The sequence below is a fragment of the Fundulus heteroclitus genome, unplaced genomic scaffold (assembly GCF_011125445.2).
Source record: "Fundulus heteroclitus isolate FHET01 unplaced genomic scaffold, MU-UCD_Fhet_4.1 scaffold_36, whole genome shotgun sequence".
NCBI lineage: Eukaryota > Metazoa > Chordata > Actinopteri > Cyprinodontiformes > Fundulidae > Fundulus > Fundulus heteroclitus.
In genome coordinates, this window is record NW_023396770.1 from 1851747 (window position 1) to 1995078 (window position 143332).

General features: G+C 41.8%; 7 protein-coding genes and 3 long non-coding RNA genes across 23 annotated transcripts in view; 4 read left to right on the forward strand and 6 right to left on the reverse strand.

Moving 5' to 3' along the window:
* LOC118559883 overlaps positions 1-404 on the reverse strand; it is a 4658-nt gene extending 4254 nt beyond the window's left edge. The window contains exon 1 of the long non-coding RNA XR_004928995.1: positions 354-404. This is a non-coding gene — a long non-coding RNA (uncharacterized LOC118559883). The remainder of the gene's footprint in view (positions 1-353) is intronic.
* A 39383-nt stretch (positions 405-39787) lies between these two features.
* On the reverse strand, positions 39788-60862 carry LOC110369265. Of its 6 annotated transcripts, XM_036130514.1 has the most exons (4): positions 58471-58506; positions 57547-57616; positions 56156-56268; positions 52802-56000 (listed from the first exon to the last, which is right to left on the reverse strand). In XM_036130514.1, exon 4 carries the CDS (start codon positions 55934-55936, stop codon positions 53693-53695), a length of 2244 nt encoding a protein of 747 aa, XP_035986407.1. In that variant the 5' UTR covers positions 55937-56000; positions 56156-56268; positions 57547-57616; positions 58471-58506; the 3' UTR covers positions 52802-53692. The 6 variants fall into 6 exon arrangements, 5 of the variants coding, with proteins under 5 accessions (XP_035986409.1, XP_035986410.1, XP_035986407.1 ...); XM_036130516.1 differs by lacking the exons at positions 52802-56000; positions 57547-57616 and adding an exon at positions 39788-42712 and having other exon boundaries at positions 58471-58546; XM_036130515.1 differs by lacking the exons at positions 57547-57616; positions 58471-58506 and adding an exon at positions 60619-60846.
* A 4081-nt stretch (positions 60863-64943) lies between these two features.
* On the forward strand, positions 64944-75353 carry mthfd1a (methylenetetrahydrofolate dehydrogenase (NADP+ dependent) 1a, methenyltetrahydrofolate cyclohydrolase, formyltetrahydrofolate synthetase). Its single transcript, XM_036130538.1, has 12 exons — positions 64944-64966; positions 65110-65212; positions 66463-66547; positions 68189-68248; positions 70840-70893; positions 70974-71110; positions 71313-71413; positions 73046-73182; positions 73266-73377; positions 73466-73593; positions 74840-74904; positions 75078-75353. The coding sequence occupies exons 2-11, from the start codon at positions 65112-65114 to the stop codon at positions 74891-74893; spliced, it is 969 nt and encodes a 322-aa protein (XP_035986431.1). The 5' UTR covers positions 64944-64966; positions 65110-65111; the 3' UTR covers positions 74894-74904; positions 75078-75353.
* A 2905-nt stretch (positions 75354-78258) lies between these two features.
* LOC118559897 lies at positions 78259-85083 on the reverse strand. The gene is made up of 2 exons (XM_036130582.1): positions 84948-85083; positions 78259-80231 (listed from the first exon to the last, which is right to left on the reverse strand). The coding sequence occupies exons 1-2, from the start codon at positions 84973-84975 to the stop codon at positions 79024-79026; spliced, it is 1236 nt and encodes a 411-aa protein (XP_035986475.1). The 5' UTR covers positions 84976-85083; the 3' UTR covers positions 78259-79023.
* Positions 85084-89432: 4349 nt separating this feature from the next.
* On the reverse strand, positions 89433-96442 carry zbtb25 (zinc finger and BTB domain containing 25). 2 transcript variants are annotated; one of them, XM_021322419.2, is made up of 3 exons: positions 96354-96442; positions 93115-93364; positions 89433-91696 (listed from the first exon to the last, which is right to left on the reverse strand). In XM_021322419.2, exons 2-3 carry the CDS (start codon positions 93285-93287, stop codon positions 90517-90519), a joined length of 1353 nt encoding a protein of 450 aa, XP_021178094.2. In that variant the 5' UTR covers positions 93288-93364; positions 96354-96442; the 3' UTR covers positions 89433-90516. The 2 variants fall into 2 exon arrangements, with proteins under 2 accessions (XP_021178094.2, XP_012729777.2); XM_012874323.3 differs by lacking the exon at positions 96354-96442 and having other exon boundaries at positions 93115-93494.
* A 5349-nt stretch (positions 96443-101791) lies between these two features.
* LOC118559891 lies at positions 101792-105007 on the forward strand. Its single transcript, XR_004928999.1, has 4 exons — positions 101792-101936; positions 103929-103998; positions 104093-104252; positions 104587-105007. It is a non-coding gene; the product is annotated as an uncharacterized LOC118559891 (long non-coding RNA).
* A 1662-nt stretch (positions 105008-106669) lies between these two features.
* LOC118559894 lies at positions 106670-107975 on the reverse strand. The gene is made up of 2 exons (XR_004929002.1): positions 107492-107975; positions 106670-107380 (listed from the first exon to the last, which is right to left on the reverse strand). It is a non-coding gene; the product is annotated as an uncharacterized LOC118559894 (long non-coding RNA).
* A 1698-nt stretch (positions 107976-109673) lies between these two features.
* Positions 109674-116997, forward strand: zbtb1 (zinc finger and BTB domain containing 1). 5 transcript variants are annotated; one of them, XR_004928998.1, is made up of 3 exons: positions 111389-111528; positions 111717-111836; positions 111917-112581. XR_004928998.1 is itself a non-coding variant. In XM_036130563.1 (2 exons), the coding sequence occupies exon 2, from the start codon at positions 114971-114973 to the stop codon at positions 116972-116974; it is 2004 nt and encodes a 667-aa protein (XP_035986456.1). In that variant the 5' UTR covers positions 109674-109786; positions 114967-114970; the 3' UTR covers positions 116975-116997. The 5 variants fall into 5 exon arrangements, 3 of the variants coding, with proteins under 3 accessions (XP_035986456.1, XP_035986455.1, XP_035986458.1); XM_036130563.1 differs by lacking the exons at positions 111389-111528; positions 111717-111836; positions 111917-112581 and adding exons at positions 109674-109786; positions 114967-116997; XM_036130562.1 differs by lacking the exons at positions 111389-111528; positions 111717-111836; positions 111917-112581 and adding exons at positions 109822-109966; positions 114967-116997.
* An 18632-nt stretch (positions 116998-135629) lies between these two features.
* Positions 135630-142529, reverse strand: LOC118559887. Of its 4 annotated transcripts, XM_036130560.1 has the most exons (7): positions 142434-142529; positions 141378-141425; positions 138663-138759; positions 137337-138293; positions 136961-137128; positions 136739-136834; positions 135630-136062 (listed from the first exon to the last, which is right to left on the reverse strand). In XM_036130560.1, exons 4-7 carry the CDS (start codon positions 138288-138290, stop codon positions 135745-135747), a joined length of 1536 nt encoding a protein of 511 aa, XP_035986453.1. In that variant the 5' UTR covers positions 138291-138293; positions 138663-138759; positions 141378-141425; positions 142434-142529; the 3' UTR covers positions 135630-135744. The 4 variants fall into 4 exon arrangements, with proteins under 4 accessions (XP_035986453.1, XP_035986452.1, XP_035986454.1 ...); XM_036130559.1 differs by having other exon boundaries at positions 137337-138759; XM_036130561.1 differs by lacking the exon at positions 138663-138759 and having other exon boundaries at positions 142434-142504.
* A 146-nt stretch (positions 142530-142675) lies between these two features.
* Positions 142676-143332, forward strand: part of LOC105934390 (complement C1q-like protein 4) — a gene marked incomplete at its 5' end in the record, with an annotated part of 2686 nt that continues 2029 nt past the window's right edge. The window contains one exon of the mRNA XM_036130387.1: positions 142676-142737. Within this exon, the coding sequence (XP_035986280.1) occupies positions 142676-142737 (62 nt within the window). The remainder of the gene's footprint in view (positions 142738-143332) is intronic.

A 143332-nucleotide genomic window follows, 5' to 3' on the forward strand; every position in this document is an offset into this window, starting at 1 on the left:
ATTCAGACGGTCCCACAAACGACAGAAAATATGTTTAGATGGATGTTTAACAGAATTAATGTTAAACTTTATGAGGTTCTTTCTCATTGAGAGCATGGAGTAAACAAACCTGCTTTAAATAAATTATCCAGATGACATCAATATGACGTAGCAGAACCACCTCAACATTAAATTAAACAGTTTTCAGTTTTCTCAGAATCTGGACCAACCAGCTGCTCCTCCTGACCCATCAGAACCGACTGAACAAGCTGTAGCAGCTTCTCTTCTGCTTTATCACAATATCCAACAGTTATTGCATCTCTGAGATCTAATTCTGTTTCCTTTGCTGACAATGTGTAAAGGTGCGTTCTCACCTGTGATCTTCAGGTAAAATCAATGCTTCTCAGACACCGACCCAATCCTGCTGCTTCTCAGCTGATCCTCACCCTTTAAATACGTCCATCCTGATGTGCGTCAGAGTAAATATCTGAGCAGAAGTTCCTCCGCCTGCTTTCTGAGGAACGTCGTCCTTTTGTTCGTTCCAGGCAACAATCATGAAGGAATTTCACTCACCGTCACAAAGGTGTTCATCGTTGATCCTGTAACAATGCAGGTATGACCACACCTGAGACTGACGATCAGAAAGGAGACAGAACATATTTGTTTTGCTGTCAGGAAGATATGAGGTCACTAAATATGAAAGAAAACCCGTTTAATAGTCGGACCACCTGGTTTCAGATGGACCACATCACCACCTGAAGGCTCTTTAGAAGAACCCACTAAAACTGGACTTTAGTGGAAGCTCCATCTCAGCCAAAGGATCTACAGGGTTCCTCGGGTCAGAGCTTGATCTAAAGAGTTTCTGACAGCATCATCACCTCCATGATTGTCTCTATTCTTCCTTCACAACTCGGATCCATCGTTATGAATTTATCTGAACTGAGGCATCTGACTTGGTTTTACACAGAGCCAACATTGCTGGTTATGTTATTGATTTCCTGAGCCTTGTTTCTAAGATGGTTGTGATTGACAGCAGGTATTATTGTTCAGCTTCAGACACAGAAACACCTCAGATGATAAAACAGCTTCCAGGCTGCAGACGATCAGGACAGATGGACTATTTCAGCAGATCCAGTCAGAAAATAAAGCTTAAACCTTCAGAAATTCACAGAGAGATGCTGCAGCTTCTGAAGTAGGTTCACCTCCATCCTACAGTCAGCTCAACTTCTAATGTTCAGGGTGGAGGAACCACAGATCTGCTTCTGCAGGGTCCTGAAGGCCAGAAGCTTCAATGAACCCCCTGAGGCTGTTTATTCTCTCTGACTCCAACCAACCACAGTCACTGTTTGGTCGACTTGTTTCATTTGTGACTCAGAGTCTCTGAACCAACAGGTTTGATCTGAATCACCTCAGACTGGTTCTCCAGGTTCTCTGGAAGGAGTTTATATTGCTTCAGCAAATGAAACCCCACAGGTTTTAATCACAAGTCCAATAAGCAGCTTTGAAGTCAACAAAAGGCTGAAAATCAGTTTGTCTAAAAGGAAAAATAATGAGCGGAAAGAGCTCAGACTGAAAGAAATTATTATTCATGTCAAAGCTTCTTCATGCTTTTATTTATTAAGAAATATGGAACAATAATAATGGAAGACTGGTAAGATAGTTATAAATAGTTTTATTAAAACATTCCTTAATATTTGTTTCAGTATTTCACTTCCAGGTGCTCTAAAAACTACAGAGAGCGTGTTTAGATGGATGTTTAGCAGAATTTAAATCATGTAGAGCTTTGAGGATCTTCCAGAAAGTTTCATCTTTATGAGACTCAGTGAGAACAACAGAGGATCCTGTAATGATGCTGCTAAGAAAACAACCAAGAAAACACGTTTGGTATTTCAGCAGAAACCTCAACTACAATTAAGACGTTCCAGAGACCAAGGATGAACTAAAGACACAACATGATGGCAGTGTTTTACTGACTCATTTCTTTCTTCATAGTATCATCGTGTTTGATTCTTTCTGGTTGTTTAGCATCACATGTTCATCCGCCTGAGGCTTTACTCGTTTTAGTTCACATGTGGACACATTGGTCAGGAGACACTGAGCTGCTAGCTTAAAACAAAGGTTGGACACGTGAACAAGCGTTCTCTCTGCCAGGTAGAGTGGAGCATCTGTGATGCTGTGGGCCTGATTTTCTTTCACACACCCTTGGAACCTTTTTAGAGTCAGAGGCATCATTTCCTCTTTGAAATATCAGAAGTTCTGATAAGAAAATCTAGTTTCCTCCGTCAGGAAACTAAATATTATTCAGTGATTCAGACGCTGCTGAGAGCGACTCTGAGGATGAAAATGACATTTTTATCATAGTGAGGAGGGATGGTTGACCCTTTGCTGGGTGGGACGCTGTCTTTCAAGAGCTGTGATTGGTTGATCATACAAGATTTAAAAAAAATGTGCTCCAAGTGATGAAAGGAGAGAAATTATCTGATCATACTAAATTTAGAAATATGTGATATGATGATAAAACTTAGCAAAACTGAATAATTGTCACACAGCATCAAAATGTTTGAACGCACCTCATTTACATCCGCATTATTATTTCCATTTGCTTGTTATGTTTCTCTCCATTCAGGCCTTTTTACTACTTTATTTATCTCATAATAATGCGCTCTCACCTGTTAGCATTTCACTGGTATCTCCTGCAGGTATAAAGCGGCTGGATTTGGTGAAAGTCCAACATAAAATGGAGAAAAAAGGTGAAAGAACCAAACTGGACAGAAGAGCATTGTCTGTCTGCACATCTCTGGGAGGAGAATAGAAAACTGGGTTTTAAATGAATCGACCAGATAAAACACGAGCAGCTGAATTGTTACAATAATCTGTTTTTCCCTGTGGACCAACGTGGATATTAAAAGTTTTTTTAGTGAGACTGGGTTGGAATAGAGGAGAGTTAAAAAGTTAATTTGTAAATTTGGATCACAACACCAGGAGACGGACTAAAACACAGATTAATGCATCTTTTTCTTTGCTTTTACACACCAGAGAATGGAAACTAGAAACAATAATTAATGATTTTAAAAGCAGTTGGACTGCAAACTTGTTTTACTGAAACTGATGTTTCAGTAAAACAAGTTTAACTAGAACAGTTAAAATCCTAAACAAACATGTTTTTAATCTAGATTTAAAGGAACTCAGGCTTTCAGCACTTTTCCAGTTTTCTGGGAGTTTGTTCCAGATCAGTGGAGCATAGGAACTAAATGCTGCTTCTCCATGTCTGGTTCTGGTTCTGGTTCTGGTTCTGCAGAGCAGGCTGGAGCCAGAAGACCTGAGTGGTCTGGATGGTTGGAGGACTTCAGAACCGGGTCCATGTTCTCTAAGTTCTCAGTCTTAGTGGAAGGACTTCAGAACCGGGTCCATGTTCTCTACGTTCTTAGTCTTAGTGAGGACTTCAGAACCGGGTCCATGTTCTCTACGTTCTTAGTGTTAGTGAGGACTTCAGAACCGGGTCCATGTTCTCTACGTTCTTAGTGTTAGTGAGGACTTCAGAACCGGGTCCATGTTCTCTACGTTCTTAGTCTTAGTGAGGACTTCAGAACCGGGTCCATGTTCTCTACGTTCTTAGTCTTAGTGAGGACTTCAGAACCGGGTCCATGTTCTCTACGTTCTTAGTCTTAGTGGAAGGACTTCAGAACCGGGTCCATGTTCTCTACGTTCTTAGTCTTAGTGAGGACTTCAGAACCGGGTCCATGTTCTCTATGATCAGTTCTATTAAAGATAAACATGGATTAGTTTCTCCAGATCCTGCTGAGACATCAGTCCTTTAATCCTGGAAATGTTCTCCAGGTTCTAGAAGGTCCACTTTGTCTTTAGATGGAGGTTCAGGTGTGAGTCCATCACTACTCCCAGGTTTCAGGCCTGATCAGTGGTTCCTAGCTGAAGCAGCTGAAGCTGTGAGCTAACTCTGGATCTCTCCTCTAGTGCAGAGCAACACAGCGCAGTGACACAATGGAAGGTGATATTCTTCAAGGCGTCACTTGGAAGTTTTAACTGAGAAAATCTTGCATAGTGGACTCGCCGTCCTCGTCTTCACACTCAGGAATGTTGGAGAAAACAGGATCATCCTGCATACTTAGAGCCTGGATGTGTTTAGTGATGGTTGTCACTAAATGCATCTTGTATCAAACAACACTTCATATTTTTCAGTGACGGTATCGAAGGCGTTGGTTGTTTGTACCTGTAACACTTGTTCTGCTGGTTCTGCTGTTCTTTGTATATCTCTCTCTGCAGATGTATAGTCAGACTATAAGGATGTTAACTTGTTCTCTTTTCTCTGCTCTATTGTTGTCACATTCTTTCCCTTTTAGCTTTTTGTCAGTTTGCATGAGAACAAACACTTTGCGTGCAAACATAAGTCTGAGCCTGGCTCCTCCCTTGTGGGGAGTGCTGGCCTAGTGATTAGATCATTGCATCCCACTGCTCCCAAAGGGTTTGAAATAAATGCAGAGAACATGTATGTTGCAATGACAATAAAGATGAGTATTCCTATTATTAGGAAGGTTAAAGGTGTGAGAGAGCAAGTGGTTGAACGGGCCAGTAGTCAAATTTTAAATTCAGGAAGAGCAATGTGGCTTTTGTCTGGAGCAGAGACCAGATCTTTACCTTTGCATCATTAATGATGGGGTCAGGGGAGCGTTCTTCTCTGACCTACATGTGATTTGTGGACATGGAGAAGGCTTACAAGCAAGTTCAACAAGGTTTTTTGTGGAGGAGGGTGCTGAAGGAGTTTACAGTTTTATTATTATATACCTGGTATTCGTGTATACTTCAAATATTTGTTGTTGTTGAGTCCTTTCACGCAGTTACATTTTTTTATATGTCACTTTTTGTACACTATAAAAAACAGCATTTTTGACTAAATTTCCATTTTTACGGCTTATCTTCCAGAAAACAGTCAAAATAGAAACTCTTTAATGTAAAAAGCGTGTTTACAGTATTGAGTCTGCTGCCCTCTGCTGGACAGTGCCTAAAACAACACATACCAAACTCACCACACCAGTGTTTGGAAATGCTGCACGTTTTCTTCTTTGCATCAATTCAATTCAATTTTATTTTTATATCGCCAGTACATGAAAAATGTCATCTCAAGGCACTATCCAAAGTCCAATTTAATCACATTACACAGATTGGGTCAGATTATACAGATTGGTCAAAGGAAATGTCCTCTCTAAGGAAACCCACAGGTTGCATCAAGTCTCTCCAAGCAGCAATTCTATGAAGGTTCTTTTGTTCCAAAACGATTTGTGCATTGTAAGCATGAATTTGAAGTTGTAGAGGGAGCAATGAACAATGAAATGAAATGAAATCAGAAACTTGTGATTTTATTTTTTAATTCTACAAATACAAAACTTAGAATTTAACTGTGTTTCTCTAGCTTGTATTTTATGTTTAGTTCTAATTAATGCAGTTTTTCTAATTATTACTTTTCTACTTTTTATGTTTGGAGTTGGCGCTGGTGTAGCTGATGACCTTTCCTCTGATAAATGTTTTAATTCATTCCCATCTTATGGATGTGTGTTTTACTTTTTTTGTTTTGTGTTTAGTTCAAAATAAGTGTAAATTCTAATTTACATAAATTTGACAAATCTACATCATAAACTCATCTGATTGGAAAGCACCAGTTGCATTAATAAATCACTAAGCTACTACATATGATGTCAAGCGAGATTGGAGCCTGATCGCTTATAGCTATGCTGTTATAACAGCAAATTTTAATGTTAGGACTCTCTCAAAAAGAAATAATCTTTTCTAGATTGAGATTTAAGTTGACCTGAATAATAATAATACTAAATTTAAATCAGTGATATATAATTAATTAGCTTCCTTGTCTGTAATAAAATCTATTTTGGGATGTAATGTGCAATTGAAGTCACCTCCAGTTACACACAAGCCGTCCAGTCGGGATATTATAAGGATAAAAAAAGTCAACGACTCTTTAATTATCTTCATTTGGACCGTAAACTTTTGCTGAATTCATGATGTTTCTAAGCTTCAAACTTTGGAGTCAAAGGCTGAATTGGAGATGAATATTCAAGCTTTTATTTCATCTCATCTTGACTATTGTAACAGCCTTTTATATCTTTGAATAAAAAAGATGCTGGCCATCTGCAGTTAATGCAGAATGCTGCTGCATTTTTAACCAGAGTTTTAGAGTTAATTTTAAAACTCCCCCGGCGCCTGCCTCGGATCTTTGGTTCTTCACAACCACTATTTGTCATGGTTTTCAGGTGACGAGCCCACATGCAGATACGATCGGGAGGCAATGCACAGTTTTAAGATGTTTATTTTAGGAAACAGACAGATCTATGGACGGAACTACGGGTGAGTCGGCTGGGTCAGAACGTCAAGGCTGGCGAGTCTGTAAGAAAGAGGAAGTAAGAAACTCTGAAAGTAGAACCAGGGGAATTGCTAGAAGTGCGCTGCTTACCATTTGGCTGGGCGGACCTAACCGGGAAGAAGTAGCGTCGGAGTACTCTATGATTCTACTCAGCTGGAGATAGGCGGCTAGTGGCTGAGGACGGCTGATGTAACTGGCGAGGGATCCTGAGCGAACCTTGTCAGCAACGGTTGACAGATGGATTGACCAGAGTGAATGCAGAACCAGCAGAAACCGGGAGAGGGGAACTCAGGCCTCGCTGGGTAACATCCAGGAAGTATGAGGGGAGCGCCAGAGCAAAATCTGAGCAGGCGGTTCTGCTGGTCTGTTTCTTCGGAACGAGACGTCAAGACGGGTGAGTGCATCCAAGCACCAAAATCTGAGGCAAAACAGAGATCCAAAAATTAGTCAAAAACGAAGAGCAAAAACTCACTAGCTGGTTTCCGAGAGTTGGGACAGAGGCCACGTCGTACCACGACTGGTTAAGGCTCTGGCGTCTTCCATCTGTCAGCGCTCTGCTTAAGAAGCCAGAGGAAGCCGCCTGCAACGAGCTGCAGGTGTGGGCCACGCCTCCTCAGCCAACCAGACACACCTGAGGAATAGAGTTAGAGTAGAGCAGCACAGAGAATCCTGACACTACCCCCCCCTCAACGGCCGCCTCCTGGCGGCCCAGACGAAGAGGTGCTGGGCTGAGTAGCCCAAAAATCTGAAATCAAGTCCTTATTCAAGATAGTAGCTGCGGAAACCCACGAGCGCTCCTCAGAGCTACAACCCTCCCAGTCGACGAGGTATTGGTGACCCCTACCTCGCCGACGGGCATCCACAACCCTGAGAACCCGAGGGTTCTGACTGTCCTGGGAGGGTGGAGGGGGTCCGGAAGGAGGGCACAAGTTGCTGTCCAAAACGGGCTTGATCTGGGACACATGAAAAGTAGGGTGTACTCGGGAGTGAGGGGGCAAACGTAAACGGACGGTGCTCGGGTTAATCACTGTCTCTATCTCATAGGGACCAGTGAACCGGGGAGCAAGCTTCTTAGCGGATGGGTTGGACAAAACGTCTCTGGAAGATAACCAAACCTTCTGACCGGGGCGATACTGAGGAGCTGGTCGGCGGTGCTGGTCGGCAAACCTCTTGCTCCGCTCCGCGGTGCGAGTGAGGGCAGTGATAGTTGATCTCCAGATGTCCTGGCAGCGAGCAATGTAGTCGTTTACGGAGGTGAAGAGAATCCTGAGTTCATCTGTGGGTAGAAGTGGAGGCTGATATCCTAAAGCAACTTCAAAAGGTGAACGTCCAGTAGCTGAGGTGATGTGTGAGTTAAGGGCATACTCCACCCAGGGCAAAAACTTGTTCCAGTCAGAGGGTGAAGATGACGTAAGGCAGCGGAGAGTAGTTTCTAGTTGCTGGTTCATGCGTTCAGTTTGGCCATTTGTCTGAGGATGATATCCAGAGGTGAGTGTATAACGGGCACCCAGAGCAGAGCAAAAGTGCCGCCAGACCTGGGAGATAAACTGAGGACCCCGGTCAGAGAGGATGTCAACAGGGATGCCGTGAAGTCTGAACACATGTCTGATAAGAAGCTGAGCTGTCTGGAGGGCGTTGGGTAATTTGCGGATAGGAATAAGATGACAGGACTTAGAAAACCGATCAACTACCGTCAAGATAGTTGACATACCTTGGGACAAGGGGAGACCGGTAACGAAATCAATCGCAATGTGGGACCAAGGACGTCTGGGGATGGGAAGAGGATTTAACAAACCGGAAGGTGGCTGAGTAGAAGACTTATTCTGGGCGCAAACGGGACAGGCTAGAACATATTCTCTAACATCCTTAGTCCATGAAGGCCACCAAAAACGCCGGGAGACTTGGGACTGGGTTCTAAAAATGCCCGGATGGGCGGAAAACTTCGTGTCATGACTCCAACGTAGAACCTCAGGACGAACAGACTGGGGAACGTACTTAAGCCCAGGTGGCCCTGTACCTGGGTCCGGGTCTAAAAGTTGGGCCTGTCTGATTCTGTCCTCCAGATCCCAATGCAGCGCTCCAACAGTACAAGTGGGAGGAAGAATCGGTTCCGGCTCCCTCTCTTGTTCAAAAGAGGTAAACAGACGGGACAGTGCATCAGGCTTGACATTTCTGGAGCCGGGTCTGTAGGTGATGGTGAGGTTGAATCGAGAGAAAAACAAAGACCAACGGGCCTGTCTTGAGTTGAGTCGACGGGCTGACTGCAGATAGGAGAGGTTCTTGTGATCTGTCCATATTATGATGGGCTGCTCGGATCCCTCTAACCAGTGCCGCCACTCCTCCAACGCTAGTTTAATAGCTAGTAGCTCACGATCACCTACATCATAGTTCTGCTCTGCCGGGGATAAACGACGGGAGAAGAACGCACAAGGGTGTAACTTACAGTCAACCTCAGACTGTTGGGACAAAACCGCTCCCACCCCGGTATTAGAGGCATCGATCTCTAAAATAAACTGTTTGGCTGGGTCGGGGTGAACTAGTATGGGAGCCTGGGAAAAACGAGACTTAAGTTTACAAAAAGCCTCCTCGGCCTCTGGACTCCAGACATAAGGAACCTTGGGGGAAGTGAGAGCATGTAAAGGAGATGCTACCTGACTATAGTTCCTGATAAAGCGCCGATAGAAGTTAGCGAAACCAAGAAAGCGTTGGAGCTGTTTGCGCGACTCAGGAACAGGCCATTCCACCACTGCCCTTATCTTTTCCGGATCAGACTTCACCTGTCCGCCCTCTAAAACCAGACCAAGAAAGGAAACAGAAGACTGGTGAAAATCACACTTCTCGGCCTTAACAAATAAGCGATTCTCTAATAATCGCTGGAGAACAAGACGGACGTGTTGTTTATGTTGTTCTAGGTCACGAGAGTAAATCAGGATATCGTCTAGATAGACGAAAACAAAAACATTCAGAAAATCCCGAAGGACATCGTTCACCAATGCTTGAAAAACTGCCGGAGCATTGCACAAACCAAAAGGCATGACTAAGTACTCAAAGTGACCTAGCGGGGTCTTAAAGGCCGTTTTCCACTCATCCCCCTGTCTCACCCGAACCAAATGATAAGCGTTGCGCAGATCAAGTTTAGTAAAGATCTTAGCATTCTGGACTGGTTCGAGGGCTGAGGATAATAGAGGGAGCGGGTACTTATTCTTAACGGTTATTTGGTTAAGCCCTCGATAATCGATACAGGGTCGAAGGGTTCCATCCTTCTTACCAACAAAAAAGAAGCCGGCGCCCAATGGGGAGGATGAAGGACGGATTAACCCAGTAGCTAGAGATTCCCCTATATACTTCTCGAGCGCTTGACGTTCTGACCTGGAGATGTTGTAGAGCCGACTCACCGGTAGTGGAGCCCCAGGCAATAGGTCAATAGCGCAATCGTAAGGGCGATGTGGGGGAAGTGAACAAGCCTGAGTCTTACTGAATACCCTCCGAAGATCGTGGTATTCTTCCGGAACTAGCGAGAGGTCAATAACGTCCCCAGATTCTGTCTCAGGGGAAGGGGTAACAGATACAGGGCGAGCGGACTGTAAGCAACGAGAATGACAAGCTGGAGACCAAGATTCTAGTCGGGACTCGGCCCAGTTAAACTGCGGGCTGTGGACACTTAACCAGGCTAAACCCAAAACAACGGGTGAACGCTTTACAGGGAACACGAAAAACGAAAGTTGTTCCCGGTGGTTACCCGAAACTATCACTACTAGTGGTCGAGTGCGATGGGTGATTAAGGTTAAACTCTGCCCATCCAAGGACGACACCCGGAGAGGCTCGGGTAAAGGTTCGACCGGCACACGAAGCTGATCCACTATGGTTTGGTCAATTAAGTTGAAGTCCGAACCGGAATCAACTAGAGCCGAGACATCGAAAGTATCTTGATCAAACATTAACGTAACAGGTAAATATAAGCGAGAAAGAGATGGCGCCTTAGTGACTACTCGGGGGCTAGAACTACTAACGTCCACCGTTCTCCCCGTTACGAACGGTGGACTGGGTCTTTTGGCCGAACCGGACAATCTCTAAGGTAATGACCTTCCCCTCCACAGTATAGACATAAGTTGCCCGAGAAGCGCTGTTGACGCTCCTTATTGGTTAAACCAACCTGGCCCAACTGCATGGGTTCGGGAGGTGGTGGAGCGGACCGAGGTTCCCTATGGGGGAGCGTGGAAGAGGTGGATGATCGCAAGACTTGGTTCGGTCTAACTCGGCTCCGACTACGTAGCCGGGAATCCAAACGGATAGCTAACGCCACAAAATCCTCAAAATCCCCGGGTTCCTCCACCCGGGCTAATTCATCCTTAAGGGATTCATCAAGAGCCTGAAAAAATACTGCCTTTAACGGTCTTGGTTGCCAATCCGCCGCAGCGGCAACCGTACGAAACTCCACTGAGAAGTCTGATACGCGTCGACCGTGCTGTCTTAACGAAAGGAGATGACGAGACTGGTGAGCCGAATCTAACTCGGGTGAAAAAATAGTTTTAAATTCGGTAACGAATTCCTGAAAAGTAACCCCGAATGACTGACTATCAGGGAATCGAGCCTCAGCCCATCTAAGTGCCTTACCTGTTAGGAGTCGTAATACATAATAAATCTTAACCTCATCTGAGGCGAATGTCTGGGGGGATCGGTTAAACACCAGTTTACACTGAAAAAGGAAACCTCCGCAACTCCCATGGTCACCAGAGAATTTATCCGGACTAGGTGACGCGCCCTCAAGTGGCGGAGCCCAAAGCTGATTATCAGTGCTCGGAGTGACGGGAGGCGGGGTGCTAATGTTTTGAGTGACAGGCGACGTCATCGCGGAAGTAACTGTGTCCATGAGCTGGCTAAACTGAGCGGCAAATCTATGAGGCTGTTCCTGTGTTGAATTGACGGCTAAACCTAGCGACTGCATCTGCTCTTGCTGTGCGGCTAACTGCCGCCCGAACGTATCCGCTGGACTTTGGTGGCCAGAGCCTTCTTCTGTCATGGTTTTCAGGTGACGAGCCCACATGCAGATACGATCGGGAGGCAATGCACAGTTTTAAGATGTTTATTTTAGGAAACAGACAGATCTATGGACGGAACTACGGGTGAGTCGGCTGGGTCAGAACGTCAAGGCTGGCGAGTCTGTAAGAAAGAGGAAGTAAGAAACTCTGAAAGTAGAACCAGGGGAATTGCTAGAAGTGCGCTGCTTACCATTTAGCTGGGCGGACCTAACCGGGAAGAAGTAGCGTCGGGAGTACTCTATGATTCTACTCAGCTGGAGTTAGGCGGCTGGTGGCTGAGGACGGCTGATGTAACTGGCGAGGGATCCTGAGCGAACCTCGTCAGCAACGGTTGACAGATGGATTGACCAGAGTGAATGCAGAACCAGCAGAAACCGGGAGAGGGGAACTCAGGCCTCGCTGGGTAACATCCAGGAAGTATGAGGGGAGCGCCAGAGCAAAATCTGAGCAGGCGGTTCTGCTGGTCTGTTTCTTCGGAACGAGACGTCAAGACGGGTGAGTGCATCCAAGCACCAAAATCTGAGGCAAAACAGAGATCCAAAAATTAGTCAAAAACGAAGAGCAAAAACTCACTAGCTGGTTTCCGAGAGTAGGGACAGAGGCCACGTCGTACCACGACTGGTTAAGGCTCTGGCGTCTTCCATCTGTCAGCGCTCTGCTTAAGAAGCCAGAGGAAGCCGCCTGCAACGAGCTGCAGGTGTGGGCCACGCCTCCTCAGCCAACCAGACACACCTGAGGAATAGAGTTAGAGTAGAGCAGCACAGAGAATCCTGACACTATTAAGCTTTTTTCTTTTGGATAAATTTCACGTACACAAGTGCACTCACACAAACACCCACAGGTGCTGGGTTCCAGGTACTAAGTGTTCTCTTCTACACAGAAAGCCCATCATTTATTTATTTATTTATTTATTTATTTATTTATTTATTTATTTTTCTCTCAGCTATCACATTATACACTATACATATGAAATAATAATACATATAATTTAGCAATGGTATCAACGTGTTACTTTATTGTATCTGTTGCTTTATGTCTGTTGGTTGTGCTGTTCTTTTTACATCTCTTTCCAGGTGATGAAGCAGACTGAAGTCGTTTTATCATTCTCTCCCTTTTATCTCTTATTTCTTTCACTTCTTCTCTTACTTTTTTCTCTTCTTGTTCTTCCTTTATTCTCCTACTTTCCCATTGTAGCGTCCACATAATTTGAAATTCTCCCCGCAGGAATCACAATAAAACTATTTACATGCATGAACAAAGCGGAGCACTATGGCGAAAGCTGATTGCTCCACTTAAGTAACAATCTGTCAAGCTCCATTTTGCATTAAGACATCAATTCTTATTGCCACATTGCTAGACAGGACACTGGAAAAAAACAAGAGTTAATTTTAAAATTTAGTCTTTACTGTTAGAGACCTGAGTGGCAAAGCTCCAGCTTATATCACCAACCTTTTAAAACCATATTCTCCTTCTTGTATCTTGAGATCCTGCAGCTAAAGGCACTTAATGGTTCCAGGAACTAATTTCAGGACCAGAGGGGACCGCTCTGTTAAAGCTGTGGCCCCCAGACTGAGGAAGCCTTTATCTCACTTGAGAAATGTCAGACTATTTCAGTCACTTCAATCTGGCAGGAGGCTGCAGTCCATCAGGACCAGAACCTCACGCCACAACAACAGTTTTTACCATCTGCTACCGGCCTGATGAACAAGGCCAAGAGCCGCCTGTGAATCTGGACACTGTCTCTCTCCCCCGTTCAGGACTTACAAGTTTCTACGTTACATCAACGCACAGTTTACTGAGTCTATATGGGTTCTGTCTGTATATAGATCCTTTTTATTTTATTGCATTTTTATTTTTTGTCTGCACCATCAACACCAAGTCAAATTCCTTGTAAGTGCCAACCTACTTGGCGATTAACCTTGATTCTGATCTTTACGCTGCCTTGAATCTGTTCATTCTTTTAAGAAGCAGCTGAAGACCCACTTGTTCTGACTGGCTTTTAACTAGTTTTACGCTATGATGTTACATTTATGTAATGATCTGGGCACTGGTGCTGGTCTGATCCTGAACTCAGCACACCTGCTCCACTACACCCTGCATGCAATCATCCTTCACCAGGTCCACCTGTTCTCAACAGCATAAAATCTGCCAACAGACCTGCCACCAGTGCCAGATTGTCTTTCTAGCCATCCCGGTAAGACCTATCCAGCATTCTTTGAACTTTAATCTGCCTGCCTGTTTCCCGACCTGTGTTCTGCCTTCTGTTACCGAGTCTGCCTGATCCTCTTCTGACACTGCCTGCCTGGAATTCGGACCCCATTCTGACTCTGACTGCCCTTCTGGAAACCGGATCGGATCTGCCTCTGGACCCCTGTCTCTGCCAAGCCTGGACTGCCTGCCTGTGTGCCCGACCCTTTCTGCCCGTGAGTAACTGAGCCAGCCTAACTCCTGTGTACCTCTGCATCCAGCCTGTTATCGGACCCGGACCGGACCTTACCTTGCCCTTGGATTGCCCCTCTGTACCGCTGCTGGACCTCTGCCTTCTCGACTCCGACCTCGGACTGCCCTTGGACCACGAACCCGGAAAATCCCCACCATCTCTCGGACCGCTGCCTCCTACTCCGCTCTTCAGCTAAAGCCGGCGCTCAGCATTCCCTCTTAATAAGGTTAGTGATCTAGCTCTTGCACGGTGAAGTGCAGCTTCCACAGATCACTAACCTGTGTCTCTGTCCCCAGGGGTTTCCAGTCTTAGCGCGGGCGGAAGCGGTCCGAGTTGCCGTGCTCACGCTTGTAAATAAAACGTTACTTAAAACGTCACTGACTTGTCCTGGTTGAATCTTGGGTCCAGTTTCGGTTCGTCACAATTTATGCTGTTTTATCTTTTTTAATCTTTTTATACATCTGCTTTGGTTGTATTATGTTGAAGCACGTGAAGCACTTTGTGGTTTTTATCCTGTGAAAGGCGCTATATAAATAAAATTTACTTGCTTATTTACTGTATGATCCTGGACTCCATCACATCTCCTAGAAGGATTCTGAGTGATCTAAAGAGCCTTTAATGGTTTTGTTTTATGGCTGAGAAGAAGAACCCCCCCTACATTAGGAATTAATGGTAACATGTTTTACTTGCCTATGTCGTACATTTTTAATTAATCAATATCTATTATGGTAAAATGTATTTCATACAGGAAAATTATCTTTGATGTGAGCAGCTTTATTCCAGTCATTCTAGTCAGTTTAATTCAGTCAATTTTCTGAGCCCCTTAATTTTCCATCTATTAACTTTTTTAATAAATTCCTCTGCTGCACGTTTAAAAAGGTGAATGTTACTGTTATGTAGCATTCTGATCTTGCGTGGGTCTGCTTGAAACTCCCAGTAAGTCCATATTCCACACATTCTTCCTGTATATATTTACAGGTTTATACAGCCCTAAATTACTAAAACGGCTGCAAAATGTTTCATTATACTTTTAGAGATGTTGTCATGGGTTGCACTGATCTGGGTTTTTGTGTGTTTGTTTAGTTACGTTCTGCCTGCTTTCCTTTCTTGCTCTCTCTCGCCCCCTGTTGTTACTAGCTCTCTCTCTCCTCAGTGTCTCTCTCAGTTCCTTCTCCACACCTGTGTCCAATTAACCAATCTACACCTGCATTTGTTCCAGCTCCCTTCCTCACAGTATTTAAGGTCCTCTCAGTTCTCCACTCCCTGCAGGTTTCGCTGCTTCCTGTTGTTACTCCTGTGACCGCTGCTGCTGAAGCTGCTGAAGGAGAAGTAACATGTCATCTTGCCTCATTGCTTCCTCGTGTTCCACACCAGGTTTTGGTTTTTGTTCCTGAGTGTTTTTAAACTCACTTTAAGCTGCCTTGGTCTCTCTGCGTTTGGGTCCAACCAACAACCTCACCTTCAAACATGACAGATGTCTGTTTCATTTTCTATGACTAACAAGCCTATTGGTGAAAGGAAAAAATGGTTTTGCACAAATATGGTTGCTTTATTTTATGCCAAATTAGATTTTTAATTAAAAAAATCTTCTCAATCCTACAAAATTGAACTTTGGCAAGATCTTGAACTTAAAAAACTTACTGAGCAGACTAACATTTCTGACCTAAAGTTTAAATGACCAAGAATGGTTAATATTAGAGCTGATCAGATAATTTCAACAGAACAACTTAAGATCTCATATGGAAAAGATATATATATAAATCATATAAACTTTATATCCTAGTTTAAACTTGTATGTAATACATTATACAGAGGAATATTAGTAAATTGGTTAAAAAATTAAATGTATATGATTTGAGTTCTTATCAGAACAATATTTGACATTAATTTCATAAACAATAACCTTATCTAGCTTACGTGACGGGCCGATCATCAGTGAAACTGAATTACTACATGAAACGTGGTGTCACAAATGTGAGACGCACATAAACTAAATTCAAATCTTAGATAAAATCACTAATAAATGCATAAGTATATATTCTGCATGTGACAGTTGACCATCACATTTTGCCAAATATTTTAGAAGCATTTAAGTATTTCATAAAATACTTTTCATTCCCTTGTTGTTGAAGTAATCATTTTAATTTGGCCCATTGCATAAATTGCACATTATGTTCTAGAATAAATGTCAATTCTTGGTTGTCTTTTCATCATAACAGTAATGTTTAAACCATTAAACTGTTCTTTTGTCATTTTCACCAAAATACATAAATGTTGATAACAATGCTTTGCAGAACAACTAATGTACATTTTCCTCCCTGTTGTCCACTTTCATTTGTTACATCAATAAGTTTTTAGAAAGTTTCCTTATCAGCTCACAAACCCAAACTTAGATCAGTTTAATTCTGATTAGAGAGCCTTGGCCAACTCTGCACTGTGCAATTACCATTGTTTTAATATATAAGAAAGATAGATAAAACATGTATGCAGAATATTTGTTACCAAATGATTTACCTATATATAACATGCAGAGTAAACGCAAAAATGAACATTTTTAACCAAGTGACATAATTACTTTAAAAATATAAATTTTAGCCGGAGCTGGCAGTTCAGTTTAAATAATAATCTCTGTATGTTGGAGAACTGAGCGCTGTCTACTGAGTCCTGACCTACATTACCTTCATGTGCGTTCTTTGAAAAAAGAAATAAAAATCAAAAACACTCTATAAACTTAAATTGCAAATATATACATGTTTGTACTCTTGTTTATGTTTTCATTCATGCAAAGTTAAATCACAGTTAAATCAAAGTACAGTAGGTTCCTACTTTAATGTTATATTTCTATTGGTTGGGCCTTATCAGTTTATTTTTGCACATATATTAATGCATAAAATTATTTATACATCTGGCAGATTCATGTTGAAATTAATCTTCTGAAAGCAAATAATGAAAACATCTTAGATCTTCCCGAGCAGAGTGTAACTTCTCCATCTAGATGAAGGTAAAGATTAGAGTGATGGTGAGGAGGCCTTAAATCCTCAAGGAGGATTTTAGTCCACTGAGCCTTCTTTAGATCGCTCTTATAGCTTACTTCATCAAACCCTTCATCTGACCAACACCATATTTTCTTTTTAGGAATGTTTATCCTTACTTTAGCCATAATGAGGTTATGGTCACTGCAGCCGCTCATAGTAGAGCGTACATCTTGGCACAGATCTGGAATATTTGTGTAAATGTGATCAATGCATGATGACGATAATTTAGCAAACTTTGTGTCATCCGTTACAATTTGAGTTAACCCGCATTCAGATGAAAAACGAACAGCAAAGTTCTTCAGCAGAGAGTCTTGAGCACTCCACTTAATATTAAAGTCCCCCATCAGCAAAATGTCTTTCTCCTGATTCTCTTTTGACACCAGAGTCATTATCTTATAGAGTTCAATCAAATATTTTACATCATTATTTGGAGGTCTGTAGCAACTTCCCACTAAGACTGATCTGCCAGGAAGCTTCATCTCAACCCAAATGATCTTAGCTTCAGTCTTCATCAGGTCAGACCTTAAAGTAGTTTCAATATGATCCTGAACATACAGAGCAACACCACCTCCATTACTGTCCCTGTCCCTCCTCCACATCCTGAAACCTGGTATAAAAACTTTACTGTCTTTAACTGAGGTGTCTAATTTAGTTTCACACAGAGCCAGAACATGGAGCTCATTTTCTGAAATGATCTGTCAAATATCATCAGTTTTGGCACTAAAGCCATTTATGTTCAGAAAAGCCACAGATAAACCCTTAAAGCCAGAGATGTTTGTCTGAGATGACGTTTCCATGGCGATGCTTGTAGATGTCCTCGCCCTGAGTGAGACAGTGTTGTCCTCCTCTACAGGAAGCTTTGGACCTTTAGAGAAAACATAAAGAGTATTAAAACAGTTCCCACATATTAACCAAACATAGAATTTATGTGTTTATCCATCATTAAACCCAACAGAAAAGATCACAAAATGTTTCCTTTCACTGAACCTACACAGGTCTATATTGGTGTGTCCTGATACAGCTCAATAATTTAGGTAGAAAGAATTATGGTCCTGTTTTGCATGTGAGTAACCAGTTTTTACTGTCACAATTAGACTTATTGATCTGTCTTTACCTGAAACTCCTCAGACTCCTGAGACTCCTAAACTCTGATATATGATGGAGCTTGATTATTAAGGGCTTTTTACGTTAGAAGAAGAATTTTAAATTCTATTCTTGATTTAACAGGAAGCCAATGAAGGGAAGCTAAAACAGGAGAAATATGATCCCTCTTGTTGATTTTCATCAGAACTCTTGCTGCAGCATTTTGGATCAGCTGAAGGCTTTGAACTGCATTTTGTGGACTTCCTGATAGTAAAGAATTACAATAGTCCAGCCTTGAAGTAACAAATGCATGGACTAGTTTTTCAGCATCACTCCTGGACAGAATGTTTCTAATTTTGGCGATATTCCTGTGGTGAAAAAAGGAAACTCTGGAAACCTCTTTAAAATGGGATTTAAATGACACCAAGATTTTTTTTTTCACTTTATCACCAGAGGCCAATTTAATACCATCCAGATAAAATGAATGATTAAGAAGTTTATTTTTGAGGCCCAAATATGACAACTTGAACATTATTTCACCCTTCCTTTCAGAATAGGAGCCACTTCTACAGCATTCAGCCCGGGTATCTCAAATCAGACTATTCAAGCTTTAGGTTGCTGCTTCTTTGATTTTGTCATTAGGCTGCAAACTATTTTCTGCCTTAATTTTCCATAAATATGTAAAATGGTCTTATTTAACTAAAAAAAGTAATTTTTCAGTAAACTAGAAAAAAGGCTTAGATAGGTTAAATTTCTCCAGACACATTTCTTTCATTAAGAATCAAGCTAAAGATGGCTCCTTGGATTGCAAAGGTTTCTGAAATCTGTGATATACTGTTGTAGTTAATATGTAGAGATATATCTTACAGGTTTTACCAAAAAAAAAAAAAAAATGTCTAAGGGAAACATTCTCATTTGTATTTTCTTGTCAAACGGTTCTTGTTTCAGGCAGGTTTCTTTCCTGCAACAAGTGACGCTAGTATTTTGTTTGTGGTCTTGTTGCTAGAGCTCACAGAGGTTAGAAGATGAAGAGGGGACCATATCGATACTTTAACAGGTGCTTTACCAATAGATCCTGCTGAAATGGGTTTTGGTCAAAAAGAAAACATACAGCTGATCAAAAAGTCAACCCTTTAAAACCAAAGAGGTACATCATTCAACTTAATTTTCTGCCTCAATATAACCAGTCATTTCAATATAATTTATTATTTCTGAAAAACAATCAGAAAAACAATTGTCTAGATTGTCTGAAAAACAATCTAGACAATCCTCTCCCTGGGCTGCCACCTTACCGTGGTGGAGGGATTTGAGTGTCCCAATGATCCTAGGCACTATGTTGTCAGGGGCTTTAAGCCCCTAGTAGGGTCACCCAAGGCAGACAGGTCCTAGGTGAGGGGCCAGACAAAGCGCAGCACAGAAAAAACCTTATGATAAGTACAATTATTGGATCTCGTGTTCCCTCACCCACACGCGGGTCACTGGGGCCCCACTCTGGAGCCAGGCCTGGAGGTGGGGCACGATGGCGAGCGTCTGGTGGCCGGGCTTTTGCCCATGGAGCTCGGCCGGGCTCAGCCTGAAGAGGCAACATGGGTCCCCCTTCCGATGGGCTCACCACCTGTCAGAGGTGCCAAAGGGGTCGGGTGCAATGTGTAACGGGTAGCAGTAGAGGGCGGGGACCTTGGCGTTCCGATCCTCGGCTGCAGAAACTGGCTCTTGGGACGTGGAATGTCACCTCTCTGGTGGGGAAGGAGCCTGAGCTCGTGCGTGAGGTTGAGAAGTTCCGACTAGAGATAGTCGGACTCACCTCGACGCACCGCTCTGGCTCCGGAACCAGTCTCCTTGAGAGGGGCTGGACATTCTTCCACTCTGGAGTTGCCCATGGTGAGAGGCGCCGATCTGTGGTTGGCATACATGTTGCCCCCCCATCTCAGTGCCTGCACGTTGGGGTTCTCCCCGGTGAACGAAAGGGTGGCCTCCCTCCGCATTCGTGCGGGGGGATGGGTTCTGACTGTTGTTTGCGCTTATGCGCCAAACAGCAGTTCAGATTACCCACCCTTTTTGGAGTCCTTGGAAGGGGTACTGGAGAGTGCCCCTCCTGGGGACTCCCTCGTTTTGCTGGGGGACTTCAACGCTCACGTGGGCAATGACAGTGGGACCTGGAGGGGCGTGGTTGGGAGGAACGGCCCACCTGATCTGAACTCGAGTGGTGTTTTGTTGTTGGACTTCTGTGCTCGTCATGGATTGTCCATCACAAACACCATGTTCAAGCATAAGGGTGTCCATATGTGCTCTTGGCACCAGGACACCCTAGGTCGCAGTTCAATGATCGACTTTGTTGTCGTTTCATCTGACCTGCGGCCGTATGTCTTGGACACTCGGGTGATTAGAGGCGGAGCTCTCCACCGACCACTACCTGGTGGTGAGTTGGCTCCGATGGCGGGGGAGGAAGCCGGTCCGACCGGGCAGGCCCAAACGTACTGTGAGGGTTTGCTGGGAACGTCTGGCGGAGTCCCCTGTGAGGCGGAGCTTTAACTCCCACCTCCGGGAGAACTTCAAACACATCCCGAGGTAGGCGGGGGACATTGAGTCTGAATGGACCATGTTCCACGCCTCTATTGTTGAGGCGGCTAGTCGGAGCTGTGGTAGCAAGGTTGTCGGTGCATGTCGCGGCGGCAACCCTCGAACCCGCTGGTGGACACCAGCGGTGAGGGAAGCCGTCAAGCTGAAGAAGGAGTCCTACCGGGCTTTTTTGGCCTGTGGGACTCCGGAAGCAGCTGATGTGTACCGGCAGTCGAAGCGGCAGGCGGTAATTTAAATAATACCAGAGGAGAAAGAAGAAAGGACTTGATGGCTTTAATGCAAAGAAAGATTTTCCACAAATTATTGTGAAGGAAATAAAAAAAAATTCACAGACCTTTTTTAATACAATATAAATAAAAACAATGCAATTATTTGTTTCTCAAATTAGTAATCGTTTACATTATAGTATTATCTTTGTAGACATTACCATTTAATTATCCATCATAAAAGATCTTTTTAGTTGCCTGAAATTTTTTTTTAATATAAATCTATCAGAAGTATCAATAATTTGGGGCTGAACTGTATAAAAGGAGCACATTTACATTTTAATGATATAGTGGCAGTTGTTTTTGGGTTTGAGCTCTGAAGAGATTATCTTATCTAACAGACACAACACAGAAGAATTAAGAAATTTTTTCCGTTTGGCATTGAAAAAACTTCATGTAATTATTTTATGAACACAATCCTGCAGGGGAGTTTTCTTAAATGAAATGTTCCTGACAACGTAAGAAGTTTTATGGTGGTGGTGTTTAACCAAACTGATCCTGCACCAGAAAATTAATCACTTTGTCTTTGACTTTTTGAGGAACAGCATCAAGACACGTCTTATCAAAATGTGATTCTAAATCTTTCAAGATTGAATCATATTTATTTTCCCATGAGGATCCATGATTCTGCATAATAACTTTCAGTACTTGAATCCAGTTTAACTTAAACTGATCACAATCTAACACTGACTGGAGGAGGTTAAAAATAGTCTTTGTACTGTCTTTGGTTGCAATTAATTTGGTTTCGCTTAAACAAACCTTTTTCTTTTTGGCCCAGTAGTACACAGACTGTAAATTATCTTGGAACTGTTTATGGTTCTTGCCTGTATAATACATCATAAAGTTGTTTTCAGACAAAACAGTGAAGGGTCGTTTAAAGACGCTGCTGAGATCATTTAGAAAGATGTAAAAGAGGACTTGAGCGAGTAAACCCCGCTGAGGTAGACCGCAAGAGCCTTTGTGGTTAGAGAGAAAACTTTTTATGAGACGAGCAGCTGAACGTGAAAAACCATAATTCCTCAGTTGCTTGAGGAGCAGATCATGACGGATGCTGTGAAACAGAGATCTGAAATCCAAGAAAATAACATGAACTGTTGTCCCTCCATCTGTTGCTCTGATCCACTCAGACTGTATTTGACTGATTTCATCCTCCCTTGGTGTTGAAGGAATCGGATTATTTCGATTAAGGTGCTGTCTAACCTGGCCGCAAAGAACAGCTTCAAAGATTAAACCTAACCTTGTGTGAACACCATGCTTATGGTTGTTCTCTCTGAAAAATGTACATTTGTTTCCTGACTTTAAGGCTGTTTTGGGGTTTATCAGCTCAGATGGAAACACTTGACTGCGGATGAATCCGTTCAAGATCTCACAGATGGGAACAGAGATGTCATCAGCTGCAAGTTTCAGCAGTTTAAGCTCAGTTTTATCGATTCCACGAGACACATTATCACAGAAATATATCAACCATCTCTTCACTGTTTCAGCATCAGTTTCCCTGAAACTAAATGACTGTCTTAAGTTGTTTTGAAGCTGATACCCATGAGGAACCCACTCCTCAGTTTTAGTGTTAGTTTGACTGAGAAATTTCAGATCATCTCCCTCTTTTGTTATGTTGATCACATAACAAGGCAAACTTTTACCTAAATGCTCTTGAAAGATTTTTAATAGTTTCTTAGGATGGTCCCTTGCAGCTTTTACTTTCTGATGGAAAATTTTCTTCTGTTTTTTCCGGATCTGTTTTAAAACATTTTTATAGCTGTCATTATTTTCTTTTTTTTCCTTTTTTGCCTTCTTCTTTGCAGCTATGAAAGATATCCACTCCTTGTCTACCTTCAGGTAATCATGGAAATTTAGGATCTGTAATGGGCCATGTATATCTGCAATTGAGAGAAATGTATCTGTAAATGTGGACAGTGGATCTTCATGCATATTAATCCACTGAGCGTGATTAACATATTTGATATAACTATATTCATCAAACCCTTTGTCTTACCTACACCATATTTTTTTCCCAGGAATGTTTCTATCAACCATGAAAGTAATGAGGTTATGGTCACTGAAACCTGTTTCAGTGGATTTTAGTTCTGAGCACAACTCTGGAATATTTGTATAAATGTGATCAATGCATGATGAGGACGTTTTATCATACCTGGTTTTAACCTCTACAATCTGAGTTAAGCCCAGTCCAGATATACCCATGGGAGGTTTTTCCACCAGCTTATCTTTCCAGTCAATGTTTGAGTCACCCATCAAAAAAATGTCTTTCTCATCCTTCTCCTTTGTAGCCCAAGTCATGGCGTAATGGATTTCAATTAGACCTACATCATCATTTGGAATCCTGTAGAAACTTCCCACTAAAACTGGTCTGCAGCCAGGAAGCTTCATCTCAACCCAAATGATCTCAGCTTCAGTCTTCATCAGGTCAGACCTTAATGTAGTTTCAATATGATCCTGAACATACAGAGCAACACCACCTCCATTATTTGGTCTGTCCTTCCTCCACATCCTGAAACCTGGTATAAAAACTTTACTGTCTTTAACTGAGGCGTCTAATTTAGTTTCACACAGAGCCAGAACATGGAGCTTATTTTCTGAAATGATCTGTCGAATATCATTAGTTTTGTGTCTAAGGCCATTTATGTTCAGAAGAGCCACAGATAAACCCTTGGAGTTAGAGATGCTTGAAGATGAAGTTGCCATTGTGATGCTTGTAGATGTCCTCTTCCTGAGTGAAACAGTGTTGTTCTCCTCTACTGGAAGCTGTAGAGAAAACGTTAAATGTCACATGCATTAAAATAGTTCCCACATATTAACCAAACCTAGAATATATGTGTTTAACAGTGAATAGCTCTAAACACATGAATGGAGCAAACCGTAAATTACATAAACAGAAAAAAATAAACAGAAAATAGACAGAAGCAAAATAAAATGTTTATAATTATGTATTTGTATTTTATATTGATCATGATTGCGGAAATAAGTACTTTTGTTTCTATATTTCAATTAAACATATTTTTAATAACTATATTTGTTAATGTTTCCCTAAAAAAAACCGTTGAAAACTTTGAATTAAAGTCAAGTATCTTCAAGGGATTGATGACCGGTCTGCTGAAGGTCTCCCTCGGGCTGACAAGGATTTTCTAATTTTCCAGATGTTCCAGATCACTGCTTTATAATGTTGTTTTTTTTCAGATGATTTTAGCTTTTGTCCAACCTGGACCGTCTACAGTTAATGTTTGAATACAAAACTTCACAGTCCAGTTTTTACACTGATAATCTGTCCATGTAATCAGTTCCTGTACCAGTCTTTTACATCAGACTGAACATGTCACTGCTTCTGAATTATCCTTCATAGTTGTCCCTCCTTTTTAAAGTTTATTCACTTTAAAAAGGTAAACTGAGGGAGCTTCAAAACTGAAGAACTTTATTGTGATGAGCCAAATGAGATAAACTCCTTCTTCTTTTTAATGTTTAAAATGAGACACACCCACATGATTCATTCATATATTTTCCTATGAAAAGCTGATAAACCTGTTATGATTGTTATTTAACAAACAAACACTTCTTCAGTTTCTCTGACATTCAATTCAATTCAATTCAATTCAATTTTATTTATATAGCGCCAAATCATGAAACATGTCATCTCAAGGCACTTTACAAAGTCAAGTTCAATCATATTATACAGATTTGGTCAGATTATACAGATTGGTCAAAAATGTCCTATATAAGGAAACCAGTTGATTGCATCAAAGTCACGACAAGCAGCATTCACTCCTGGGGAAGCGTAGAGCTACAGGGAGAGTCGTCTGCATTGTCCATGGCTTTGCTGCAATCCCTCATACTGAGCAAGCATGAAGCGACAGTGGGAAGAAAAACCACCCATTAACGGGAAGGAAAAACCTCCGGCAGAACCGGGCTCAGTATGAACGGTCATCTGCCTCGACCGACTGGGGGTTAGAGAAGACAGAACAGAGACACAACAAGAGAAACAAAAAAGCACAGAAGCACACATTGATCCAGTAATCTGTTCTACATTAGATGGAAGTAGCGGGTGAGCCGTCTTCTCTGGATGATGTCACAGTTAACAGAACGCCAGACCAGGTGTACCTACTATGAAGAAAAAGAGAGAGAGCAAAAAGTTAAAAGCTGAAATTACGACAGTCATTTCAATGTAATACAATGCAAAACTGGAGAACAGTAGAAATCAGTAGAGTGAGAAAATTAGACCCTGATGTCCTCCAGCAGCCTAGGCCTATCACAGCACAACTATAGAGATAGCTCAGGGTATGAGCCACTCTAACTATAAGCTTTGTCAAAAAGGAAAGTTTTAACATTAGTCTTAAAAGTAGACAGGGTGTCTGCCTCACGGACCAAAACTGGGAGTTGGTTCCACAGGAGAGGAGCCTGATAGCTAAAGGATCTGCCTCCCATTCTACTTTTAGAGACTCTAGGAACCACCAGCAGACCTGCAGTCTGAGAGCGAAGTGCTCTGTTAGGAACATACGGGGTAATCAGAGCTCTGATATATGATGGAGCTTGATTATTAAGGGCTTTATACGTTAGAAGGAGAATTTTAAATTCTATTCTTGATTTAACAGGAAGCCAATGAAGGGAAGCTAAAATAGGAGAAATATGATCCCTCTGGTTGATTTTCATCAGAACTCTTGCCGCAGCATTTTGAATCAGCTGAAGACTTTGAACTGCATTTTGTGGACTTCCTGATAGTAAAGAATTACAATAGTCCAGCCTTGAAGTAACAAATGCATGGACTAGTTTTTCAGCATCACTCCTGGACAGAATGTTTCTAATTTTGGCGATATTCCGGAGGTGAAAAAAGGAAACTCTGGAAACCTGTTTAATATGGGATTTAAATGACATGTCTTGGTCGAAAACAACACCAAGATTTTTAACTTTATTACCAGAGGCCAAGTTAATGCCATCCAGATTAAGGGATTGATTAAGAACTTTATTTTTTGAAGACTCTGGCCCAAAGATTACAACTTCTGTCTTGTCAGAATTTAAATGCAGGAAATTTAAAGTCATCCAGCTTTTGATGTCATCAAGACATGACTGCAGTCGAAGTAACTGATTGGATTCATCAGGATTTATGGATAAATATAGCTGAGTGTCATCAGCATAACAGTGGAAATTAATCCCATGCTGTCTGATAATTTTGCCAATCGGAAGCATATATATAGTAAATAGAATTGGTCCAAGGACTGAACCCTGTGGTACTCCACAAGTGACCCTAGAGTTTGAGGAAGATTTATTATTAACATGAACAAACTGGAATCTGTCTGACAGATAAGATTTAAACCAGCCTAATGCTTTCCCCTTAATCCCTACAGTATGCTCAAGTCTTTGTAGGAGAATACTGTGATCAACTGTATCAAACGCAGCACTGAGATCTAACAGGACAAGTATAGACACAAGTCCATTATCTGAGGCCATGAGAATATCATTAGTGACCTTCACCAGAGCTGTTTCAGTGCTATGATGAGCTCTGAAGCCTGACTGAAACTCCTCAAGTAGGTCATTACTTTGTAAATGTTCACATAGTTGATTAGCAACTACTTTCTCAAGAATTTTAGATAAGAAAAGAAGATTAGATATAGGTCTGTAATTTACTAACTCATCTTGATCAAGAGATGGTTTCTTAAGTAAAGGTTTAATAACAGCTACTTTCAAAACCTGTGGTACATATCCATTTACTAAGGATAGATTAACCATGTCTAACATAGGACCACTGATCAGAGGGAATACCTCCTTAAACAACTTGGTTGGGATTGGGTCTAACATACAGGTAGAAGGTTTAGATGAAGCTAAAATTTTAGATAGCTCAGAAAGCTCTACTGCTTTTAAACAGTTCAGACACTGCGCAGGTTCTAAGGATTCCTCCAATGCTGCCTCACTTACTGAGGATGAGGTAATCATGTTTGGGAGGATGCCAATTATTTTATTTTTAATGGAATCAATTTTATTTATGAAGAATCCCATAAAATCATTACTGCTAAGAGCTAAGGGAATGGATGGATCAACAGAGCTGTGGCTCTGAGTAAGTTTGGCAACTGTACTGAAGAGAAATCTAGGATTATTCTTATTCTCCTCAATTAATGATGAAAAATATGCTGCTCTAACTCTGCGGAGGGTCTTGTTATACAACGATAGTCTGTCCCTCCAGATTAAGTAGGATTCCTCTTGGTGTGTAGAGCGCCATTTTCTCTCCAATTTCCTAACATTGTGCTTCAAGGAACGCAGCTCTGAATTAAACCAAGGAGCCAGCTTCCTGTGAATAATCACCTTCTTTTTCAAGGGAGCTACATTGTCTAATGCAGAACGCAATGAGGAAGTCACATTGTTAGCAAAGGTATCGATTTGTGAATGGGAAGAAACAGCAATGCTGCCATCTACAGGGCATTTCTGCAATATGGAGGATATTAAAAAGGGGACAGACTCTTTAAGTTTTGATACAGCATTATCCGATAAAGATCTACTATAATGGAACCCTCTTTTGGGGGTGGAGAACTCAGTTAGATTAAACTCAAATGTTATTAAAAAATGATCAGATAGGACAGGGTTGTGAGGAAGTACTGTTAATTCTTCACAATCAATGCCATATGTCAGCACCATAGAGCCAAAACAAATCGTGAAGAAAAGGCATGACAAAGTATATAATAAGAAATTTAGAGGTTAAAACAAAATAACAAACAAAAGAAACCAATGTGTTTGAACTTTGGATAGATGATGGGTGATGTCATCATTTGTACTTGAGCTATATTAATATTAGAATCACAGCTTCCCATTTAGTTTATTTCAGCCTACAAAGATGTTTTTGAAATTGCTATATATATTTAATACTGGGTGTAGATTTGAAGAGAAATGTTTTCATAAATCTCTTGACCAGCCAAACTAATCCTGTCTCATCTAAAAGCTATCCAAGGCAGAGCAGTGAAAACTATTTATCCCCTTAGATATTTGAGGAATATTTATATTGACTTTAAAGATAGTGAGGCTATAGTCAGTGCAGCTGATTTTGTTTCAGAGCACAGATCTGGAACATTAGGATGATTACCTTTGCAATCTGAGTCAACCCTAAATCAGATATAGCTTTGGGAGATGTTTTCATTTGCTCAATTGTTCTAGTCGCCCATCTACAATATATATTTTTATTCCATCTCCTTCAACACTAGAGTCATTATATAATTGTTTTCAGTTAGACCTTCATCGTTATTTGTAGTTCTATAATAACTTCAGAGTGAAACTGATCTTCTGTCAGGAAGCTTCATCTCAACCCAAATTATCTCAGCTTCATTTTTCATCAGGTTCAATCACCAAAATTAAGCACAAATGTATAACTTTTAGCCATAAAGTATTTTATTGATAAGGAAATAATCCAGATGTTTTTGTCTGGGTGTAAAAGACTCCTCTTTTTTAGAGGGAAAGATGAGATTGAAAATCTAGATCTATGTTGTGAAAAACATTAAAATAATTGTTCTTTAACCGGTTGGGACACTGAAGGGGGTGCGCGGCTAAAACAGTTTTGCAACCCCTGCCTTAGAGTTACTACGGGTTTATTGTAACTAGGGACCTCCCAAATCTTAATAAACAGAAGGAAACAGCAGGTGTGTTTCAGAACGGGTAGATATATGTAACTGAGCATACACCTGCCGTTCTCCTTGCAAGAAAATATCTAGTGTCTGTTATCTTTCTTCCCTTGTGTTGTTTAATGAATGTTTTAGGTGTTTAACCCTGACATGTGGATTCATACTTAACAATGTGCTATAAATTATTAATTTTAAAGGTGCGTTTACTCACTCGTCTGTTGGAAGGTTTCTGTGATATCAGAGGGGTTGCCCGTTGGAGGTCAAGTTCCTGCAGCGTTGGATACAATCTAAACAGTAAAAATATTTTTTTTACTTTTCAATTTGCGACTTGGTCAAAATATTCAACAGAAACCCCTGAACAGCTGTGATTTTATCTTGTGCATTTCTCCTGAGCTATGCCTGTTTCCCATTATCCCCTGATTGCCTGACATATAATGTTTGACAAACCCCCAGTTTGTGGTGATGCAGTGAAACTTTCATATAAGCCATCTATTTTAACTTGTTGCTCAGTTTCCCTTAACCTAGAATTAGCAACATTTTCACACATATTTCAGGCTGCCAGAGGAAAATGTTCTGCAAATTTGAGGTCTCTAGCTGCTCCAGGGCCCGAGGAACAGTTGTTTGAAGGTTGACTGAAAAACAATATACTGGACCACATCCAAAAATGGAGTGTGTTTGGCAGGCCTGCTCAGCATAGGAATTTTCCTTTGAGTTGAGCTTTGTACCATCAGAAAGGACGCAGTCAGACCGTCTAATGGAGACCACCCATGTCCTAATAGGCAACTCCTACTTCCCACAATAAACCTTCATTGGTCCCAAAGGTTGTTTCAGTTAGGGCAGAGTAGTTGATGGGAACCAGCAATACTTTAAAAGGAGTCAGGGGGAAATCAACCATTTTGTGTAACGCTAGTTTTGGCTTCCTGTTGTACATAGGGAACTTTGTTGCACGCACGCATGGTACAGGTAATGGAGAAAGACCTGAGAACATCACTGACCCATGCATGACCTTTTAGCTCCATCCTGAAGCCTTTAAAGTAGTCTGTCTCCAGAGCCGCTGTGCTCCATTAACCCTGCTCCATGGGTAGAAAAGTCAGATCCAGATGTCCTTGGATCAGAAGATCTATATGAGACCACTTGTGTCTGTCCCCCATTGCCGAGTGCTGGAACCCAACCCTGAATGGCCGACTCAGGCTACTGAGTCCCTCCATTAAGAAATAAGCTGGAAACAAAGATGCACCATAAATGCTTTTAAGTGGAAGGGGCATTTAGGACACTTTCTGACTCTCTTCCACCAATAGTCAATATCACTCTTTTTCTGAGCCTAAGTGGGGGATGAGCGACCGGCCTGAGGGGCACTAAGTGGGCCAAAGGAGCACGCAGAGGAAGTTGATTAGGGCTTCCCTCAATGTCAGAGTAACAGGACTGCCGTCCATTCTCTGACCCCACCAAGACTTGGCAGGAGGCCTAGAAATGACCTACCCAGGCTCCATGGCTCCACCAATCTATGCAAAATGGCATTACAACACTTTTTAGTCAAATCTTGAGTTTTGGGCCCAAATTTGGTGAGGCTGTGTCTCTGAAGAAGGCTAATGAGTGCCATCATCTGGTCAGATTGAACACAACCACATTAGTGGCTAAGGGATAGCATATTATTAACTGGAAAAAATACCTTGGAAAGTCCAAGAGAACTAGGCTTTTCATTGTTTGCAGGAGTCTTAAAGGGGAAGCAGGACAACAAATTTGGGCTGGATCGGACAGTTATGAGATATCACATTTTTCGCCCCTCCTTGCCCTGTCACACCCAGGAGAAATGGCTCTAGAGACAAAAGTCACAGAATCCACTCAGCTCAAGCCACCAAACAAGATTTGTGAAAATCAGCCCTCTATGACAAATCTGTAAAATTCCATCAACCAATTCTATGTCCCTCTCAAGTTTGAAGGAGCATATTGATCGCATGAAGCCCTCTGGTAGAAGAGGATCCTGACAGATGGAAATCGCTACCAGTTTCACTGGAAGGGTTGGTTCAATTAAAATGATGGAATTAATTAGTTATTCTCAATTATCCCCAATTATCCCCAATAAACCATCATTTGACTGGTTTAATTCTCTGGATTCCCCCATCTCTAAATTTCTTTGAAAGAACAACCCTCTCAGTATATTAATTAGTATAGAGATCGAGATCTATTTAGTCTTGAGACAACATCTGGTTGCCTAAAGATGTGCTCAGAGTCACGGATAATTATTTATGCTGATTGCATCTGATCTGATACCTACAGGACCCAGAGGGTTCTGGGTAGGTTGTGTGTGTTTTACCCGTCCTAGTTCTAAATACACTTGAGAGCAAAATGCCAAATGCTCTCCCTGGGGAACAGGGTGTGAGGTTCTCACTTGGAGGGTTGGGCTTTGAAGTGGGGGGAGGCATGACCGGCTGGTCTAGGCACCTATGAGTTTATGAGATTGCCTCTGGTTGGCTGGCTTGTTTGAACCGTGTTATCCCCATATCCGGATGAATGGGCTCAGGCGTTGTAGGGGCTGGGATTGATGAGGAGGGTTGGGCTGCGGTATGGATTGGATATGCCCAGACTGAGATGGTCCTCGTCTCTGCCCCCCCCCCCCCCCCTCACACTTCCTGGTGTTGGAGATCACTTTCTGGGACTTGTGGCTGGATGCCCCCTATGGGGTAATGGTACATGAAGCATAGGAGGTGTGTGGTGCATCAAGGGCTGGACGATAATTCAATAACAATATATATCGATCGACAGAAGTGTGGCGCAATAGGAAAAAAAAGGGTTGATAAAAGTTCGATATAGAGACAGTTTTCCTTCCTTCCCTTCAGCCTATCATATTAGTTGATGCTACAGTCACTACTTCCTCTCCACCAATCGTAATCACGGACACAGGCACGCCGTCACAAAGCACCGCCCTCTCAAACCACAACACAGAGCACGTGAATATGTCGCAGCAAGGAGCGGCGGAGGAAACGGTCCCAAAACGAGGTTTTACTAGTTCGCCAGTCTGACAGAAATAAACCAGTGATTTGTAAAACTTGCTAGGAACCAGGAAAAAACAAAGTCTGGTAACGCAACCAACTTGTTTCATCATGTAAGCTGCTCACATCCGCAGCAGCAGCATGAGCTGTGTCAGCCTCGCGTGACTCTGCGTCGTTGGAGGAATCTTATGGAACTTCTTCCAAAACAAAGCAGGTATAGCAGCTAAACTGGGGCCCTTCTTTGTGATAAAATGACAAAGCGTCCAAGTGGCATAAGGACATCACGCATGTTTTTTTTCTCTATCGTCCAGCCCTAGGTGCATCCATTCTTGTTAGTGGTCATGAATGTTTGCATTGGGGGCATTAGGATGGCAACGTATAAATGTGAAAGCTTATGTGTGTTTTTTTTGTCATGTTCGTTTTGGACTGCCCCCTCCCTTAGGACATCTTAGGTCTCTACTAATCGTGAAGCCAATCCCCTCTGTTGGCTGGCGTGGTTGACCCACTCGAGTCCAGGGCTGGGTGCTCCGGTGTGTGCTGACTCATTCCTGGCAACTGCTTTGTGGACCCTGAGCCCCATGACTCTGTCTGGGCCCTGGTGGGGCGGAGTGGACCCAAGACCGTTACGTACCAGGGCCTTTGGTCTTTAGAACAATGACTGGATCTGCTCTGACGTAATTGGCAGCAGGCTGGGCCCACGGGCTCCTCCCCGCAGCTCCTTCAGCACTCTGGCTGCTGGGGGGTTTCTTGGGGCTCTTCTTTGCTCTTATCTGGGATGGGGGGGGGGGGGGGGGGCAGCTATCCCTATGTTGGTTGTGCATCTGGGGTTATGGTATACTCCATTGTCTGCTTTGGCGCTGGGGGGGGGGGGGGGGGGGTGGTAGGTCTTTGGCTCCTCACAACCACTACTGAGAATTGTTCTCTTGGATAAATCTCACATACACAAGCACACTCTCACAAACACCTACAGGTGCTTGGATCCAGTAACAGATTCCCTTCTATTCAGAATGATAACCCCTATATTTAGTTTTGGTTGTCACTAAGTACAAATACTTGTATTAAACAATATTGTATATTTTTCAGTGATGGTATCAAAGGCGTTGATTGTTTCTACCTGTAATACGTGTTCTGTTGGTTCTGTTTTTTATATATATTTTTCTCTGCAGGTGTAGAAGCAGGCTATGAGGAAGTTAACTCAACTAAAACTTCTCTGTTTTTCCTCTACTCTATTTTTGTCCCATTCTTTTGCCTATTAGCATTTTGCCTGTTGGCATGAGAACAAATAGTTTGCATGAGAACATATAATTTGTGTGAGATCACAAGGTTTGCGTGAGAAAATAAAGTTTGCATGAGAACATATAATTTGTGTGAGAAAATAAGGTTTGCGTGCGAACACAAGTCTGAGCCTGGCTCCTCTCTGCTGACCAGAGGAGGGTGAGGCAGGGCGAGTTTATTTGTAGCACATTTCAGTAACAACACAGTTCAAAGTCCTGAAGATGAACAGAATATAAGAAAAGATAACATTACAGAAGAAAGCACATTACAATCGATTAGTAACAGTGAGTAAATATATGAAACAAATTGTACCACAAACTTCAACATTAACTGTCAAAGGCAACTCTAAACAAATAAGTTTTTAACCTTCATTTAAAGGTTTGTGGTCTCCCTTTATTCCACTAAGTTTCAGAATAGAATATGTCTGTTTTTCCTTAATTAAACACATTAATCTGCTGTTCCTGATTAATTTGTTTGTGCTTTTAAGTATTGCCCCAGCTTCCCTACTGTGCAGACACTGAGCTGCATTCATCCTGTTTGCTGATCTCGTATGTTTTCCATTAGTGAGAAGCAGAAGCATTCTTTCTCTCAAAATTTAATCACTATAATTTATTCCCTGTGTTATCAATATCATCAATATTATTTGTTCCAATTATTATCAATAACTGTGAGCATATTTATGTTGCCATTTATTTTTACTTTTTATATCTGCCTTCTCTCTCTCTATCTATCTATCTATCTATCTATCTATCTATCTATCTATCTATCTATCTATCTATATATATATATCTATATCTATATCTATATCTATCTATCTATCTATCTATCTATCTATCTATCTATCTATCTATCTATCTATCTATATATATATATATATATATATATATATATGATATTAATTTCAGCTCGTGCATATTTGTTTCTATATACTGTGATTATAACTATGTATTAATGAAATATATATTGCAATGGATACAGTGTCTTTGCTATTTTTTTACATGTATTATCTTTTCATAATTGATTACATAGACTGTCATGCTCTATTTGTAATGAGAATAGATGTAACACCATATATCATGAGGTCTATTATTGAATATAAAATTACAAGCCATAACCTAATATATATTTTACAATCTATAAAAAGTGTCAATTCCGAATATTATAGAATATATTGCAACACATTTAAAACATATATTATTCAATGAATAATCCAAAAGACTGAAATATCAGTGTCATATAATCTGAAGCATCTGTAATTATTAACCAAACTGAATTATCTTGTTTGTTCAGATCTACAGAGAACAAAACCAAGCAGAATGAACAGCTCACACTGTCAGAAACTCTGGATAACTTTTAATTAAACATAAACCACAACATATGTATTCATTTATTGACAACTTCTGTCCTTGTATTTGAAAAATCAGATGAGGTAAACAGAAGACCAAGTAGGGCTTTTGCTTCTGTAAACTGCATATGAATAATCAACTGTGTTAAAAGCTCTTTGGAAAGATCTACTGGAAAGTCCTGTGAAGCTCTGAGAAGCTCCGTCAGATTGACACAGATTCCTTTTCGTCAGGCTCAGTCAGAACATTCAGAAAATAAATTGCTCAAATAGTTTGTACTTATGTCTAACCACTAAAGGTTCATCATCATCAAACACTGATGCTAATGTTTAAACTAACAATCTGTCCACTTCAACCCATTAGAGGACTACTAGTTCTTTAAAAATAAAACTCTGTGAAAAAGACAAAGTTTCAGCGTCTGCTGAGTTCCAACACTACATTTATCATGAAAACCCTCCTAGAGCTGGACTATTACTACTCCAAATGTTGTTATATGTGTGAATTTGTACTCACCTGAGAGACTGAAGTAAAGAAACTGACCAACGCTTCCTCTGTGTTAGAGCTTTACCGTGATCCACTCTTGTGATTTACCTATGCAAACATCTCAGCTGAACAAAACCCTCTTCCTGGTTTTAGCTGACTGTCGTCCTTTGAATGCAAACATTTTCATATAAATGGGTTTAGAGAGCAGTTCAGCCTTTAGAAATCTACTTACCAGATCCAGATGTATAGTAGGGGGTCCTTGCTCTGTCTCTACATCATTTTGGGGTTTCCACTATAATCATTTTAAAGTCCCCTTCTCAAGGGTGTTGGCGAAGAAGCAGATATATTAAATCATATCCGTTTACTGATATAGCACCAATTTACAACATGTGTTAGCGCAAGTCACTTTTAAGAATCAATTTAATCTAATCATCCAAAGAAATTGGTAAAAAAAAAAATCTATATAAGTGTTCAATCAATCAAATCAATCAATCAATCAATTTTATTAGTCAACTGCAATTTGCATTACAATCGAAATTTCAGTTCCAGTACAACCGTCCATCACATACACTTAACAAACATTTTGGGGGAACGATTGACTGAGGCCTTGCGTTGCCAGGAACACACACAGTCGGCCGCTGCTACATGAGCGCTAGCCGTGAGGTGCGTTCCCCAAACTGCCCCAGACCCCGCTTTACACGGGGTCCCTAGGCGCTGCCTTGAGATCTGTTGAAAAAAGATTTACACTGGGCGAGTGGAGGAGAGAAAAAAGACAGGTGCTGCACAATTTGTGTTTCCACACAAAATGTGAAGCATCCGACAAAAAAACCTCATTTGCACAAAAAGCACAATCAATGACGAGACACATATATGCAGAAGGTAAACATTTGAGTTCTGGTCGGGTAAAGTCATCTGTATTTGTGAGCATATGTGTGTCTGGGTGCATGTTGTGTGGAAATCTGTATGTCCATGAAGGCCGTCCTCCGGCAGGCAAGTGTCCTTGATGGAAAGTCTTATCACTCTGCCGCTCCGGCTTGACTCCTCCACAGATGTCCGCAGGAATGTGGGGTAGCAGGGAATTTGTGCGATGTCGCCATAACAACCAGGGAGAATTTGATAGCGGGGAGTCCGATTTGAAGAAAACAGAATTTGTTATGAGAACAAGCTGACACCAACTTTTCTGTCAGCCTTAGAGTCTTTTCGCCGCTGGCTCCAGGATCCAATATTCCAATAATCCAATCGATGGGCTAGTTAACGTTCACACTTCCAGGTTTTATCCCATCTCACCTCTGTACCACAACCGCGGTCACCTTATCAAGCCGTCCGTTCTGTTCATTCAACGACCTCGTGATCGCGTCGACTGCCACTGGCAGTCTCATCAGGGCCATATTTACCGCCAGCAGCTTTTGAAGGTGTTGATACATTAAATATCCTCCAAAGCCAAAAATGAGGAATCCAAGTATCATAAATCCGAATAAGTAGACATCTTCGACGTCCTCAACAGAAAGAATTGAGAGGCACACCGTGGACCATTTCTGCCACGGGTCCAAGATGTATCCCGCAAAAAAAGTTCCGTCGGGACAGGCACGCTCCCCGGTCCTTTGCTTTCCAGTTGAAAAAATTTGATCAATAGCGTTGAGAGACCAGCTGACAAGATCCATAATTGCCTTAGAGCTTTCGGTTGCTATGAAGAAATGGCACAAAAGACACAGACGAAGCAAATAGCAGGAGAATGGGGGCAGGGTAAAAGCAGATAAGGAGCTCTGGAGAGCTGAAGAAAAACCGACCGACCTCGAGGAGAGACAGAACAGAAAGTGTTGTGCTATTATACTCAGTTTAAACTATTTAATGTTTAATAAATAACTATCTCTCTATTAAGTATTGTCTAGTGAATATCAGCCCAATAAGTGATATTGGGAGAAATGTTAAAAGTGATGATTCAAGCACTGGCATTTTTTTAACAGCAAACTCTGCACACACATAGAATAAATGAGTGACAACTTCTCTTCTAGTTCAAGAATTTATTAACAAAAATCAAATAAACATCCTGAGAACAACACTATATAACGCTGTTTATCTGAATCAACACTATATTTCAATCAACACATCCTCTCTATAAGGTTAGTGAAACGAAACTAAAACTACTAAGCAAAATTAAGATAAAAAGAAGCTAAGAAATTATGTGCACAAAAAAAAAACAAATTAAAGATAAAATAAAAATGGTTGATTACCATCATCATCAGAATAATTCAATGAATCCTGGTTCACTGCAGATCTAAGTTTAAAGAACCAAAATTTTAAAATTCATTTGATTCTGAAAAACTCACACGGAAAAAGAAGAGGCAATTAGAAGAATTTATTGATACAATATTTTAAGACTTTGGCGCTCAGACCTCGGCAGGAAACATTCTCGCTTAATTATACTTCGATATGTATAAGCAGGTGTATGAGAATAGTGATGTTTCCCCCCAAAACTGCCGAGGTCGAGGCCAGTGTGTCTGCATGATCGGCGCAGCCACCGCTTGCTCGCTGTACAGAAGGCTGAGACGAGGATGTGAAGTTCTTTTAAGATGAACCCAGGATGCTGATTGGCTTCGAGGAGGAGCAGTTCAAAGCTGATAGGACTTTTTCTTTTTTAATTACACACTAACTCTGTAAACAGGCCATATAGGGAAGCTTAAAAATATAATGTTGTCGCCTCAAATGTACTTTTAAAGAACAACAGCAGCAGAAAAGGTAATTTTTAAGTTACTGTAATCTCTGTTTGCGCTGTCAAGAATCAAGCTGTGGCCGAGGTGCATTCTGGGAAAGCAGCCAGTCGTCTGCTCTGATGCAGGCTCGTTTCCGGGGAGCTAGGCCTTGGACAATAGTTGTGAAGCTCTGCCGGGGACACCGCCCCCCCCCCCCCCCCCCCCCCCCCCCCCCCCGTCATTGTATTACCATTAACGGCTGCAGTCAGACGGACCAAGTGGAAAAAGAGGAAGCATTAAAATACGAAGTACAAATACACACAGTGGAAAAAGAGGAGTAAAAAAATACGAAGTAGAAATACATGAAGTTTTTAATATTTTGTCACATTTAATGGCACACAGATTCATATTATTAGCTACTTTTTCAAGCAATTTTGTATTATTAAGTCCTTCATTTATTTCTGTATGTATTTTAAATAATGGCAGGATTGGTCCTCCATAATAATCAAGCTCCATCATATATCAGAGCTCTGATTACCCCGTATGTTCCTAACAGAGCACTTCGCTCTCAGACTGCAGGTCTGCTGGTGGTTCCTAGAGTCTCTAAAAGTAGAATGGGAGGCAGATCCTTTAGCTATCAGGCTCCTCTCCTGTGGAACCAACTCCCAGTTTTGGTCCGTGAGGCAGACACCCCGTCTACTTTTAAGACTAATCTTAAAACTTTCCTTTGTGACAAAGCTTATAGTCAGAGTGGCTCATGTTACCCTGAGCTACCTCTATAGTTATGCTGCTATAGGCTTAGGCTGCTGGAGGACATCAGGGTCTATTTCTCTCTCTCTGCTGAGTTCTCCTACTGCTCTCCAGTTTTGCATTTTAACTTTAAACTTTTTGCTGTCTCTCTTTCTGAACTGTTGGCCAGTTGATAACAGATAACATCAAGGACAAATGGCCTCTGGGGAGCGTTCATGGAAAATATAACAACTTTCACCCAACAGACACACATAACTGAAGCCCACAACAACATACAAACTTCATGCAACTAGTCTCCAAGCTCTCCTGTTTAAATGTTGTCTGGTCATATGTGCTTTTCTGGTGCAAGGTTTTTTGATATCTCAAACTGTATCTTGGAATTAGGATGAAGTGTGAAATATGTCTTTTTTTTCCTCTCCCTAGCCAATATTTGGCTCCTGTCTTTCCACAGATTGAAAGGCAGCGCCATATGGAACCCGCGTAAGGCAGGGTCCTCGGCAGCAAGGCCGCAGTCAATCATTCCCCCGAAATGTTTGTGATGTATGTGATGGATGGTTGTACTGGAACTGGAATTTCCCTCTGGGATTATTAAAGTATTTTTGATTCTGATTCTGATTAAACCTAACCATGTCCCCAATTATAAATTGTATTGCTATATCAATATTTAAATCTCTTTTATCAAAATAAACCTTTCAAAAGTTAGTTCTCACTGGAGTTATTTAGCCAAGAAGGCTAATTTTTATCAAACTAAAACTCCTTTCCAAAGTTAATTGTCACTGAAATAGAGATAACATCTTTCTTTCACATATGGCGTCCCCTCCCAAATTGATCTGCCTAATGACAGTTCTGTCATCTGCAAACCTCAGGAGATTCACAGACTGGTCCACAGATATTACGTTGAACACAGAACCACGTCTAAAGCCCTGCAGACCTCATTTACTCAGTTGAGGTCAAAGATCATGATTTAACAATAAGAAAGTGTGGTTGGAATTCTAAACTGGTGGAGTGATGAAGTTCCAGCACTTATTGAGAAACAGAGCAGAGATCACATAGATGGAAAGTAATAGCACCCTACGGTCCAGCTTCAGTCTACGTCTGCCTGTCTCTGCTCCTCCTAGCTTTCAGCTCTCCCTAATACTAATTAGTGGCATGAGACAAAACAAAGTCTATCCTAGACAATCAGCATCCCGCACAGCAGCTACACAGCATTTGGCCTTGCAATCAGCAAATAGTGAATCTCATTCACAGCCATCATGTCTCCAAGCCTCCTATGTCCGAGTAGCGTGAGGCCATAGTGACTTCAAAATAATACTCCTTTAACAGGAAGTTAGGCTGAGCAGACATGGCTTCCATTCTCAGTCCAGAAGTCATCCTGGTCATCCACATCTCCTCTGACCTCTCCTAGACTGTGAACACCTCCCACCTGGTGAAGAAGACCCAACAACGACTCTTCTTCCTCAGGAAACTGAAACGGACTGGACTTTCTTTTTAGCTGCTCACAAACTTATTATAGAGCTACAAAAGCATCTTGTGCCTCTGGTTCCACAAGTTCTTGATCTGATGAGAATTATTTACACTGCCTCTCATGTGCTAATGTATATTTGCACATATTTTAACCTCTCAGAGAGAGTTTTCCTGGTATATATGATTTGTTAATAAAGAGGCTCACAGTTTGATTTCACAGGAGGCTGATTGGACAAGCGCCTTTAATCAACATCTAAATGTGGTAAACAGTCAAGATTAATTAAATTCAGTTTACAAGACAAACAGATCCAAGCATTCATGTGTAAGTAAATGTATGCATCTGGTGTGGTCATATTCAGCAGAACATTATTTTGATAATATCTCACCATGGTCATCAGCATTAATGTGTTACAGAGCGCCAGGTGTATATGTGATCAGCACAGAGTCAGATAAAATGAAAGATGATCAGTGAGCTACAACAGAATCAAAACAGAATCAGCCCTGTTTTATTATTAACTATGAATCTGTAATACAGAAAATTGATAATTAGAGGCAGTCTATTTAACTATATGACAGTTTATCTGTCCTAAAGGCTTCTATGCAAGGTTTATATGACAGACTGAACAATGTTTTAACCATGTTTACAGTCATGATTTGCATTCATAGAAACGGTTAGAGTTCTTTATGTCCAATAAAAAAAAGATACAAATAAAAAGAAACAAGGAGCATTTTTAGAGCACTCTACCAAGTTCAAAACTAGTGCAGCAAATAAAGCGTGCAGAGGTGAGTTTTTTAGATCATTTCAGATAGTTTCTGTCAGTGGAGAAAAAAATCTTAATTTTGTGGATTGTTGTTAATTAGCTTCATTCTATATTTATGTTTGGTGCATGTTTTGATAAAGAATTTTAAGGTGTTTTTATAGTAACTTTTTATTTAAAATAAAATGTTCTTGTCTGCTCTGCTTGCTAAAGGAAACAAGCTAAGAGGAAATTAACCTTTTGAGCTCAGCACAACCTTAAAGATCTCTGAGTTCTGGTTGAAACAGCAGCAGGGAATTTATCACACTCTCCATAACTTTGGGAGGGACAGTGTTAAGACGATTCTGAGCAAAATATTCCCCAATTTTTTCTTTGACCTTATGATTGGACCAAACATCAGAGAGTTGCACTATCTTCTCCAATGCTCTGATCCAGTTTAATTGATCTTGATGGCATATTAACAGAGAATCAAGGATGTCATAAATGTCTGATATCTTCCTACATTTGAGTGGTTCTGGTCTGGTTTCAGTAAATGTAAAACTGAATCCTTTGGCCCATTTATGCACTGATTCCACTTCATTATCTAACATTGTCTTTAACTTCTCAGTGTCTGTATCTGCACAGTAAATCATGATGCAACTGTCACAGATAGCAGAAGAGGATGATTCTAAGACCTTCCTGAGATCATTGATAAAGACGGTGAAGAGCAGTCGAGCGAGGAAGCTTCCTCGAGGTAGACCACGGGAACCTTTACGGATGGATAGAAAGGTTTTTATCAGAGAACGAGCTGAATCTGAGAAACCAGAAGTTTTCAGTTTTTCCAAAAGCACATCATGACTGATGGTGTCAAAGGAAGAACTGAAATCCAAGAACACAGCTTGAACCTTTTTATTATTTTGTTCAGCTTCTATCAAATTAGCTTTTGTTTGCTCTATGTTTTCATCATGTGATGCTGAAATGTGTGTTTTGGCCTGTTTAAAGAGAATTCTATCAAAGATTAAACCCAATAGAACGTGGACACTGTCACCATTGATATTCTCCATGAACTGAAATTCTTTACTGCCAATGTGCTTGTTCAGGATGTGACAGATGGGATCAGAGATGTCTTCAGCTGCAAGTTTCAACATTTTTACCTCGGTATCATCAATTCCATCAGAGAAATTATCACAGAGATTCATCACCAAGCTCTTCACTGTTTCAGCATCAATCTCTCTAAAGCTAAATGAATCAGATCCCTTTTGCTTCTTCTTGTTCTGGACCTGAGAACCTTCAGCCACAAACTCTAAAGCAGAGTACGGTTGACGGATAAAATCCAGAGGTCCTGCCTCTGAGGTTGCAGTTCCCTTTTTTGTTATGTTGATCACATGAGCAGGCAAACTCTCTCCGAAATACTCTAGAAATACTTTTAATAAAGCTTTAGAATCAGTTTTAGCCTTCTCAAATTCCTGGACAAAATAAGCTTTCTGATCCTTCTGACTATGTGTTGAAACTCTTTTCTTCAACACCAGAAGTTTTATTTTTTCCCATGGTTGTCTCCTTTCTATTACAGCCTGTTTTATTTTATCCCTGTCGGATATCACAGTTCGTAACTCTTTGTTTAGCCTCAGGGAATCATAAACATCTTGGGTCTGTAACGCAGCGTGTTTGTTTGCTACTGAAAGAAACTTCTCAGTAAATTTTGACAGAGCTTTTGTAGGATTAGTCTCTGTCAGCACATCCCTCCATTGAACTGCCTTCATGTCTTCTTTAAACTGGTTTTGATCAAACTCTTTGTTTGACCTTCTAATCCTTTGAGGAATATTCATACTCTTAACTGTGAAGGTAATGAGGTTATGGTCAGAGCAACCTGTTGCAGTGGATTCTGGTTCTGAGCACAACTCTAGAACAGTAGTATAAATGTGATCAATGCATGTTGATGAGGAGGATTTTAAACTATCCCTGGTATTAACCTTTACAACCTGAGTTAACCCCAGTACAGATATAGCTTTAGGAAGTGTTTTCCACCAGCTCATCCTTCCAGTCAAAGTTTATGTTGCCCATCAGAAAGATGTGTTTCTCATTCTTCTCCTTTGACGCCAAAGTCATGGTGTGATAGATTTCAATTAGACCTAAATCATCATCTGACGGTCTGTAGCAACTTCCCACTAAGACTGATCTGCCAGGAAGCTTCATCTCAACCCAAATGATCTCAGCTTCAGTCTCCATCAGGTCAGACCTTAATGTAGTTTCAATATGATCCTGAACATACAGAGCAACACCACCTCCCTTATTGGTCCTGTCCTTCCTCCACATCCTGAAACCTGGTATGTAAACTTCACTGTCTTTAACTTTGGAGTCTATTTTAGTTTCACACAGAGCTAGAACATGGAGCTTATGTTTTTCAATTATGTATCGAATCTCATTGGTTTTGTTTCTAAGGCCATTTATGTTCAAAAGACCCATTGAACATTTTTCATTGGGTTCTGGTGATGACGTTGCCATGCTGATTACAGTCGATGTCCTCACACTCAGTCAGCGTTGTCCTCCTCTATCGGCAGCTTCAGACCTTCAGAGACACAAAAAGACCCAGGAATGCCAACAAGCTCCTGACTGACTGGAGATTACCAGGACAGGTGATCTCCTACAGCCAATGCTGTCAGGTTAGATCTACTAGAATCAGTAAAATACACACAATAAAATATTTTCCTATTAAAAGCTCACAGGGAGACGCTGGAGCCTCTGGTGTAGATCTGCTTCTCTTCTAACAGCTTCTAACCTTCAGGATGGAGGAACCAGAAGAATCTGCTCTGATGTTGGTCACAGTCGCTGAAATGAGATGAGTCAAAGTTGAATCGTTTAATCTTCACTTCTAACTCATGTTGTGCAATTGTACACTATTAAAAGTAATTTAATGTTTAATAAACAACTTTCTGCCTGTTAAGTATTGTCCAGTGGATATTGTCTCTAGAGCTGATATCAGGACTATAGTTGAAAGGAATGATTCATGGCGATCTTTTATCAGCAAAATCTGCACACACATAGAATAAAGGAGTGACAACTTCTCTTCAAGTTCAAGAATTTACTAACAGAAATAAAATAAACATCCAGAGAACATCACTATATAATGCTGTTTATCTGAATTAACTCTATATTTCAATCAACAAATCCACTACTAGGCTAGTGAAACTTAACTAAACTACTAAGCAAAATGAAGGTAAAAAAGAAGCTAAGCTAAGGAACTATGTAGATGCAAAAGAAACAAAAGAATCAGAATCAGAATCAAAATCAGACATACTTTAATAATCCCAGGGGAAAAGTGTTGTTTCAGTACAATCACCATAACATGAACATACAAAAAGAAAAAGACAACATAAAATGGGTGATCATCATCAGAATAATTCAGTGAACCCTGTTTCAATGCAGATCTGACTTAAAGAACCAAAGCACATCATAATGAACATGGAATGAGGTTAAATTAGCTTAACTAATTTAGAACAACATTTGGCATGTGTTTCAACCCATTCACAATGCAAATCCTGAGATAAACAAAACATTATTTCTAGGGTCACCTGTGGAGTACCACAGGGTTCGGTTCTTGGACCAATTCTCTTTACTATATATATGCTTCTGATTGGCAAAATTATCAGACAGCATGGAATTAATTTCCACTGTTATGCTGATGACACTCAACTATATTTATCCATAAATCCTGATGAATCCAATCAGTTACTTCGACTGCAGTCATGTCTTGATGACATCAAAAGCTGGATGACTTTAAATTTCCTGCACTTAAATTCTGACAAGACAGAAGTTGTAATCTTTGGACCAGAGTCCTCAAAAAATAAACTTCTTAATCAATCACTTAATCTGGATGGCATTAACTTGGCCTCTGGTAATAAAGTTAAAAATCTTGGTGTTATTTTTGACCAAGACATGTCATTTAAATCCCATATTAAACAGGTTTCCAGAGTTTCCTTTTTTCACCTCAGGAATATCGCCAAAATTAGAAACATTCTGTCCAGGAGTGATGCTGAAAAACTAGTCCATGCATTTGTTACTTCAAGGCTGGACTATTGTAATTCTTTACTATCAGGAAGTCCACAAAATGCAGTTCAAAGCCTTCAGCTGATCCAAAATGCTGCAGCAAGAGTTCTGATGAAAATCAACCAGAGGGATCATATTTCTCCATGTTTAGCTTCCCTTCATAGGCTTCCTGTTAAATCTAGAATAGAATTTAAAATTCTCCTTCTAACGTATAAAGCCCTTAATAATCAAGCTCCATCATATATCAGAGCTCTGATCACCCCGTATGTTCCTAACAGAGCACTTCACTCTCAGACTGCAGGTCTGCTGGTGGTTCCTAGAGTCTCTAAAAGTAGAATGGGAGGCAGATCCTTTAGCTATCAGGCTCCTCTCCTGTGGAACCAACTCCCAGTTTTGGTCCGTGAGGCAGACACCCCGTCTACTTTTAAGACTAATGTTAAAACTTTCCTTTGTGACAAAGCTTATAGTCAGAGTGGCTCATGTTACCCTGAGCTACCTCTATAGTTATGCTGCTATAGGCTTAGGCCGCTGGAGGACATCAGGGTCTATTTTTCTCACTCTGCTGATTTCAACTGTTCTCCAGTCTACTGTTCTCCAGTTTTGCATTGTATTGCATTGAAATGACTGTTGTCATTTCAGCTTTTAACGTTTTGCTCTCTCTCCTTTTTCTTTACAGTAGGTACACCTGGTCTGACGTTCTGTTTGCTGTGACATCATCCAGGGAGGACAGATCATCCGCTACTACCATCTAATGTAGAACAGATTACTGGATCAATGTGAGCTTCTGTGCTTTTTTGTCTGTTTTGTTGTGTCTCTGCCCTTCCTGTTAATGGATGCATGCTAAGTATGAGGGATTCTCCAGGAGTGAATGCTGCTTGTCGGGACTTTGAAGCAATCAACTGGTTCCCTTATAGACATGGAACCAGTTGAGAGGTGGACACACTCCGCCTGCTCGGACACTTTTTTCTCTGCTCCCTGCTTGCTTGCATTTTCTTGCCTTTTACTTTTTATCTCCTTTTTATCTCTTAACCAAAACCACAGAAAGTTGGATTTAGTTATTTTATTTATTTTCTTTTATTTATTTTTTGATTTTGAAAAGATGCCTACCTTCACCACAATGAACTTTGACAAGCTTTTACAGAAGATAGCTGTTATGGAACTGAAAATCTGTCGACTCGAAGTGAATTATGATGTAAACTCCGTGTATGGAAATGAAACAACCCTGCCTATGATTCCGAACGGTGACCACCAGCCCAGCGACTCAGCGAACAAACAGTTCCCTGAGGAAAATGAAAATCCCTGGACCCCCATGGGTGCAAGACCAAAGGATCAACAAACCCCATACCTAGACAAAGAAAACTGGCCTAGACTACAGAGAGATGTCCCAAGACAAGTGAAACAACAGCGGGCTGTTCTCACAGCAAATGATAGGAGTACACCTGCTGGAAATGCTGGAATTCCGTTACTAAACAGATTCGCTCCGCTCCAAGATGTGACCCAGGAGGATCATGACATCAATCAAAGGTATGTCAACAATTTTCGTTCTAACCTATCAGAGAAAAGACATGCCACAGGGCCAAGGACCCCGATATTATGCAATAGATCTGTAAGTGGGATTAAGCATTTCTGTAACAAGAAAAACACAGAGGTGTTGATTTATAACGATAGAAACTGTGGCCTGGTGTCTAATGTATCAGACACCCTTCCAAGGATCTTGAAAGAACGCTCGACCTTGGAAAAACTCATAATACAAGCTGAAGCCCTGGGCGACGTCAACCGGATTAGAAAATCAGAAGTATTGAAAGAGGATTACATTCGTCTGTTGAACTTAGTTGATGGCCTTAATGTCAAGGTGTTTCTCAGCAGCCCTCAAGCGCCCATTAATTGTGAAGATGAGATTTTTTCCAGAATTCTGATGCTAAACAAATGGCTGGAAAAAAACGTATAAACAAACAACTGTAACCTTCACAGACAACTTTAACATATTTTGGGAGAGGAGACATCTGTTTAGCAGCAATGGTTTCTGGATGTTTAACAGAAAGTTGTTCAAGCACTTCATGAGGTTCTTCCTTAATGAGAACATGGAGGAAATAAAGCTGCTTTAAATTAATTGACATCAACATGACTAATTTTGCTTTCCTTAGTTGACAATCAGTAAAGGTGCGTTCTCACCTGTGATTTTCAGGTAAAATCAATGCTTGTCAGACACCGACCCAACTCCTGCTGCTTCTCAGCTGATCCTCACCCTTTAAATACGTCCATCCTGATGTGTGTCAGGGCAAAGATCTGAGCAGAAGTTCCTCTGCCTGCTTTCTGAGGAACGTCGTCCTTTTGTTCGTTCCAGGCAACAAACATGAAGGAATTTCACTCACCGTCACAAAGGTGTTGATTGTTGATCCTGTAACAATGCAGGTATGAACACACCTGAGATCGACGATCAGAAAGGAGACAGAACAGACAGAAGCTTCAATAAACCCCCCTGAGGCTGTTTATTCTCTCTAACTCCAACCAACCACAGTCACTGTTTAGTCGACTTGTTTCATTTCTGACTCGGAGTCTCTGAACCAACAGGTTTGATCTGGATCACCTCAGACTGGTTCTCCAGGTTCCCTGGAAGGAGTTTATGCTGCTTCAGCAAATGAAACTCCACAGGTTTTAATCACAAGTGTCCAATAAGCAGCTTTGAACTCAACAAAAGGCTGAAGATCAGTTTGTCTAAAAGGAAACAGACCAAAAATAATCAGAGGAAAGAGCTCCGACTGAAATAAATTATTATTCATGTAAAAGCTACTTCATGCTTTAATTTATTAATAAATATTGAACCATAAAAAGAGAAGACTGGTAAGATAGTTATAAATAGTTTTATAAAACATTCCTTAATATTTGTTTCAGTATTTTACCAACAGGTGCTCTAAAAACTACAGAGAGCGTGTTTAGAAGGATGTTTAGCAGAATTGAAATCATGTAGAGCTTTGAGGATCTTCCAGAAAGTTTCATCTTTATGAGACTCAGTGAGAACAACAGAGGATCCTGTAATGATGCTGCTATGTAAACAACCAAGAAAACACGTTTGGTATTTCAGCAGAAACCTCAACTACAATTAAGACGTTCCAGAGACCAAGGATGGCCTAATGACACAACATGATGGCAGTGTTTTTATTCACTCAGTTTCTAAGCAGTGAAGAGGGGGAAGCAGTGCAGTACCAACACTGTTTATAGTGGGGATTTAAAAAGGGGGGACTGGAGGTTGTGTTCCAACTACAGAGGAATCACATTCTTAAGCCTCCCTGGTAAGGTCTATTCAGGGGTTCTGGAAAGGAGGGTCCGTCGGATAGTCGAATCTCGGATTCAGGAAAAGCAGTGTGGTTTTCGTCCTGGCCGTGGAACACTGGACCAGCTCTACACCCTCAGCAGGATCCTGGAGGGGGCATGGGAGTTTGCCCAACCAGTCTATCAGCCCATTTACACTACCCTTTTTTAACCGATCCATGCTGAGTTCAGACCAAGCTTGGATCAGTTAACCATGCTGAGCTTGGTTCTTACGACCATTTACACATCACGCCTAGTGACGATCTGCGGTACTACTGCTCTCTAGGATTGAAGGAGGGACTCAAGCAAATCAAAATGGCGGCGCCCTTAACATTCAGGAAGTTGTGTTTAGGTATAATTTTAAAATTAGGCAACCTTTGGTGAATTTACTTGACAGACGCAGGAAACAACGCCAGACGCTGAGGTTCATCACAATGCTAAGCAGAATCATCACTGGAGACTGCGTGGCATGGTAGGAAAGCTAGTATTTTTATGAATGTCAGCTGACTGTAAGGAGATTTTTAACGCCATTTTACGTTGTCCCTCAGTACCTGAATGTCAGCAGTGTTGAGGGGTCTGCTCATGCGTTCTTTGTTATCAGAGAACCGAGCCACTGAAAAACTGGGCTGAGCCCACCTATCGAACTGGTCTAGATTCAGCGCGGTCCGGTTGTGCTTGACACGGTGCAGTTCAGTGGCGTTCCATTTACACTCAATAGTTATCTCAGTTACAGCACTCGAACCGTTCTCGGCACGGTTAAAAAAGAGTAGTGTAAATGGGGCTTATATGTGCTTTGTGGATCTGGAGAAGGCATTCGACCGTGTCCCTCGGGGGATCCTGTGGGGGGTATTCCGGGAGTATGGAGTACCGGACCCTTTAATAAGGGCTGTCAGGTCTCTGTACGACCGGTGTCAGAGTCTGGTCTGCATTGCCGGCAGTAAGTCGGACTCGTTTCCGGTGCCAGTTGGACTCCACTAAGGTTGCCCCTTGTCACCGATTCTGTTCATAACTTTTATGGACAGAATTTCTAGGCGCAGCCAAGGTGTTGAGGGGATCTGTTTTGGTGGCCTTAGGATTGTGTCTCTGCTATTCGCAGATGATGTGGTTCTATTGGCTTCATCAGGGCGTGATCTACAGCTCTCACTGGAGCGGTTCGCAGCCGAGTGCGAAGCGGCTGGGATGAGGATCAGTGCCTCCAAATCCGAGACCATGGTCTTGAGCCGGAAAAGGGTAGAGTGCTACCCCTAGTGGAGGATGTTAAGTATCTTGTTGACAAATTGGGGGAAGATGGAGCGGGAGATCGACAGGCGGATTGGTGCGGCGTCTGCTGTGAAGCGGGCGCTGTACCGATCCGTTGTGGTGAAGAGAGAGCTGAGCCAAAAGGCGAGGCTCTCGATTTACCGGTCGATTCACATTCCTACCCTCATCTATGGTCATGAGCTTTTCTTCACACTCATTAATGTTGGAGAAGACAAAATTGTCCTGCATACTACCTCATCTTCCTGTGTGCTCCAGACATCTGCAAGTTTCCTAAGTTTTATTTTGTGGAAGAGGATGCAAAAGTTCTTTTATCATATACCTGGTATTTGTGTATACTTCAGATATTTGTTGTTGTTGTTAAGTCATTTCACACAGATAGTTATTTTAAAAAGTTTATGCTCTATGCACTATGAAAAAAAGCCTATTTGACTACATTTTTATGGGTAATTATCCAAAAACTGAAAATATAAACTCTTTAATCTAAAAACATGTTTACAGTATTACGTCTGCTGCCCTCTGCTGGACGGTGCCTAAAACACCACATACTAAACTCACCACACCAGTGTTTGTGAATCCGGCGAGTTTTAAGTGGTTTTCTTTGCATTACGGATCCTAAATTTAAATAACTTTATGCAGAAGGACAATTTGTAACATGGATCAGACATGTTGGAGAGGGAAAACCTGCAGGACAAATTCTCCTAAAGAGCAGAACTGGAAAACACAGAAGCCCACAACGCTGCAGTATTAACACATACTTCATATTTATAGAAAGAGATCACTTCTGCTGCTAAATCACAAACAGACCTTACAATGCAATTATTCTTAAACTCTGGATTCTGGAAATGTGGAATGGACCAGATTATGGCCAAGATTGAATAAAGCCCCAATACCAAACTTTTGACCTTCATATTAGCCTGATTTGAGTTATATTATTTGATTTTCCATGTCAGTATACAGCACTCAGTGTGTATTGATGATCTGTGTGGGCTGTCCTTTTGAAAAAAATGCGCATATGTGACTTGAGAGGCGCAGATCCGTCACTCAGAAAGTCATGTGACCCAGAACACCCCTTAAACAAGAGAGCAAAGCCAGGGGTCGACAGGGGCACTAAACCTGGAACTTTAAGTTCTAAGCCCCCTAGTGGTCAAAAGTTACATAATATTAGTTTTAATTATGTATAAAAATCTGTGGCAGTAAAATCATCAGAACTTTGGTTCTGGTGCTCACCATTTAAGGTAAGTTGAGGAGATAAGAAATAACTATTGTTCAACAAAGGGCAAATTCAGACATGGCTGTGACAAAAAACAGACTGAGTTACACACTATTTTAGTAATAAAAACAAGCTGATATAAAGAGAGAACTTTTCAGAAAGGCAAAAAAACTAAATAATGTTACACAGTTATTGATAATACTGCATATTCAGATGAAAATGGAGTATACCAGTTGAGAAGAGTAAAATCTAGAATCCGATTTACATAACGATGTGACAGAGTGTAGTGCCGTTGAGCCATGAAGAGAAAAGTATGCTTGTGAAGATTCTCAGTCATCCAGGTCATGTTCATTCCAAAAAAAGTTATAAAACAAAAAATAACTGGACTTTTTTCGAAGTTTTGATGTTTAGTCTCCGAGAGACTTTCTCCGAGAGACTTTCTCCGAGAGACTTTCTCAATTCAAAATGTCTGGAGTAGTGTGGAATTCCAAGTTTATATTATTGCCTAAACAAAGGCCTTGTTATGGCTTAGATAACATGTAAATTAAATCAAAACTGGTTCAACCCTTTGTAATGAGGAGTCGTTGGGCTCATTTGTAACCATTGATAACAGGCAAAGTTTATGGGGAAAACTTGGTCTGATCCGGAGAGACGGCATCCATCCCACTTTGGATGGTGCAGCTCTTCTTTCTAGGAATCTGGCCGGATTTATTAGTTCTCCTAAATGCTGACAGCCCAGGGTCCAGACCAGGAAGCAGAGCCGTAGTTTAACACACCTCTCTGCAGCTTCTGTACTGTTACCCACCCATTATACTATTGAGACGGTGTCTTTCCCACAGCAAAAACTGAATAAATCAAAAACTGATGTAAAAGGAACAAATCATAAAAATCTAATAAAAATCAATACGGCTCACCTTGAACCAAAAAATAAAACAATTAAATGTGGTCGATTAAATATAAGGTCTCTCCCTCCAAAGGCTTTGTTAGTTAATGAATTGATTTCTGATAATCAGATTGATTTATTTTGTCTCAAAGAAACCTGGCTACAAGAGGACTACGTTAGTATAAATGAGTCAACTCCCTCTAATTATTCAAATTTTCACATTCCCAGATCTGTGGGAAGAGGAGGAGGAGTAGCAACTATCTTTCTGTCTAATTTATTAATTAGTCACAGGCCAATTAATAACTACAGTTCTTTTGGACATTTAACCCTCAGTTTCCCTCATCCAAATTGCAAAGCAATAAAACCTCTTCTGTTTGTTGTTTTGTATCGTCCACCAGGCCCTTTTTGGATCAGTTTTGGATCAGTTGTCAGACTTCTTATCTGATTTGGTGATAAATACTGACAAGGTTATTATAGTGGGGGATTTCAACATTTATGTTGACACAGAATGTGATAACCTTAGTGTAGCCTTTAAAACTATCCTAGATTCAATTGGTTTTGCTCAAAATGTGCATAAACCGATGCACTGTTGGCTTCATACTTTAGACCTCATGCTGCACATGGCATTGATTGTGAAGAATTGATCCAAAATGCTGCAGCAATAGTTCTGATGAAAATCAACAAGAGGGATTATATTTCTCCTGTTTTAGCTTCCCTTCATTGGCTTCCTGTTAAATCAAGAATAAAATGTAATATTCTCCTTTTTACGTATAAAGCCCTTAATAATCAAGCTCCATCATATATCAGAGCTCTGATTACCCCGTATGTTCCTAACAGAGCACTTCGCTCTCAGAGTGCAGGTCTGCTGGTGGTTCCTAGAGTCTCTAAAAGTAGAATGGGAGGCAGATCCTTTAGCTATCAGGCTCCTCTCCTGTGGAACCAACTCCCAGTTTTGGTCCGTGAGGCAGACACCCTGTCTACTTTTAAGAATAATCTTAAAACTTTCCTTTGTGACAAAGCTTCTAGTCAGAGTGGCTCATGTTACCCTGAGCTACCTCTATAGTTATGCTGCTATAGGCTTAGGCTGCTGGAGGACATCAGGGTCTATTTTTCTCACTCTGCTGATTTCAACTGTTCTCCAGTCTACTGTTCTCCAGTTTTGCATTGCATTGCATTGAAATGACTGTTGTCATTTCAGCTTTTAACTTTTTGCTCTCTCTGTTTTTTTCATAGTAGGTACACCTGGTCTGGCATTCAGTTAGCTGTGACATCATCCAGGGAAGACAGATCACCCGCTATTACCATCTAATGTAGAACAGATTACTGGATCAATGTGAGCTTCTGTGCTTTTTTGTCTGTCTTGTTGTGTCTCGGCTCTGTCTTCTCTAACCCCAGTCGGTCGAAGCAGATGACCGTTCATACTGAGCCCGGTTCTGCTGGAGGTTTTTCCTTCCCGTTAATGGGGAGTTTTTCTTTCCACTGTCGCTTCATGCTTGCTCAGTATGAGGGATTGCTGCAAAGCCATGGACAATGCAGACGACTCTCCCTGTAGCTCTACGCTTCTCCAGGAGTGAATGATGCTTGTCGGGACTTTGATGCAATCAACTGGTTCCCTTATATAGGACATTTTTGACCAATCTGTATAATCTGACCCACCCAATGTGTATAATATGATTGAATTTGACTTTGTAAAGTGCCTTGAGATGACATGTTTCATGAATTGGTGCTATATAAATAAAATTGAATTAAATTGAATTGAATTGAATTGAATTGTTGGCCTGCAAATTAGGCCAAACTGGTCCATGCCTTTGCAATGAAAAGTTGTCAGGGTCAGTATTGGCCTGTCTTACAGGAGTGATGTTTTCAGGAGTGAAGAGTTCCCTCAGTTCCAAGTTCCAAGACTTGAGATATACGTGCAGAGAGAGGAATATATAAAAAAACCAAGGAAAAACTGAAATAAAACCATTTTACTAAAAGAAGAGCTGTATAGCTAACAAAATGCAGATTAGCCATTTTTAACATACTCTGCTAATTATAACAGATGAAAAAAACAATGACATTGTACATAAAGCAAAGTAGTTATATGCATGATATGTTTGATTCAGTCTAAAATTAAAGATAAACATTGAGCTAAAACAGAAATTATGAATCTCTAATACAGAAAATGAATATTTAGAGGCAGTCTATTTAACTCCATGACAGAGTTTATATGCCCTAGACGCTTCTATACGAAGTTTATATCACATATTGAACAATGTTTTAATTGTGTTTACTGTCATTATTTTTATTCATAGAAAGTTTTATAGTTTTATTCTGTAAAATAAAAGAAAGAGATACAAATAACCAGAAAAAACAAGAATATTTAGAGCCACATAGTTCAAAACTAGATAAGTAAAGAAATGGTCAATTTTTCTCATCTGTTCTGCTTGCTAAAGGAAACAAGCTAAGAAGAAACTAACCTTTATGACTTCAGCACAACTGTAAGAGATTATGAGATTACAGAGACTGGACTGCAAAGTTGGTTGCCATGGCAATAACAGATAAAAGGACCCTGAAGGCACAGAGTCAGACACGCCCCTGAATGGGTGGACACAATGTTTCCTATTTAATGTCTGTGTGAGAGAACAAACGGGGTTTTCAGGTACCGGTTGCGTTGTGTTGTTATGAGAACCCAGTACTGAAACTGTAAACATCCTTTTGCCTTTTAGATTAAATATGGTAAAATCTAATTACGGTTTAAATAGTCTTTTTACTACTACAGAAGTTTACAATAGAAACACCACATTATCAGATAAAAGAACCAGGGGAGACCGAGAACAGGTCTATAGGTTAACACAACCTTAAAGATCTCTGAGCTCTGGTTGAAACAGCAGCAGGGAATTTATTACACTCTCCCCAACTTTCCCTAACCGTCTCTTACCAAAATAATCCCCAATTTTTTCTTTGACCTTATGATTGTACCAAACATCAGAGAGTTGCACTATCTTCTCCAATGCTCTGATCCAGTTTAATTGATCTTGATGACATATTAACAGAGAATCAAGGATGTCGTAAATGTCTGATATCTTCCTACATTTGAGTGGTTCTGGTCTGGTTTCAGTAAATGTAAAACTGAATCCTTTGGCCCATTTATGCACTGATTCTACTTCATTATCTAACACTGTCTTTAACTTCTCAGTGTCTGTATCTGCACAGTAAATCATGATGCAACTGTCACAGACCGCAGAAGAGGATGTTTCTAAGACCTTCCTGAGATTATTGATAAAGACGGTGAAGAGCAGTCGAGCGAGGAAGCTTTGTCGAGGCAGACCACGGGAACCTTTACGGATGGATAGAAAGGTTTTTGTCAGAGAACGAGCTGAATCTGAGAAACCAGAAGTTGTCAGCTTTTCCATCAGTAGGTCATGACTGATGGTGTCAAAGGAAGAACTGAAATCCAAAAACACAGCTTGAACTCTTTTCCCTTTTATAGTCATTGTGTCCCAATTACTTTTTATTTCCTTGATTTCTTCATCCAGTGATGGCGAGGGGATCAAGCTATTATCAATAAAGTGTTTTTTGGCCTGTTGAAAGAGAATTAAATCAAAGATTGAAGCTAACATAACATGGACACTGTCAATATTGCTGTTCTCCCTGAAATGAATATTTTTCTTTAAGGTTTTGAGCTGAGAAGGACACTTGTTGCTGGAGAAGCATCTATTCAGGATGTGACCGATGGAATCAGAGATGTTGTCAGCCTCAGTTTCATCTATTCCATGAGCCGCATGGTCACAGAAATGCATCACTAATGTCCTCACTGTTTCAGCATCAATTTCTTTAAAGCTAAATTGTTGTGGTCCCTCTTCCTGCATGTTGTTCTGGACCTGAGAACCTTCAGCCACAAACTCTAAAGCAGAGTACGGTTGATGGATAAAATCCAGAGGTCCTGCCTCTGAGGTTGCAGTTCCCTTTTTTGTTATGTTGATCACACGAACAGGCAAACTCTCTCCGAAATACTCTAGAAATACTTTTAATAAAGCTTTAGAATCAGTTTTAGCCTTCTCAAATTCCTGGACAAAATAAGCTTTCTGATCCTTCTGACTATGTGTTGAAACTCTTTTCTTCAACGCCAAAAGTCTTATTTTTTCCCATGGTTGTCTCCTTTCTATTACAGCCTGTTTTATTTTATCCCTGTCAGATATCACAGTTCGTAACTCTTCGTTTAGCCTCAGGGAATCATAAACATCTTGGGTCTGTAACAGAGCAGGTTTGTTTGCCACTGAAAGAAACTTCTCAGTAAATTTGGACAGAGCTTTTGTAGGATTAGTCTCTGTCAGCACATCCCTCCATTGAACTGCCTTCATGTCTTCTTTAAACTGGTTTTGATCAAACTCTTTGTTTGACCTTCTGATCCTTTGAGGAATATTCATACTCTTAACTGTGAAGGTAATGAGGTTATGGTCAGTGCAACCTGTTGCAGTGGATTCTGGTTCTGAGCACAACTCTAGAACATTAGTATAAATGTGATCAATGCATGTTGATGAGGAGGATTTTAAATTATACCTGGTTTTAACCTTCACAACCTGAGTTAACCCCAGTACAGATATAGCTTTGGGAGTGTTTTCCACCAGCTCATCATTCCAGTAAATGTTTAAGTCGCCCATCAGAAAAATGCCTCTCTTAATCTTCTCCTTTGACGCCAAAGTCATGGTGTGATAGATTTCAATTAGACCTAAATCATCATTTGGCGGTCTGTAGCAACTTCCCACTAAGACTGATCTTTCAGGAAGCTTCATCTCAACCCAAATGATCTCAGCTTCAGTCTCCATCAGGTCGGACCTTAATGTAGTTTCAATATGATCCTGAACATACAGAGCAACACCACCTCCATAATTGGTCCTGTCCTTCCTCCACATCCTGAAACCTTTTATGTAAACTTCACTGTCTTTAACTTTGGAGTCTATTTTAGTTTCACACAGAGCCAGAACATGGAGCTTATGTTTTTCAATTATGTATCGAATCTCATCGGTTTTGTTTCTAAGGCCATTTATGTTCAGAAGGGCCATTGAACATTTTTCATTGGGTTCTGGTGATGACGTTGCCATGCTGATTACAGTCGATGTCCTCACACTCAGTCAGCGTTGTCCTCCTCTATCGGCAGCGTCAGACCTTCAGAGACACAAAAAGACCCAGGAATGCAAACAAGCTCCTGACTGACTGGAGATTACCAGGACAGGTGATCTCCTACAGCCAATGCTGTCAGGTTAGATCTACTAGAATCAGTAAAATACACACAATAAAATATGTTCCTATTAAAAGCTCACAGGGAGACGCTGCAACCTCTGGTGTAGATCTGCTTCGATCCTATAGTCGGCTCAGCCTCTAACCTTCAGGATGGAAGAACCAGAAGAATCTGCTCTGATGTTGGTCACAGTCGCTGAAATGAAAACAAATCAGAGTCACAGTTTGATCATTTTGGCCAAACGGTAAAGTTGTCTGCGTATATTCCTAGTATAGGCAGCTTGGGGGAACTTTCATTCATACAACTGCAGAAATCTTTGCAATAATGGTTTCTCAGTATTCAATTAACTTTGAACACTCCCACGCACAATGGTGTAGGGTAAACCTTTCCTTCTAAACATTTAGGTGTCTGGGATATTATGATACCAAAGGTTGTTTGACTGAGGTAATGCAAGTTCTCATTAACTACGTGTGCTGTAATAACTTAATTCTTGAAATTACTGTTTTTGAGAACGTGAGCATGCCTTTTCCCATCCGACTGTAAGGCAAGGCAAGTTTATTTAAATAGCATTTTTCAGTAACAAGATAATTGAAACTTCTGTATGTGAGCAGAAAAACAATACAGAAGAAAATATTACATACATTAACAAAGGTATAAGCTAAGCAAATCATTGACTAGATTTCTTTCATACATTATCACGCACTACCTAATTGTTTCCATTCATAATGAGAAATAAACTAAGTAAATCCTTAGGGGTTTCTGATCTAGAATAATTTTATTTAGGAGCAAGCAGAATAAAGGTAAAAAGCCCAGCGAAGGTTCCAAGTCACAGATGTCGCAGAAAGTGGGAGTAGAGTGTTTTGTTTACATAACATCCAGGAGAAATTACGATTCTCTGCCTTTCAGGGCTGACACTGTGGATCCAGATTCTGATAGCACCATTTGTTTTGGGCAGGCAGACTATTGTTTTTCTGTCTGCCTAAAACTGTCACTGTTTATTCTCAATGTCAATTTGATAAGAAATTACTTATACAAAATTGAGATCCACTGAGATACAAAATTGTCAATTTGTATCTCAGTGGACCTCTCATGCCCATTTATTGTGGATATTAGAAAAAATGTGCAAAAAAAACAACAACTACAACCTTCATAGAAAACTTCAATATTTTCTTGGACTTAAGACATCTTTTAAAAAATGACAGTTTCTCTCTAAATAGATCAGGTGAAAAATTCCTTCTTTCCAATATGTTCTGTTCTGTGAACCATACCGTAGCTACTTTGTCCTTAAACAAAGTAGAGCAAGTTCATAGATAGAGGAAGCGCCCAGTACATCCCATAACAGCAAAGATAAAGATACCAAGGTAGATGACCCAGAAAGAGACTTCATCACTATCATCACAGGACTCAATCCAGATCTTAACAGGACAAAACATTTGGACCCCTGATAACCCCAAGAAAGGAACCAGAACTTACCTCCCCCCAGACACGAGCTCAGACTGCACCCACCTCCCCTTTCTCTCCACTCAGCCCAGATGTCTCTTTCCTGGATTTCACCAACAACATGAAAGCGTTTTTTAAGATTGGGATACAGGTGACATATTGTCCACACAGCCACCTTCACAGTCCAGGCTTTTGACACTAAACCTTCATCTTCATCTTCTGAAAGCCTCCAAACCTGTCTCCTCCACATATCAATGATGATGTCTGAGCTGAGGACCTTCAGAGCACTTCAGTGTGATAAATACTGGATCCCAGAGGTAACTTTATCAGACATGATTTCCAGAACAAGCTCGAGCCCCTGATGGAAGATAGCTGTAAAATATCTGTGATGACATGTAGAAGAACGAACAAAGCTAGAAGGACAACAAACAGAAATAAACAAGCATACTTAAAAGCCATAAATTGTGAGATTTCAACGGTTAAACAACGACCAGCCGCTTTGACGTCTTCCAGTCAGGTTTCCTCACCACAGTATAGAGACCGCCCTCATCAAGGTGTTCAATGACATCCATATAAAAGCAGACTGTGGAAGAACTGTTCTGGTATTACTGGACCTCAGTGCAGCATTCGATACTGACGATCACTCCATTCTGTTAGAACGCCTGGAAAACTGGGTCGGCCTTTCTGGTACAGCTCTCAATTTAAATCCTACTTAAAGGACTTTTAGTGTCAGTAGGTAACTTTACATCAGAGACGACATAAATCACATGTGGGGTTCCCGAAGGGTCCATCATGGGTCCCTCCTGTTCTAGATCTACATGCTCCTCTAGCTCAGATCATAAAAACATCATCAGCTACCATCACTATGCAGACGACACACAGCTCTACATCACCATGTCACCAGGTGTTTTCACAGGTCTGACAGGAAAAATCACTTGTTTGATTTAAGTCCCTTACTGTGTAAGATGGTGAGTCTGGCCAGGAGCAGAAACACAGAGAGCTGGATGGTGGCTGATGCTGAGTTTCTGGGGAACGTCAGAGGATGGACAGGCAGGCCGGGTCGCAGAGTGGACTCATGGGAAAGCAGCACACAGGTGGAAGCACTAGGCAGCCGAGTGGCTGGGAAGGCTTTAGGAAGACGGACAGAGGTTTCTTTCTGGGAGATGACCCAATGAGTCTGAGGCATTCAGCCGGGAAAGCTTACTTGGTTCTACCTGCAGACACAGGAATGGAGCTGAGGTCAGCTGAGGATCTGCCGAACTTTGGAAACAGAGAACATGAAGCTAGTCTTGGAAAGATCAAGGTAAGTAGCAATCAGGATTCTTAAAACAGTGACTTGGTTAGGGACCATTCTGGTTGAGTTAATGCTGTTACACCTTCTCTCTGTCCTCTGATGTCCTCACAGATCTGTGATCCTGACTGGTTATGGTTCAGTTAACATTTGTTTATAGTTTGACTTTATTAATATGTTTAATTTAAAAAGGTAATGTTTTCTTGAAATGTTATACACCTGACATATTTGAATAAATGTGAGAAGCTTGCTTGTTCTGGTTCTGCTGGAGGTTCTCCTCTCTGTTAAAGGGGAGTTTTCCTCTCCACTGTCGCTTCATGCATGCTCAGTATGAGGGATTGCTGCAAAGCCATCAACAATGCAGACGACTGTCCACTGTGGCTCTACGCTCTTTCAGGAGGAGTGAATGCTGCTTGGAGAGACTTGATGCAACCTGCTGGGTTTCCTTAGAGAGGAAACTTTCTCACCAACCTGGAGGATCTGATGGAGGCTGACTCTGGAAAGAACCTTGAGATTACTTGTTTCATGAATTGGCGGTATATAAATAAAATTTAATTGAATTTTTTAAATTAAGTTAATTGAATTTAATTGAAAGTTATTCCTAATACTAATCTAGACAGGATATTAAATAGGTAAGGCCATTCTATTTGGTCAAATACTTGCCAAGCATCCAGTGATATAATTGCTGTCTCATTATTACACATTATGCACATTGTTTACTATGTTATTACCTGTACCCATTGTTTATTGTCTGTTGGTTGTTGTGCATATCCTAAGTTGGGGTGTGTCCTGAAAAAATGTTCACTATGGTAATGTCTTGATACTTATTACACATTTTTCATAGTGTATGTTGAGAACTTGTTAAATCTTTGTATCCACTCTAAGTAGGCTTATCCGTCTGTAGGAGGAGTATTTGGAAGAAGATTTGCCTGGTTCCAGGATCAGGGTTATAACTGCTAGCCTCAAAAGGGGAGGGAGGGTTCTGCATGTTGGTATGACTCATGTAAATGCAGAACATCTGGACTGAATCAGCAGAAACACATTTATTTCACAACGGTTTTAGTGAGAAAAGGGCCTGGCAGCACATCTTAACCAAATGCGTTTTTTTGTGGAATCTGGTCAAATAAAGCTGCTAATTTACATTATGAGACTCATTCTGTACGTGACAAAGCCTTTAGTCATAAGATTTGTATCCTCAAAATGTACCGTTGTCCACAGCATAATAGTAAAGGGACTAGAAATATTTCAGGCAGCTGCAGGACAGATAACGTTGAGACAGGTAGATATCATATTCATCAACACTAGAGATAAAAGAATAATATTTATTTATAGACAATCAGGAATGAATGTAAGCATTCACTGCAGAAGAAGAGGCATATACACAAAAAATCTGGGATACAGAACAAAAAACTGATTATTTACAGGAGGGGTAAATTCATGTAACCTCTATTTTAATTTTTACCCACGTAATTCTTGTTTCTGTTAGAATGGACCTAACAGCTTTTATTTTGAAGGAGTGACAAAAAAACAGAAGTGGAAGTGAGAGTAGTCTTTCCATGCTGAAACAGTGGTTTCCTCGTGACACATGATAATCATGAAGCGTTTTTATATTTTTTGATGTAGAGCACTTCGAATCATCTTGTTACTCAAAAGTGTTTTATAAATAAACTTTAGTGCAATTCTAAGACACCTTCTGTTTAAACAGCTACACTCATAATGCAGAGGTTTCAGTACAACACAGTCAAGCTGTATGGCTCTCAAAAACATTTAATGTGTACATTTAAGTATTCATAGATAAAACTAAAATTACTTACCTTTAAAGTTGAGGAACTTCATAAGCCAAAGCTGTCTTTCTCAGGTTTCTAAGGTCTTTATCGTCCGATCTCCATTTCACAGATCAGGGTTGGTGGAAATCCAGAGTGAGTTGTGAGATAAATTCCTGTATACCCTGACTTTTTCGTTTCAGACAGTTTGGAAGCCGTCACCCTGAGTCATATTATGACAAACTACTGCGTGTTTGTTCTAGTGGGAAAACCCAGCATAGAAGAGAAAAAGGCGTGTCCTTTCTGGATGAGCCTGTAGCTGCTGAGGGCAAAAACTTCAGAGTGTCTCCATCCGGAGAGGCTGCTCAGACCACAATAAATGTCTCATCCTTTCCAGAATAATAGATTTTTGAGCATTTCTGATTTTCTCCGTAACATTCTCAGCCCACACGTCAGTTCTGAACAAATTGGATATTATGCCAACAGCAGCTTTTTACAGAACTGTTACGTAGAACCTCTTTGACAGGAAACTGCATGTCACGCTGTCAGCAATGGTACTGTTGCATCGGTTGTTGTAGAGTTTAGTGGTGGGTTTTTTTTTTTTTTTTGTATATTTGTCAGGTTGGGTTTGAACTGCTCCCTCTCCCAAGAACATCTCAAGTCTCTGCTTAGTGCATCCTTAGTGTATCCTCAAAATGTGCCATTGTCCACAGCATAATAGTAAAGGGACTCCTAACATTTCAGGCAGCTGCAGGAGAGATAAAGATGAGGCAGATAGATATCATATTCATCAACACTAAAGATAAAAGAATAATATTTATTTATAGACAATCAGGAATGAATGTAAGCATTCACTGCAGAAGAAGAAGCATATATACAAAAAAATCTGGGATAAAGAACAACGCACTGATTATTTACAGGAGGGGTACATTCATCTAACCTTTATTCTCCTTTTTACCCACATAATTCTTCTTTTTGTTAGAACTGACTTAACAGCTTTTATTTTGAAGGAGGGAGAAAAGAAGCAGAAGTGGAAGTGAGGGCCTCGCCCCGTCAGGAGAACAGGGCCTGGTTTATTGGTGACAATAGGACCAAGCTAAACAAAGGGTTTTGCAGGTGGTTTTAGCATTTCAACACCTTATAAAGGAGAAAGTCAGGGCGGGCAGACGTGTCGCCTGTAGAGAATTTTTTTTTTCCATTATTCCTTTTTCGTGTCACTCCTATGTCCTTTAAATCATGTGGGTAGAGATTTGATGTGCAGATTGAACATAACTATCACTTCAACCTCTGATGGACTGACAGTTCACATTCATGGGACTCTGACTGTGATTTTATTGCAGAATTGAGTTGTTTCTTTTTGTTAATTACGTCTTCATATTCTCCATATGCCTTGATTAAAGATTTCTAAATCCACTTGTGACCAATGCGCACATCCAGGCTTATGTTTTCTGCCGCTGCCATGGTGAACCGCGTTATCTGCGTTACATTGTTGGGGGCTTTTTTCAAACTTAACTCAGGGTTTACTGGACGCTGAGTTTAGTTACCTGATTGAAACTGAAACCGCTGAGTATGACAGAGTGAGGTAGAAATACTCAGAGTAAATCAGCCATGTTTTCTGAACCTGGGTCCTGAGAGAGACTTTTGCCGGTGGCATAATTTTGTTTACTTTCTGATTCTGCTGCTTATTGTTGTAACTATATTTGATGATCATAATATAATTTATATAAGCAGTTAGTCAACAGTGTGACGTTTCTGGGGATACCAGATTTGTCTATGTTTAACTAAGGGAACTTACAGTAAAGAACCCAGAAAAAAAGGTTCAGTTTCTCCCCTGGTACAGTTTGTTTTCTTTGCTTCACAGATCCTGAATTTAAACTGTTTTCTGCAGATGGATGCTCTATAATATGGATGGAGATGGATGGGTTCTCCTGAGGAGCAGGACTGGAAAGCACTGAGCCTCACAGTGCTGAAATTTTACCACAGCATTCATATTCATAGAGGAGCTCCTTTCTGCTGCTGCACAAACACAGACTCACTGTGCAGCTCAGATAGTCATGACCTCTGGATACTGGAAATGTGAGCCCACACTGAGGAGGAGAAGGACAGGATGATGTTTATCTAAAAATATTTGGTAATAAAATTATTTGACGCTTTGATTCTGTTGCTCAGTATTTTATCACGTTTATTCATGTATTTATAAGAGAATATAAGTGTTGATTTTTATCACATTACAAGCCGCTTTCAAATAAACATTTGATCGCTTTGCTGTCTTGTCTGCAGTCCTACCTTTCCCAGAATGCATCAGGACATGTCCGTCCTCAGAGCTGATAAACCACAGAGGAAAACAAGTGAACTTTAGCAGAAAGAAGTTGCTCCTCCTCCTCCTTCCTGTCCTCCCTGGCAGATTGTTATCTGATTGGCTGAGAGCAGCTAGAAAAGGCCCCTCCTCCTCCTCCAGTTTCCCCTCAGCTGGACTTTGACACGCTCCACCCAGAATCACTCTGGTTCTTTGGGCCGGTTTGATTCAGTTCAGAGCAGGAAGGCCTCAGAAACACACACAGCACGCTGATAATGTGACTCACAGACAAACACTACTGTACATGTATGGAAGCACATTAGTGTCAAAATGCTGAGCAGAGGAAATAAACTGTACCGATGCACAACAGCTCTGAGCTCTAAATGTGAGTCTGGTTTTCAGAGTGAAGCTGTTGGGATTGATCTGAACTGCAAAGATGTTCTTTATGATAATATAAACAGAAGAGCGCCTGAACAATGATGCAAATCAAAGTTTATTTATCTGTGCAGGAGCGCTGGTGCCTATCTCCAGAGGATGCATCTTGGACAAGATGCCAGTCCATCACAGTGCAGGACGACCAACCATAGACACACACTCACATCTAGGAGCAATTTAGTTATACCAATTAACCAAATAGTCGTGTTTCCGCAGAGTGGAGGAAGCCAGAGTACCAGGAGAGAACCCACTGATGCAGACAGGATTTGAACCTAGGACCGTCTTGATGCAAGGCAGCAGTGCTACAACCTGCACCATCTCGTTTTACAGAAGGAGCAAGCCGCCATTCATGGATGGACGGATTTATTTTAATTACGCTCTTTCTCAAAAAGATTTCCTACTTTTAACTGTTCAGCTAAATTCAGTTTCCAATCCATTGTGCTGGTGAAGATTCTCAGTTATCCAAGCCATGGTCATTCCAAAAAAAGCAAAAAAACAAAACAACTGGACTTTTTCCGAAGTTTGAAGACGTTTCGCTTCCTAACTAGAAAGCTTTCTCAATTCAAAATTCAAATTTTGAATTTTGAATTGAGAAAGCTTTCTGGATAGGAAGCAGAATGTCTTCAAAATTTGGAAATAAGTCCAATTGTTTTATTTATTTTTTTACTTTTTTGGAATGTCCAATCCATTGTGTTCTGAAATTAAATAGAATAAAAATAAAATTCTATTAACAGATTTGGCTGATTTTCCTGAGCAGTGTTTCTGTCACTCTTGGTCCTCCGTAAATTACAGAACCGCCCACAGAAGTTGGGACGGGACAGAGAAGCAAACATCTGGAGCAGCTGTGAGTTCATGAGTCCTGCTCTGTGATCAGGTAAGAAGCTGCTGCTGCGTCTCTATCAGAGCGTCTCTCACTGTGTCTCCGTCCGTCTCGCTGTCCACCCCGTCTGCAGCTGCATGCACACTGCAAGTACAGAGAAAGTCTCCAGCCTGCAAACGTGGCTGCAGCTGCAGACTGAGGTGGAGCAGGATCAGGATTTATTCTGGTTCTGGACCCAGAAAGGCTTTCAACCAGTAATCATTGCTTGGACTGGGAGATAAGCAGCTTTACTTTCAGTTTTTCTTCCTGCATGTATCTGCTGAGGCAGTGAAAAGACACTTTTCCCAACCTTGAACTGGTTTATCAGCTGTTTATCTTGACACTTCTTTGTATTTTAAATGAGAAGTCAGAAACCTGAGGAGAGTTTCTGCTGCAGGAAAGAATGTTGAAAAGACGCCAGAAACCCTTTAAGAGCAGCCGAGTTTGGTTCAGTTCTGAACTTCTGGTCGGAACCGGTTTGCAGTTCAACAGGTCCATGTTTCTGTCAGAGGAATGTCAGTTTCTCAGCTTTATTGATTCAGCGGCTGCAGGAAAACATTTCCTTTACCTGTGAGTCTCCCTGCGGGTTTCCATTCTCTCTGCTCTTATTTCTCTGTCTCTAATGGAAAAACTGGACTCAGTAGAACTGAGTTGGACTCTTTATTTATGCCGGTTTGATGAGGCGAACGTTAAAGTGTCACAGCTGGGCCTGCTGAGGAACGACTCAGATAAACGTCCATCTGAAACCTAAACAGAAGCTGTTAAAGGCCAGACCGATGGAGACGGAGTAAAACTGCGTCTGGATGGAGGTCTGCAGGGTAGAAGCATGTTTGGCTCAGCTGATAAATTTATTTATGACCGGAGCAAACAGCAGCACTGAGATCAGGTCTTCAACAAAGATCTGATCCATGATCAAGTGTCTCATCAGCTGATGTTTCTCCCTTCCTTTCAGCCATGTTGTCTCTGGCCTCCCGGTCACTTCGCCTCGGCGCTGCTGCTTCCCAAGCCAGCCGGCGCTCCATGGCAACGGTCATCTCTGGCAACAAGACGTCCAAGTAAGTGTTTAAAGCAGCCGTAAATCAGGAGGAAAACAAGATTTTCTCTTATCTGAATGGTCCTCTGCTAACTTACAGTTCCCTCTTTAAGCCTCCCTGGAGCATAGAAGCACTGCTGACTGACTGTAGAAGTTTACCACGACTACAGTCAGTCTGGCTGCTTCCACTGGAATCTCACAGCATCCATTAAAGATTGCAGCGTCGTAGCAAAGATTTTAACAAGACAGAAAGACAACAGCAATGACCTCAGAGAAGCAGCAGTTGCTGCCCATGGAGGCGGGAAAGGTTCAAAAGTCGTTCTCAAACCATCCGAGGTCCTTACCTGGAGTGAACACCTCAGCAAAGGTCAAAATGCGTAGGACACTGTTAGCATGTTGTCTATAACGGACAGCACCATGAAACCTAATATTAAAACCTTAAACTAGGGCTGCACGATAGTTCAGTAACAATATAGAAAACGGATCAATAAAAAGTTCAATAGAATAACAGTTTTCCTTCCTTTTGTATTCTAGCCTATCATGGAGGATAATGTTACATCATTACATCCTCCCAACCAATCACAACGCAGATCCAGGAACCAAGCTCCGCCCCTTCAAAGAGTTCAAAGAGCACGCATTCTTTTTTAAAAAACCTTTAGTTTTTGTAAAAAGAAGGTTGAATAAAGGGTTGAGTTTGAATTCAGTGTTTGTGTCTGGATCTAAAAATAGGTTGCTAAGCAACAGCATAACATGACCAAAGCTGCACTTAAAATAAATGTTGTGAATTAGTTGATAATTATCAATATCGGTCAATATGAATTATATTTTATCGATATGCTTTTTATCTATATCGTCCAGCCCTAACTTAAACTACAACTTAAGCACAGTGGGGGGGGGGGGGGGGTGGTGTGGGCTTTTTTAGCAGCTTGAGATCTTTGACTGGACTGTGAAGCCTGGTCCAAACTGGGTCCAACTGGATCATCAGCAGAACAACGATCCCAGACACGCCACAGATCTATGACAGCATGGCTGAAAAATGAGAAGAACCAAGGTGGTGCAGTGGCCTAGTCAAAGTCCAGACCTCAAGATGATTTTATATATCAGTCTAGAAGAGCTGAGCAGAAACAAAGGTGTGAAAAACACCTGAAGCGACCTGGGGAAGAAGAGTGGACCAAACATCCTCCATGCTGCTGTAATAACGATGAAGCAACTTCTGAGAGTTTTCTCCTGACTGTAATCTGACTCAGAGGCTGATCCTGGATCTGTGTGCAGGTTGGTGAGGCAGAGGCTGAAGAAGGATGTGGAGAAGATGAAGAGTCAGTTCTCAGGTTTCAGGCCCAGTCTGGTGGTTCTACAGGTGAGACGTTTGTGTCCTGCAGGTTCCCCAGAAGGTTCTGACCAGTGGAGACTGCAGAGACGTTTGCTGGTTTATTCATTAATGGCTGATAAAAAATTAATAATCATGTAATAAAGATCCTGCACCTTTACCTTCAGGTTCAGGTGGAACCGGTCTGAACCTGCTGGGTTTACAGCAGCTGCTTCTGTTCTCAGAGCCGGACCGGTTAGACCAACCTGAACCCGCAGAGGTTCAGTCAAAGATCACTCTGGTTCACCTGTGAGGACCTGCTGCAGGTCAGGTTAATCACTAACCTGCTGGAAGAGCCACAGCGCCACCTGCTGGTCTCACCTGCTTACGCCACCTGACCTCAGAGCCACAGTCCTGCAATTTTTACGTTTATAGACATTATAAACGTAGACGCCTGGTTGGGCAGGTTCTGCCTATGCTGGGGATGCGTCAGAGCGTCCGCCATGTTGGATGTGGCAAATCTGCTCTTAGATTCAGTCACTTAAACAGTATCAAAGGGACTTTAATCTTAGAATATACTTTATATTCATAATATTTTTGTAATATTACGAGTTTATTTTCGTATCCCTTTGGCTTCATTCTCCTGAATTTATTCTCGTAAAGAATAAAAATAATTAAAAGAATCTTATCTGGCCCAATTACTCCAGGACTAAGATAAACTGTGCAAACTGTGACTATTCTGGAAATGTTCCCCCTTAATTGTCATAATATGACGTTTTTTTTCATAATGTTACCACTTTTGTCTTTTTTTTTACTTTATTCCCCTATGACTTTTTTCTCAGAGATAAAATTAATAATATTATCTCTTTTATAATCCCCCAAAAAGTCTATTGCTAATCTGTGTTTATACCAGATCTTAAAAGGTTCACACGGTTTTATGAATTTTACAAATTGATTCTTATATTCATAATACACACACATATATATATATATATATATATATATATATATATATATATATATATATATATATATATATATATATATATATATATATATATATATATATAGATAGATAGATAGATAGATAGATAGATAGATAGATAGATAGATAGATAGATAGATAGATAGATAGATAGATAGATAGATAGATAGATAGATAGATAGATAGATAGATAGATAGATAGATAGATAGATAGATAGATGTAGATATAGATAGATAGATATACATACATCTATAAACTGGACATATACTTTATATAAACATACCTATTTATTTAGAATACTTCAAAATCTATATATGCACATCTATCAAAAACATCGAACAAAGGCCAATCTGGCTGCCAATCTCTATCAATTAATCTCTATTTTTTTTTTTCAAGTATATATCAGCTCCATCTATATCTTTCTATCTGAATACTTAAAAATATACACAGGGAACATAGACGTTCACTACTTTCTGCCACATACAATATGGCGGTGACGTCGACGTACAAACCTGCACCCAATGAGGCGTCTACGTTTATAATGTTTATGGTTTTTCCTGCAGGATCTCTGGAGCTGCAGCAGGATTCATGAGATGATCTGCATGAAGTTCATGTTGGTCCTTCAGAGTGACGCTCCGCTGCAGATCGCCGTCCCTGCAGTGAGTCTCATGGGCTGACGATGACCTGATGAGTGTCTGTTTTCCAGGTGGGAGACAGAGACGACTCCAACCTTTACATCAGCACCAAACTGAAGGCTGCAGCTGAGGTGAGAAACTGGATTTATTTATTCCTCATCTCCGTTCATGCAGCTGTTAAAGTCTTCATCTTCTTCCTCTGAGCCTCAGATCCTGTAATCCAACTCAGAAAATCTGAAAAACAACTGCAGAAGTGAGGAAAACTATGGAAAGATAAAAGTGAGGAAAACTATGGAAAGATAAAAATGGAAAGATAAAAAAAAAGATGCTACTTGCTGCCTTCTAGTGGTGGCATGAAACCACCAGATTAATGGGATCATTTTATGTAAATTTGAGTTTTTAGGGGATGTTGGGGCTCCTATGATGAATATTCATCGTTAGATTTTATCATTAATATGCAGAAGAATCCTGCTGTGCTATTTCAGAAACTATTGATGCATCTCTTTGGGAAGGTTCACCATTGAGCTTAACAACCCTGAAGGATCCAAAAGCTGCTGAATATAAATCACCACTGATTCTTCCCTTACGCCGTTTACCTCAGCAGACCGTGGAGCGACCATATTTACCTCCAAGAAGCAGCAATAACTGACTTTATCAGACATCACAGAGATTCTTTCCAACGTTTCTCCACCTTCTCTTGGGTTTATTTGTTTCTGAAGGTCCAGACACAGATTGAGGTTTGGGGTTTGACTAGACCGTTGGAATAACTGTGTTCCTCTTTTTAAGCTGCTGTTAAGACGCTCCTCTTGTCCTCGTCTTTAGACTCACTCTATGTTGGGTTTTTTTGTTTTTTCTTTATCTGCATTTTAATTCCACCTTTAATCATTCTATTTGTTTTCAATCATAAAGTTGTATTCATTTATTTTAATCAGTCTTTCCGTTGAACCCTTTAGCCAACGCCTGCTGTTTCCAAAGGGCTTTATAAATAAAGCAGGCTCGGGTTTTTAAGCCGTTCTATCAGAGATTGGCTGCTGTATTTGGGATCATGGTTCTGTTGATCCAGTTTGGACCGAGCCTCAGCTGTCGGACAATTTAACTCACATTTGACTCTAGAAACTTTTGGGTCCTAGAGGAAATCTTTGTCTACTCTCTGAAGGTTTAAATCAAGTCCAAATCATCATAAACCAGTCACTGTGCTTGACTTTCATTAAGGTGTTTATGCAGATTATGGACGAACATCTCAATCAATCAATCAATCAACCAATTAATCAATCAATCAATCAATCAATCAAACTTTATTTATACAGCACTTTTCAACAGTGCATATGGTGCACAAAGTGCTTATCAAGTTAAAATACAAACAACAAGCAAAAAGATGCTGAGATAAAATAGATGAAATATAAAAATGTATAGGAAAATAAGGAGGATAAAAAGAGATAAAAACTAAAAAGTGCATAAAAGCTATATAGAAAATTAAAACCACAACATAGACTCCTAGCTCAGTGATGGATTGTAGCTCTGGTGGTAAACCTTTCCATAATTTAGGAGCAAAAACAGAAAAAGAACCATCAGTTTATCTGTTGCACCTAGTCCTGGGAACATGAACGGTTATAAGCTCTGATGAGTACAGAGTCCTGACGTTGTGGCGAACAGTTAAAAGTTCAGACAAATATGCTGGAGCAACGTGATTTATGACTTTAAAAGCAAACAGCAGGACTTTAAAGTCTATCCTAAAGCGACCTGGAAGCCAGTGGAGAGAGGAGAGAAAGGAGGTTATATGAGATTCTGGGAGTGTTTGAGAGAAATGGAGCAGCTGCATTTTGGACCCGTTTAAAATTATGAAGAATCTCTACCTTGGTCTCGTCTGTCTAAAGGACATTGGTCCAGAGGACTATAGAGCCATCATCAATGCTGCCTTGACCTGCTAGCTGAGGCCTGTAGAGTCTGAGGTGCAGCTCTTTGGTTTCTGCTCATTTCCCTGACCTCGGCCTGAATCTGCTGGATGTCCATCCTGGAAGGCTGGAAGCTGCTGAGATGTTCTCCTCCTGGGCAGAAGTCTCTTTTCTTTACACAGCAGACGTGTTTCTGAGGTCTTTACTGATATCTTTCCATCTTGTTATTGAGTTGAGACACACCTTTACACCCCAGAGCACAAAACTGTCAAAACACCTGTTGTTGTTGTTTTTTTTTTTTTTTTGGGTCCTTATATCTGCACAGACTGGAAAGTTTGGACCTGTTGCAACAAAGTCCCTCAGAAAATTGTTGGTTCCTCAGATCTCAGTGAGGGGAAAAATGTATAAAGTAATTCTAAACCTTGTGGACAACATTAGGTCTCCCATTGCAAGCAGAAAGAAAAACAGATTTATGTCCGTTTTAGCTGGCTTGTTTTTCAAAAATTTGTTTATGTTGACTCTTCTGTTTGTCCACTAGAGGGAGCTCAGGTGCTACCAGGTCATAGGCAGAGGAAGGCAGAATTAAAACAGATTTAAAGCAGATGAGAGGAGACAGTAGAAAAAAACGTCCAGGAGGAACAGGAAGAGAGACAGGAAGCAGAAAAGGTCAAACAGCTGAGAGACAGAAACCTTTGAAGACTTTCAGCACTGAAACTCTTACATGTTGCAGTGAAATGAACATTTATGAGGTTTATTACAGAGCATGCAGAGTGTAGTTTAACAGAGTTATGTTTCCCGCAGCCTCATTCAGCTCTTCTTCTTTCCTGCAGATCGGAATCGATGCCAAACATGTCCGGTTGCCAAACTCAGTGACACAGGAAGAGGTGAGGGACGGCCTCTCTGCATAATCTCCTCGCCGTGTCCAGCAGTGAGGAGGTTCTGACGGCTTCCTGTCGTCCTGCAGGTGCTGCAGAGAATCATGTCTGTCAACGAGAACCCGTCTGTCCACGGTCTGATCGTCCAGCTGCCTCTGGACTCCGTCAACAGGATGGACACCGAGCTCGTCACCAACGCCGTTTCCCCTGAGAAGGATGTGGACGGGTCGGTTCTACACAGTCCGACCTCTGCTCCTTCACTCATGATCTTCAGCAGCAGCTTTAAGGGGCCTTCTCCCAGTTCATATAACCCTCCCCTTACATTTAAAACAGACCTTTAAGGGCCAAACACACAGGGCTGGGGGTAAATTAAAGTTTGTTGGTATTGAAACTAACCTCTGCATTCATGTTTGTCGTTCCTACTCCAGCCTGAGCTGTATCAACGCAGGGAAGTTGTCTCGAGGGGATCTGAACGACTGCTTCATCCCCTGCACCCCCAACGGCTGCATGGAGCTCATCCGACAGACAGGTGGCGCTATGCAGACACTCAGTCACCTAAACGAAGAGGAGAAAGAGACACAACAAAGATAACCTGTTGCAACTAGAGGAAATTTTACAGTGACTTTAAGTCAGCCACTTTGAGGGGTTTATTAGTATGTAGGGTCTGGTTAGGTAACCTGACTCCGCCAGATAGATTTGCTCCGCATATCCATCTGGAAACCTTCCGTTGAAGTAATTTTGGGAAGGGGCGAAAATACTGGTTAGCTGATTGGCCTATGTTGGTGATAGACGGGCCAAATAAACCAATCAGATCAACGAAGCATATGACGTACTTGTCAACATGCTTCGTCGTCACTCTGTTACGAGCGACGACGAAAACACAACCACAAGCCAGGCTGCTCTTGCTGCTGCAGGTAAAGGCTCGTTAGCTCAGCAAATAAATACTCTGTAATTCCGATAAAACTTGCTCGATAGCCACGCTAACGCTAGTTTCATCGGCTGAAGCCGCCATGTTCTTTAGACTGAACTGACGCGCTTCCCGTTGCGTCACACCTCAACCCGCCTCAAAGCCAACGCTGATTGGACGTTCGTTTGGTGAACGGCTCCAAATTTTCTTTAACGGAGAGTAGCCAGACTGATCTGCGAGTGAAACCTTGAAAGCTCGCGAGATCAGGATGGTCTCACGAGGCTACTGGTTAGGTTCATGGTACGTCACATTCTGATTAAAGTCCAGCCTCTGACTAACCATTCAGAGGTGGACTTACTTCACCCAAATGTTCCTGAGCTCAAAATCACACAACGATGATGGAACGTTGGAGTTTCTCCTTCAGGAATTTCTTCTAGCGAGCAGAATAGATTACAGCAAGTCGTTCATGTCCTGAGACAGAAAAACAGCCCCAGACCATCATACTGCCACCACCAGGCTCGACCATAGTGATTCTGGATTAGTTTTACCCCAGATGTAACGCCCCTCCGCAACCCCCCCCCCCCCCCGAAAAGGTTTACTTTTATCTCTCCAGTCCACAGAATACTTCCCAGAAGTCTTGAGGGTCACCAAGATGTTCCCTGGTAAATGTGAGACAGGTCTTTGTGTTCTTTTGGGTCAGCAGGGGTTCTGCGCCTTGGAACTCCCCCATGGCGGCCATTTTTGTCCGGTCTGTCTCTCTTATTGTTGAGTCATGACCTCTGACCTTAGCTGAGGCCTGTGGAGCTTTAGATGACGTTCTGGGTTCTTCTTGGACCTCCTGGATGGGTCATTAATGAGCTCCTGGAGTAATCCTGGCAGGTTGGCCTCTCCAGGGAACGTTCCGTGTTCTCTTTGGTTTTCAAAATCACTTTTAACACAGTTATTTGTCTAATAAACGTTTTTGAACAACATAAATATTAAACAAACATTAATGCTGTCTCCATGTAAACAAACCCACCTTTACCCTTTAATTGATGCAGACCACAAGGGACCAATAGCAGTGCTTTGATTTGTCACATGACTTCCAGGAAGCCATGTTTAAACGCCCTAACCCTCTTTTCACTTCCTTCCTTCCCTCTTAGACATTAAACCCTTAAAGACATTTTTTTGTCATACCTGCTGATGTCATAATGATGAGTTTCCCGCTCTTTTCTCTCTTATGACATCACACATGGACTTCCTGCTGCCGTGCAGGTGTGTCGGTGGCAGGCAAACACGCCGTCGTCATCGGTCGCAGTAAAATCGTCGGCGCTCCCATGCACGACCTGCTGCTGTGGAACCACGCCACGGTGACCACCTGCCACTCGAAGACGCCGGACCTACCTGAACAGGTGACCTCACCGAGCCCCGCCTGCTTTACAGGAAACACACCTGAGCCGTGTTTGTTTCTGGGTCTGACGTCTGCCGTGTGCAGGTGGGTCGGGCCGACATCCTGGTGGTGGGGGCAGGCCGAGCTGAGATGGTGAGGGGAGAGTGGGTGAAGGAAGGAGCCGTGGTCATCGACTGTGGGATCAATCACGTTCCAGGTTCAGCGGATCCATAAATGTGCCGCTCCGTCCGCTTCATGTGGAGCTCTGTGGAGTAAATAGCAGTCTGACCTTTGACCTTTTCCAGATGAGACCAAGGCCAGCGGTAAACGGGTTGTTGGAGACGTTCACTATGCATCAGCCAATCAGAGGGCAGGATTCATAACGCCAGTTCCTGGAGGCGTGGGGCCGATGACAGTGGCGATGCTGATGGAGGTTAATATTAACATTATTATTTTCACGCATATTCACCTTCAGTAAATAGTAATAGTAATAATGTTGTAGCAATAAATAAAACTTAATCTGAAAGTAAATAGTCAGAAATAATCATTTTCAAACATCTAAGAGCCCAAATGGATCAGTGAGGGGAAAAAAATCATCTTTATCACAGTTTTATTCTGGTTCAGTCTCATTTTTCTCAAACCAGAGCCTCAAAAAGTGATTTTATGGCATTAATAAGCATAAGTGAACATATCAAATTTAAATAAAGTCACAAACAGTTAAATCTAATGTATTTCAACGGACTTTTATTTGGTTTAAATAATAATTTAAAACAAATTATATTGTAAGGCTGATTTATTTTTGGATCAAATTAAACAAAATTAACACGTTAATTAAATGTATCATTATAAATGTATATAATATTAGTAATATTAATTATTGATAATAATTCCTTATTTCTATATTTATAAAAATATGATTTTATCATCACTAAATAAACTCTTCAATCCAATCCGGTCAGATTCTTGTTGAATTGAAATGAACAAATCAACCTTGTCTCCAAATTCAGTTCATTCAGGCTCAATACAACTATAATTCACTTTAATCTAATTCAATACCATTTTAATTAAATCATTCCAAACCCATTTTTATTGTAACAGCTGAACCTGATCCATATTTAATTCAGCAGGCCAATCAGGACCCAAACCGATATTCTCATTTATTCCAGCAGTAAATCTACAGAAGAGTCTAATTATAGGATTAATTTGCGCGGTTAATCTCATTCAATCCATCATTAAAACTAAATGATTAGTCAGAGAAGATTTTAAATTACAATTTAAATGTGTTCCAGTTCATTACGCTCCTGTTATAACCAGTTTATTTCAGTTGAGTCCAGTTTTAATTCAGTAAACAGAGTAAAATGATAAATTAATCTGACTGTAATTATAAAAGCCAACGGATGCTTTCGTCCTTCCCCGACTGATAAAAGTCAACTTGTTACTGTTACAAGTTGTTATTTTTGTAATTGTTTTTGCTTTTATTACTGATGAAACATCAGTTATCCAATCAGAAAGCAGTATTTTAGGAGGAGTCACGTGAAACACTTCTCATTCAAGCGATGTCAACATAACAGATTTACAGATCATGCATTCTTTCGTCTCTTCTTTTGTTTTTAGTTTATATATATATATATTTATCGTGATTTTTTTTCTGATTTTCTTTATGCTGCTGAACATTTCAGAACACGGTGCAGAGCGCTCAGCGTTTCCTCCTCAGGAGTCAATCACGCAGGTGAAGCCCGGACAGGTAAAGGAGAACTTCCACTTCCTGACCCGACTCTGTTGTCTCCACTCGTTAATCCAAAATGTCTAAAATATAATCCATGTAGTTCAAGGCTAATTATCTGTTTGCTGCCAAATAAAATAAAATAAAATAGAAATGCATCTTGATTTCCATAAAAGCCTGTTTTGTCTGTTAAGGTTTTCCTCCAGCAGAGGAGCAGAAGTGAAGCTCCAGCAGACGCTCCACATCCGACGCTGCAGCTGATCCTCAGCAGATCTCCAACTTTTTACTGAATCCAATCAGACTTTACTTTGTTTGTCCCTTTTTATTTCACCGCCAGCTGACTGGAAACATTCGCCGCTATAAAAGGATCCGACTAAAGGAAGCAGGAAGTAAAGCTAAATCTCTGTGAGCATCACTGTGAAATCATAAGCAACGTGTTTTAGTGTAAATAAAGCGACAAAGAAACCTCAGAGCCGGCGCTCAGACTGATCCTTTCAGGTTCACAGACCGATCCCAGAAAGCTTTAAAAGCAGCAGCTAAGGTCCAAAGTTCTGGGATCAAACCCTGAGCAGCAGTCCTGCTTGATTTGAGTTAAAACAACACGACTGATGTCTGTTTAAGGTTACATATTTAAATGCCTCTGAGATTCAATATAAACTAGTGTTGGGTACAGAAATCCACCAAAACCGGCCTTTCAGCCCTCTGGACTCATGGCTTTCTCTATGATGTCAGATCTGGTACAAATGACTTTTATTTTCTTCTGCAACATTCATGCTATCTCAACGACTCCTTTGAATATGAATAAACATATTATCATTTAAACATCCAGAAAAAACAACCCATAATAATAAATCCTGGTTTAAACAGAAGTGAACGCAGTAAACCCTGAAATCCCTGAACTTACTTCTTTATTTGACAGAATGAGCTCCAGCCTGGAAGGAAAGCTGGTTTCAGCTTCATTCTTCTTTCACTCCGACTTTAAATAATCGTGAAAACGTGAACAGATTCCTTTATTCTGATTGGCTGTGCGAGGCAGCGCGTCTTCCAGATTCCCTCTCTGATTGGCCGATCAGTTCTCATGACGTCTCCTCCCCTGGAGTTTTACGGCTCAAGCCGTAAAAATCAGAGTTTTACCTTGTTTGTGTTTACTTTTAATAAAACTGTTATAAAAGAGGCTCAGATTGATTAGTAATAAATATAATCCTTGTGTGCTTAATTAATTTGATTATTGATGAAAAAAATTAATTTAAAAACATATATCCCTCCGTTTCTTGTTTAACACATGGGATACAACGCTCCCTGATTAGGGAAATAAGATCCTCCTTCCAACTGATTTTCCAAATACAAATTGATCTGATCCCTGATCGCTATTGAGTCTAAGGAATGTTTTCTTAATCCTTCATTTCCTATTTTCCGACGTTTTTGTAGAGAACTGCAGCCAGAGAGCTGAAACCTTTCACCAAATCATCAGTTTTTATCAGCTTTTAAGTTGACTCGTCAGAGATTTGCTTCATTAAAAATAACCGAAAACCTTCTGAAAACCAAAGTAGAGCAATAATGAAAACAGCTCAGGAGTCTGGATTCATCGCCACTACTCAGCGTTCACAACTTAAAGCCAGTTATGTTTGACAATAATAAGCTAAAAAAAATCGAAATATTTGACTGGTAGGAATTTAGCATAAAAGCCGTGATAACATCTGACAAATCCTCACTGTTAGGTTTCAGCTTTTAGAAAGGTTAAAAATTGGACGCCACACCCCCCACCCCCCTCCCCCCCCCAGGCTTCATGGGGATGATGGATAGCTGTGAGTCGTGATCAGTCATTAATTAGGCCGATTGATGAGGGAGCGTGACCTTCAGGGCAGCAGCTGCTGATTAACCTGCTGATGATGTCAGGAAGCCGCATTAAGCTCCGGGCGTCTGTCAGAGCTGGACACACAGAACATTAAACGTTCTGCTGAATGCTGCAAAGTCTTTTATTTTAAGCATTTATTTAAACATTTTCAGTGAAGATGCTGCTGGTTCGAACAGTTTTATTCATTCAAACTCACTGAAGCAGAAGGTCCAGAGTTGTGTTTATTCTTTGTTGCATTTTCAAATGTTTGAAATGAATATTATTCATACATGACATTTATAACACGAGTTTACACTCAACAACACTCTGCAGGATTATTTCAACGGACATTAAACCAAACAACCAACTTTAAACGTTGGAAGAAAGAAAAATTAAAGCCTCACCAAAGTCTTCAAGCTACATGAATTTTCCACATTATTGTCTCTGTCTAACCACAAAATGCTGTTTTTATTGGGATTTTATGTTGCAGTTGTGCATAAGTGTTGCTCCAGATGTTCTTTAGAGAACATTAGGGGACAACCAGCGTCATGAAGACCAAGAAATCCACCAGATATGTGAGGGAGAAACCTCTGGAGAAGTTTGAAAGGATGGACCAGCTGCAGACCTACCAAGACAGGAACGTCCACCTAAACTAGTAAAGGAGAGCATCGATCAGAGAAGCACCACAGCAACTCTGGAGGAGCTGCAGAGATCCACAGCCTTTAAGGAAGAGTGCAAACCAGGAAGCCAGAGGAAGTTCTGAAGTCCAGGACTGAACGTTTTATGGCCCACATGCAAAATGTGTAGCAGAAACTAACACTGAGATCACCATGGCGATGGCAGCATCATCCTGTGGGTCTGCTTTCCACCAGCCGGGTGGAGCACGAAGCAAACAGGGCAGAAGGTTGGTTCCTGCTGCCTGGTGGAGGATGCTCGGTTCTGAAGGCGTCCATCGGTCCGGTTTTATCACCAACTCACCTTCAGACGGTTGCTGCAGATCTTCTGGTCCTTCACCACATAAAGTCCCAATAAAACACCCTGAAGTCTGCGGTTGCATCGTGACCAAATGTGCAAACATTAAGAGTATGAAGACGTTTCCAGGCACTGCGATGTGGAAGATCCTGTGGAACATCGTCATGTCTGACGTCGCTGTGGGTTTAGAGGAGGAGGATGTCTCCGCTGCAGCCGGTGGGAACCGGAAATATTATTCAGAAATATAATTCAGAATCAGGTCTGAAGCCTTCACTACAACAAACTAAACATTTTTCTCTTCAAATCTACAATTTCTAATTCACTTCTAACTCGGCATCGATGTTGATTAGAAAGCCAAACCTGTACGATTTGTCCTTAATTATTATATTGACTTTCAATAATAATATTTCAATATCTTTTAACCATTTGACATTTAATTTACCATGAAAAATGTTCTAATAGCTGTTTTATAATTTTAAAATTGTTCTAATGTATTTATCCCCATTAGAATCAGCCATTTATCATCCAAGAAAACAATAAAGATTAAAACCTGTTAATTTACATTTCTGTTTTTTTGTTTGTTTGTTTTGTTTTAATAGTTTTTTTTACGAAGTTAACAGCTGTTTATCCTTGTCGTTATATTGTCCACTTTGTTATTTACTGGACTAAATCGGGTTTTCTTCTCACTCTGAGCAGGAGAAGTTTAAATAATATCGGGAAAACATTTTCTAAATCTAAGTTTTCTCTATTATTCTAAATAGCAACAATATTCATATTTAAGATATATAACATTATAAATGACAAAATGGAAGTAAATTAGTGCTACACTTCTAAATTGGATGGAACCGGAAGTGCTTTTATTTTTGACATATTATCAACAGGAAGTGACCTCATAGTGGTGCCGCTAGTTTAGCAGCGAGATTATGTCGGAGGTAAATTGTGTTTATTTTATTCCTTTAATTCAGCGTTGAGTTGGAGAGACGATCATGTGGTCGTTATTTTGAAGCTGCAGCTACGAGCCGCTAACATCCCATAATAATCCACCAACATCATTGGCTGATAACCTGCAGTCTGGAGCTCACAGACCGGCTCCATCACAGCAGATAAAAACTGGTTCTACAAGTCTGAGTCAGGTCTGGAGTTTTGTTTGTCTGAGCTCAAACATCTCTGAATCAGGTGCAACATCTCAGTAAATATTCGTTTTATCTGAGAACGTCGACTTTTACAGGTACTTGTTTCAGAAATGACTCGTTTTCTGGAGCTTCGTGACGTTTGAGCATCAGAGCACCAATCTGGGATCTCCGTCCTGGAGCTTGGTGTTGAGTCTTGGTCCATCACCTGCAGCCCTGCGGCTCCTGGAGGATGGAGTCCCCGTTGTTCTGCTGCTCTCTGGTCAGCTGATCCACAGCGGCGGTCACGGCGGTCCTGACCAGCGAGCGAGCCGCCGTTAGCAGCTGCCACTCGCTGTGGTCGGAGGAGACCAGGTGGAGGAGATGGTTCTCTGAGGAGGAGACACCTTCCCAGCATCCATCCTCCTCCTCCTCCTCCTCCTGAGGGATGTCATCTGGAGGATAGAGCTCGATCCGGATGGAGGGTCCGTTGGTGAAAGGGTGAAGGGGGCGGGACACCTGGACTATCTTCTCAAAGGAGAGCTCGAATGGGGGTTGGTCATGGAGGTCCACAACCAGCTCTGAGTCAAAGAGAACCTCGTCCTCTTCTGAGGACACATCCCGCACCAGAACCTGGTTTACATGAGCAGCTTGGAACATGTCTGATCCATTTTCATGGTCCTTGGCTGTGGTCTGCTGAGGTGCTTCTGGCTCCTTGGCTGCTTCCTGATGCTCTGTCTGCTGGAGAACCGCTGGATGTTCTCCAGGACGCTCGGTGGCTTCTGAAACACACGGATCCTCCTCCACCTTCATGTCCTCCACGTTTCCCAGCGGGTCGGGTCGTCTCTTCCCCGCTCCGACGAAGAACTTCCTCAGTTTTGTCTCGAAGCTCGGTGAAGGTTTGCTCCTCCTGCTCAGATCAGGACGTTGCTGAACATCAGGCGAGGAAGTGAATATCTTCAAAATGTTTCTCATCTTCTTCAGATCGGTCTTCCTGCTTTCTTCTCTGTCTTGAAGTAAAACTCCATCGTCTTTCTGCGGCGCCCCCTCTGGTGCACTCCCATTGTCCTCCTGGTGTCTTCTGATACAGACCACGGCTGAGGACAACCTGCTCCACCACCTGCGTCTCCTCCTCCTATCACAAGCAGCATGAGAGCGCCCCCTGCAGGTTAGCTCATCTGAACATGCAGCCAAAGTTTCCTCGCTGCTACCCGTTGGTTTAGTTTCTGGTCGGTCCTCCTCCGCGCTCCTGGTCCTGGTTCTTCCCCTCAGGAGCCTCGGCGGACCCGTCGGCTTCCTCTTCAGTCCCACTCTCTTTTGGTTCTGGATGTCTTCTGGGTCCTCGGCCACCATGTTGGGTCTCCAACAGGTAAATGTCCTCGAGGCGTTCCGGCTCTTCTGCACAATTAGGCTGAGATTAAACACCAGGGAACCTGCAGACAAACAACCAGACGACACTCATGTTGATTTACGAGCGACGCAGCAGCAGCAGATATTAAACCCACAGTCTCACAGAAAATGTTCTCAGCTCTCTAACGCGCAGGCAGGAGAAGTGACCTGAAGAAAATCCTGTTAAAACAACAGATTTAACAGCAACTCAGTGAAAACTGGGAACAAGAGGAAACCAAGACGTGAAGGTGTCGGCAGCAGCAGGTGTTTTCTGCCCAGGTAGAGGTAGAAAGGTTTAAATCAGGGGTGTCAAACTCATTTTGGTTTAGGGGCCGCATTCAGCTTAATCTGATCTCAAGAGGGCCACACGAGTAAACTCATTGCAAGATTAAATAGAACTAATAAATGTGGACTTGTTGTTGATTTTTATGTTAAATTAATTTCACTTTTACGCAATATATTATGAATAACCTCGGCGTTTTTAAGAAAAGTATGTGCAATTTCAACAATACTTTTACTCAGTTAAACATTTACTTGTGCATTATGCATAAGAACTGATCACAGTGATTGGACAATGTTGAAAAACATTTATTCACATTTTTTTGGAACTTAAGAACACTGCCCTACATGACAAAATACATCAAACAGATAAAAATTAAGAAATTATTAAAATTTTTCCACACCTGAAGCTTAATCTGCTAATTAAAACACAGCGCCCCTCGTGGACAATATAGGAACTGCAGATTTTCAATTAAATGAAGTACATGTTTTTTTCAATAATTGTTTTATCATTCTCTTCCTTTTATCTCCTCTTTCTTTCACCTTTTCTTTTTTTCTTCTTGTTCCTCCTTTCCTCTCCTACTTTCCCATTGTAGTGTCCATATCATTTGAGATATTCCCCACATGAATAATAATAAAACTATTCACATTCATAAATCAAGCGAGGCACTATAGAAAAAGCAGTACTGCTCCACTTGTGAAAGTCAAATCTGATGAGCTCTTTTTGGCATTAAGACAACAATTCTTATTGCCACTTTGTAAGACAGGAAACTGAAAAAAAAAAATAATATATATATTTTTTTTCTTTTTAATAATGATAATGCATTTAGCCACCGGGCCGGACTAAATTGTTCAGCGGGCCGGATCCGGCCCGAGAGCCGTATGTTTGACACCCCTGGTTTAAAGGGTGAGGAACAAAAACTAACATTTAGTTTGTCTAACGAGCCCCAGAATGCTGGTACTGGTGTAGTCTGGTACAATAACTCCAGAGAGAGAGAGAGAATGTTTTGATGCTGTTGTTTTATTGTCTCTCCTTTTATTGCCTCGTTAAATCAGTAGGAAAATGACCTCAGTGGGATTAACAGTGAATATAATTGTTGATTCCATGTCATTAGTTTGACTGATATCCAAACACCTACATGTTTCCTCCTGTGGCCTCCATTAGTCATCATAAAAACATCAAAACTGTTTTCATGTAAATAAATAAAGTAAAAGCAGCCAGTCGCCCACTTTTCTAACAGATCCGCGGACCAATTAGCAACGTAACGGAGACGGGTTCATTGCAAGGTTACATTTCAGTGTAAATTTGGATTATAGATCATTTATACTACACGCTAGCAGCCTTTCCAAGAAGTTCACAGAAAAGGCTTAAAATAACCATTAAACACACTGAGCTGAAAACAAAAAAACAACTGGAAACATTATAGAAACGTCATAAAATCACCATCAGATCTTTATTAATACCTACAGGAAATACAGTTTTTAGGTCAAATATGATAAAAAAAAACGTTCTCTTTGACATCACAGTCATTTAGCACTACCAAAGAGGTGGTGAAGAAAACAATGTTAATTACCCTGATGAAATACATCTTAAGTTTTCATAATTTGCTTCCTTTAAATTAGTAATTAGTTCCCTGAGGGGAAAATTATTGTTTTTATCATGACTTCTGTCAAGTCATGTCTGTCTTTATTTTTTGGTGTTTTCACTCCTTACCCTCTCATCATGTTATTTATGGCACGTCTCTCTGCTCCAATCAGCCTTATTTAGTCCACCTGGGCCATGGCTGTACATAAACCAGGCTTTTCCTCTCTGCCAGTAGATGTACAGTGGTCTATCCTCGCTCTTTCTCATCTCCGGGTTTACGTTTCCTGGATTGTTCTCACCTCGCCTACAACAAACTTCTGCTGCCTTCTGGATATCTGGACATTGACTAATGCTCTGATTCCCAACCATCAGTTCCCTCCTAATCCTTAAATGTAGTCTGATGTTCTGCAAGGATTTATCTATAAATCATGAAAATGTGTTTTCTATATCACCGTTTGGTCTCTATATTACAACTGTAAGATCAGACTGTATGCAGATGATACAATAATGTATTTTTATTTAACCTCTATTTAAGCGGAAGGAAGAACTCGTTGATATTTCCTTTTCAAGGCTGCCCTGGAAAAAGACAGGTGAAGATCCATCCATCCATCCATCCATTTTCCAAACCGCTTTATCCCTCATGGGGTCGCGGGGGTTGCTGGTGCCTATCTCCAGCGTTCACTGGGCGAGAGGCAGGGTACTCCCTGGACAGGTCGCCAGTCTGTCGCAGGGCAACACAGAGACAAACAGGACAAACAACCATTCACACACACACTCACACCTAAGGACAATTTGGAGAGGCCAATTAACCTAACAGTCATGTTTTTGGACTGTGGGAGGAAGCCGGAGTACCCGGAGAGAACCCACGCATGCACAGGGAGAACATGCAAACAGCGCTACCCACTGCGCCACTGTGAAGATGAAAACTATAATGCTTATTGAGCATTTGCATCAAAATCAGACTAGTCAAAGCATCTACAGTCAGATGTTTCTGCCTCCAAGTTAATATAAACACGGTACCAGAGTGACAGAAAATACATATTTCTTAGTCTTACTATTAAGCCAGATATTTCTGTGACAGAAGAGGCTGGAAGTCATAAATTGGTGTTTTAAATAAATCCTGGACTGATTTTCAAAATAAGGTCCAATCGGTCTTTAGACCGATTGGACCTAATATCCACAAAAAAAATGGTGAAACAAGGTCTGTCAACACAGTCAGTTGTTGGTTTTTAATTTACGAATCCCATTACTTTATAAAATACTTGCCCTGTAAATGTTCTACTTTTATTTTTAAATCATTTCTCGTGTCTCCTCCCTCCTGTTATTCTTCTCATGAACCTGGTTCTCTTTATTTGTTTCCGTCTGATTCAATGTAGGACACAGGAGGACTGAGAGGAAGAGAAATAAAAAACTGGGGCACACATTCAAAGCACAAACCTTAATAAGATCTGAATGGTTTTGGGGATTGCATGGGGGGGGCTTAAGTTTTTTATTAATATTAACATTTTTCACTTGTTCAGATCATGTTGACCCAATCTCCTGGAGCTCCTTTCTGCTCTTCCCTGGCACGGGGGAGGCAGCTTTCCCTGCGTTGGCCCGTCGTGGGCCCCTTATCTCTGGGGGTCCATTCAGGCATCGGGGGTTCTGGTTCCCCAGCGTCTGCCTCAGTGCTCTGGGGGTCTTTGGTTCCTCACAGCCACTGCTGAGCATTTTCCTCATGGATAAACCTCACAGACACAAGTTCACTCTCACCAACACCTGCAGGTGATCCAGGTGCTACAGACTCACTTCTATCCATAAACCCTGTTATTATCTCCAGCTGTCACTTTCTACATGTATTAATTAATCCTGTTATTATCTCCAGCTGTCACTTTCTACATGTTGTATTAATTAATCCTGTTATTACCTTCAGCTGTCACTTTCTACATGTCGTATTAATTAATCCTGTTGTTACCTTCAGCTGTCACTTTCTACATGTCGTATTAATTAATCCTGTTATTACCTTCAGCTGTCACTTTCTACATGTCGTATTAATTAATCCTGTTATTATCTCCAGCTGTCACTTTCTACATGTTGTATTAATTAATCCTGTATATTCTTCAGTGATGGTATCAAGGCGTTGGTTGTTCCTGTAATTCTTTATCAGCTGGTTCTGTTGTTCTTTATATCTCTCTCTGCAGGTGTAGAAGCAGACTCAGAGGATGTTATATCACTCTCTACCTTTCCTCTCCTCTTTCTCTCTCACCTTTTCTCCTTTTTAGTGTTTTGTCTTATCTTTTTCCCTTCCTTTCTCTTCTACTTTCCTGTTTTTGTGTCTGTTGAACTTGAAATACTCCCAAAGCTGAGCACTATGGTGAAAATGGTACGTTCCACTCATGAACGTAAATCTATTGGTCTCTTTTTGGCACCAAGACATCAATTATTAATGCTACACTGCCAGAAATGACACATTAAAAATCACTTTCCTTAAACATCAATTCACATTAAATCTAATCCATGTGACTTTTTTACTGTGCAGGCAGATGTTTTTTCTGTATTTAAATGGATTGTTACAACTTAATCAATCTAATTTATCATTAAAATAAACCAAATATGTACATTTCTTTGTTCTTTACAACCAAAATGTTAATATCCTAGAATTTTTAAAATCCAAAGAACAGTTTATTAGTAAAAACAAGCCGACTTTAAGGAAAGAAAGGACAAATGAAATTTCACCCAACGCAAAAATGAAAACAAGCTTTATTATTTTCTATGGGAGCCTGAGGAATAAATTCGATGGATTAAAAAAGTGTTTCATGAAGCCAGCAGCTGATGACATGAGAATAAAACCGCTTCTGATCCCAGATCACATCGGAGCCGCTGCCAACACAAAGTTTTCTGGAGGGTTTTTATTTACCTGATTCAAAGCAAAGCGATGATGTCATCGAACATGCTTGGTGATGTCATCAGGCAGGAGAGGCGGTCAGAGAAGAACAACCTGGTTCTGTCTGGTTCTGTCTCACCTGGTTCTGTCTCACCTGGTTCTGTCCGGCTGATCCGATCTGCTTCTCTGACTGAGGAGCGCCGAGCTCAGCTCTCCTCCTCGTCTGCTGCTGATGCTGCTGATGCTGCAGCGCCGCCTCGTTTCCATGGTGACTGCACTGATTGGCGTCTCACACGAGAATCGCCGTTGGAGGGATCGGGGGGGCTGACATCCCCTCAGGGGGGGAGGAGATTTTATTTCTTATAACGAATTTCTGCCAGATTTCATCAGAAACACACGATGTTTGTTGGGATGTAGGCAGAGAGGACAGCAGCTGCAGGAAACACCGACTAACACACATTTATCCACAAATATTATTTAAAGTTAATTCAATAAACTACTTCACCTCAAACTTTTCCGCATCATCTCTCTCTGAACACAAACAGAAGTATTTTATTAGGATTTCATGTGACTGAGGGACCCAAAGGAGTGCATGATGTGAAAAATTATGCTTACGCACATTTATGGCGTTTTCAGAGCATTAATCCCTGAAAGGTGAGCCGTGCATGTGTGGGGGATATAAATGCAGGATAAAAGTATTAAATATAAAGTAAGTAATAAATAGGAAAAGCTGAATATAAATATCAGATTTAAAAATGTAAAAGAAAATCTCAGACAGGTTCTGGATACTTTGTTCTTTTCTCTGCTGAACATTTTTAGTTCAGGACGTTCATGCAGACAAAATGGGATTATTTGATATATCAAATCAACCTTTCACACAGTTTATAACCCCAAAACGCACCATTTCACTCAACTGTTGTTTATCACTTCATTTGACCATTTATGTGAAATTTACTTATAATGTGGACAAATAGCAAAAAAACATGTAAAGTAATAAAATATTATTTTCTAAAGACTTTGTTTCCCTTTCCTTTTACTTTGGTTCTGATTCCCTTTTGGACCAGTTGGCTCTTAATTCATGCCTGAATGTTTCACATAGTTTTTTACATTCTATAGAAAACTTTAAGGTTTTATATGAATCAAATAAAAATAAAAAAAAACACGGATCAACAGGAGGTTCCTCCAAATTGTTCTAATCTCTTGTGTTTGATTCACATAAAAGGGTCAAATGAATGAAAACAAAGTGAAAATGTTTTCTGAAAATATGCGATTCAATTCACGTGTGTGTCATGGTTTGGGTTTGGTTATGGTTTATGTTTTTTTATTTGATTAATTAGTTCACTCTCCTGCCTTAAGTTCAGTTTCTGTTTTGGGTTCTTTCTTGCTTGGTTTCTATTACAGCTTGTGTTCTGTTTTAGTTTCACCTGTCACTTTTTTAGTCAGCTCAGTTCTGCCTCCCCTTCCCCTGATTAGCTCCACCCACTCCGGTAATTAGTTTAACTCCATTCACCTGATCACTCCTCTACTCATACCTGCCTCCTGCTGTCTGCCAGATCAACTCAAGCCTTTTGGTGAGTTTTATCCAGCGTTCTTTTCTGATTACCTGCTGATGCCGACCCGATTGACTCTAGTTTTCTGAGCCAGCCTGTTCCCTGTACCTGTTTCTGTTTTTGGATTTCTGAGCTTGCCTGATCCCTGACTGTATTCCTGCCATTTTTTGGACTTTCATTCTGAGCACTGAGTTCTGCCTGCCGCTGTATTGTCAAGATCACCGCTATTAAAACCTGCTTTTTCACTCGCCCTGCTTGTCTGGTTGAATACTGGATCCGTCTGTCTCTGATTCCTGACAGTGTGAGGTATTCTAGTTATTAAGATTGATATAATGGAAATAAAAAATATGGTTTATTAATCCCTCGGTGGGGAAAATCAGGTGTAGCTGCAGCAAAGTGACGTAAAAATGGAGGCAAGTAGATACAAAAATATGTCATAAAGTAGAAATGAGGGACTGTACAGTGAGGATAAATATAGAGCATAAGAGGAAAATACTGTTTATTATTAAAATAGTGCATTCTGATTAAAAGAAAGGTGCAAAGGGGATTTAAAGATGAGCGACATGTGCCTAAAACACTGCAACAGACTAAAGGAGAACAGGAAGTCTGTGCAGGTACCACCAGCTGGGATGTTCTGATGGTTCTGAAGTCTAACGGATCAGCGACAACGCTCCTTAGTGTATCCAGGACCCAGAACCAGAAACAGAACCCGGAGAAAGAACCATTTCAGAACCACCAGGAAAGAACACAGAAGCCGGTCTGGTCCATGTTCTTCTTCAGCAGAACCTCTTCCAGCTGTTCCTGGGTCAGTTTACAGAGGAGCCATCTCTGAGGCGTCAGACAACAAGAACATCTGGAATACTGGAATCCTGCTGGAAACATCTGGGTTCAGGATGAACTCCTGATTTAATCCCAGCAGATTATAAATTATGGGAAAGATCCTGGAGGTTTGATTCTGTCTGCTTTCAGTCAGAAGCTGAAATGTTTGCACTTTGGGACGCGTCTCAGATGAAGTGAGGACCTGCAGAGTCACACTCTCAGGAGTTCATTTCTGTTTTAACCAGAAGAAGAAGAAGATTTAGCAGGAAAAGTTTCCAGCTGCAGGGACAGAGCCGCTCAGCTCGGTTCTGACTCGTCTGGTACCGAAACGAACCCTTCGGTTGTTCCTCTGAAGCAGCCTGGTGAGCTGATCTGCGGTCAGTTATTGATATGCAGCAGATCTGCGTCCCTCTAATGACGTCTATTTTTAAAGGTGTGAAGAAGAAGAGCAGCTTTTGTTTCTATAGCGATGGAGAGTAAAAATACCCCCATCTGTCCCTAAGCAACAGCGCGGCGACCAATCAGGCCCTCCCCCAGGTGAGCGCGACACTCAGCCCGGCTCAGGTGAAAGGCATGCTGGGAAATGGAGGCAAACTTGGACTTTTTTTTATGTAAACACAAACAGTTCACGTTGTCGTGACCTGCAGGGACATGTGGGAAGTGATGAGCGCCACCTGCAGGTCAGACAGAGCATTTGTTTGATTCGTGCTTAATTTTTCTTTCTTCCAGTCATTTAATACACTTAAAGGTTCATGTTTACATATGACTTTATAGTACATATGAAAATAAATATAACATTTAAACGCACCTTAACAAGGAAGAAAGCTTCAAATTTAACAAATATTCTTATATTTTTTCAGATTAATAGAAGACACAAAATGTACCTAAATACTGCCATGTATCAGGCCAACAGGACACATAATTACAGCTTTTAGTTCATTAGCAAACTTATCTCTGATAACCAGAATGTTGTATAACCTCACAGTTCAGGTGTATTACTGTATGATTACTATATCTTTCCTCATCCTAATTCTAAACATGGATTGTTGGGCAGTTTTGGTTTTAAAGAGGGTCTTAATAATTTACTGATAATAAATATTTATCAAATTCTTCCTTAAAACCGCTGGAATAAAAACCAGGAGTTTACCTGGAGCCTTCCTGCAGGTATTTCAGTCAGTTTCAGCCTCATTGAGGAGCAGGAGAGCTACACTGGATAATCAGCAGGAAGATAGGATGCAGGTGAAGAGGTTTTCTGCACCATCCTGCTCCATAATTTTAATCTCTGCACCCAGAAGTAATGATGCAAACAAAATACTAATTAGTGTTTTTTTACTGATCACTTTGCGTTAAACACGGAGAGCTTCTGAAGTTAAAGGAAAGTACTAAGTAAAAGATTCTGTAAGTATGTGGGAAATGTAATACACCACTGCCTTTGGAAAAATATGAATCAGTCTTCAAGTATAAAAACATGAAAATTATTTTTAAAAATATCAGCTCCTAGGTAAAAAAAAATACTGCATTTTATGTGTTTATAAGTATTCATTTAAGCTGCTTTACTTTGTTTGAGTGTCTTAAAATTTTACTCATGTTAAATAACATTTTTCAAATCCTCTGGTCGTTCCTCTGCTGCCCCCTGCTGGTCTGAACCCGTCTGTGCATCAGTGCACACAGGTCAGCTGGTGCATCTGCAGAAAGCACAACCATCTAAAGTCCATCCTGGACTTCACGGCTGTCCAGAGCTGCAGGAAACAGACACCACCTCCAACAGTCTGGGCACACGTGAAGATTAAAGGTAACACTTTTAAATCTGAGTCATTTTAGACCAAATCAAACCAACGTTTCACACATTTGCATTAAAGCAAACTGCAGGGAGAGTCTGAAGAGGTTAACAGTCTGACTCAGATCGTTTGCTTTTATGACAAATGACCTCCAAAAGAAAGAGCTGCAGCGTGATTGGTGGAAAAGGACATTTATTTACAAAAAAACATTTCCATCGATGAAAAACGATACGTGTACAAAAACACGTCGACACCAAACTTCCTGTTTTCATGGCGAAACACAGAGAAAAGGACGACAGTCACACATTCAGCGCTCGGCTCGCCTCGGCTGGAGAACCCTGATCAGAAAGTGGCGGTCATGTGACGTCATGTGACGTCATGTGACATCATGTGACATCATGTGACCCCAGCAACACGTTTTCTGACTCCCCCGCTAACCTGAACGGGATGACTGACCTGCAGGTGGAGGCTGATTTATTAACACACCTGATCCACGCTGATGCAGCTCTGCTAAACAGCAGGTAAACCTTAGATAAAGTAAACCTTAGATAAATATCACGCTGTCATCATCTGTTTAATAATGAGAGGAGCAGGGATGGTAGAACCTCCTCCTGGTTCAGGGTCATGACCATTAAGCTGTTGGCTGAGGCCTGTAGAGTCTGAGGTGGAGCTCCTGGGTTTAATTTCTCTGACGTTGGGCTGAAGCTGCTGGAACGTCGCCTCCTGGGAAGATTAGCAGCTGCTGAGATGTTCTCCTCCACGGAACAAAGTTCCTCTGTGCAGAACGACATACGCCCGGTAGTTTGAAACAGATCGTTGGCAGCAACAGCAGCTTCTCTAAGTCTTTCTGTCTTGGCATGGTGTTGCCTCTCTGCAGCAAACTCCTCCTGGTTTTCCCTCAGCGTGTCATCATGTGAACATCTGAGGCTGAATTTAGTCCATCTCTACTTCCTGACAGGATCAGATAAAGACCTTCATCCTTAAATGGAGGTGTACTTTCCAGATCTACAGCTTTGATCTAACGGAGTTAAATGTCGTTTATTTTTTTCATCCTTCTTCAGCATCTTTGCTGGACTTTTAGCAGAAGGCTGCAGATTGTCACAAAGCTTGGGGCTCTGCATGGGAACCATCAAGGCACTGCTGCGTCTGCTGCAGGGCAGCGGCTGCAGCGCTGCATCCTCTTCCTCACAATCTGATGCTTCTCAGCAGCTTTGGAGGACCAGGTCGACCGTCTGAGCTGGTTTGTTTCCACCAAGTTTACCCAGAGAGTCGGTGATGATCTGACGCGTCTATAGCTGCTGACTTTCTGCAGACAGGAGGAACCTCTTCAAAACCAGTGAACGTCATCAACAACTTCATCAGCTGAAGCTCTGCTGAAAGCACGATGATCACATGACTGACTTACACACTCACACACACACACACCTGCACAGGTAAGTCCCTGATCAGGTGACCTCACTCGACAGGGACGCCGTCCACGCTCTCCTGGGACACCTCGGAGTCCAGCGAGTAGCACGAGCTGCCGTTGTCCTGAGTGTCCCGGTTGGCGTCCTCGGCGAGCGCGGCCGAGGCTCCGCCCCCTCCGCCCGGCTCGGCGGCGCCCTCGCAGAAGTGGGCGGAGCCCTGGAAGAGCTGGCTGCAGAGGCGGTTGTAGCGGTGGAAGCGGCCCGGCTTGCCGGTGTGGGCGTACATGTGTTCCTGCAGCTGGCTCTTGTGGGAGAAGCGCAGGCTGCAGACGGCGCAGGCGATCTTCCGCTTGCGCGACTGCAGGATGGTGGGGGCGGGGCTTGTCCCGCAGCCGCCGCCGCCGCCGCCCCGGCTCCGCCTCAGCTCCGCCGCCAGCTGGTTGGCGAGGGCCTGGCTCTGCCTCAGCGCCTCCTCCAGACACCCCGCGTCCAGCTGCTCCTGGGCCCCCGCCAGGCCCTCCTCCACGCCGGCCTCCAGCTCGCCGCCCGGCGGCAGCCCGTCCATCAGGCGGGCGGGGTCGAGGGCGTGGCTGAACAGGTGCTCCCTCAGGTCCTCCGGCGAGGAGCAGCGCTCCCCGCAGCGCGGACACTGGAGGGCCAGGGGCCGGTCTTTGAACAGAGCGCCCTGACTGGGACTGCTGCCCTGTGCGGGGGACAGGGACCCCGCCCCTGGCCCCTCCTCCGCCTCGCCCTCCTCCTCCTCCACCCGCTCCTGCTTGATGCGACTCGAGATGTCGGAGTCGTCCGCCGACGTCACGGAGCAGATGTTGCGAAGCGCCGACTCCTGGTGGTCCTGCGGGACCCCCTCCAGTCCGACGGCGAGGGACAGCTGGGAGTGGGCCCTCAGCCCCCTGCCTGAGGAGCGTCCGTCCTCAGAGGCCCCCCGGGACACCGAGGTGGTCTTGGGGACTCCGGGTGTGTCCTTGTTGGCCAGCTGGGAGGAGATCTGGATGCCGTAGAGGTTGGACATGCGGACCACGTCTGCGGTGGCGTCAGGCGCCCCTTCGCCTGGTTTGCGGCACAGCTGGTAGGCGTGGAGGAACTTGATGCCGTCCTGCAGCCGGCTCTGGTCCACCGCCTGCTTGGGGCACATGCCGGTGTACATGATGTGCAGCAGGTAGCTGAAGACGTCCGGCTGGATGTCGGTGGGCTGGATCTTTATACATTCACTGCGGAGACACAGAAACACGAGGCGGGGCGTCACAGACGGCTGCAGGGGCGAGAACGCTGAATCAGAATCCACTAATTCACCTGATTAATAGGGCTGTGCATAAAAATTCATACAAAGATTAATATTAATGTTTTTATCCATATACCTCCCAACCACTAGGGGGCGTCATTATAGCCGTTACTGTTCACAGTGAGGAAGTGAGACGAATTTTTGCAGAACGGCCGACAGGATTTTAGAAACTCCTTCGTCCCTAAAATCAGACGTTTGGCACATTTTTGGTTTCTGTGATATGTTAAATGCTTTGAACCAAATGCACTTTATTTCCCTGTTAATATATCAGTGTTCAATAAATGTAACAAATATAATAATTGTATAATATTTTTTGTTGATTGAATGACTTAATCATTAGCATTAATTGGAAAGTAATAAATATCAATATTGGAGTCAAATCAAGCTGAGCTATATGGATAATCCTATCGGCTCATCCTAGATGATACCCAGTCCTTTTAATTAGGATCAGTTTGTTCTGATCCAGATCAACTCGGCTTAATAAGAGCAATTAGAAAATAATCCGCTTTTTGTGCACAAGCAAGGTTTCATGTGCTCACAGCGTACAGAGATTAGGCAGAAATATTTCTAAAAGATAAACAATGTGCGTGGCTACCCTCAATATTTTTCCTACTGTTTGCAGGGTTATAATAGTAATAATTATTTTGTCCCTAAGCAGAGGAGCGGTGAGAAGTTCGTCAAAGAGACAGCATGAGTGGAGAAGCTGGTTTTACCAAAACAGCGTCTCTGTAGCGCCGCCCTGGAGGCAGAAGTCTGAACAGGTTGTGTCCAGGATGTGTGGCGTCTGCAGAGATGTTAGCTGCACTTTTCCTGACCCTGGATTAAAATCCTAATTCAGATCAGATGTTCTAAATCAATCTTAAACCCAATAAAATCTGATCAGCTGTTACAAACCAGGATAAACTAAACCTGTTTTAGACCAGGGGGTTTAAATCCAGTTAAACTAATTAGGATCATATGATTAACTAATCCAGACCAGAATCTGCTGATGAGCTTCTGAACACCTGAACCTAATCAGGATCAGATGATCCAAATCCAGCTACACTAAACCTGAATATTTAATGCTGAATCTAATCAGGATAAACCTAATTCTGCTTATCAGTGAGTTTCTTCTTCTGCTCCGGCTTCTTCTCACGGCCTCTGCATCCACTTTTGTCTTTGGCACCAACTTACAGCTCTCGTGTCACACGTCTAGAATCACTAATCGGTGCCTTAAAACCCGACACCGTGCAGCAGAACCTGGATATTTCTCAACCCGTTCTCCTTCCACCATGTCCTCAGACTGGTTACCGTGTGGAGAACATGTGGAGAACGTGTGGAGAACGTGTGTGCCCTCAGGTGTTCTACCTGGACTGGTGGATGAAGATCATCTTGAAGTAGTTGGAGAAGGCGGCCAGCACGGCTCTGTGGGCTTTGAAGTAGACGTTGCCGATGGCGACGGTGCAGTCGCACAGGAAGCCGAACTCTCGCTGCACGTTGAGCTGCTGCAGCAGGAAGAGGCTGTGAGACGACACCTCCATGGCCGTCTGCAACACGGCCACCAATACAGCCAGGCTTCAGCGCCGCCTCAGCAGGACCAGGCGTGACGGCCCTCCGTCTGTGGAGGAGTCAAACAGCAGCCGGTAAACCAGGAAATGCTCATTTACCACGTTCTTCGGACTAAAAATGCGTCATAAAGAGGAAAAAAGATTAATTTAATACATCAAGTCGCATTCATTTAGACATTTATTTCACACAAGAATAAAAACTGACATTTAATCTGGTAAAGCAATTTATTAAATCACACAGCTGCATCCACAACCAGCTGAATAACATGAAACACATCTGGGACGCTGAATGGAGTAAATTAGCATAACATTAACTCCACCAATTCCAACCAGGAAAGATCTAGTCAGCGCATTTCAGTCTAATTACGCTGAAATCAGACCGTGAGCATTACGATGTTACGTGCTAAGCTAACAGTTAGAGCAACATAAAGCTCAGTGCATCAGAGAAATTATAAACCACCCGGACAACAGAGCTGTAAGCTAGCGCTAGCTGCTATTAGCTTCACGGCCCAATAACAGGTTCTGTCTAATTCTGGTTCCTTAGAGCTGCTCCATGCAACGCTCTGCTGCGTGAATACAGACTGAAACAGTGAAACAACATATGTACATGTTCAGTCTTTGTTGTCTAGAAGTTAATGTTTTAATTATTTTTTAAGTGGTGCAAGAGCAGCATATAGTTTTCACAAGCCTAGTTCGCCCTCTTGTGGCTATAGACGGTAATGTTTACTCCTTGGTTCATGCTGTTCAGTATGAATTACCATTTAAATTGATAAATTAGTCTCTCCTGACTATAAGTCGCAGGATCGACCAAACTATGAAAAAAAAAGTGCAATTTATAGTCTTAAAAATACGGTAATCCTGAAAAGGACCTAAATATTTTAGGATGTTTGATTTTTAAATTCTAAGCAGAAGCATCACAGCAGATAAATCAAAAAGATCGGCTAAGATATATTTTTAAAATGTCATTTCTGTTGATTATAATCAGATATCTGATATAGAAATCAGATATCAATCTTAGACCAACTGCTGTTATGTGGGTTTGAATTAGAGATGGATATTTATTGCATTATTTATTGTTATTAAGAAATTTGATTTATTGTGACATTTTTCTAATTACAAACATCTAAAAACCACAAAAACTGACATTGTCAGGATTGTTGTTGGTTCTATGAGCGAATCATTACCTATCAAAGAAAAAAATCCAAAATATGATGAAAAGCAGTTACTGTGTGGCATTAAGAACTAAAAACACTCCTGAAGAAGCGTATTAATAATGGAGTTTGCTTTGAAGCATTATTGGTCTTTCCCTGCAGTCACAGTTACCTAAAAAAAACTCAGCAGAGAAGTTGTAAATACTGTTTATTAACACTTTTACAGTCATAACAATAAATACCTAAAAACATATTGTTATAAGCTTTTATTCTCTGGTGTTGGTTATTATTTTGTTTCAGAACTAATGCAGAGAAATGGATTCAATCATAAAAAGCAAAGATCCGAGGGAGGACCTTTCCTAGAGTTCTGATAAGAAAACATAAAAATCACTTTTAACCTGTTCAGACGCCTCTGGAGGACAAAAATAATGGAAAAAGTCAAACAAGAAGCATGAAGGGTCACCTGCAGAGAACCAGAACCATGAAGCAGGTTCTGTTCAGCTGCTGTAATCATCCATCAGGCTGCAGGACTAAGAGGTCCAGGACAAACGTCCCCAGCAGCTCTCCACCTCGTTCTTAAAGCACCTCCAGCAGGTTCTGTCTCCTCCTGTTGAGATTTACCCAAAGGACCTCTGAATGGAGGGAAGCTCACTTTACACTGCAAAAAGAGAACTAACAGTGAAAATTGTTGAAATGAGTGTATTTGTTTGTGATTTGAGCAGCTAAATAAGATGATCTGCCAACGGAACAAGTATTTTACCCCTAAAATAAGATAATTACATTTACTTGCAAAAAGATGATGGAGAGGAGTTGTTCCTATTTTAAGTGCAGAAATCTTTTTCTATTGGCAGGTAGTCTTATTTATCTGCTCAAATCAAGGACATATACACTCACTTTAAGAACATTTAACTTATTTTCAGTTCCTTTTTGCAGTGTAGCTCTGTGTACTGAGGACTCCATAATGTCGGTCATGATCGATTACTGCAGACCCCAATCCATGGATCCATCTCCTGCTTCACACCAACACTCATAACAGCACCAAGGCCTTCAAAATAATAATAAAGTAATAATAATAAAGTCATAAATATAAATAAAGGCCCTCTGATCCATTAAGACCTCAGAAAATTTTACTCTAACGTTGAAGGGCCTAAAAATGCTGTTTCATCGTCGGCCCGGTTAACCCATCTATGCAGACTTATGTTTAAAATGTTCTGAACTCTCCATTTTTAAGGCTTTTATTTTGAGACATAAATTGGGCTTTATTTTGAAAGGACAATGTTAACCTTAAGGGACAGGTGTGTTTGTTATCACGCAGTTTAATTCATAGTGCGGCCCCAGAATAAACTTATTCATCCTCGGACTGCCTCTGGAGTTCTGGTGGACCCGCTGGTTCTGATCCAGCTGCTCTGGGTTCAGGCCTCTGGTGTCCCTCTCCTTTCAGTTTTACCTCTCCTCCTATCAGAGCACACACCTGAGCACGCACCTGGTCGCTACACGCACACGTTTGCCGCGCGGAACCTCAGCACACCTGTCCAAAGCAGCCGGCTCCGCCCACCTCTAACCTGACCAGCTGGACATGTGACCTTCTGACTGAAGGTCACGCGTAGGATGAAAGAGCCCACGCGCGGAGGAAGAGGAGGAGGATGAAGATCGAGGGTGGTCATCATTTGCAGCAAACGCGGCGGCGCTGCGCGCGTGCACGCTGCGTCGCGCCCGTCAGGCTGCAGCCTCCTCCATCCTCCTCTCCTCCACAGGCACCGCACACATTCACGCACGTCCCCCACCAGCGACACCGCGCACACACAGGCGCGCGAGCACGCGCTCCGAGCCCCGCACACGCGCTCGGCCGGCGCGTGTCGCGCACGCGCCTGCTTAATCAGCCTCTTACCGCAGAAACGAGCAGATTGTCTTCTGGAGCCGATTTGCTGCTGCAGACGTGATCTCGCGAAGAGTCACGTCACGTCTCGCGAGAGAACGGGTCAAAGGGGCCCGCTGGTCACGTGTACTGGCTGTGTAACGAAGTAAAGTCTAATTAAAAATCAGTAACGATCCTGGGGGAAAGTGAAATAATTATAAAGATTTATATCTAACTTCAGTGATGAGGTTGAGTCCTTAGCCAATGTGATAAATAATAATATTAAATGCTAATATATTATTATTAGTAGTAGTAGTAGTATTAGTAGTAGTTTGGATTCTGGGAGCTGGAAACTGTGATTGTGTCTCTGCTTTATCAGGAAATCGAAACACAATTATGACATTTTTATTTAATAATATTTCAAATAATATTAAAACAAACACCTCAAACAAATAAAAAACCTATATCTGTGATTATTTAAAGTAATTTACTAAACTCGACTGTTGACATGAATGTTTTTTATGCTCTCATTTGTTGTTGTTTTTATCATTATTGGATTATTGGATTATTGTGTGTCACATCACGTGACCTGTCTAATTTAAGACACTCTTGTTCAATAAAGGGTGTGTCCTTCAAACAAAGGGGCTCCACCACGAAAGCCACAACCTGTGTGAGTCTCATGATGTCACGTTGTATGCTGTGTTAAAGAATGACTCTGCTAACAGGTTATGGGCCCAGGATCAATGAAGAAACGGGTAAATGTCCCGACAGACAGTGAACACCCGCTGTGTAAGTAAACAAGGAAAATGAACAGAAGACAAAAAGACTTGCCGCACAGCCGCTGGTCAAGGCTTCTCTTTGATGGAGACGAGAAAAATTACGAACTATGGGAGATAAAGTTTTTAGGACATCTTCGATTGCAAGGGCTGAAAGAGACAATTTTGAAGGAACCCACCCCCGATGAGGACGATGAAGAGAAAAACGCTGAGGCGTATGCAGAGCTCATTCAGTTTTTGGATGACAAAAGTCTATCACTCGTCATGCATGATGCAGCAGATGACGGACGTGCAGCGCTTAGAATCTTGCGGACACATTATGCCGGAAAAGGAAAGCCCAGAGTGATTAACCTGTATACCGAGCTGACTTCATTGCAGAAATCATCCTGCGAGACAGTGACGGAGTACATCATCAGAGCTGAGACCGCAATCACTGCGTTAAGGAGTGCAGGTGAGGAGCTGAGCGATGGACTTCTGATCGCCATGGTCTTGAAAGGACTTCCAGGTACATTTAAGCCATTTGCTATTTATATCACTCAAAGCGAAGATGGTGAGAACTTGACTTTTGCAGAGTTTAAGACAAAACTCAGAAGTTTTGAAGACATTGAAAATATGCGTGCCACAGTATCTGAGGACAATGTGATGAAAGCTAAGGCACATTTTGGCACGAAATGCGCACCAAGAGGTGCAAATGATCCTGGAGCAGGAAGTTGTGACATTGTGTGTTTTAAATGTGGGAGTAAAGGCCACATAAGCAGAACCTGCCAGCGAAAGCAATGGTGCAGTTACTGTAAGAATAACAGTCACAGCAACGCAACCTGCAGACGGAGAAAACAACGAGACAACGCACGGAAAGTAGCCGAAGAGACGGGCGGCGAGAAAGAGTTTGCTTTCCGGGTGAGCGACGCTGACACGCGAGTGGACGACATCAACAGGACAGGTCTGATGGTGGACGCTGGTGCGACATCGCACATAATCACCGACATCAGGAAGTTTCGGAAGCTTGATGGGAGTTTCCAGGCCGAGACGCACTGCATGGAATTAGCAGATGGATCAAGGTGTCTTGGGGTTGCTAAGCAACGACCCAGCCAGCATGCATGGGTGGGTCCCACTTGGGTTTGTTGTGGGCTGCATGGGTAATGAGTGGGCATGGGTTTTATGTGGGCTAACTGCATGAGACCCATATGGTAATCTAAAATGGGACCAATAAGGGCTGGCCCATTTGGGCTAAATGTATGGGCCCTATTCAGCAGTAATGTGGGCTAACTGGGAATGGGACAGAAATGGGCAACCCTATGTGGGGCCCATGTGGTTTCCGTATCATGGGCCCAAAATGAGAAGCCCATGTGGGCTGACCACATTGAACCCACATGATATAAGAACGGGCTGACCGTACATGGGTTGGACCTGGGCATGGATATGTAGGCCCTAGTCCTTTTTTGTGTGGGCTAACTGGGAATGGGACAGAAATGGGCAACCCTATGTGGGGCCCATGTGGTTTCAGTGTCATGGGCCCAAAATGAGAAGCCCATGTGGACTGACCACATTGAACCCACATGATATAAGAATGGGCTGACCGTACATGGGTTGGACCTGGGCATGGATATGTAGGCCCTAGTCCTTTTTTGTGTGGGCTAACTGGGCATGGGGCAGAAATGGGCAACCCTATGTGGGGCCCATGTGGTTTCAGTGTCATGGGCCCAAAATTAGATGCCCATGTGGGCTGACCACATTGAACCCACATGATATAAGAATGGGCTGACCGTACATGGGTTGGACCTGGGCATGGATATGTAGGCCCTAGTCCTTTTTTGTGTGGGCTAACTGGGCATGGGGCAGAAATGGGCAACCCTATGTGGGGCCCATGTGGTTTCAGTGTCATGGGCCCAAAACGAGATGCCCATGTGGGCTGACCACATTGAACCCACATGATATAAGAATGGGCTGACCGTACATGGGTTGGACCTGGGCATGGATATGTAGGCCCTAGTCCTTTTTTATGTTGGCTAACTGGGAATGGGGCAGAAATGGGCAACCCTATGTGGGGCCCATGTGGTTTCAGTGTCATGGGCCCAAAATTAGATGCCCATGTGGGCTGACCACATTGAACCCACATGACATACGTCATGTGGGTTCAATGTGGTCCACCTTCCTTTCGGTTGGCATGGGCCAACCGAAAGGAAGGTGGATGATGAAACCAGAGAGGCAGGCCGGGACTGGAACAGAGGTGTAGGTGAAGGCAGGAGCTGACGGCCCAGAGAGAGTTTTGGCTGGAGGTGAATTTGGAGCAGGACCACCAGCACGGCAGAGTGAGTACTTCCAGGCCAGAGCAACAGCTGGATCAGTAGCACAACAGAGTGCAGACTTGCAGGCCAGAGTCACAGCAGAACAGGGACACGCAGGGGCTGGTCGAAAACCAGCCCCTGCGTGTCCCTGTGGAAGCGCCAAGGTCCTCTTTAACAACTGAACGCAAACCAAGCATGACCCACGGAAGCCGGTCAGCGTTGCCATCAGTCAAAGAAGTGTGGAGCGCAGCTTTCAATGACCTGTGAAACCGCTCACACAACCCATTAGCCTGCGGATTGTACGTAACGACCACCAGCAAGTCGTGAGCACAGAGGAAGACGAATCCTCAATAAAGAGCAGCCTCTCCTTATCACCGACGGCCGCGGCTCATAGCAGGTGTCGGCTGTGTCGTTTCCCAGCAGCTTAAGGCTGCAGGGCGAGAGGCAGCGCTGCGTCCTGACACCGAAGCGCTGATGGTAAAAGCAAACAGCCAGCTTCTGGCGTTTCCTGGTGGTGATCGCTGCCATCATCGACGGATGATTGACCGCTGATACCGGAAAAGGCTCAGAAGAAGCTGCTGTAGTTTCCTCGGCTAGCGACTGGACCGTCAAGGTCTTGGAAGCCAGGAGGATGCGATCAGCTTCTTCAGCCAGCGAGCGGTAATCCTTCTCCCGCAGCAGGAAAGAGTTAGCCAGAGCGATCCGCACCGGGGTCGGGAGCTGTCGCAGGAACAGGTGGATGAAAAGAAATCCGCATTCATCGTCACCAAGCAAGGACAGCATGCTTTCCATCATCTCCAAAGCCAAGCCATCCCCTAACCCCGAAAGAGAAAGCAGCTTATCGGAGAGGGATTAACGGCGTTGAAGCAGTTGCTTGAGGGCGCTGTACTTTCCGTATGTCGGAGGGTTACACAGCAGGGTCATTGCGCGCCTGGTGGATGGCGGATCCAGCGCTGAAACATAGTGGTACTTTGTGTCGTCTGATGAGATTCCATGAAGAGCAAACTGTGCTTCGACGTGGAAGAACCATGATTGCGGATCATGTAGCCAGAAATGCGGAGTCTTAATGAAGCTCACCTGACAGCCTTGGGTTCCGCCCCAGGGCTCACCCGTGGTCGTCCAGGCTCCTCCGATCTGTCTGCTCCTGCCATCGCTATGCAGCTGCTCCATCCTGGTAAAGACTCTGGTCCTTATCATCCACAAATCATCTGTTTTCAATAAAACTCACAAAACTAAGCTCCGTGTGTGGTGTGTGTGTTCGGGGTCATCGAGAAAAATCATGACACTAATAGATAATATGAGAGTAGAGAGAGTTAAGGAAATTAAGTTTTTGGGAGTAATGATAGACAATAAGCTTAGCTGGAAACCTCATATAAAATACATAAAAAAAAAACATAGTTGTTAAACAGGAAGGTACTTTACATTTATTTTAAGTGCAATTGGGAGAAGGGGTGTGAAATATAAGTTTTACTTCATACCCCTTTTCAGACAACATTAATAAATAATCAATATAATTTTTTTTTAAATAATCAATATCAGATATCAGCACCGACAAGTTTATTTAGAGGAAGATTTGGTTTATGTCATTTCTACTTATGTTCAAATGATTTAACCGATTTGGAACCTACCTTACATGTACAGTCAATGAAAAATTATCATTACGTCATTAATTTTCATTAATTTTCATCAACACTCTTACACTGTTCTCAGATTAGAAACAGCTGGTTTTTCAATCAGCACAAAATACAATGTGGACATAAATTGCGTCTAAAATCAAGCAGAAAAATAACCGCTGAAAAGGCGATGACGTCATTGAGGCGACTCGCTTGATGGCAGAAGCTGTGGGAAGAAGATAGAACCGGAAGATGGCTTTATAGTATTCAAAGGAAAGTTGGTGCAATGAGGATAACAGGAAGGAATAGAAAAGAGGAAACAATTATATCTAGATTACGTTTCGGACATACAGGGTTAAATGGAAACCTATTTAAAATGAGGAAACATCCAACAGGAGTTTGTGACTTTTGTTATCAAGAGGAGACGGTGGAGCATGTTTTGTTGGTTTGTCATAAATATTCTATGGAGAGAAGAGAATTATTACGTCAATTACAAGAAAATAAATTACAGTTAAATTTAAAAGATATTTTGGGAAACATTTCTAATTCTGAATATTTTGGTTATTTGATAAGCTACCTTAAGAAAACAAAATTGATAGAAAGGATATAAGTATATTTATGTAATTATTATTATTATTATCATTATATTTATATTTATTTATTTATCTAGTTATTTATTTTTTGTGGGAGAATATATATACATAGCATCCCGATCCACACTCCACTCTAGTAGATGGCGGTAATGCACATCATTAAGTTGCTTGCCAACCGCCATAAAACAAGAAGAAGAAGAAGAAGAAGAAGAAGAAGAAGAAGAAGAAGAAGAAGAAGAAGAAGAAGAGGCGACTCGCTTGCTCGAGAAGGTTAACTGTTTTTCCAAGTGCCTACTTGATTAGACCGTTGGCGCGGAGTCTGCAGGTTGGTTGTCCTACAAAAGAAAATGTAAGTACATTTCTCCTCTCTGTTTTACCTGTATTGTATCAAATGTTAGGGAGATATTTTAAAGGTAAAAAAAAATGTGCTGCTCCTATATATTTCGGATGACCGGACCCGAAAAGAGACTTAATTGTTACTTATTCGTTTCGATGATAAGTTTTCTGATAGTGTTAAAAAAATACACACACAATAAGTCAACTGCCATCATTAAGGTAAGAATATTTTGATGCAGAGCGATTTTAAACTCCGCACTGTTGCGCGCCATACCATTTTCAAATACTGCGGCAGCGCCATTCTATTTGCTGAGCGCCAACGCGGCAGAATTGGTTCAGTAGCGAATCTAAGTTGCTAGGTTGTTTTAAAGTGTTCCTTTTGTTTGAGCGCGCAGTGAGACAGCGTTTAAACATCACGCGCGCGCTCAAAACCTGCTTGGCGCGCGCTCAAATCTGATAAACTCTTCTCAACCAGCTGAGTGAAGCTGACACCCCACCCACTTCAAAAACTCCGTTAAATAGACGGAATGGTTAGTGCTTCGTTTTTGCAGGTTTGTGCCGTTAAAATTAGCGTTTGTGCTGCTGTGGTTTCGGAGAAATAAATTTTAATTTTGGCCAATGGCGTCATCACCCCCCCCCCCCTCATTTTTCTTCCAATCCAACCAAGTGGTCTACTTTTTTTAGTGCTTCTTTTGTGCAGGTTTGTGAAAGAATAAAAATACTTTGATTGACATTAATCCAGTTATTCTGGCCTATATAATCTGTCATGCCATGAAAAATTGATATAGAATTCTGTTACAACTACAAACTTCTGTTTAAGTTAGTCTTCTTTCCTAAATCTATATGCCATTTATGCTGGGTTGTAATTATAGAATGTTTTTGTTATTGTACATATCGCTAGATCACTACTTGTTAACTTTCAATTAAAGTATCAGTTTAACTTTAAAAAGGTGTCTTAGCTCTGTGGAGTCTACTGATGAGCCTAATCATTGATGCCTAATAATAGAAAGCAAGTGTGACTAAAAACAACTAATTTGGTGCTAACATTTACTACCATGTGGCAGCTAGCCCTGTATGTATGGCATTCAACCATCCATCTCCCATTATTTATTCTCTTGCGTTGTTCAAAAATCACATTTGACAGAAATTGGAAAAATTCTAAATTTTAATAATAAAAAAGCTTTAACGCTAATGCTCTTGCCGCCTAGACAAGATCACTGACTCACTGGGTGGCGTCACTCCTTATGACATTGCATGAGGACTTCATATATAAAATTTTCCAAATGCTCAATGCCGTTTAAAAAAATTGCTACATTTTATGTCAGAAATTACAAATTAAAGCTTGGTGCATATCAAATGTTATTTTAAAGGTATTGGTGGCTTAGTTGCTATTGCTATCTAAAGTAAAGTTCTTTAAATGAGACAAAAGAAATAATCTTAATCTTTATTAAGGAATAAAGTACAAAATATAACACACATTTTACAATAGTGGCTAAAAAACTTGAATGATGAAAGAAAAGTATGAAATTCATAACTGCTTTCTTGAGAAAAGTGTTGACACCAAAAAAGAACATCATTAAGGACGCCAGCCATCCTGCACAGAGACTGTTCCAGCCTCTCCCCTCAGTCAGGAAGCTGAGATACATGAGAGGGGACTCGTAGTGAAACTGCTTTTATCATCTGCCGACTTCATGGCCTACAGTTGTTTATCACCTTTCTTTCCAGCATGTGGCAACCAAGCCACTGTATAAAAAATTTAAATTGAAAAAGTAGACCACTCTGGTTGCGCCCGACAGGGACAGGCATCTGATTGGCTGAGCAGCAAATCTCGAATCATGTGCCCTCTTGGACCGGAGTGCAACAGTTTATTTTTATCGGTTCTAACACAGGGATTCCCAAATTATTACAATATATGGCTACAGTGATTAGTCTATACAAATGCTTAAGTATTTTATTATTTGGAAAAGCCTAAATGTTAAAAGCATTAATAAAATATATCTTGCAGACTTCAAGAGAATCAAACTGTGAAGATCACCTTTTAGAAGCTGGGTGAATCAGACTTCATGTCTGGAGTTGTAAGTAAAATTTCTGTTCCTTAAAAATTAAGATTAAAGTTAACATTAAATCATGATTTTCAAATGTTGTCTTGTAAATGTCATTATACTTAAGGTTGCCATGGTTGCAGAAATTGGAGGAGCGTCCTTAGATGACGCAATACGACGAGCTATGGGATTCCTCATGTCCCATGAATTGGCATTGCAGTTCAACCTTTTTGGCCGACATGGGAAACACAAGTTCCGGGACCTGCGTCTCTTTGATGTTGTCCATGGTAAATATCAGTTTCTATGGTCAGAGTAACTTTTCTTTTCACTTTTTTTTCTTACACATTTATTAATTTATTTTTTTATGCCTTTTTTTTTATATTTTTAGTAATCTTTTAGGTTAAAAACTGACTTCAATTTTTGGTTTTATGCACATAGTATTCATTCACTGGCTTAGTTTTGATAGCTGAAATTGTATTTTAAAGACTCAAGAGTGCTTTTATTTTGGCAGATGTCTGCAAGCATTTTTGCACCATAAAGGGGGAGATGCAAATCTTATTAATGTTACACTGTACTAAAAGTAAAACACTAATATAGTTTCTACCTATGCTTGTCATATAGGAGCACTTAAAAGAAATGGATCCATCCACGGAATCACCCACAAAGATACCGAAAAGGCACTATCAAAGTGGTTTACTGGAGCCCGTGACAGAGGTGGAAATCGAAAGGTTCGAGCGACTAAGGAGGCTGCCAGTTCACATTCAGGTGGGCAGGACTTCCAAGATGGACAGTTTTAAGAGAGCTTTCAAGTTTAAGCATGCATGTGGCATGTAAGTTATTGAACAATGTGTTATACAAAAGTATTGTTCAGTGTGTGTGCGCGTGCGTGCTAGTAAACAAGTTTTTTGTTTTTGTTTACCAGCGCAATTCTTGTTGTGGCACCATTTGCTCTGTGTTAACAAAGTTCTAATAATTGCTGTGGTAAAAAATAACTTCTAACAATATTTGAAATTACAAAATAAAAAGCCTTAACCAAAAGAAATTTTTCATCTCTCTCTTTTTTTCTAACAAGTTTTGTGCTAAAGCATTTTAGGACTTTGGTTTGTTTAAGATTGCATATCTAGGAATGTCATTCATTTCCAGGTTGGGTGTGAATGACCCCATTGTTCCTACAGGATCAAGGCATCTGGCTCCCCCTGAAAACCCAGTCAGACCATGTTAAACCCATATGGGCTAAAGCATATGGGCACATCATGGAAAATGTGGAAATACACATTTGTTACCCATGCTTGCCCAGTTGAACTCCTATTAAGGCCCAGTAAACATTCCTGAAAGCATATATATGGGCCATACATGGACTTCATGTAAGCCAACCATCTGGGCCCCTCTGAAAACCCAGTAAAGGCCATTAAAATCGATCTGGGGGAAACCCACATAGGGCCACCATGGAGACCTCTAGCAAACCCACTTGTTACCCATATTCTATCTCAGTTCAGACCCAGTTAGGGCCCAGGTAAATATTCCTGAAAGCACCCTAGTGGGCCACAGATGGGCCTCCATGTAAGTAAACCATCTGGGCCCCACTGAAAACCCAGTTAAAGCATATTAAAATCTACTGGTCAAACCCATGTAGGGCCACCATGGAAACTGTGGACAAACCCACTTCTTACCCATATTCTAGCCCAGTTCAGACACAATTGGGACCCGGGTAAATATTCCTGAAAGCACCCTAGTGGGCCGCAGATGGGCCTCATGTAAGTAAATCATCTGGGCCCCACTGAAAACCCAGTTAAAGCCCATTAAAATCTATTGGTCAAACCCATGTAGGGCCACCATGGAAACCGTGGACAAACCCACTTCTTACCCATATTCTAGCCCAGTTAGGACCCAATTGGGACCCGGGTAAATATTCCTGAAAGCACCCTAGTGGGCCACAGATGGGCTTCATGTGAGATAGTCATCTGGGCCCCACTGAAAACCCAGTCAGAGCCCATTAAAATTTACTTGGGCAAACCCATGTAGGGCCACCATGGAAACCGTGGACAAACCCTTTTGGGACCCATATTGCCTGCCCTCCTTTATCCCATATGGGGCCCACATAGGTATGCTGGCTGGGGAGGAGACGCGGAAGTGTGTTTGATCGACAGTAGAGGTCGACGTCTTAAAACAGTGCTGAGGAACGCATTATACATCCCTTCATATCCGCAAGACATCTTCTCAGTGAAAGCTGCAACATCCAGCGGAGCAACGGTGATCTTCAAAGAAGGAAAGAACGTTCTTCTCAGAGGCAATACCAAGATCCCCATTCACGTATGTAACAAATTGTATTACTTACAAACTATGGACAATGAATGTGGTGATCAGTGTAAAAAATGTTATGACTTACAAAGTTGGCATGAGATTCTTGGACATTGCAATTTCAGAGACGTACTGAAGCTAGAAAATGTTGTTCAAGGCATGGAAATTAAAGGGAAAGGTGAACCGAAGCCATATTGTGAAGTTTGCACAAAAGGAAAATTTGTTCAAACTAGGAACAGGGAGCCAGATGCAAGAGCTAAAGAACCGCTAGCAATGGTCCACACAGATTTAGCAGGACCTATAGATCCAATGTCCAAAGATGGTCACAGATATGCATTATCCTTCTCAGATGATTATTCCAGTGCAGTCTTTGTATACTTTTTAAAAAACAAGAGTGACACAGTGCAAGCTACTGAAAAGTTTATTGCTGACATGGCTCCATATGGGAAGATAAAATGTATGAGGTCAGACAATGGTACAGAATTCACAGGAAAAGAGTATCAAGCATTACTGAGCAGAAACGGTATCAGACATGAGACCTCTGCACCATATTCTCCACATCAAAATGGCACGGCAGAACGAAATTGGAGAACTTTGTTTGACATGGCTAGATGTATGTTAATTGATGGTGAGATACCAAAAATGTTATGGCCGTATGCAGTTCAGACAGCTGCTGTAGTGCGAAATAGATGTTTTAATAATCGCACAAACCAAACGCCTTATTTCATGTTGACGGGCAGACAGCCTAACATTTCTAGGATGCACAAGTTTGGATGTGTTTGTTACACTTACAAACAAGAGAAAGGGAAGCTGGATTCAAGGTGTGAAAAAGGCATTTTTATAGGATATGACAAGAATAGTCCAGCCTATATGGTGTACTATCCAAACAGCAGGAAAATCCAGAAACATAGGCTTGTGGATTTTGTATCCAGAGAGAAAAAAGAGAAGGATGTAACTTTGGATGATGATGATGATTTGATTAGAATTAATTCCAGAGCAACCAAAACTTCAAAGGCTGATCCAGAAAACGTTTCTGACCATAAAATGAGCACAGAGGAAGAACCAATGGCGAGTACCAGTGACACAACAAGACATGAACAACCTGAGGGGCGATACCCTGTCAGAGAAAGAAAGAAACCAGGTTATTTAGATGACTATGTATGTGGCATTGATGATGAAGAACAGATAGCTAACATTGATTATTGTTACAGAATGATAAGTGGAGTACCTCAAACCTATAAGGAAGCTGTAACATCTGTAAATGCAAAAGAATGGGTTACGGCAATGGATGAGGAAATGAAATCATTAAAGGACAATGTTACTTTTACCCTGACCAATTTACCTGAGGGTAAAACTGTAGTGGGTGGTAAATGGGTATATGCAATCAAAAAGAATAGTGATGGTTCAGACAGATATAAGGCTAGATATGTTGCTAGAGGATTCAGTCAAAAGAAAGGTATGAACTATGATGAAACCTTTTCACCAACTGCTAGCATGACAAGCATCAGAGTGTTGATGCAAAAGGTGGCACAGGAGAACATGTTTGTTCACCAGATGGATGTAAAGACAGCATATTTACATGCCCCAATTGAATGTGAACTTTATATTGAACAACCAGAGGGCTATAAGAAGGAATCTCAAGAAAATAAGAGACTGGTGTATAAACTGCAAAAATCTCTTTATGGACTTAAACAGTCAGGCAGGAACTGGAACAGAATGACTCTGCTAACATCGACAATAACTAGTGTGGAAATAATTAAATAATAGTTTAATTAAATTTATGCTCAAATTAGAACTACCGTGAAATTAGTCAAGCTGTCACTACGGCTCATCTCACAGATCCTAACATCCTGTTGGTTAATTTGCACATTAACCATCCTGGAGAACAATCACCTAGTCAATAGTTTATCTGGTATTAAATTCACCTTAATGGACGTTAGAAATAATTTACAGAGAAAACCCGTTTATTAAAGTTGTATAAATTATTTGTCTCCCCTGTTGTCCCATAAATAGTGTCTTTAATTTAACACACCTGCCGAGGTGGGACAACTATTATGTGTAAAAGGCAGAGCTAAATCTATTCATTTCTACATTTTAAACATAGTTTCTCTTCTTTCAGGTATATTCCCAGCAGTCTACAGCTTATTAAAGCCGTCAGCTGTTTGTGTTCCCTTATGGAAATAGGAGAACCATCGTGAAGTCTACCACAGCCATCACTTCACCAATTAGGTCTTTATTCACTGAGAGGCCGCAGGCAGACATGGCCGCCCACATAAGCATTGCAGAAACCCACCTTTAAGATGGTCAGACCAGAGGTAACAAAGTCCTCTGGTGTGATTGAACAAAAATGTGGGACAGAATTTTTGTCCCAAATTCAGCCATCATGTCTGGAGAACAACAGGATCTACTCATCAGCTGGTTAACGCCATCCATTATGAAGCATGGTGGTGGCAGCATCATGCCATGAGCTGAAAACAGGTGACCAGTCTGCACAGAAGGTAGGCTGACAGCAGCCAAATATAGATTCTGCTCTAGGGTTTAAATAATTAAATCACTGTGGGAAAAGAAAGGTTGTTGTTCCATCACAGAGCTGACATGAATGCAGCGATACTTAAAAGAAAATCATGAAAAAATGTTTAATTAAAATAAAATGTTTAAATAAATAATGTGTCTGAATTAAATATTATTTCAAATATAGTTAAATTATAACATGTGGAAAAGTAGTTAAATTATAACACCCATGGAAAAGTAGATACATAGGATCAGTGCCGACCCGAGCCTCTTGGGGGCCCTAAGCAGAATTTGATTTGGGGGGCCCGCTCCCGCTACGCAGAATCACCTATGCTAGAAGATTATTGACACAAATGTCACACTATAATGTTATGGCAAAGATTATAAACGACTACAGTAAGGTTATGTATTAATACAAAATAAATAAATAAAAAATACTTAAAATACTTCACTCTTTTAATTAAAACTCTTATTAAAACATATTAAAGTATTTTATCATCATTCATTTATATTACTTGTTTAAGTTATTTAATTGTTAAAAAAAGAAGAAAAAAACAATTCCAGGGGCCCCAAGCAGCCGCTTGGTTCGCTTCTGCCTCGGGCCGGCCCTGCATAGGATAGGACAACATAATAAATATAATAAATATAAAACTGTATTTTTTTATTTATTTTTTTTCGCTTTATTTATCTGGCCAGTTATGTATCTTTGCTTTTATTTTTAATTCTGTCAGTTTTGGTCCTCCATAAATACATGAAAACAGAGAAAACCTGCAGTTGTGAGCGGATGTTTTATTTTGACAGCAACAGTTGTGACCGGATGCGTTTTATTGTGACACTCTGTGACGGCGCGGCGTCTCAGTGCGGAAGTTCTGACGTCCTGCAGGAGAAGAGGAAGGAGAGGCGCCGCTTCGTCTCAACTTTCCGCCCGAAACGCAGCAACCCGTCCGGGGAGGAAAAAGCTCCGGCTCCCCGGGAACAACCGCCCTCCGCCGCTACAGAAGCAGCTCCTCCGGTGAGTTACCGCCTCCCTGGCCGGTCCGCGGAGCTGGCCGGTCGGCTGAAGCGGGGGGGAAATGAGAGAAGTCCCCGCGGCCTGCTGCTGAGTGCGGTGGCAGTGCGGGGGTGGCGGGTTGTTTGCGGGAGAGATGTGGCTCCGTAGCGCCGATGTCGGCATTCAGTCAGCCCCCATCCGGTACGGATTTTCAAAATAAGTGTTGCCCAGGAAAATAAGTAGGTAATAATAGCGTAAATACTCAGGATGTATGGGAAAATTGATATTTAGATTGCTAAGTTTTTATATATATATATATATATATATATATATATATATATATATATATATATATATATATATATATATATATATATATATATATATATATTATGTTTTAATCACATCAGTAATGTGATAAATGCATTTTTTAAATCAGCGGAAAACAAGTTTGTCAGGGTAAAAATAAATAAAATAAAAGATGCAGTAACCTGGTAAACTTTAAACTGGCACTTTGCAGAAGCACGTTTGGGTTCAATGATACCCTGCAGTATATTCTTAGTAGGAATATATTTTAAAAAGTTCTCCAGATCCTCCAGATATGGATGACATCGTTAGGTGACCCCGGATCTACTTCTTGTTTCTGACCCGGCCGTCCCAAATCTGATGAATCCAATCTTTTGTTGACTTGGATGTTTGTGGTGATGCTGGAAATTTATACCCTGAGTCATTCTGGGGTTTCTAACCGACACCTGCAGGTTCTCAGTCCAACCAGCCAGGTAACAGGAGCTGCTCAAAACCATCAGTGGCACCTGAAGAAAAGTCCCTCCACAGCATGACGCTGCCACCACCATGCTCCTCTGTTGTGCAGTGCTGATGTGTCTTCGGGCCAAAACGTTTTTCTGTGCGGTTTTAACAACTGGCAAAATTCCCTGAAATATAATATTAAAGATTTTAAAAACATGAAAGTGCAGCTAATATCTCAGCGAACCCGTTTAGCGTTTTACCTTCAGCGCTACGGAGCGACTCAGACACAGTTTCTCCACCGAGGCTGAACAGTTAGAGGACCCACATCCATACCATGATTATCTGTCAGTCCAACCAAGTCCTACTTATTGTACAACAAAAAAAAGACAGAATAAACTTTTTTTCCAGCAACCTTTTACATGTAAAATGTCTTCATTGAGAGGGATATGGAACGGAGGTCAAACACCAAATGGACCAATTAAACTGGTTCTGATTCTATCAAATAATGAAATGGCATTTGACATTTAATTAATATAAATATAAATGGATTCTTGACACATTTAACTTTGTGTTTAATTAATTTTTAAAAAAGTTCTACAAATATAATTTTATTTATGTATGCATTTTCAATTTTCAATATAGAAATATTTATGTATTTTTTTATTTATTTAAAAAGAAATAAATATTTGTTTTATAATCTGTATTGATAGATGCACACTAAGAAATAAACTATAATAAGAGTTTATGAAAGATTAATAAAACATAAACATTTTAAACAGGGTTGATTATAAATGGGAATATTCCGCTTCTGTTGCTCTTCATGAGCTGCGTCATTTATTTTGAAAGTCCAGCTTCCGTAACTTCCGGTGGCGGCTAGGCTAGCGGCTAGCAGCTTCCCGCAGCTAGCCACGGAGTGCTAATCTCCATTTTAGCTCCGGAGCGCCACCGGCCTCTTCCCGCTGCCCACGCCCGGACTCAGCGCGTCCCGCCCCGGCGCCGCGAGCAGCGGACAGCCGGTAAGTGCGCCGCGGCTCCCGCTGAGCTTTCGCGGCCGTAAGCGGGTCGTTTGGGTTCTAAACAAAGTTCTGGAGACTTTTTATTTCTCTGTTTTTATCACAAAGTTCGGTTGGACGGAGATAAAAAAAATAATAATAATAATGCTGCCGCGTTGATGCTGACCCAGAACTTCGCCTCTGTGGTTCAGAACCAGAACCGACCCGGCCGCCATGAGTTCTGCTGCTCTGCCCGTTTAACCGGGAGTAAATGGGCCGGTTGTCCCGGGAAAAAGGCCCAGAAAACAGGAAAGTTCTGCAGAACTTCACATGTCAGCTTTCTACAAACACATTTATTGTTTCTGGGAACCAGAACCGGCTTCGATTCCGTCCTGATTCTAACTTTCTTTAGGAAAAGATGTAACATCTGGACCGTCAGAACATCACGTCTTCTCGGTACATCTGCACAGACGTCTTGTAGAACCGAGCCCAGAAGTTCTGGAGATGTTGACCGACAGAACTCCTTCTGGGTCGCCATGCAGTCCCAGACAGAGACCAGAACTCTGGGCCCGTATCGTCTCTTCATCTTTGGGTTTTCTTCCTGCTGCAGGGCAGGTTCTGGTCCAAACATCTGCTTCCTGACCCGGATGACAAATCTTCAGGTCCATTTGCAGAAGGTCCGACCCAAACCTGCAGGAACCTCCGGCTGCTACAACCGGACCCGGCATATTGTAGAGTTCTGATGACGTTTTGGATCGGTTCCTGCCGGTTCTGATCTGATGCAGCAGAACCACCTGGCGCCGTGTTGCTGGGCTCTGGTTCTGGTGTTCTGGCTCCACAGCTCCTGGGTTCTGCTGGTTCTGACCCGGTTTAACAGCCGGTCCACCCAGTTCCTGTTTAGTTTGTTTGCTTTTATGTTTATTAAACAGTTTTAAAAAGCCGCTTTATGACGAACTTCCACGCTTAGACTGGGTTCTGTTTGGAAGTGGGAGGAATTTTAATTTTAAAATTATTCTTTATTCTCATCGTTCGTCTGAAAGGAACCTTCAGTTCCTCATTTCCTCCGTAAAACTCGTTATTTATGCGAATCTTTAAAAAACTACAGCTAATGATGATGATTTAATCTAGAGCAGATTAGCAGAGCCGACGTCCATTAAGATTTAGCTCCTGCTAAAATAATAATAATAATAATACATTTTATTTGTATAGCGCACTTTAAAATCTTGCGACTTCTCAACGTGCTTCATGGTTCCAGAATAAACAAGGTTTAAAACAATCTAGAATAACAAATCCTAAAATAATCAAGATTACAAACATAAATTTAAAATAATTAAATTTAAAAACATGACATCTAGAATAATTAAGATTCAAAATGTGACAAATCTAAAATAATAAAGATTAGAAACATAAATCTAAAACAGTTAAGTTTAAAAACATGACAAATCTAAAATAATGAAGATTAAAAACATAAATCTAAAATAATGAAGATTAAAAACATAAATCTAAAATAATGAAGATTAAAAACATAAATCTAAAATAATGAAGATTAAAAACATAAATCTAAAATAATCAAGATTAAAAACATAAATCTAAAATAATCAAGATTAAAAACATAAATCTAAAATAATCAAGATTAAAAACATAAATCTAAAATAATCAAGATTAAAAACATAAATCTAAAATAATCAAGATTAAAAACATAAATCTAAAATAATCAAGATTAAAAACATAAATCTAAAATAATCAAGATTAAAAACATAAATCTAAAATAATCAAGATTAAAAACATAAAACTAAAATATCAAGAGTTAAAAACATGACAAATCTAAAATAATTAAGATTAAAAACATAAATCTAAAATAATCAAGATTAAAAACATAAATCTAAAATAATAAAGATTAAAAACATAAGTTTAAAATTATCAAGATTAAAAACATAAATCTAGAATAATCAAGATTAAAAACATAAATCTAAAATTATCAAGATTAAAAACACAAATCTAAAAAAATCAAGATTAGAAACATAAATCTAAAACGGTTAAGTTTAAAAACATGACAAATCTAAAATAATAATAATAGTAGTAAATGGTATTAATAATAGCATTAAAATAACAGTTGCAGTTAAGAACAAGGAAATCATGGGGGAAGCGTGGAACAAACGAGTCGTTCTAAAAGTATTCACACTCCAAACCTTTTCACACAGAACGCCTCAGTGTTTGGTTCAGATTTCATGTGATGGACCCAAAGCAGTCAGAACCTTGTAGAACCTCCTCTGGCTGCAGGTCTCCCAGGTTCTTCTCTGTGCAGCTCAGTCAGGTTGGATTCAGGTCTGGACTTTGACTAGGCCGTTTCTAACCCCTGGATCTGCTCCCATCATGCCTCTGTGTGTTCAGGGCGGTTGTCCTGCTGGAAGGAGAACCTCCACCTCAGTCTCAGGTCCACCTGAGCTGTGGATCTGTGCAGCTCCTCCAGATCTAGCGTCGTCCTCCTTTCACTCTGCGTTCAGATTAAATTATGCAGCTCGGCTCGTTTAGTTCCAGGCAACTTTAGAGGAAGCTGTGCCGTTTAGCGTCCCCATGAGTAGGGGTGGGTATTGCCAAATAAGTCACGATCCGATTCTATCACGATGCATCACGATACTTGAATTATTGCGATGTATCGCGATGCATTGCGATATTTTCACTGAACACTGTTAGAAAAAATTACAGCGATTAGCAGAGGCTGACTGGCTGTGTATGATCTGGATAGTGTCTTCAATTGATACATAACTGAAAGCAACTGAATTCATCTATAGCTGTATTTATTGAAATGACTTTTGGAGGTATTGCCATGAAAACACATATTACTGTAACTGGACACAAATATTATTATTATTGGACTGGACACACTGACAAAAAGTGCTTAGGATTTATAAAACTTAAAATAACAAAATAAGGACGTCTTCAACTACGGAAAACAAGTCCAGTTGCTTTGTTTTTTACTTTTTTTTTTTTTGGAACAAAATAAGGATAACCAGTGCCGTTTACTGGTCCTTTAAACCAATGATTATGTATTCCACTTGTTTTTGGCTGATGTTCGCCAACCATTCATGCAATTTTATTTATTCATTTTTTTTAAATTAGTAATCGATGCTTGGCGTCAAGAATCGATGTAGTAGATCGCGAAAATTAGAATCGCGATGCATCGTCATGACGATTATTTTGCCCAGCCCTACCCATGAGAGGGTGGAGAAGGTCTAAGATCAGGTGAGCAGCAGCAGCAGCGATGGTCTGGATGCAGACGTGATAATCTGAGAGGCAGACGAGGAGGAGGAGGTCTGTGGTTGTTCTGATCCGGTTGGCTTACAGAAACCTCCGGCGGTGCAGCAGTCGGTGGTTTCCTGCGACCCGGTGGAGCGGCTGGAAACCCCCGTGCTGACGGCGTGAGTCGGCGCGGCGCTAACCGTGTCTTCCTGTCGTCTGCAGGGCGATGGCGAGGCCGAGCCACAGCGACCACGTGCTCCAGCAGCTCAACAACCAGCGGGAGTGGGGCTTCCTGTGCGACTGCCTCATCGCCATCGGGGACATCTACTTCCGGGCCCACAAGGCCGTGCTGGCGGCCTGCAGCTCCTACTTCAGGATGATGTTCATCCGCGACCAGCAGGGGGCGGGGCACCTGGACCTGAGCAACATGCAGATCAGCGCCGAGTGCTTCGACCTCATCCTGCAGCTCATGTACCTGGGCCGCATCGTGGTGGGCAGCTACGAGTTCGAGGAGCTGAAGGCGTCCATGTCCTACCTGCAGATGTACTACATCCCCGACTCGCTGGAGGACCTCCGCGACATCCGCAGCTCCAACCTCACCCCCTCCTCCTCCTCCTCCTCCACCTCCAGCTCCTCCGCCGGGCTCTCCGGGGGGAAGATGATGTTCGGGGTGCGCATGTACGAGCAGCAGATGCCCGCCGCGCCGGAGGGAGAGCTCCTGCCCAAACCGGCGCCCGGCGGCGGACGCCCGGCGGCCGCCAGCCGGCCCGTGGCGGCGGCGGAGGAGGCGGCCGGCGGCGGCGGCGGCGCTCTGGTCGTGGCTCCGCCCACTACAGACGGAGCGGCAGAGCAGCCGTGCGACCTGAGGAAGAGGCCCGGCGGCAGAAGCTCCGCCCTCAAAGACCGGCCCCGCTTCGGCCGCACCTACACCTGCGACGACTGCGGCTTCTTCTTCAGCTGCGAGAAGCTGCTGATCGAGCACATCCTCACCTGCACCAACAGGAAGGCCTACCACCCGCCCCGCGGCGGCGCCGGCGCCGAGGGCGGCGACAGCTCCGGGAAAGGCGAGAGCTCCGCCTCCGACAGCGCCGAGGAGCAGAGGGTCGTGTGCAAAGGCGAGGACGACTGGGCCGACTCCCAGCTGCCCGTCATGGCCGCCGGCGCCGCCGACAGCGAGCCCGGCTCCACCCGGAGCATCAAGACGGAGCCGGAGGACGGGCTGTTCCCCGACGTCGACGTGGTGCAGGTGGGCGAGCACGCGGCGGCGGCGGGCGGCGGCGCCCGTAGAGCGAGCCAGGAGGCGGAGCCCGGCGCGTCGGGCCTGGAGAGCTGCGGCGAGTCGGCGGACGGCGCCCACCTGCCCAGCAGCAGCGACTCGGGGATCCCCGCCAAGATGCGGCGGGTGAAGGACGAGCGGCAGGAGGCGGACGGCGCCCCCTGCGAGCTGTGCGGCGCCGTCCTGCCGGAGGAGGACAAGTCGGGCCACTACCTGTCCGACCACATGGGCCACATCTGCGCCTGCGGCCGCTGCGGCCAGGTGCTGATCAAAGGCCGCCAGCTGCAGGAGCACGCCGAGCGCTGCGGCGAGTCGCACGGCGGCGAGTCGGACGGCGAGGACGAGGCGTCGCTGCCGGAGGAGGAGCCGCTGCTGGACGCGGCGGACCTGGCCTGCCCGCACTGCGGCCTGCTCCTCCACAGCGAGAGCCTGGCGCTGGAGCACGCGCTCTCCTGCCACGACCACGACCCGTTCCGGCCCGCGCTGCTGGAGGACGGCGGCGGCGGCGGCGGCGGCGGCGGCGAGCCCGACCACCGCCGCAAGCACTTCTGCGGCATCTGCGGCAAAGGCTTCTACCAGCGCTGCCACCTGCGGGAGCACTACACCGTCCACACCAAGGAGAAGCAGTTCACCTGCCAGACCTGCGGCAAGCAGTTCCTGCGGGAGCGGCAGCTGCGGCTGCACACCGACATGCACAAAGGCATGGCGCGCTACGTCTGCCCCGTCTGCGACCAGGGCACCTTCCTCAAGCACGACCACGTGCGTCACATGATCTCGCACCTGTCCGCCGGCGAGACCATCTGCCAGGTGTGCTTCCAGATCTTCCCGGGCGGCGAGCAGCTGGAGACGCACATGGACGTCCACCTGTACATCTGCGGCGTCTGCGGCGAGAAGTTCCGGCTGCGCAAGGACATGCGCAGCCACTACAACTCCAAACACACCAAGAGGCTGTAGGGAAGCCGGCGGCGGTTCCTGGAGAAAAAAAAAAAAAAAGCCATAAATGTGAGAACCAATCAGGCGCCTGGGATCTGCACTTTGACCCTCACAGGTGTGGGGACTGCTGTGATTGGTCGCTTCAGGCTGTCAGACTGCTCAGAGCAGAGGGGGGGGGGGGGGGGGGGGTCGTTTGGTGCTGAGACGGACCCGACCCGGTTCCAGGTGCTGTCGTAGAACCGGGTTCTCCTCCATCCTAATGGTTCTGGTGGAACCAGTCCAAACGGTTCTGATCTGTGAGGTCACTTCCTGGTTCAGAACCCGGGCTTGTTTTTTTTGTAGCCTAGATCCAGAAGGTTCTGTGCTGGTGGTCGGATCCTGGTTCTGCGGTTCTGGACTTTGTTCTCTAATCTGTGCCTTTTGCTGTAGTATAAGAAGAAAACACTAGAACCAGGGTGGGTCAGAACCGACCCGACCCGGCGGCTTGGGTCTTGGGTCTGTAATGCCTTATGAGTCTCTGCTTCATCTGCTTCCCGACCAGCACACAACCAGAACCGGTCCCTGCATGTTCCGCCCAAACTTACTCGGGTCTGGCTGATCAGAACCAGCTCGGCCCGCTCACGTCGGTCCAGAATGTTTCACACATCCTGAGGGAACTTCTTAGAAACCCGAGTTAAAAGCCTTCAGAACATGAGATGGGCCTGGACCCACCAGGTTCTCCCGGTCCAGATCGGTCGGTGGTACCGGCTGAGCCCGTCGGGTCACCCTGGGTTTCAGGTGCGGTTAGAAGCTTCGCCCATCCCAGGTGCTGCGGCTCGTACTGAAGCGCCGCCGCCGTATTGTGAGAACCGGTTCTGACCCAGTCGGTGTCCAAAGGTCCGCGGGCCGTTTAAGGTCCATGGGGTGGTTCTGTGCGGCCCACATCAGGCGCTTAATTAGAGATGGATAGATTTTAACTTTTTTAAGACAAGATTCTTCTAAAAAAAATTATCCTATTTATAGAAAAAATGAAAAAAAAACAGGCTGCAAAACAATTTTTTCAGTTTTAATAACCAGGATTTATGATTTATGATTTATGAAGTTTGTAGCTTAAACATTAAGCTTAATTTTTTTTTGTATCAGGTTCAGACACCGCTTCTCTACAGCATTAATTTGTCTTAGTAATAATTATTATAACAGAGGATGCACCGATATAAAACTTTTGGCCGATAACCGATATTTACCGATATTCTCTCTGCAATTAAACACCAATAAGATGGAAATAAACATGATGATGCACAGTATTAGGAGAAATTGCAATATTAATTGTTGAGATAACAATTTGACTTTATTTAAATACAAACAATGGAGTGTTAACTTCTTCCTGCTTTTTGGAATCGTAGCAAACTTGGCTACTAAAAAACAAACACCTTCATAATTTCCACCTCAAACTGAAGTTTTTAATGAAAAGGTCTTTTTGACTCAACGTAACAGTTTTAGTGTCACCTCCTCTTTACCTTTTCCAACTTTATTGTTTCATTAAACAATAAATGTCAAACATATTGCATTGAATGCAGGGCGCCTAAATAATTAGCAAACACTTGTTGCATTTCAGGTGATTTATTGCGATCCGTGATATTTAGATGACGATAAATTTTGCGATATATCGTGCAGCCCTAATATTGGCCCAGTTTTACCTATTGGACAAACAAGATGTTACAAAAATCACCAAAGTCAGTAGATATCAATGTTTATGTGGATAGATAAAGTGTTTATCTACCAGGATATGGACTTTAAATTTTAAATTTTATCACAATATATTCTGGTAGTATGGTGATACGATAAAAGTAACGATAAAAGACTATTAGCAGCTTCTTATAGTCTGTTTAGGCAACTTTGTGGCTGTGACTTCATATTTACATATAATAAAACAAAATGTTTCATCAGGACACAAATAAATGTTATTTTTATCACTAAACTGAACACAGTAACTGTATTTAATTATATTTTTGAATTTATTGACATTTTTTGATGCTCTGAAGAAACCAACAGTGGATAAAATAACAATACTGGCAGTTTTTGTTTTTTTTTAGACGTCACTTATCAGAATTTATCGTTGTTGAGATGAACATAAATTCTTGTATGAAATTTTTCACGATAATGATAAAACCATACGATAAAGGCATATATCTACTTATAATACCCCAAATTAGTATTTTATGAGTTCTACCACTAATAAATTGGGAACAGAATTAGTTTCTCAGAGTTAATCTTCATTTATGACCAAACGGCTGATTATTTATAACGATCTGAATAAAATCCTCTGATTTGTTGCATTTTTAGAGTTAAATTAAGAGTTTTAGCGCTTCTCTGCTGTTTAATCACTAAAATGGACCTGAAATCTGGGAAATTACGGCGTTTACTGAGCCTGGGTTCGGTTCTGAGGTCCACTTGTTGCTCACAGTACGGCGGCGTATCGCTTCTACGGGCCAGTGAGGCTTCAGCAAATGTTCAGGCCCGGTTCTGACCCGGTTCTGACCCGGCACCAACAGCCAGGTCCCCATCAGAGGAGGCAGAATCAGGCGGTTCTGAATGATCGGACCGCTGCTGCTGTTTCTGGACCGTCTCAGAAATCACGGAAACCTGGGCCAGATCCGACCCGGTTCTGAGGTATTTACACGGTCCAGTTATCCCAAAGATTACTGACTAATGTAGTTTGGGCCAGAACCCGACCGCAGACGCTTTAATGTGGTTTTGGGTCGAACACCAAGAGGCCGGATCCATCAGACGTTATTTAGAAGTTCTGCTGCTGATTCTGATGAGGTGCTGAGACGGTTTCCCGACCAAATTCATCAGCAGCCGGTCCGTTTCTAAAGGTTCTGGATACATTAAGGTTCTCTCTGCACTTCCGGACCAGAAGCAGAACCTGAACAGCAGCAAAGTCCACTTATGCCTCAGGCTCAGATCTGAAAAAGATTTGTTTTATAGCAGAACCCGTGAAAACGGTTCTGTGGTCCCCATAAATCTAATTCTGCTGATCCAGAACCAAACAGATCCAAACCCGGTTCCGGGTGGATGTTAGAGATGGAAACAAAATCGATCCTCATTAGAACCTCAAAGGGCTTTTCAAACGGGTTTAGAGTCCGGAACCAGAACCAAGCTGGTTCCGGTCCAGATGCAGAGAGATTCTAGACGGGGAGTTTCCACGTACAAAACCAGGACCAGGAGCTGTTTGGGTCGATGGGATCTGTTTGGTTCTGTCAGTTCTGGATGCGGGTCGTCACGGCGCCGTCAGAACCTCGGACCTCTAAAGGAAGAACATCGTCCCGATTTCATTTAGACTTGAGCTTAAAATCAAACTACTTTCATTTTATTTTATTTCTGCTGCAGGAGCAAAAAAAAAAAAAAAAGAAACGACCGGAACCAGAAGCCCATTTCGGACCAGAACCTCTGGTTTTATTCTGTCTGCAGGCGGGTTCTGGTCTCTGGTCCAGTCAGCTGGTTGTGTTGCTGTTTCCGGTTCTGTTCTAAACTCAATAAACCAAGTGATTTTCTGTTTTCAGCTTCTCTCCTCCTTCCGGTTCCGGGTCCAAACGGGTTTTCATGTCAAACATCACGTCTTTATCACCTGATTTATATAGAAATTAAACATTTGGTCTTTAAATTGTTTTAAAAAACACAAAAATGCTAATTCACTTAAATCTGAAGGCAGTTTCGGGTCGTGGTTTTGAACTGGACTCTGGTTCTTAAGCTGGTTCTTGTTTCTATCACAGATTCTGCTGGTAATAATTTTAAATATCTAATTATTACAGAATATTTCTGTTGTCTGGAAAAACTCTATCTACTCAATCATGATGTTATTTTAAAATAAATCTATTATATTTTTTCAATAACAACTCAAAGTTACAGAACCGTGTCTCAGGTTCTGAGACTGAAGGGTCCAGAGAGAAAACCCAACTTAACAGAATCAGCAGAACTATTTTTCACCAATTTAAGGTCATCAGTAATTTTATGCTTATCAAAATGAGCTGTGGCGTCTTTACATGTGGGGCCACCAGAGGTCGCTGTGGAGCTCTATGTTCTCAATAATCAGCGGGACAGGATCGTTCTTTATATATTAATTATTAGTATTGTAAAATATGGTAAAATAACTGCGAAAAAGACAGATTCCCTTACCAATAAAGTTCTTTTATAAACATTTGTGTCTAAATATCTAAATCTGATAGAAAACTAACGAGATCCTCCTGAGGCGACTTGATGTTTGGGATGATCACCAACGTTTGTATAAATAATTAACATCTAAAATCACAGTGCGCATGCCCAGTAGGCTCTCAGTACACAGACGTACGCCACAAATCCTACGGCCCCAAGCTCGGATCGTCCAATCAGAATGCTGGAAATGCAGACGTTATGTTTACGTTCTGCTGGATGGTGTGAGACCATCTAGGCAAGGCAGATTTATTTATATAGCATATTTCAGTACAAGGACAATGCAAAGTGCTTTAAATGATTAAAACATTGGAAAATAAAATCAAGCAAAAAACAACAACAAAAAAAAAAACAGTTGGAATAAAATGTAGGAAAATGGAAACTAGAAGCAAATATTCTAGTGTTGGTTGTCCTTGCTGGTTCACTGAAGGATTGATGGGAATCTTTTCTGTTCAAAAAATGAACATTATGAGTGAGCCTTTATTCATAACTTTATGTATAAAAATGAAATTACATTTAGCTTATATAAAATGGCATTTCTACTGCGTTGGTTTATGCTAATGTATCTGTTTAATTTAAAATGTATCAGGTTGTATTAATCTGAAAAAACAATGAGCTGCTGCTAATTGGTGTTGAGTTGCCCCATTTAACTCCACTGAAAATGCAGAAAACATTTCACATTGAAGCTCAACGTAAAAAGAGCCTTTCAAAATAAAAGTATCAGTTTTGATGATGAGTTCTGATGGAGGGAAATGATCCATTAGAACCCAGAGTTTCTGTAACTCGGCACCGGACCGACTGATCAACAGTTAAATTCAGACAGTTTCCTGTTGCGGTGCCTCTTCAGGACACATTTGAAATATTCAAAATCTTATAAAACTTTGAAAATTTAGAATATGGTTTCAAAGAAAGGATGAAATGTTGAAATAAAATCGATTAAAAAAAACACATTTCAACACAATCTGTTTAAGACAAAAAAAATCAAGGGAACGACTCAGATCTACACGAAGAAATCCAGAGAACTTTTAATATTTTCCCTGCAGGACACCAGCCCTTCATCCTCATCCTCAGCAGGAAGCAGAGGAGCTGCTTCAGGCCTCCTGATCATCCATCCTCCAGCCTGGGGGCCTTTCTCCGGCCCGGCACACCCGGGACCGGCCACCAGGCCGCGCAGGGCGATAAATGAATCCTGGGGCTGATTTAGAGAGGACAATCAACCCTGCAGTGGTGTTTATGGACTGGGAGGAAGAAATAAACGGATTCAAATTTTAATCTGTTAAACTGGTTTAAATGTAGTTGGACCAGAGCAGCCGATTTTAATCTTCAAATTAAATTTGCTGATTTGCCTAAATGTTGGCGCTTACAGAACTTCTAGACCAGTGATCTGGATCTTTTACAGCCCAAAGAGACATTTCAACCTCAGTCCAGCTAAATTAAACGCGTTCAGAGCCACAAATGTTGCGTATGACCTTCTAAAAATACAGCTTGTGATTTTTAATAAAGATCTAATGTCATTTTTAAAGAAAACCCCTTTTTATGTCTCATTAATAATAATTCTGCTCCTTAGAAATATTAGGTCAGAACTGGGTCAAACGGTGGATCCCACCCTGAGATTCACAATTCCTCCACATGGGGGCGCTCTAGGAGAGCTCCTGCTTGGGCTCTGCCCTGCTTGTCTCAACAGAACCATGGTTCTGGTACCAGTACCATGGTTCTGGTACCAGAACCAGCTGCTGTTTATGGAGCCCAGCTAACCACTGTCAGCAGAACCGGCTGATAAGGAGGTAATATTCTAACACTAAAGCAGGGTCCCACTGCAGTCCTGGGGGGCCAGACTCTCTGAGTGCTGCTTTGGGTCAGCTGCTGGACCAGGGACTCATCAGGGGTGTCCAAAGTGGGGTCCCAGGGCCATTTACGGGCCTTGGACCGGTTCTGTGTGGCCCAAAACTCCAATTCAAGAACGATTTGGGCCAGCAACAGCATTTTTATTTTAATTGGGAGCAAAATGATCACAGACCAACTTAAATCCTGCAGTGGAAAATGTTTGGTATGACAAAAAGTCTTCATTTAATTTAATTACCACACCTTTTTGCATTCTATTTGTTTTCATAGCAAATAGGACCCCATCTTATGACATTAACTCAAAAGTAGACTTTGGTGCACAACCCTTTTAAAGTTTAGGACCTACAGTGATTCGTGCATCTCTCTCCTGCAGAAAATCTGACTAATTTGTTTAATTAAAACATTGCATGATAATTTTTTGTGGAGCAGGGAGAAAAAGTCTCAATACATTTTTGCGGTAATTATATTTTTTTATTATTTCTGTTTTTTGGCCCTCAAATTCTTGCAAATTCTGCTGCAGGCACTTAAATATGAAACGTTAGATGAACGGTCATGAAATCCTTTGTATCAGGTGTTCTGGAGAAGGGCGGGCCGATCCGTCTATAAAAACTTTATTTATAAAGCACTTCAATGTTGCATGAGGAGCCCAAAGTTCTGTAAGGTGAAGTAAAAATACAAGCTACTACAGCAGTAGGCAATAATATAATTAAAACAATAAAATAAAATGTATTAAATGAGATTTAAGTCTGTTAAGGGTTCTGGTCTAACAGGTCAAGTTGCAATAAAACGTTACTCCTGCATCTGTCAGCGTTTAACATGCAGCAGCCATGTTGGATTTGGTGTTTGGTGAGAAACCTCTAAATCTTTCTGACTGGTCCTTATTTTGACTTTCTATCTTTGTTTCTGACTTTTTTCTCTGAAGTTTTGTTTTATTCTGTCACCCCAGTGAGCTTTGGATGAAAGATTTAGTTTAATCCTGCTCTAAATCTTTTTTTATTGCAGACTTCATCGGGTCAGAGAAAGAAAGCAAAACTCCTTCAGCGTTGTACACTCCTCTTCCAAAATGGTAGAAATCTAGTCGATGTTCCGACTTTGACTAGACCACTTCAAAACCTTTATTTTTATTTTATCAGACAATAAATAGATCTTACAAATCTAAACTTTTATATTATATTTGCCATTTTATGATCATTGGAGTAATTGTGAAGCACTTTGGTCAAGTTTGGATAAATTTGACATATTCCTGCATCAGAACCTGAGGTCCAAACTGGTGGGCGGTCATTTTTGCTAGAGAGCAGAATTTATGGTTCCATGCAGATCCAGAAGCAGCAAACCAGACCGTAAGGAACCACCGCCATGTTTGACTTAATGTTGCTAAAGAACCAAGGAAATTTGTTCCTGTTGTCAGGGAGGAAAGAACAAGAAAAATAAAAGTTTATTTTACCTTTGTCTCTTCAGTCCACAGAATATTTTCTCAGAAGTCATGAGGACCATCAGGATGTTTTCTAGGACGGGCCTTTGTGGGTCAGCAGTGGTTCTGGTCTTGGAACTCTTCCATGGAGGCCATCTTTGTCCCGGTTCTTAATGTTGCATCGTTTCTTCAGATTGAGTCCTGATTTGTTGCTTTATGAGATCTTTTAGCAAACTTCACGTTGCCATTTAAAGAAAACTGCATTTACTCAGGTTATCTGTGCCTGAGATTATATTTTATCACCTGAAACATTTACAGCCCCAAAGAGAAGAAGACTGTGATGGAGCTGCAGTGGTTCCCCGGGGAAAGGCTTCAACGTCTTGTTTAAGCAGAATCAGGAGGACATTTGGGATGAGGCTGAATATTTTCTGACTCAAGCAGCAGGAAGATCAGAAAATGAATCAACTCTAAAACCAGGACAACCTTTGGCTCTAAGGACAGCTTAACATACTTCCTGTTTCCACAGGAGGAGGCCACGGGGTCATAAAATGATGAAACAGCCTCCATCTTCACATCTGAAAGCTAACGGGGCGGCAGCTTTAATTCAGGAGATGATGGATGACCCGGTTTGATGGGATTAAACTGAGCGGAGCTCCAATCAGTCTGAAAACCTCATTAGACAGATGGGCCGACCTGCAGATCAGGACACGGCCCTGAAAACACTCAAATCGAGCAAGAACCCGTTTAAAAGATGATTATCATCCAAACATTAGAGATAAAACCTGTAGCTGTGGAGCAGAACTCTGCAGGATCTGAAGCATCAGTCCAAAAACTGACAACAGCTTCATTCCTCCTTAAAGACACTTTAGGCTTTATTTCTTCAAACCGGCAGATCTATGGAGCTGCAGAAGCCCGAAAACGCATCAGTGGCCCTCCTCTGTGCTTCTCACCCAACAAATATCAGCCTCTGGATGCCAGGAACGACAACAGATCTTATCAGGCAAAACAAATGTTCAAGTGATTTCTGAAATTCCCCATTAGTGAATTTTAGCTTTTAAATTTCTGATTTTGCTAAAGTGGAAAATTGGCAACATTGATTCTGATCCATTTTTATTTATAAAGTCATGAAATTCAATATTTTTCTAACTCATGTGAGGAAATTAATAGATTTAGAGTATATAAAATAAATATTCTCTGTGGAAAAAAGACACATAATAAAACAGAAATCCTATTGCAGAGGCTTTTTATTTAGAAAATAAGTTTAAAAGGGAGGCAAAGTTCTGGTGGGACACAGATTGTTCTGGTTAGTTTAAACGGCGTCTGATAGCTTTACAGGAAAAAAGGATTTAAAAAAAATGAAACCCAAAATATAAAAATATACAGCGAGACACATTTTATATGATTTAAATAAACAAAACCAAACTTATTTTTTTAAATCCAATAAATAAGGATAACAAATTAGGCTGATTTGTGTTTGATTCAAGATCTGTCAACATTTTGATATATTGTAATAATTGTATAATATATATTATATATTGTAATAAATCCATTTGCAATGTTTTCATGTTTAAATGTATTTTGTGATAGGATATATTATAATTGTTGTTATACTCAACAATACAGAAAGAAAACAGAAACCCTGAATGAAACACATCTGTATGTGTTACATTAGTTTTGATTTTATTACACCGGCAATAATAAAGGGGAAATGTTCAGGCGAATCAGGAATCATGATCACAGACAAATATGGTTTTATCGTCCTTATGGTAAAAGCTTCAGGCACAGAACCCAAGTTTTATTTTATTTTATGTAGAATTTCTGCAGACGGACTTTAGATTTGCTGCATAAAGAGACCGCAGCCTTAAAAATGACCTTTTTGTCTCACTGACACAGTAAAAGTTTTGTGTTTTAGGTAGATTTATGTTGAAGTAAATCTCTCAGTCTGTGTTTGCCTGCAGCACTTTCTCTCTTCTCTACCAACTTGCAATGAGCTCCAAGGTAAATATTGACCTGGGACACGTTTCCAGAGGATTACCGGCAGAACTGCATGAACAAACACAGCAGACGCATGATTATTGTTGGCTTTAAAGTCAAGTGAGTTAAAGTTAGAAGGTTGAAGGGGCTCATTTCATGAGTTCTCCTGGGATGCAGGACATTCAGAGGAGCCGGATCTGCCCACTGCAGCTGACCACTCAGAGCAGTGAGTGGAGATGTGGAAGATGGGTTTCTGCAGAGTTTTGTTGATGCTTTGGGCTGAAAGCATCCCAGTATTTCCAGATGTCTTCAACGGGAGCTGTGAACTGACCCAATGGGTTTACCGATCGACCCGCTGGACAGGACAGAAGCAAAACCTCCAACAGGTTTACAGTCGTGTCTGATTGCTTACGCCCAGAATGTTAGTCCCGAGTAATACACCGGAATCAGAATCAAGTTTAATCGCCAAGTAGGTTTGCACTTACGAGGAATTTGACTTGGTGCAGACAAAAAATAAAAATACAATTAAATAAAAAGGATATATATACAGACAGAAGCTGTATACACTCAGTAAACTGTGCAATAATGTAACAGAAGCTTGTAAGTCCTGAACGGGGGAGAGAGACAGTGTCCAGAGTCACAGGCGGCTCTTGGCCTTGTTCATCAGGCCGGTAGCAGATGGTAAAAAAGCTGTTCTTGTGGCGTGAGGTTGTGGTCCTGATGGAGCGCAGCCTCCTGCCAGAGGGAAGTGACTGAAATAGTCTGTGACTGGGGTGAAGGGATCAGCCACAATCTTCCTGCACGCCTCAGAGTCCTGGAGGCGTACAGGTCCTGGAGAGATGGAAGATTGCAGCCAATCAGCTTCTCTGCAGACCTGATGACACGCTGCAGTCTGCTCTGGTCCTTAGCGGTGGCACCAGCATACCAGATGGTGATGGAGGAGGTGAGGATGGACTCAATGATGGAGGAGTAGAACTGCACAATCTGAGTTCTTCCTGAAGTCCACAACCATCTCCACTGTTTTTACAGCGTTGAGCTCCAGGTTGTTCTCCCTGCACCAGGTCACCAGATGGTCAGCCTCCCACCTGTAGGTGGACTCGTCACCATCAGAGATGAGTCCGATGAGAGTGATGTCGTCAGGAACTTCAGGAGCTTGACAGACTGATGACTGGAGGTGCAGCTGTTGGTGTACAGGGAGAAGAGCAGAGGAGAAAGAACACAGCCCTGGGGGGAACCAGTGCTGATGAGCTGGGAGTCAGAGTCATGTTTTCCCAGCTTCACCTGCTGCTTCCTGTCAGACAGGAAGTCTGTGATCCACCTGCAGGTGGAGTCGGGCACATTCAGCTGGGAGAGTGTCTCCTGAAGCAGAGCTGGGATGATGGTATTGAAGGCAGAGCTGAAATCTCTTTACACGCCCGTCTCTGGTGGAGGGCTCAGAGTCAGCCCCCGGCTTTGTAGCGTCTCTGAAGGCCTTTTGTGGCATAGCAGGGTCCCTAATGGGGGGCTCAGAGGGCCCTCCTGGCATAATAGGATCTCTGGAAGTCAGGACCCTAGGCGACCGACAAGATCATTGGGTGAGTGACCCAGGTCTGGCTTGGTGCTGGGCGTCAGACGTGACCTGAAGTTTTGGTGCCCAGGAATCCCCAACGTAGTCCTCGCAACCATCTCAGGTATGAAGACCGGAGAGTGATACACTTAGACGGCCTCCTTGACTGATTCTGGCGCACAGACTGGAGACAGGGTCCAGTATCTATGAATACAGGTGTGTAAACTGGAGGCGGATCCACCTGGACCCCCTCCTTGGTGAACTCAGGATCATGAACTGGTTCTGTGGCGTCCTCCAGACCCCCAGTGACGAGAACAGAGGCTGAGGCGTCCACCGGGCCCTCGGAGGCAGGGACAGGACCTGAGACGTCCTCTCTGGCGTGGAACGGCTCATAAACTTCTTTTGAAGAATTTCTCCCTCGACCTCCAGGAAAACCTCCAGATCAGGAACAAAGAGCTGTGTGGGACAGGTGTCTGGGCTCTCCACCAATCTAGATCCAGCAAAGGAACTCCATCGCTGCCGTCTAGGACCAGCACCGGGGGGGAGGGATCGACCGCCTTCTCCAACGACGTCCTCATCCAAACCGAACTGGGCCCATGTGTCCATCATAACGGCAAAGCCATGAACGTAAATTGTGTGTTGGGGACAAAAATTGTAACTAGTGACTCATGTTACTCTCAGCTACCTTTATAGTTTTACTGCTATAGGCTTAGGTTACTGGAGTATATCAGGATCTAATTTTCTCACTATATTGAGTTCTACTGTTCTTCAATTATGCATTATGGGTTGTCATTTCTGCTTTAACTTTCTGTTCTCTCTCTTTTCTCTTCATAGTAGGTACACCTGGTCTGGCGTTCTGTTAACTGTGACATCATCCAGAGAAGACGGCTCACCCGCTACTACCATCTAATGTAGAACAGATTACTAGATCAATGTGTGCTTCTGTGCTTTTTTGTTTCTCTTGTTGTGTCTCTGCTCTGTCTTCTATAACCCCAGTCGGTCGAGGCAGATGACCGTTCATACTGAGCCCGGTTCTGCCGGAGGTTTTTTTTCCCGTTAATGGGTGGTTTTTCTTCCCACTGTCGCTTCATGCTTGCTCAGTATGAGGGATTGCAGCAAAGCCATGTACAATGCAGATGACTCTTCCTGTGGCTCTACGGTTCCCCAGGAGTGAATGCTGCTTGTCGGGACTTTGATGCAATCAACTGGTTTCCTTATATAGGAAATTTTTGACCAATCTGTATAATCTGACCCAATCTGTATAATATGATTGAACTTGATTTTGTAAAGTGCCTTGAGATGACATGTTTCATGATTTGGCGCTATATAAATAAAATTGAATTGAATTGAATTGAATTTGACCCATGTCATTTAGTTTAAACCAGGGGTGTCAAACATAAGGCCCGCGGGCTGCTTCAGGCCCGCCGAACAATTTAGTCCGGCCCGGTAGCTAAATGGATTATCATTATCCAAAAAAAAAAAAAAAATTGTTATTTTTTTTTATATCCAGTGTCCTGTCTGGCAATGTGGCAATAAGAATTGTTGTCTAATGTCAAAAAGAGCTCATCAGATTTGACTTTCACAAGTGGAGCAGTATTATGATTCATGTGGGGAATATCTCAAATGATATGGACACTACAATGAGAAAGTGAGAGAGGAAAGGAAGAACAAGAAGAAAAAAAGAAAAGGTGAAAGAAAGAGGAGATAAAAGGATGAGAATGATAAAACAATTATTGAAAAAAAACATGTATTTTAATTGAAATCTGCAGTTCCTATATTGTCCACAAGGAACGCTGTGTTTTAATCAGCAGATGGTAGCACTGAGCTTCAGATGTGGAAAATTTATTTTAAATAATTTCTTAATTTGTATCTGTTTGATGTATTTTGTCATGTAGGACAGTGTTTTTAAGTTCCAAAAAATGTGAATAAATGTTTTTCAACATTGTACAATCACTGTGATCAGTTCTTATGCATAATGCAAAAGTAAATGTTTAACTGAGTAAAAGTATTGTTGAAATTGTACATACTTTTGTCAAAAACTCTGAGGTTATTCATAATATATTGTGTAAAAGTGAAATTAACTTAATATAAAAATCAACAACAAGTCCACTTTTATTAGTTCTATTTAATCTTGCAATGAGTTTACTCGTGTGGCCCTCTTGAGATCAGATTAAGCTGAATACGGCCCCTAAACCAAAAAGAGTTTGACACCCCTGGTTTAAAAGCTAATCCCACCAAATACTGGGGAAATGGGTAGAAACATCAGACTCAGCAGAAACTAAAACATCTTCTCTCACTATCCTGGCATGTAGCAAAACCCAAAAACTCTGAGCAGCACTGGAGGCCGAGCTGAGAGCAACTTTTACTCCTCAGTAGTAATTTGAACCCAATTCTCTTGAATTTAAATGAGAAATTTAAGAACCTTCTAGAAATGCATGTCTGACTGGTTTACAGCTGCATAATAAAGCCCAGTTCCACCGTTTGGTACCACCCGACCCGACACATGCACACATGAACTGATCTCTTTGTAGTGACTCTGCAGCCGAGCTTTTTGCTGCAGGATCCTAATTTTCCACGGCGCGTTTGTTCAAGTTTTCCTTCTGTTTAATTAGATCAGAAGTCGACCTTCAGTAAACTATGAGCTGATAGCAGATAAAGAAGTTTCAACAAACTGTCTGTTGCTCATCTTGTATAAACAGAACATTTAATCAGTCCAGAGATCAGATGCAGACTCTGGGCGCTCATTTTAGACCTTATGCAACAAATTAGCGCATTCACCTTTAAAGCCACATGAGGATAACTCATTAAATTAAAGACATGACAGTAACTATCTCTTTATATAATATTAGCAAAAAAACAACAACATTTTTTTAGATCCTAGACAATTTGAACCTCAACATGTACTGGTTATGAGGTTAAATCGACAAACAAAAGACAAAAACTGGTACTCTTTGAATCTTTTTATCACGCTGTGCATTAAGTGTACAAATGTTCACAAGCTGGGTTTTAAATAAGCATTTAATTTAGAGTACTCTTTCATTAACAAGTCTAAGAGTTCTATATTCATGTTCAGCCAGAAGTGGAAAACCCAAAGAAATTGGCCTATTTCACTCTTCAAGTCCCTGCAAGCTAATTTAAGCATCTAGATAAGCAACTGAAGAAAATCCCATTTAACGGTTAATACTTTTTACTGAAATGCCCTGAATGATCTAAAAACAAAACCAGAAGGGAATCTGGAAGAGTTAAAACCTGTGCAGGATTCATGTCCCATAGTTTCTAAAGACTCAGTGCCGGAGTTAGCTGAGTTTTCTCTGTCTGCGTCCAAAGCCGGTCCAAACTCTCATGAGGCCCTGATAAGAATTTCACTTTTGTCTCCAATTCCTGTTCCCAGTATTTAATAGAAGAATCACAGAAAGTACATTTAAGACCAGTGATTCCATGGGTTGGGTAATTGTCTTGCAATTGGAAGATTGTGGGTTCGATTCCCGCTTCCCTGTCACATGTCGATGTGCCCCTGGGCAAGACACTGAACCGCAAGTTGCCTACCGATCTTCATATGGGTGTGTGAATTTGTGCGGGTTATGGAGTGCGATTGGGTGAATGTGGCTATAGGCACTAGCCCACTCCACCATAACCTGACAATGAGTCAAAAGAAGAAGAAGGCTGAAAAGAAAATAGTTATTTATGCGTTCGTTCACAGGCTGGGATGGACCGGCGGTCCTGCTTTGTTCTCAAACTGGGCTAAAATAAAAGGACGCAGCTCATTTCACCGCAAGAGGTGACGTTAGCGGTACAACCTGAATGCTGAGCCAGAATAGATTGATTGTAAGTTACGGCTAATCACTTATAAAAAATATATTTAAATTTCATTATGGTTACATAATGACAATAAAAACTCTTGATTTTCATATTCACCCAGATAGAAATGAGGAGGAGGTTTGCTCTAATAAGCATCAGCAGAGTCCCATGAGGAACAGAGTAGAGGGACTGATATTTACAGGTGACCGTAAAAGCTCTGGCTGAGATAGAAAACAAAATGAAACCTCTCTGGGAGCTTCTTAGTGGATTTGCATCAAGATGTGAAAACTATATGGTGCTTGGTTTGGTGAAATTCAAAGTCTTTATTCCTGAAGTAGCTAAAATGATTAAAATGTCATTTAGATCAGAGGAAGTCTATGTTTGAGTCCGACAGTCAATTGGTCTTCGGAGAAATACTTCTGTCGCTAAGTTGTCCCCCTTGGTGTAACTTTGGATCCCACAAAACCTCGGCATGGTTGATAGTTTGAAAAGTTTTAAATAACATTTGATTCTCATGCCTATACCCCCTTAGAATTGAGTTTCCAGGCACTCCTATGTGTAGGTCAGCACCACTAATCTGCAACATCCCTGTCACAGACCCATGACTCAGCTGAACATCTCCACATAACAGTAGTTGTGTAAATAGGAGACCAACCACTCTTGGTTATGGGTGCAGTTGCCAGAGCAATGTCTGAGAGATTTTGCCTTTGGCGCTGAGATGGAAGCAAGACATCAGTGAGACGGAGTTTGTGAGGAGGATTTTAAACAGCTTTAATCCAACGATAGGGGCTGTCTTCATGGTACAGTCACCACTATGGATCAATTATGCCGGTGTTAAAATCTGAGGCAAAGTAGATCGCCACAAAGCCAAAGGATTCAGCAAAGGGACAAGTTAAGGGAAATGCCAGAAGACCAGCTGATTTTGTATCTTTTGTCCAGCGAAGTCCTGCCTCCTTCTTCCTTTATGTTCCAGTAGAGGTGTGAGATAGGATGTATAATGCTGTGCTGGATACAGCCTGCACCTAATCCCTGATGAGACATAGTCAGTGGGAAACGATTGCTCGAGAGGGTGATGTTATGAAGCCTGCTGACAACCAAAGGTTTCCACTTTCTAATGTAAAGACATATAGCGCTTTAGGGAAAGCAACAATCATTCTTCTGTTCTGTCTCTCTTTGCCTTCCCCCCTCTCCTGCTTCTGCTTGCTGTGTCTTTATCTTTCTGAGCACTTTCTTCATATCACCCAAACTCTGAAAACCATGGATCTGTTAAGCTGGTCTCTCAATGTGGACGTGGAGATATATACATGTTTGGATTTAGGATACTTGGATTTCTACTTATTGGATTTGGTGGATTTTTGATGTATCAGCAAATTCAGCGGATGTCGGTAGCAATTATGGCCTTGATTAGGCTACTGGCTGCATATGACCCGATCACTAAGGCGATGAACGAACAGAGCCGTAAGTTGGAGGAGCAGAGCCGCTAGCTGGATGCGCTGGAACGCAGACTGACTATGTTGGTTAAACTCAAAGGGAGATGAGATAAAATCTGGATGTGAAATGTGGAAAAGCCCAACTAATTTGGAATATTGGATTCGCCACCTTGAGCCAGCGACAAAAGACTTAAAGCTAACGGAAAGGTCGGTGCAGCTTGTTCTCATAACAAATAGAGTATTTGGATTATGCCCCCCCTATCAATAACACTCCCTGGTTGTTATGGCTAGAGAGCTCAGAACTACCCCCCGCTCCCTCCTTCCCCGCTGACATCTGCGGATGCTTTCTGAACTGTTGGCTGGTTGATAACATCAAGGACAAATGTCCCCTGGAGAGTGTTAATGGAAATATAAACACTTTCACCCAAACAGACATACATAACTGATGCTCATAAAAACATATGAACTTACACGTGACCAGTCTCCAATGTTAACCTCTGCTTTTATGTGTCTCGTCATCTTTGTGCTTCTCGTGCTGAGGTTTTTGATATCAAACTGTATCCTGTTATTAGGATAAAGTGTGAAATATGTGTTTTCCCTCTCCCTTCGTATTGTGCCTCCTATCTTTCCACAGAGTAATTGCAGCGTGGGCACCGTGTAAGACGGTGTCCTTGGCAGCATGGCCTCAGTGAATCGTCTTGAAATGTTTGTGATGTATGTGATGGATGGTTGTACTGGAACAATCATTTCCCTCTGGGATTATTAAAGTTTTTCTGATTCTGATTTACGGTTGGCATGGGATGATGTGGCAATTAGAAACTCTTATGGTGGAGGATAATAACCTCACTTTTCCTATCATTTTGGGTCTGAACTTCTTGACCAAAACCTCTGCCATTTTAATCTAGGAGACTATACATATGGGATCAAAGGGCCAAAAGGTTTTACCTCCTACCCTTTTTCTTTTCACCTGTTTCCACGTCATCTGTGCATGCTGGGTCTCTGCTTAATCTGATTCTCTGGCGTTGCCTATGGAAGAAGTCAAAGTAACAACTTCAGAGTTGGGTTCTACAATAATAAAGCATCCACCAGATGTCCAGAACGTTTGTAGGCATGTTCTACCTTATGCTCAGATTCACAGGGTAGAACATCTATGGAGGAACACAGAATTCCTATTACGGATGAAACACCCATTTGCTGCAGAGTCTATCGGGTGTCTCCGTTGAAGCAGGAGATAATAAAAGAACAGGTAGAAGCCATGCTCAGGGACATTATTGAGCCATCACAGTCTTCATGGGGATCTGCTGTTGTCCTTGTCCCAAAGCTGCATCAATCCTTTTGGTTTTGTGTGGACTACAGAGCTTTAAACGGCGAGACTCGTGAGGATGCTTCTCCCATCCATGAGTTGTTGGAATCGATGACGGGAGCGACCATTTTTGGTACTCTGGATTTAAAGTCTGGGTAATGGCAGATGCCTGTGGCAGAGGACCGCAAAGCAAAAACTGCTGTGATTACCCCATTTGGACTTTATTCATTTAAATGTATGCCATTTGGTTTGAAAATGCTGGGGCATCATTTCAGCGTTTGATGGAAAAGGTTTTAGGGGAGCTACAAGGAAAGACCTACTGTGTTTACGTCGATGATGTGATTGTTTTCTCATCCTCTCCCGAACAACATACACTGTAAAACCCGACAAGTTCATTGAACTCAAAAAATTTGCTGAAACTGATTACATAAATTTTTTTAATTACAGTTGACTTTTTTTTTTAAGTTTAAGAAGTAGTCCTGATTCAGTTATCTACACTTGTAATTACAAGTGGCATTAACTTACTTTGACAAGTTTAGCAAACTTCTCTGATCAAGTATGTTTTACTAGTAATTTTGTTTCCAAAGTACAAACAAAACCAAGTACATTTAACTTAAATGTTTTCATTACTGTAAAAAAATCTTATCACTTTTTGTTTACTTAAAAATTTCAAATCAAAAGAATCTCTACCAACTCTACTACTCAGTAAGAACTTACTTAGGTTTAACTCAAAATAAGATATAACAGAACTTGAATTATTTTATGAAACCGATTACATCAATTATTTTAGGTCACTTTAACTCAAAATCACCCAAAACACATCAAAAATACATGAACAAGATTAAATTCAGTCCCATTTTATTGAGTAAAACAATACCCAAATTAGTACAATAACAGTTTTTTCTCTCTCGGAATTATCACATTTTCAAATGGACAGTAAAAGGAACCTGTCATACATGTCCAACTTTACTAATAAACATTACAGCTCAGTTTAATGTAATACATTTAAAGCACTGCATCACATTATCATATTTCAAAATCACATAAGAGCAAAGATATGAAACTGTGTACTTCAGTAACAACTTCCAGTACAAACAAACATCACAAAAGAGTATTTTCAAAAACTGACCAAGAAAAACAAATATGCCTGCATGACACTGTATCCATACTAATACAATTTTTAAGATGAACTGGCAAACATTGAGTTGGGGGTGAACAATAATAATGTCAAAACATTAAGTTGTTTCAGTTGTGTGTGCCTGATATGTTGCTCAAGCAACTTTGTTAACAAGAGCCAGATTACTCCCGTGCCAAAAGTTCATTTTTCAGGCTCAACACTCTGGGTCTCAACTTTCCATCTTCCAGGCCCATTAAGACCTTCTGAATGAAGTCAAAAGTATTGGCCAATTCTTTTGGGTAATCTAAATGCAGTGCATAAATCAGGCCAAAAAGGACAACATATCCATCAGCGAGTGTGGGCACGGTGATCACTACATTACCCTCAATGACAACTTCAACCGTATCTGGGACGAGGAATGTGGGATCAATTGAGTTGGCAGAGTTCAAAACGATGCCAACTGCTATGTCATGAAGATCCATTTCTGGAGACTCCACAGGCTGAAGATGAGAAAGAGAGTAGAAACACATCTTAGCATACTCGAATACAAAGTGATGGCATCACAAGCTATAGTATGGAGACCACAGATGATAAAATCATATCTGGCCATGTTCTGATAATTATAATGTGAAACTAACCGTTTGCCTCTATGTGATTTACTTATACTGAGTATGTTAATTGTCCAGTTGTTCAATTAGTTTGTTAAATGCTAATAGGAGGTCAGAGCATCCACTACCTTGTGTATAAATTGACTGTCAGTATAAATAAATCAAAGGGATTGTTCACCAGTGTTGCAAATTCGCCAATTTCCATCATTCCTATTCATAACTACTTTCCAGACGGGTGGAGTGATTTCAAAAGCACTTTCCAGTTCCGGCTACGCATTAGCTGCTCTGTCTCGTAACGTTACCCTATTATTTCATAGTGTGGAGAATGTGCAGGTCACAACTTGTGAGTGGAGTTGTTGGATTGTGTATTTGATGGATTTTGTGAGAGGGAGGTATCTAACATTCACCTCCATTGTGTGGGCTTGGCAGCTCACATCTCTGCCTCATAGATCTCAAAACAGTCTGATGTGAAGTGGTCTGATGTTACCACTCTGAGTCTTCCGAAATTCATAAAACAAGCAAACTTTTAACAAAAGAACACACAACATAAAACAATATGCTGACTTACATCCCACATCTTCAGGAACTTGGAGTCATCCTCGCACAGATAAGGAGGAAGAGCACGGAGAACAACCGCACGTCTTCCATGGACGTCAACTTGCTCCTTGAGTGAGAGAACATAGTCTTGATTTACTTTGGATGTTAGACAATATCCACACTGTTTGTATCGGTGTGGTGCTGCCATTTTGTTAGTTCATGACTGAAGCACCAGGAAGTGTAGTCAACTCACCTGGAGGTCATAAGCACTGAAGAGCTTATCAAGGGCTTCGGCCACTTTCCCTGTGCGTGCAGCTTTTTTTCTGAACAAGCTCTGGAGACGAGGAACATGTCGATCCAGCTCAGCATAGAAATTGTTTTTCAGGTTGATGTTCGTGATCCTGTGGAACTCTGAACAAATCTGTGCAAACACAAAAGGATTGTTTAATGCCTAAGTATGTGCCACATATATAATGAATACAGAACTAAACAAACAACAGAAAATCTCAAGCATAATGGCAAATCACTGAAACTCCATTTCAGATGTGGGTTTATGTAGAACATTAGGAAATTATAAGCCAAGTGTCATTGTTTTATTTTTTTAGATTTTATCACTAAAAAATACTCACCTGGGACTCAATTCCAAGGGCAGGCCAGCGTTCCAAGATCTCTCCAACAGGTAGCTCATCACTGACGACTTCTTTTCGCCGTAAGGCAAAAGTAGTTTGCATCAGAGCTGTAATCTGGGTGAGGTTTTTGGCTGTTATCTTGACTTCATCTACAATTTGGAGTCTGATTTGCTCCAAGCTTCCAAGATCTTCCCCTCTTGGGAAATTTGGGAGAAAATTCACCTCTGCCCGTTTTGGTCTTTTAATGTTACTGTGGGCAGGCTGTTTGTCAGGGTTGTTTTTGCTCCGTTTTCCAGAATTTATGGCTACTTCACTAAATCCAGCTTGACTCAACTTTGTTCTATAGTTCCCCATTTTAAACTTTAAACTGTTTTTCCACCCGTACCATCCTGTCTGAGATCCTGGTTCTTTTAGACACGGATGTTTAGTCACAAGTGCTTTTGCGACCTCTGCAAATTCCCTATCAGTGGGATATGCTTTAAAAGCATGCATTTTACCTGCAAGGGTCTCAAGGATGTTGTGTTTTTGGCCCTTTGACAATTTCAGAGTTTTCCCAGTTCTCTCAAATGCAATATTTCCTTCTCCAAGTATAAGCTCCACCTCATATGAAAAAGTGGGCACTGGAAAAACGGTGGGCCATCTATCAACTCTCTGTGGGGTCATTGCATGGGGAAGTATGATGGTTTCATCTGATGCTACAGAGCTGCCATCACTCTCACCCGTAATCACTTTTAATACAGCCTTCTGCGGAAGCTCATCAATGTCTACAAGAGAGCATAACTGCCCATCAAAATCTGGGTCTTCATAAGATAAGCTAAAGTCAAAGTCTAGCTGGAACTTGGCTTTTATCTTGGTTTTCAGCTCATCTACACTCTCTGGACGTGAAGGCAAGGTCATCTTCCTGACAATGTCAGTAGAAACATGGACATGAAGAAGGAGATTTTGAGCCGCCATGTCCTATAATTTAAGAGAAAGAAAAAAAAAAGAGGATTAATGACCAACATGAGCTTTGACATCAGGCAAATCGTTCAATGTCAAGCACATTATCAGTTCTGGATGAAAATCATCATCATTAACTTCAAATGTATACCCTATGCAAATAAAAAACAAAAAAAACAAACAAACAATTGCTTAGTTCATTTCGTCTAGGCTTGTGGGGACACAGTAGTGTCAGTTATGGCACCTTGGATGTGAGATTACACTTGTGTTTTTTCTCCACAAGATTCTACAGTTCCCCACTTCTTAATCTTTTAACCCTCTGATCAGAATAAATCTTTTTAGCGTCAGCACCAAATGTCCATCAATGTTGTATGTTGGGAAACTGACTGTGTCGTTGAGGTCCGACAGCTGATAGACAGAGAAGTGGTCTGTGGATGTCACCTCAAATGAGCGTATATGCTCAGTGTACCAGCAGTTGTAGTCTCTGCAATGGAAGTAAATAGAGTCATTCACAAGCAGTATGTGATCAATCCTGCTGAATTTTGGAAGTCCTCCAGTCTCACCAACTGAAACAAACATCCCCCTTGCAAACTCTGTGCCACTTATGGAGACCTTTGGTGTGCTGTAAATGCTCTGGCTACTGGTCTTTGTCTCTATGAAGTTTTTTGCCACTTGAGGTAGTGTGTCAACTTGGATGAAGGCAACACTAGAAGCTTGGATGTCAGGTCTGAAAAATGTTGAGGCACTGAAATGATATGCCATCATATGCTGATGCCTGGTAGCAAGAGTTTTCAAGACATTCTTGAAATTATGTGTGCCATGTATCACCCTTTTAAAAAAGCGATGTTTCCCTTCAAACCTCATGGTCCATAGGTGAACAAGTGGCCCAAACCGCTTTGTCAGTTCTGGGTAGTGCTCCACATAATGATGTTTGGGTCGTAGCTTAAAGTCTGGAAAGAGAACCTTAAGACCTTGTCTGTGATCACTAATTTTAGTCTGCATGTACTGTATGGACTCCTCTGTGAAAGAAGGAGACAACACCAGTTGCACAATGTCTTTGAGATCCATCAATATGGCCCAGGCATCATCTCCTTCTGGGACTTTACTTCCTACCATGAGTGGTAATAACCTCAGCAAAGTGCAGTTTTCATGCCCATTCCCACCGATGCTTTGTTTAGCTGCAAAATTCTTGGGGATCACGTGTGGTTTATCCAGCCTATCAGCATGCTGATATGGAAATCTCCGGATCTGTGCATTCAGATACTCAAGGGTGAAATATTTATGGCGGATCATCTCATGGATGCACAGCGCCAACTCAACTGGGACTATGCCCTCAAAAAGATCGTGAAGTATATCAGGTGGGAAACCAGTAATGGGATGAAAATGCTGCAATGCCTCACTAAGAACACACTCAGATTTAACACCAAAGTGAGGTGCACTTTCTCCCTGTACAGCATTCTGTACGTGAACATCATGAGAAGCCTTTGTTCTCATGTTTAAGCCCGCTTCAGAAGCTTCACTGGACTGGATCTCACTTGTAGTACAGCAACAGAATCTGCAGACATAGTTTCCTCGGAAACTCTGCACAAAGCCTGCAAGACCATGGGCAGCCAAATTATCCGCTGCCACACACAATACAGTGCCTCTGATACACTGGCCAAGAGTTTCAATGAACACGCCATCCTGCTCAAGAGTGCACAAGTCTCTCAACAAAGGTGAAAGTACACTCTGATAACCGCATTTCTGCAGATCAGGTACTTTGCATAGCAGAGCTAGCTGAATGACATGCAGACTGGACCTGTATTTACTAGGTACGTTAGCAAGTAACCAGTAAACGGCACAAAGCTTGTGGATCTTTCTAGCTGTGCCTAAAGGATTAGCTAATTCAACGTCATCCACATACAAAATCAGGGAAAGTTTCAACTCTCCACCTTCTGACAATAGTGGATTTTCTTTGAAGTATGTTCCATCTTCATGAGTTGCGTACATTCCAGAAGGTGATGGTTTGTTTTCTTGAATCTTCTCAAGAATGTCAGTATTGCTAAACATTGTTTGAAGCATCTGTAGTATTGACACATACACTGCTGTGTGTCCACTGGAATCTATAGCATACTGCACTGGCATTACCAGAGGGTAGTTACTTCTTACAAATGTTTTCCTGCGCTTAGCAGTGGACAGCTCTGCACCATCTGATGTGGCACTGACAAAAACATTATTTTTCATTAAAGCTTCCACTAATTCATGGAGAAGGGAGTCACTAATTGCCTGATCATGTTCCTGAAAAACCCTTTTGATAGAGTCTCGCACTAGAGGTTTAGACAATGAGAATATGTGTGACAAGTTTTCAACTATGTCCTGTATAGCCATCTCTGATACATGAAGAACACTGTGCATTTTCAAAAACAGAGAACCCAAGTTGCTCCTCAACTGTGCTTGCAATGCACCATTGTCATCTCTAGACTCTGGAGGATTACACACAGGAGTACTCTGAAGGGTATCACCCTCATCAGATTCTATATCAGTTGGCACTGATTGGCCATCAGTGTTTGTATGCACAACCTCATTCTTAAAATCTGTGATGTCACCATTTGGATGACTCCTACATCTGTGTGCATTGAATGAAGAATAGACATTAGTCCGGTATTGACAATTTCTGAACGGACATTCTATCATCTCGTGTTTTTTTAAATGTGATCTTAAATGACTAAGGAGTGCTTTTTCATTGAATGGCTCCTTAAATCCACACTTCGGGCAGATGAATGCCACACATCCTTCTTGACTTTCGCTTAGCACAACTGTATTTGAATGTGACCGTGTTAAATGAATTTTCAAAGCATTTACCGATTGAAATGTGCAGATGCAATGATCATAAAGACAAGGCAATGGACTTGCTGTGGACAAATTGCTGTGACGCAAACGATAGTGTTCAAGCGAGTGTGCCCGTTGATCAAAGGCTGCGCTACAAAGCTTACACTTCCAAGACATCGCAAAAGTGAGTGTTGTGGCAAAACCTTAACTTTGACAGGAATGCATAAGGATGGGTTTTAGCAATAAATGTCAAAATTGTAAAAAAAAAAAAAAAAAAAAAAAAAATCAACACACCAGTTTGTTGACAAGTTGAAAAAGCCCAGCCAGTTCTTCAGTCTCAGCCTAAAAGACAGAAAATTTACATAAGTTATACTGACATACAAATATGAATGATATCACAGACGACCATACAGACTCAGGATCTAATATGTACATTACAGTCTTTCCTTTAGGATTTTTCAAAGAGTGGCTGCAGGAAACATAACCACGTGTGTTTGTTGACAACAAAATAGCATGTAGTGAGACAGAGGATGCTGATATAGATCATAAAGGTATACAAAACAATATTAAGGAGCGGGCTGCCACTACTTAATGACCAGGGTTTTGGTTTTAGCTTATATTAAATTGTGGCTCCAGTTGCGGTGGCACAGTAACACAAACGCATATATGATAATCCATCCCTCTACATATTGATCTCGCAACGGCTTCGATGTAAACAAATGCGTCCTAATATAACAGAAAAAAAACGCGGAAAAGTGACCGGACTTGCATTACATTTTTTTTTTTTTTTTTTTTTTTTTCTTGCGGCTCTAGTGGCTCGCTTTTTTTTTAAAGTAGGCTGACAAGAAGGGGGGTGGAAGAGGGGGAGAGATATTCGGCAAAGGACCGCGGGTCGGATTTGAACCCCGGTCGACCACGTCGAGGACTAAGGCCTGTGTATATGGGTCCTGCTACCCGCTGCGCCACGTGCGAGCGCCATTAAACTTATTACAGCCGAGCACTGTTCCTTACAAGCGTCTCAAAGCAGCACTGGAGGGCGCGGTTTATCAATAAACACATCTACGACGTTAACTACCTTAACCGTATAAACATTTTGCCATAAAATTAAAATTCTTCTTTAATGTTAGCCCATGACTCGGTGCCAACATGCCCAGACATGCAACTAGCTTGCCACCAATTTGCTTGAATTTAGCAAGGAACAAATAGCACACTAACTTTCCGCTTTACGCAAAATTAAGTTATATTATCCGGTTATAAAAAACACAAATAACAAGTGGATAAATTAATGTGTAATAATACAGTAAATCTTAGGTGAACATGGAGGCAAAACGACAAATAATGTCAACTTACCTGAGACTAGCACAAAACAAAGTGCAGATGAGAAGGTCATGAAGACAGAAGGCAGTACGAATCACGTCCAAATTCACAGACGGCAGTTCCCGCTGAACTTTTCCTAACCCAGAACGAGCCGTTAATGTGGCGCACTTTTCCAATTAGCAGGAAGTGACGTCATACGGACCGAAGAAAGGAAGTGACGTCACACAGACCGAATAACCAGTCAAATTATTTAAGTACACTGACAAAATGAAATTAAAGATTTAAGTAAGAGGCACTTAAAGTTGAAAATAAGTTATATCAACTCAAACAAACTGAGGTCAACTAACTTTTTTAAATTCTTGAGTTAAACAAACTTATTTTTTTTAACACACTTGTACTGTTGGGTTTTACAGTGTATGAAAGATCTGGAGACAGTATTTTCCAAAATTCATCAGGCAAACTTGACCCTCAATCTAAACATTTTACATTTTTTCCAGCAATAGCTCTAGTTTCTGGCACATATTGTATTGGTGGAAGGAGTTCAAGTGGATCCAGAAAAAGCATGGCATTACATCTTACCCTACTCCCACCAACCAGAAGACTCATCAAAGATTCCTCGGAATGCCAAGCAGGTACCACAAGTTCATCTCACATTTTACAACCATAGCAGAGCTTCTATATCAGCTACTCAAGAAAGTGCAAGGCTGGAATGGAGCGTGAACTGCCAACAGGCTTTTCTGATACCGAAGAAGGTTTTAGTGGAATCACCTATATAGGGCATTTCTCAAATGAGTCTGATTAGCTCCACCCCCGGAAATAAACTCCATTTCCCCAGACGGTCGGACGAGCAAATTAAAAACTGAGAAATGGCAACGTTTGCAACACCAATAATTTTGGAAGATGAGGATGTCCCAGGAACTTCTTTTCAACAT

Bases quoted from the DNA above. Each gene is read 5' to 3' on its own strand.
- LOC110369265 (XM_036130515.1), bottom strand. From the start codon at position 55,936: ATGGCAACGTCATCACCAGAACCCAATGAAAAATGTTCAATGGCCCTT.
- LOC118559887 (XM_036130558.1), bottom strand. From the start codon at position 140,669: ATGCACAGTGTTCTTCATGTATCAGAGATGGCTATACAGGACATAGTT. The intron at 137,129-137,336 runs GTGAGTATTTTT...GTGTTTGCACAG, and splicing joins CCCTTGGAATTGAGTCCCAG to ATTTGTTCAGAGTTCCACAG. The intron at 136,063-136,738 runs GTAAGTCAGCAT...TCTCATCTTCAG, and splicing joins AGTTCCTGAAGATGTGGGAT to CCTGTGGAGTCTCCAGAAAT.
- mthfd1a (XM_036130538.1), top strand. From the start codon at position 65,112: ATGTTGTCTCTGGCCTCCCGGTCACTTCGCCTCGGCGCTGCTGCTTCC. The intron at 70,894-70,973 runs GTGAGGGACGGC...GTCGTCCTGCAG, and splicing joins ACTCAGTGACACAGGAAGAG to GTGCTGCAGAGAATCATGTC. The intron at 73,594-74,839 runs GTTAATATTAAC...TGAACATTTCAG, and splicing joins CAGTGGCGATGCTGATGGAG to AACACGGTGCAGAGCGCTCA.
- LOC118559897 (XM_036130582.1), bottom strand. From the start codon at position 84,975: ATGACATCATCGCTTTGCTTTGAATCAG. The intron at 80,232-84,947 runs GTAAATAAAAAC...GTTTGTCTGCAG, and splicing joins ATCGCTTTGCTTTGAATCAG to GTTCCCTGGTGTTTAATCTC.
- zbtb25 (XM_021322419.2), bottom strand. From the start codon at position 93,287: ATGGAGGTGTCGTCTCACAGCCTCTTCCTGCTGCAGCAGCTCAACGTG. The intron at 91,697-93,114 runs GTAGAACACCTG...GTGTCTCCGCAG, and splicing joins ATCTTCATCCACCAGTCCAG to TGAATGTATAAAGATCCAGC.
- zbtb1 (XM_036130562.1), top strand. From the start codon at position 109,920: ATGTGGCTCCGTAGCGCCGATGTCGGCATTCAGTCAGCCCCCATCCG. The intron at 109,967-114,966 runs GTACGGATTTTC...TGTCGTCTGCAG, and splicing joins ATTCAGTCAGCCCCCATCCG to GGCGATGGCGAGGCCGAGCC.